General features: G+C 50.2%; 4 protein-coding genes across 7 annotated transcripts in view; 3 read left to right on the top strand and 1 right to left on the bottom strand.

Moving 5' to 3' along the window:
• The first annotated feature begins 53,735 nt into the window (after window positions 1-53,735).
• LOC122393117 (NADH dehydrogenase [ubiquinone] iron-sulfur protein 4, mitochondrial-like) lies at window positions 53,736-78,894 on the top strand. Of its 4 annotated transcripts, none has more exons than XM_043388780.1 (5): window positions 53,736-53,811; window positions 68,580-68,651; window positions 73,389-73,530; window positions 75,973-76,109; window positions 78,640-78,894. In XM_043388780.1, exons 2-5 carry the CDS (start codon window positions 68,599-68,601, stop codon window positions 78,815-78,817), a joined length of 510 nt encoding a protein of 169 aa, XP_043244715.1. In that variant the 5' UTR covers window positions 53,736-53,811; window positions 68,580-68,598; the 3' UTR covers window positions 78,818-78,894. The 4 variants fall into 4 exon arrangements, with proteins under 4 accessions (XP_043244715.1, XP_043244714.1, XP_043244716.1 ...); XM_043388779.1 differs by lacking the exon at window positions 53,736-53,811 and adding an exon at window positions 55,302-55,308; XM_043388781.1 differs by lacking the exon at window positions 53,736-53,811 and adding an exon at window positions 68,274-68,353.
• Window positions 78,895-88,535: 9,641 nt separating this feature from the next.
• On the bottom strand, window positions 88,536-105,670 carry LOC122393126 (serine/threonine-protein kinase 40-like). The gene is made up of 7 exons (XM_043388798.1): window positions 105,388-105,670; window positions 104,894-105,024; window positions 104,453-104,601; window positions 104,059-104,193; window positions 103,462-103,867; window positions 93,121-93,250; window positions 88,536-90,192 (listed from the first exon to the last, which is right to left on the bottom strand). Exons 2-7 carry the CDS (start codon window positions 105,015-105,017, stop codon window positions 89,766-89,768), a joined length of 1,371 nt encoding a protein of 456 aa, XP_043244733.1. The 5' UTR covers window positions 105,018-105,024; window positions 105,388-105,670; the 3' UTR covers window positions 88,536-89,765.
• A 636-nt stretch (window positions 105,671-106,306) lies between these two features.
• LOC122393125 (serine/threonine-protein kinase ATR-like) lies at window positions 106,307-118,011 on the top strand. The gene is made up of 2 exons (XM_043388797.1): window positions 106,307-106,431; window positions 110,880-118,011. Exon 2 carries the CDS (start codon window positions 110,893-110,895, stop codon window positions 117,751-117,753), a length of 6,861 nt encoding a protein of 2,286 aa, XP_043244732.1. The 5' UTR covers window positions 106,307-106,431; window positions 110,880-110,892; the 3' UTR covers window positions 117,754-118,011.
• A 3,025-nt stretch (window positions 118,012-121,036) lies between these two features.
• The window catches only part of LOC122393121 (long-chain fatty acid transport protein 4-like), a gene marked incomplete at its 3' end in the record, with an annotated part of 13,262 nt that continues 12,304 nt past the window's right edge, over window positions 121,037-121,994 (top strand). The window contains exon 1 of the mRNA XM_043388791.1: window positions 121,037-121,153. The remainder of the gene's footprint in view (window positions 121,154-121,994) is intronic.

Here is a 121,994-nt window from a genome sequence, read left to right as displayed (position 1 = left end):
TGAATAGCATGCAAAAAAGCACAAGACCTGAGAGCAAATAGCGAGCGCAAAGCAGGATAAGGCCAGGCTTTCACAAACGAGACAGTCTGCTAACTGATCGACTTTTTCTTCGCATTAGTATCGTTTCATGTTTCTTTTTCCGTTTCCGCCACTGCCTTTAACTCCGCCTCCGTCTTGTCTTCATGTATGTGTTTTCCATCTCTGTCTCCATCTCTATCCCTATCCTGTCTCCAACTCCACGTCTACATAGTTATGTCTCCTGGCTTGTCCTGTCGCCATATCCATCTCCTTCTCCGTACCCTGTTTCCGTGTCATTCTGGGTCGCTGGTGCATCTGGCAGTTCCATCGCGCTGCGCCCGGTGCGTCTGACAATCTGACATATCGACATGCCCCACTGCCCCTGTACGGCGTGGAAAAACAGCAACCGATTGGTGACCTACCGACCCCCAGCATTGCCGTGCTTGACCCCATTGATCGATACCTACAAACATAAGCCAAGCTTTTAGCCTACGTAGACGTCAGGCTTAGTGATGGCAATTTAAAATCAATAGGAAAACGAAATTAAGCCAAAAACTTCAACCAAAATTATGACAAAATATTAACCATCAAATCATTTGGGTAAGTGAATCTGGATACGGTGCATGATAAGTAAAACAAATAAAGCTCGCAGTCGATCGGACTTCCACATTTTAGGGATGGGAGGACGGAACTTCATAGGTGCGCGATCAAAGGACAGACTACATGCACTCCTATTCAACAGACAGGATGTGACGAGCCAATAGCTTTGATTTGTCAGTGCTGATCAGGGTCAGCCTACCCAGGGCACAGCGCTAAGACGACGATCGACAGACTCCTCGGAAAGATCATCTGAAACGTTGATTCCAAACTGGTGTGAGGCTCGGTGAAAACGTGAACGTGACGCATGCCAGTGTTTCACGACCTGTTGGGGATAGTAATAGGGCTAGTGAAAACAATGAATGTCAAATCTAATGCCTATGACATGCTTTTTACATTTTAGCACTGTAAATTGGGTTAGATCAGCAGGAATACATACACTTCAAAAACAATGGTACTGGCTTCTCTGGCCAAATTCAGACACAGTGCCCGTCGATATAGCACTGACAGGACTATCGCCCCGATAAAAGGCTTTCAGTTTTTGCAACATTACGAGTAATCTAGATTACAAGTCTGACAGAAAACGCTCCGACTCATCAAGCCTCCCTTGCAAATCGGCAGCAGAAATCACTGATTACTTGTCGGACCCTCCCTCTCCCAGCGATCAGTAAGATAAACCATCGTCGTCGCCATCAGCTGGTCACCCATCTCATCCCTGCGTCCCGCCCCGAACATCAGCGCCAGAAACCATCACATCAGTCCAGCCTCTCTCCCTAGTTTTGTGCCACTCGGGGAAAGAACCAGCGGTCCATCTCATTGTCTATTTGTTCAGTGACAAACGGTCTTCTTTATTACTCTGCATAGTCCCACCAAGGCTCTCAGACCGCAGCAACAAGACTGATCCGTAACAACAACAATAAGCATCGAAGGTACACGACTCTCATCACTGTCTCTCCACCCGAGAGAGGGAGGGGCAGGGCGGCACAGGGGAGGGGGCGGGGACAGCCCACGGCTTGCCAGCGCGAGCGGCCGCTCTCGCCAATGTCGATCTCACGAAGACCAGGTCGGCCAAATGGTGATGACGGCCCCTGTATGCAGACAGCGCCGAGAGACAATGGTGGCTGCCTGGCAGTGATAAGCTGACAAGGGAACCGGCTGTGATGTGGGCAGCAAGGACAAGGCTGGGTTACGACAGGTGATGGGATGACATGTGTGTTATGATGAGGATAAATAGGCTCGCGACGATGCACGATCTGGCTTCGGGGACACTCCTTTTTTGTCTTGTGCCTAAAGAGACCTTCAATAAATGACGAACTGATTGCGGACCACTCTCTATTGTTCTTTTACTTACTCGTAATGTAGATCCCAACTATGTGACCAACAACTTCAAGGAATTATTTCGTAGCAGCCCTCAGCTGTGACTTCCGTGATAAATTCACATATAAGCTAGGCGTATATATATAGTACATCCAGCACAGGTCATCCCTACGCACGCGCACACACACCTACACGCAGCCCCCCCCCCTCCCCCCCCCCCCACACACACACAGGCCAAGGAAGAAGAGCCCCGGCGCGGGACGGTTCGGCCGCCGCCGGATATTCGTTAGGAAGTGGCCGGGAGGAGGCAGAGAGGAAATTTGGGGGGGGGCGGACAACCGATAGTAACATGTTATGTCATACGCTACATGTGCCACGGGCACATTATCGATACTTTTGTGGAGCAGAGCAACGTTAATGAAGAGTAGTACAACCGCTAATGAAAAGTAGCATGGGCATTTACAGACGTTTGCTGTAACTATACCACTGGCGTTTTTGCTGTCGGCCAGTTCTTGTATGCCACTCTAGCCAAAAGCCGCATCATAAGTTATGGAACATGTCATTTGCTCCTGAAGTACTCCACTCCGTCAAACACTGAGCGATAGCACCGTCCTGCACTCCGGGGCGCAGCCTGCTCTCTACAACATCAGCAATGATTCGATGGCGCGGCGCGACATAGCTCAACAATTAATGTCCACATCAGTGTCAGAATAATCGCGAACAACTCTGGCGATTCTCGGCCGCGGCAGTGTTCTCAGTTGTTTGTCTGAATGGTTCAGTGGGTTTACGACCTCCTAAAAACGGGAGGCGACAGGATAGCGGCCTACGTACGTCGCTATCGCTGCAATCTTGGCAACACGCAGGACCCCACACGCTCATGTTTCACTGGTGTGAACTGAACAATGTTCTCACGGCATAGAGGCAACCTCGCGCGGAGGCGGATGCACTGATGCAGGCTTACGATTGATTGTACTACAGGATGAAACCTGGATTAGCATGTTAGCACCAAAAGTTGTACATAATAAAGCATATTGCGAGGATAAGTGGGATGATTAAATTTAACTGCTTTGAAGATCCTACACTTCGTTTTTTCAAACTTGTTTGTTTCTATACCGCAATAGCATCTATTTATATTTGGCACCTGACTACAGTCTTAGCAAAGCTCCTGTGTTCCTATAACCAGGCTGCCTGCCTCACATACGCAGGGTAATTACCGAAGATGGATTGTTCTGCCACGAAAAATTGCCTCTGGACGACTCGCTGCCAGTCCATGCATAGCCACCAACGCATATATCTCATATGGTGATTGGTGAGCGTGCGGTCTCGTCAAAAGCACGGTCCCCCTCAATATCACTAAACGAGCGGGGATTCCGGTTGAGTGCAGCGTTCCATCAACATTTGCCCGTGCCAGCGTGTAACCGGTACTGGCGTGCATAGGCGGCGGAACGGGGAGGGCACCGGGGCACCGTGCCCCCTTTGATTTTGGCATTTTAACATTAGCCCTATGGGCGTTGCATGAAAAGAATGGGACCAAAAGTCGGCAGTGCCCTCCCCCCCCCCTTAATTGAAGGTGTTTCGCCGCTACTGTTGGCGTGCGGGTCATTTTGGGCACCCTCTTATGCGTATCATGGGAATGGAGAGCCTCGGGGGAATGCTTTTCTTTGTCGCTTCTGTCGAAGATAGAGTAATATTATGAGCACAAAAATTTCACATTTAGTTCATATTTTTATCAATTCGGTTCACAGAGGCCTCCTAAGGCAGCACTGGGCTTGTTTTGCCGATGTTCACAAAGTCCTCATTGGCAAACAGTGAACCTCCTGGATAATAAACTCGGTATTATTGGCTTCCCATATGTCAGTACATAATTGGACTCACGAGGGGCCCTCATTGGTTTCAGTCTCCATCACGGGCGTCCTGGGCTGGCAGATCTAAGCCCTCGTTTTATCTAAACCACCACAAGTCCTCCAGAGTCGGCAATATAGGAAGTCCCATATGATTGAGTGACAAATGGGACTTATAGCATGTGTTTCCCTTGGGGTCTCAGCATCTCGATGCTGGAGCCTAAAGCAGGACCACAGTTATTTCAATTTCTACCAAGCCTCTCTAATGATGATGCGTTATCCCTCGGTTCCGGCGCTGATATCTCTGCGACGCCAGCAGCAGCGTCTCTCGGCGCTGATATTGGCGTATCTCTGATTATGACAGCGGTGCCTCTCCGGGCTGATACGGCCAGCTGTGGACTGCGATGATGCGCAGGCATCCGGAGCCAGAGCCTGGCTGGCAGACAATACCAGCAATAAGCCCGTGCCCGGGTGCGCGCGGACCCGCTCCGCCGCATAATGCGATAAGCCGAGCGGTAACGCAATAATATGAGTGGTAATCTGATGGAGCGCAGCCACTCGGCGGCGTCGTTTGCCTTCTTTGTTACGGCGCGTGACGTAATTGTGACGTCGGTGTCATATCAGAGAGGCTGTTAATTTTCTCCGCAGTACCCAAAGGAAGAATTAATTAACCCTAGAACGCCTAGGGGGGGGGGGTTGTATCAACCCCCCCCCCCCTGAGGTTTTTTCGAAGTGCACGCTAAACGGCTTGTCGTAGCGGGCTGAAATTTTCAATACCCTCTGGGGCAACCTTTGCGCATCTTTTGCCGAAAAAAATTGATCGGGTCATGTCAGGTCACGGAGTTATGACGTCATAAGAGGTACAGCCTCCGGCCGACAGTTACCAAACGTGTGCGCCGAATCCCTAGGTTTTCTGCCGGTGATACCCACATTGTTTGATGGATCATGATGAAACTTCCCATGCATGTTGGGGCAAGCATTGGCTATCGTGTGGTGCAAGAAAATTGACCGGGTCAGGTCAGGTCACGGAGTTATGACGTCATAAGAGGAACAGCGTCCGGTACTATTTTTGAAAAGCGCCCGAACCACTATTTTGCTAATTCTTGTCACCTCAATGGGAATATGCAGCAATATTAGCTTCTATAGGGAGCAAATGGACCTCCCAAATCCGAAAATACAATCAGATTTCAAAAATTTAAATTTTGATTTTTCGAATTTCTGCCGCCGACTGTGACCTTGCCGACTTCCGGCGCTCCCAACGCGCCATTTTTAGAGCTAGGGAAACGAAATACATACCAAACGATAGAGAATTGATCAAGGAACACGATAGTGAAGGTTTCAAGTCGATATCTCTCACCGTTTTGCCGCAATCGCCGCGGAAAGTTGAAAAAAAAGTCTATTTTTCCGAAAATTTGACCTTTGACCGGTCAAAAGTAGGTCAAATGTTTACCTAGGACCAAAAAATATACCACCAATCGCGAGATCTCGTTGAGAGCAATCCGTTGGTTTTTTCCGCTAAGCTCTACGACCTTCCGTTTCGAAACGCCAGGGGGGGGGGTCGTAACAACCCCCCCCCCCTGGTCGTTCGTGTTATGAGAAATGGCCTGGTCGTGCGAGGGTTAAGCTGCCGGCTAGCGTTAAGATGGTGAGCCATCCTTTATGAAGGCAGAAAGCTGCTTGTCTTCTCGCGTTATTTCTTCCGCTGACAGTTGAAGCTGAATGAATATTACATGCGCTGAAACCTGAACTTTGCGGTGGCGTTTGGACAGACCGAACTTGAGCAGAATATCAACGCTTAAACGTCTTTCATTTCTAACTTGATTTGTCATATTTAAATATGCCTCCTTCTCTATGCAGCCCGACAGCTGTATTTTAAGCAACAAAAGCGAGCGTAGAAGTATTCGAAGTTCATGCAGTGGTACCAAGTGTGTTGGATAAGGAACATTTTCCTATATATTCCTTCTTTAAACACGTTTCTTAACATGGAATGTCTAGTATTTTGGTTAATTATAGCTACAATGTCCTTACTGCTATCACAGTTCACATATTTTCACTAATAACGATTTGATAATTTGGCAGCATAATTCAGAAAAATCCTATACTCAAATTATGTTCCTACATGTCCGTCAAGACAGTTACCTTGCCAGAATGCGCTTTGTATCGTTGACACGATTCTGTGACCACCGATTAGGTACCTCATGGTGATCTGGCCTCGTCTGGGCCGATCGACCTCAGCCGGCCGTCACATCCGACACAGGAAATCGGCCCGCATCCCCACTAATGGATCAACAGACATCAGAAACGAGCAGACCGACAGGCTGGTTTTTCGCCGGATGGTTGTTAATTTATAGTCGACTCGTGCTGCGAGAGAACCATGCGGCCGACATCGCTGATTTACGCGTGCTGCTGATGCGTAGGAGTTTCAATCATAATAACGCTGAGTGTGATGTTTAACCCGCGCGGGGCTGGGGGGGGGGGTAAATTTTACCCCCCCCCCCCTCGCGAATTTTTGCAATATCTCAAAAACGGCGGCGTGCAGCGCCGCCAAACTTTCAGCACCTTTTCTTACATCAATTTGACACGTTCCCTGAAAATTTGAGCGAAATCCGTCGGAAATTTTTTGAGAAATTGACGTTTTAGTGACGTCATGTTCGCCATTTTCGCCTCAAAAACGGCAAAATTTCAAACGCCGCTAACATCTTCATTTTTAAAGGAATCAAGACGTAACAAAAAGGTTATACGTAATTCTACTTTGTCTATCAAATGGCTATCTCGGTTTTTTGAAAATTTTGGATTTTTGCCCAAATTTTTCCAAAAAACTGACTTTTTCGGGAAAATAACTATAAAATCCAAAATTTTTCAGTGTATCGAAAAAACCGGAACATATGTCAGAGAAGTGGTCTATGTGCACCTACATACCAATTTTTAGAAGAATCGGTTCAAAAATGTGGGAGTTATTAAACATTTTATGACGTCACGACACACAAAAAATTTGAAAAATGATTTTTTTTGGAAGTTCTAGACCTCTTACGGAGCAAAAATAGCACCATTCGATTCGCCGTGAACAACTGCATCAGATAGACACCTTTTTAGGCCTTAACAACCAACTTCAAAATTTGACCACACTTGACCTGTCCTTGACCTGACTTCGACCTGAAATTCGTCCAGAGGTCGTCCATATCACTTATTGAGTGTGCCTATTGAATTCTATGATTAAAATGACCCATAAAACATGTGTCGCACATGCCCTTTTCTATATTTTGTTTTTGGTGACCTGACCTGACCTGACCTGACCTTGACCTTGACCTTTGAATGATATTGTATGCAACGAATATTGTCTTGGTAGCCTAAGAACACGTTTTGGGCAATCAGTCTCAGTCCATGACTCCATTCTTCGGCAACTACGGTGCAAGGCCGATACTGTAGAAACTTACAATTTGTACCCTTGACCTGACCTTAACCTTGACCTCAAAATTTAAATTAAGTACATGTTTTAAGTTGTTCGTGATGAGATCTTTCGATTGGCGTTTGAATTTTCCAAATCGGACCATTAGTTCGGGAGATAACAGTGGGGGTAAAATTTACACCCCCCCCCCAGCCCCGCGCGTTCGGCTGGAGACCCCAGCCCCGCGCGGGTTAAAAACGAAATTACAGATATAATATTGATTTTCAAGAGAAAAATTGCTTTTTTGCCTATTTTATAATGGACGTGCCAGAGCTATCTGACGTTTCTCCATTAGGAAGAGCAATCACTCATAAGCTCAACCTCATAAAACCCTGACATTTAGGAGAGAAAGGTATTCCTACTAGTTTTCAGCTGAGAAGCGTCCGTCCACATCGCGATTCCGGAATGTCCGATCAAATCAGCGTTAAGGCCTGGCTACACTACGCGTTTTCTGCGTGCGTTTTTTGCGTGTTTGCGGGTTTTGCGTAATATCGTTCTAGAATCGTTCTAGAAAAATAAACGATATTACGTTTTTGTGATGTTTTTTATATTCAATTGTAGTTAATATAAGAGTTATATTAACTTCTGCATATAACTTATGTAAAAACCATATTATTTTTTACTTTTTCTTCTAGAGATATTAGGTAAAAAACGCAAATCCGCAAAAAACGCACGCAGAAAACGCATAGTGTAGCCAGGCCTTTAGAGGCCTACCTCTATCCCGTTTCCGTTCTGGCAGAAAGTCTGCCAGTCGGCCGGTTGCTGAGCGCTGTATCAGCTCAGCAGCGGTGCCGCAGCGTTTGTGCAGTGGCTCCCAGAGGCTGTCAAATCTACCGGCTGAATTCGGCGGCCAGTAACGACACGAGACTGCGAGAGCGGATCTGTCCCGGCGGGCCCATCGTGTGCCGACCGTCCGCGGCCGTCCGTCGCTCGCTCATCGTCAGCTGGCGGGACGCTGGTACGAGGCTCGTATCCGGCTAGTAGAGGCCTCGTCTGTCGACCAGCCGTCAGCCAGGTGCGGCGCGCCTGTATACGGCGGCTGTTAAAGTGATTTCATGGGCTCTCCGGCCGTCAGCGCGGATTTCATGGTCCCGCAAACAGGGCCGTGAGGCGGCCGACGGCCTCGTGAGAATGCACAGAGGCTGCTCGGCTGAAAGGAACATGGACGCGAACGCTGCTGGGCCATTCTCACAATGGAGATCCTCGTCTTACGCCACAGGCTGTCAGAGCGTGGAAAATAAATGATTCTGGACCCACCGCCCGATTGTTTAGAGGGTTGCAGGGATAAGGCCAGACATGAATGAAGTAACTTGTTTTTGCGTAAAGATATAACGCTGCTGAGTTGAAAATAAGTATCATGAATAATACAAGCGTAAATTGCATATCCTTTGTCGTTTTAATTGGATTTCACTATCTTTGTTGTTTGTTCCATTGCACGTTTTCGGTTCTAAGTCAATGCGATTGCAATGCAAGCAACAATCAGCTAACTAATCGCCGTAAGATGTGCAATTGTGTATTGAACATTCAATCAATTTTCATATGCATAATCATGTAGCAATAGGATGCAGGATTTATCCAACAATAAGATGATAAATATTCCCGGTTCAGGGTGACCCACAGGAGACCACTGAATGATTTTTTTTTGTGTGTGTTCGCATTCTATAACGCCAATTCATTAAATAAAAATGTGTTATTTTCTTTTGTAATAGTTCAAATCCACAACTCACTAACATCTAACTCGGTGGAGGGCTATGATCTGTCACCACCTTGGCAGTGCCGGTCACCCAGAGGATGGGGGTATGAGGGGGATGGGGGTTGCTGACGGCAACTGAGATGACGCCGCCGGCGACGACTGCTGCGACAGTGACCGGAATATCGGCCCTTCGCCGACGATAGCCAGCCCGCGCTGTGCAGACGACGGCTGTAGCGCCGGCATAGGCGAGGAAAAGAGCGGGATAAGGCTTAACTGTTCTGTGTCAGCTCATAGATGCAGGCATGGAAGCCACGTCTGGGACACTCCGCACACGCAGTAAGTACAAATTTACAGTTTGTAAATACTGCCTATCGTATAAAGTAAATAGCTCGTGTCGTAAACAAAACACAGGTATTACCGAAAATATAGGGTAGGGTGGGGTAATTTTAACATGTGGGGCAATTTGAACATAGTGTGAATAACAGAAAATTACGGAAAATCCATAAGTGGCATGACAATAAGACCAATGAGAGAAATTATCGTTACTAGAAGGGCTATCATATGAACGGGGTTTAAAGTTTCAGGGAATGAAGATGTTGACGCACAGTGTAAAAAATCAATTTCGCAAGGAAAAACGCCTAACAACACGTCATTGCAACTTCATTGCAGCGCAAAATCTTGCATTGCTAGCGCCTAATACGCAACGGCTTTTGTTGTATAATGACCTAATCAGTGCCTTCAATCCAAGAAATTTGCTTTTGAACCCTGTTTTTTAAAATGGCAAAATAAATTTTAGCGTGGGGTAATTTGAACATAGTGTGAGAATTTGAATGAAGACAGGGATAGCTCCGAAAAAACAACGCTCCCAGTTTTTTTTTTGCCAATATTTTCGACCCAAGGCAGTAGCAGATAAGTGATGCCAGTTTTAGAAAATTTACGTCTAATATCCGTCTTATGTCCGGCATTGTTGTTGATTTTCCGTCCAAAAATGTTAAAGTCAACTATTTGTCCAAATATGTCCGAAAATTATGCAGCTATCAACACTCAAAACCGTCATTTTTATTGCTTATCATGTAATTTTACCAGCCGAAAAGAGTTGATTATATTGAGAGCTTAACAAGCTTTCCATTCGCCAATCAATGCTATGCACGATTACTTTATAAAAAGCGCTGAAGTGTAGCAAGCCATCGTCCAATGTTGTCCAGTCTGCTACCTTTGTCCAACCTATTCCGAATTGGACATTGGACAAAATCAGAACTCCAAATGTCCAGGTTTCGATTGGCACCACTTTAACAGATGTAGTACGATTGGGAGAGTTTTTATCGAACAAAAATGATAGACGTTCTGTTAATTGAAGAGGGGCGAATTCTGTCAACTGACCGGTGTGCAGCGTGCAGATATTGATACTCTGCAACTGTTATTTTTGCTGTTGTGTTGATTTTTCAAGTGAAGGTATGTTTAGAATTGTTCTGCCTATTTGTTTATAGTTCAAACAACATCGGTGCTGGCGAGACTATCGTTTTTATGACCGGTTAAAGGCAGTATGTTCAAATTACCCCACGGTGGGGCAATTTGAACGCACCGTGACTTGGTGGAGAAGTGAGGCTATGCTATTCAAGGTATGCTCGGCTCGTCCAAAATGAGGCTTGCATGGTGAAAGCAAGTGACACTTGCGCTACTGAAGCAGTTTTTCTTCATCCAGGGTTGAACTGGAATTTGGTACAACGGAGAAGACGTAAAAATATGTTCAAATTACCCCACACTACCCTATGCATCTTATATCACTCTATATCACATATAATCCATAGATTAAATATTAGATAATGCCACTAGAGATATTGCATGTAAAATCGCTTCGAATTCACATTTGGCATTATATGCAAGGACGCTCTCTTGCATGACTATGCTGCAATACTGCATAGTATATTTATGTTACGTGTTTCATCTCATGTCTGCAATGGCCGCAATTCACAGGAGCATGCCAGCGACACAGCGCAGCAGAAGATTTATGGACCTTACGCAGATTATCATCTTTTTGGGAAGCTTAGTTATATAAGCCATTACGCATGATTAAATACTGAGCTGAGTATGACAGGAGTCGGGATTTATGTGGGCTCACTCTGCGCACTATGATGTCCATGTGTCCACCACAGGTAGCGTCAAGAGCAGCTAACTTTCATCGTTTGATTCATGATTGATTTATGGCTATCGTTTAAATTGGTTTTTAATATTATTAAAATTTCACTTGTGGGATTCCATATATACTCACTGCAATCGATCAATAACAAAGTAATATTGGAATAGGTACCGCAATAAGTCATCCATTAAACGACTAATCAGCCGCATATTTGATTAGTGGATTTCGCAGGACGAGCTATTGAAACTAATTATGGACAAATTATGAGGAATATTACGGTTTCCACCTACATTAATCCACAGGTCGAGGCAGTTTCGCAGTCAGCTTCTCAGTCCAGTAACTGCCGGGGACATTAATCATGTTGAGCCTCATTCTCTGTGGCGAAGGCCAAGTGAAGGCTGTATCTCGCGTGCCTGACCATGGTTAATTGTTGCATCCTTGACGAGCTTCCCTGTTTCGCCGTCAGCCGCGGACTGAAAATGAAAACACCATTAACTCTTTGGCAGTTTTGGATTAGTAACCACTGAATATTAACATCACACCTACTTGACGTTCATTGTTATCTTCATATCTTCATCTTCATATCTTCGTTATCTTCATAAACCATATCTAAGTTATGTTTCAAAGCAATTCATAGTTCCACTTCAGTAACATAGTCCATAGGCCACATAGCACCGTGCTCTTTTGTGTGCGTAATGTAGTCTGCGACCGGCAAAAGCCCACGATAAATCTCGCTGTTCCTCTCAAATCTAATTACTGTGGTCTAAATTGCATCAAGTGGTGCGAATGTCTTCAAATTGCCGGCAGGGACTGCCAGGCTTTGAATGTTGGATCCAGTCGCATTAGGCGAGCTAACCGAGAGCGGTATCGCGCCGCATCGCGCCGTGACTTCAAAATTAAACGCATTTGAACGAGACGTTCCTGCGGTGTATCCAGGACTGCAAGGTTGCACCTCACGGGTTTCTATCGAAAAAGTAGGTTTCATCCATGATCCACTAAAAGGTAATGAAAATAATATACAATGAAATATGAAGAATGGCCATTGGTCTTCTTTATTTTATTCACTGCACTCCACTGGATGCATGAGCTGCATCTCGATTTTCAAGCATGTTACCTTTGGAAATCCCAACAACGGCAGCCGACCTGAGATAACCATAAGTCTCCCGGGACCGTAGGCCATCATTGCAACGGGCATTTCACCCACCAAGTCCCCATCCGAATTGTAGACAATCGGCCAGCACAGAAAACCGCACCACGGCAGCCGACCTGAGATAACCATAACTCTCCCGGGACCGTGGGCCGTCATTGACCGGGAAACCGTTTACTGCCCGACACCGATTCATCACACGGCGGCCGGACCCGTGCTGCAGCTTCGTGAACCCCGTGACCACCGTGACCGAACCCGGTGACCTTCTCCGTGACGGCACGGCGCTAGTCGTCGTGACGGTGCTGACAAGTGATTGTCGTAGGTCACGGAGCTAGCGATATCAAAAGAGAATCCACTCCAAGAGAATCCACACCCACTCCCCCCTCTGTCTCTCCCGGCCTCTCCCTCGGAGGTCAGTCAGTTCCAGACGGCCGACACTGCCCCCGTCCTATCCAAACGGCTCGGTGGTAGGGTCGACACTGCAGACGCGGCGGTCGGACATGGGTTCCGACCCGCCCTCACCGGCTGACGAGACTCAGAGTACGAGAGGTTCAGGCTGCACGGCTCGGTGGCCGGTGGGGATGAGGGTAAGGTTGCAGAATCGTGGGAATATATAGAAGGAAAAACGAGAGATGGGAAACACATGATGGCCTATAAGACTAAAAAAGGCTCAGGGCTACAACTCTCAAGGGAATGATGAGACTAGTGATCTTTGCACGGAATAATCGGAAGTTAGCCACAATTAGCACAGCACAACAAGAAGCATAAACTCATGCATTGAATAGTGAACTCGCTCTTCTTGTCATGTTTTCTTTTCTTAGAAAGCCATCGTTTTGCAACTGACCATTGCCAGCCGCACCCTGCAACGTAGCTCGCGCAAATATGAGCCACCTGAACGTTCCATTACCTCCGTCCTCCACCCGATAGCTCAAAGTGTGGACATGAGCCAGTGAGCCACACCCTGCCGCGTCCCGCTCCTCCAGCACCAAACTCCTCGCTCATTTCTGGGCGGCGGCCCTGCTCGCGTAGGCGTGAGCCACTCCTACCTCCTCCCCCCTCCCCGCTACCCTTCGGCAGCTCTCAGGCCCGTCACTCTCGTCGTCGAGTGGGTATCGGTATGCAGGCGACCGACCTCTCCGTCGCCGGCCGTCGTATCGGATTCGGAACGCGTCTTGTCTGCCCTCTTCACTTACCCCGCGCAGTCTTATGAAATATCGCCTCGCAGGCGCGTGCCGCTGGGCAGGCCAGTGCCGGAGGAGGCTGGATTATACCTCATTGGCAGGATACCGCACGCCAGCAGGACCAGGGTTGTTCGATAGATGAGATGAGACTGGGCGGTGAAATGACTGAACTGGCCTACCTACCAAAGTGCGAAAATACCACGACTGCGAACTCACAGTAGGAGTTCGACTTCTAGTCGACATTTAAGTTATTCTCTAAACCCGTTTGCAACGCCAACGCTTAGTTGTTGTTGTTAGGTTCAGTGACTGACCATTTTTTTAACGAAGAAAGAGAGGGAGAGAGAGAGAGAGAGAGAGAGAGAAAGAGAGAGAAAGAGAGAGAGAGAAAGAGAGAGAGAGAGAGAGAGATAGAGAGAGAGAGAGAGAGAGAGAGAGAGAGAGAGAGAGAGAGAGAGAGAGAGAGAGAGAGAGAGAGAGAGAGAGAGAGAGAGAGAGAGAGAGAGAGAGAGAGAGAGAGAGAGAGAGGAAGTACAGGAGGGATATTTTCTAATTGTTGTCAGGAGGCCTTCGCTACATTACGTCAGCTGGTCCAAGCCGTTAGTGAAGGTGGCCAGCTGCCTGGTTCACTGGTCTCTTCTCTTTCAATTTGGAACCACTGCACAGCTGGGGCAGCGAGATGGCAACATCTTCTGCAGCAGCCATGTCGCTCTAAAATAATATTCAAACCGAACAAAAACAGGATCACTCCCAGACTCCTTTGCATTGTGGGGAGCTGCTCCGAGAACCACAGCATAGCCGGATACAGCGCGGCGCCTGGTGATTATGGCTGTCCCGCCGCTGCCCCTGGCGAATTAGGCTGCCCCACCGCTGCCCCTGGCAGGTTAGGCTGCCCCGCCGCTGCCCCTGGCGCATTAGACTGCCCCGCCGCTGCCCCTGGCGCATTAGACTGCCCCGCCGCTGCCCCTGGCGATTTAGGCTGTCCCGCCGCTGCCCCTGGTATCCTAGACTGCCCCGCCGCTGCCCCCGGCGGGTCAGGCTGTCCCGCCGGGCTCGGTGTAATCTGGCGCGCTGCGGTGACCTTTTCTCGCCGCGGGCTATAACCGCGCCGGTCCGTGAGACGATTGAGTTGGTCGTGGAGATAACCCGGTTACTGGCGACGCTCCACTTCGCATGTGAGCTGGTCTGGAAAAGACGAGACCGCGCGACGGCGGCGAGCTTGTAACCGAGCTGGTCTCAAGGCTGTACGGACGCAAAAAAAAAAGAAGAAAATACAGCAAAACACAATCATTCACCAGTCACGGGAAAATCATTTTCCAATGTATTTCTGCCTATATCTTCCCAATCTAGTTATTGCCCGATTGTTACCAAACTTTAGAACCTTGGAAGTAATATTAGCAGCAGCGCAGCATACAAATATAAAAAGTTCTTGCATATCCATTTTTAAACTAACTGAGCTTGCATTAACCCGGCAGGCGGTGGGCCTCCCGGCCACCTTCCGCGCGGTGGGGGGGGGGCATTTTTTTGCCCCCCCCCCGTATCTCCGAAACTACTGGACGGATCCGGAAAATTCAAACGGCGTTCGATAGCCCTGTCAAATTTGTTGAAGGAAACCAAATTTCATTGACCTCGGGGTCACCGATGACGTCACAGGTCAGGTCAAAGATAAAATGTTTCTCCGTTCACGGGGCTTCTAGGGAAAGCGCTATAACACCGAGTAAAACGCATTTTGTCGAAAATCAGCGATAGGGCGTCAGTTGTCTAGTACATATGTTGCTATTAGAGGTCACTGGTCATAACAGGTCAGGTCACAGGTCAGGTCACCAAAGGTCACCAAGGGTCACCACATGAACCCAACTTTACTAAGGTTGTGCGATGCATGTTGTATGACCAGTTTTTCATTTCCAACTCAATGGTGTTGGTTATAAGACCATCAGGTACGGTTTAGGTCACTTTCTGGTGGAGGTCAGGTTAAGGTCTGTTCAAAAAGGTCAAATTTCAAAGTTGATGTTTTTGCATAAAATGGGTATCGATTCGATGCAGCTCGTCACGGGGAGTCTAATGGTGGTCTTTGTTTTGCGCTACGAGGTCTAGAATTTCTAAAAATTAAGTTTGAACATTGACGTCATCAATTTTGAACAGTGTTTTCGCTATAACTTGGCCAAAAAAAGAGGTATTGATCTCAAATTTGGTATGTAGATAGAAGGCGGTAGGGACTATCACATATTTGCCGGTTTTTCGAAATTCAAAAAACCTTCTGGATTTTTAGGTTATTATATTCAGAAAATCTATTTTTTATTTTTGGGGGTCAAAATTCTAAAATATCAAAAATCTGAGATAACAGTTTTGTAGGCCTTTAAATTCTTCAACTTTTATGGCTGAAACATTTTTCTGTATCTCTAAAGCTGTAGACCTGACAGCTCTTCTCGCGAAACCTTTTTTGGTCGAAAATGGCAAAAATGACGTCACTCTGACGTCATTAGCGTCCAACCTATCATAGCCTTTGGAAAATTGTTTGGTCACAATGTGCAATAGCTATTCACGGGAGGGTACTGAAAGTTTGGTGACGATCGGCGCAGCGGTTCTCGAGATATATCGAAAAAACTAAAGGGGGCAAAAAATGCCCCCCCCCCCCACCGCCTGGAAGGTTAATCAAGTCCGAAAAACTTTCTGGTCACTATTCAATATTATCCATTGAACATTGAAGCAGCTCAGAGACTAATTCACCGGTGTCCGATTCACGAAGGTCACTGACATCCACCTCCACGCGCCGCACAGGCCATCAATTCCAGCTTGGCGGCTCAGATCTGGAATATGAATTTCAACTCGGGGCTGGCTGAGTGGCGGTACGTCTAATTCGTTTTACATGACGGCGGACGGCTCACCCCGCCGCCATCTGCGACCGCACTGCATTGATGCGTTTGGCTCACGGCTGAACACAGCCTGGCGAAGGAGGTGGTACCGGTTGTGAAGTTGACAACAGTTGTAATACCTATACTTTAGACATATAATTTGGTGGTGAGAAAGACCTGTAATTTGACCGGTTGCGAGGGGCAGCTGCCTAGTTTGATCGCGAGATCGGAATCATTAGTTTCATTTGGATGTGATCTAAGTGGACTTATTTAAATGTCGACTGGTGAGCATGCTCTGCAGGAATTTTACATTGTGCAGTGAAAGACGGTATAAATGTATATCCAAGACGGTGAAGGTATATCTATGTTTCTAAAAACCAATGGCAACATGCTGTTTGACGGTACAGCGCGCGTATATGCACTGCGCAATGCGCATGCCGCATGCCTATAGGATCTTTCACGTCCTTCCTCTTTTTCATATTTGTGTGATAGCTGCAGCTTCTTATCGCAAGGCCGTGGAATACGGTCGTAACAATGGATCGGTTGCCGATGCGCGTAAACCTGCCAGGATCTGGAAGAAGCCTGAGTATCTCACAGTGAGACGACCACACAGAACGAAAACAAGTCTGTTTTTCGGGGACCAGCTCTCGATTCCCGAATGCTACGATAAAAATGATCGTAGACACTAGACAGGTCACCAAACGCCGCAATGCGCATTGTGAAGTTGTTTGGTATGCATAATATTGGTATGCCGCGCGTGCCTATAAAACTTAACTAGACCTAATTTCACACGTCCTATATTTGTGTCAAAAGCATGAATATGTAGAGACATGGTGTAAAAAGGAACTAAAAATGGATAGGATATTGTTTGATAACCTCACAGGTAAAAAAAAAAACAAGGAGGGCGTTTGATGGTGCATTTATTGTTTTACTTTATTTTTAATTGGAGCAAAACCTAAGCCATGCTTGGTGTGTTATACCAAATAGACAAGGCCTTTCATTTTCGGTACAGTTTAGGACTGCACTGAGTATTTTGATCGAACTACATAGATAAAGTTATAAAATATTGTATTGTAGTTATTGAAGTCATAACTGGAGCGGAAGGAGAAGATAGGACTGCAGAGTATTTTGATCGAACTACATAGATAAAGTTATCAAATATTGTATTGTAGTTATGGAAGTCATAACTGGAGCGTGATCAATGGATGATAAACTTCAATAGGAATACCTGCAACAAAGCTTCTCGCAAAAACAGAAAGTGCAATTATCAAACACGATCAGATGGATCGCGCTCAGCAACCATAAAGCTGTGTGCAGCGAGCCACACAACAGCAAGAGAAGAATGCAACATAAAACGACGAAAACCCAATGCCGGACAGAGGTCCCCGCCTGTGCGCGGGCGCGGGGCGGGGCTCGGGAAGCTCAGGGGAGCACAGAAGCCCGTCGTCAGGCAGCTCACGTTCTCGATCCGCCGCTGACGCCGCCCGGTGCGGCCGGACGCAGCGACAAATCTGCACGCTTCACGATAATGGTGACGGCGCTGCGAGCCGGCGGAATGCTGCGTCCGAGCCAGGGCCGCCGGATATGGGCGTGGGCCCGCCGCGCGCTGCTGGGGGGCGTGCTCACACGCAGACCCTTCAATTGAGCGGAGGGTATGTAGAAAATTAAAGGGACCCTCCCACCTTAACATTAGTTTTGAGTTGAGATAGCCAAGTTTGCGGCCAGGCTCAGAAACCACCATTTATCCTGGTCGCAACCCCCGCAGCTTTATGGTGTTCAAGAAATTTCTTCCCTTTACTTGCAGGGTGGGACCAGCGTGGTCCCTATCTCTTAACCATTACGGGAATCTGATGACGTCATCAGGCTTTCGAACGTCCGTTAAATGTTTGACTAAAACGTTTTGTAGCACGCGGTGGTATATGCTGCGTTGCGCGCAACAAATGCCGCACTTTTAAATAAAGTCGCTAGGAACAGCGGAGATCCCAAAAAGTAAACAGAAGTAAAAGTCTAATATATTGAAAACCGGTGAATATTTTTCGGTGAAATTTGGTAGATATTCGTTTTCGCTCTTTCTGAACCGAGTGACATCACTTTCATGCCAATTCATAAACTTTTTTGAAGGTGGGAGGGTCCCTTTAATATCTGATGTGAGGAGTTCATTTGACCTTTACTTGCGGGATTGAGACGAAGAGGGATTTTTTATTTGAAAGGCGTGATGAAGCTGGTCTGCTCTCCGAAAATCTAAATAGGCATGCCGGGCGTGCGTGAAAAAAACTTGAGATAACAAAATAGTAAGTTTTATTATGCATTCTTTTGGACAAATTGTTTACCAATGATTTGAAATAAGCTTGCTCAATTGCATGGAAGCTTTTAATAGGTATATGTATACATTTGTATGCAATATGCATGCAAATCAAGAGAAATAGATGACAGCAGGTCAGGCGCTGTCAAATGCGCCGGACAGGGCCACTGAACAAGCGACCTGTGTAGCTCCGACATTCGCGCCTGTCCCTTGGGATTCGTCGCAACTTATGCAGCTGGGAACCTGACTTCGATTAAGGGTTCTGATAGCAGTTCTGGAAATCGGCCCCGCCTCGGTGGTCGGGTCGCACTTTGTGCGGCTAGCGGTCGGCAAAGTTACTCCGGCCTCGAACCGTCGGCAGGCTGACCTCACGGCCGGCCGGAAACGTCAGAGTAACTGACTGGGGATGGTGCGCCGTATCGGCAATAAACGGTGTGACTGGAATAAAGACAGTGATGTTTTATGAGTGCATCATGAACACTTCAACACAGATAAGCTTATTTTGACGCGGAAACTTACAGCATACGGTGTTACGGCTACATTTAGGCGCGGGTACAAAATATATCAATACCTTCTGGTTCCCCGTTGAGCAGGAAATAGCAGTCGAATTCGGCGCTGTTGTGGCGATCGAGACGTGTCAATTGTCACCTTGGGTCGCGCAAACAACTCTATAAAGGAGGCGGCTTATATCACGCCCGCACGGATAAACGTCATAAACGCGGCCAGCGATCCGACCGAACGAGATCAAACACGATGTTTGCGATGTCGTTTCGACAGAATGGGGCTCGCCGCAGCGTTCGGCTGTGTGCCGCTCCAAGGAAAATGGGATATTTCTTTGCTTTGGTTGAAGATTGGCTGGGGAAGATGCGAAAAAATACGTAATGTTGAGCGTCGATAAGCCATGAAATTAAGTGCTAAGTCTACACCACGAATATAAAAGTAAATAATTTTAAGTTTTAATATATATATATATATATATATATATATATATATATATATATATATATATATATAAAGATGACCTTTCAATATCAAACAATAGTTCATTCGACGCGTCTCGAGGAGAACACGATGACTGGCGAAATAAAGGTCATAACTTTTCTCGAGTGAAAAGTAATTGCAGAAAAAAAAGGTTTTTCATAAAACGGCTATTTTTGGAGTTTTTGCCCTCTGGAGAGTGGTTGCCAAACCGTTGACCTGAAGTCAAATCTGAGGAGGCTTTAGCGAAAGAACGTTGAAATAGCTATCACTAATGCGCTTTGCCGGGGTCCTGCAGCTCTATTAACTCCCAAGCTATGCGCCAGGGTTTCGAAAATCGTTCAAAGTCTAAATTTGACCTTTTATGACCTCTGGCGACCTGATTTTTGACCTGACCGTATAATAAAGACCAAGTACCTATTCTCTTCATGTTTAGGTAGTCACCTCATAAAAAGTTTCAATGTCTGCCATAGCTACACCGAGTGACCGATCGCTTTGAAACTTTCAGCGATTGCTTAGAGCAATAGTATGTACAAAATGTGTATCTCAGAATTTTGATATCGATGATCTAAGGTCAGGTCAATTTTGCGACCTCCCCATTATCCCGGCAGTTGCTGGGGTATTTCGCCACCCACCGTTTGCTGGGGGGGGGGGGCGTTAAACGCCCCCAGCCGATAACTCGAGAACCAATAGGCGCAGCGAAACGCACGAGGCGGCAAACGAAAGAACGCGACGAGACGCTTCAGATGAGTACTTTAAAGTTGAATTTTGAGGTCACAGGTCGGGTCAAGGTCAGGTCAAACACCTGAAATCGGGCTTTCAGTAGCATGGACTTTAGGACTTCGCAATGGGCGCCTCTCGTCATAAACTCTGTCAAAACGGTGCACAATCCATCATATAAGGTCTACAAGAGTGTCAGCCCCATGTATGGGTCAGTCAAGCATAGGTCAGGTCCAGTGGCGCAGCCAGGGGGGGGGTCAGAGGGTCAGCTGACCCCCCCCCCGAAATTTCTGTCAGGGGCCCGCTCGAGAGAGAGAGAGAGAGAGAGAGAGAGAGAGAGAGAGAGAGAGAGAGAGAGAGAGAGAGAAGAGAGAGAGAGAGAGAGAGGAGAGAGGTCTTAATCTAACCGGACGAGAGAACTGGCCCGGGCCCTTGGGAGAACGGGCCCGGGCCCCCTGGGTGGATGGGGCCCGGGCCCCCTGTGGATGGGTCCGGGCCCCGGGAGAACAGGCCCCGGGCCCCGGGTGGACGGGGCCCGGACCCCCGGTTGGATGGGGCCCGGGCCCGTGGATGGGTTCGGGGCCCCAGGAGAACGGGCCCCGGGTGGACGGGGCCCGGACCCCCGGTTGGATGGGGCCCGGGCCCCCGTGGATGGGTCCGGGTCCCCGGGAGAACGGTCCCGGGCCTCCCGGAGAACGGTCCCGGGCCTCCCGGAGAACGGGCCCAGGCCCCCGGGAGAACTGGCCCGGGCCCTCGGGAGAACGGGCCCGGCCCCCGGGAGAACGGGCCCCGGGCCCCCCGTGGATAGGTCCGGGGCCCCGGGACCCCCGGTTGGATGGGGCCCGGGCCCCCGGGAGAACTGGCTCGGGCCCCTGGGAGAACGGGCCCGGACCCCCTGGGTGGATGGGGCCCGGGCCCCCGTGGATGGGTCCGGGTCCCCGGGAGAACGGGCCCGGGTCTCCCGGAGAACGGGCCCGGGCCCCCGGGAGAGCGGGCCCGGGCCCCCGAGAGAACGGGCCCCGGGCCCCGGGTGGACGGGACCCAGACCCCCGGGAGAACGGGGCCCGGGCCCCCGGATTGATGGGACCCGGGCCCCCTGGTGGACGGGGCCCGGAGCCCCGAATGGACGGGGCCCGGAGCCCCAGGTGGACGTGGCCCGGGCCCCGTGTGGATAGGGCCCGCGCCCCCTTGTGGATAGGGCCCGGGCCCCCGGTTGAATGGGGCCTGCTAGGGTGACCCGCTTGCTCCGCAACGCGAATAAGGGGTATTTTCGATCGGTGGGCGTTTGGTTGGTCTTGTGGCCGTGGGTTATGTATCCATTTCGGTCGATTGCTTTTTGACGGCTAAGCATTTTGGTTTGGGAAAAAAATATCCATCGCATCGAGATGCTGGTGTCTGATAGGCATGCGTTCTACTATAGAACATGTCATGTGTAGTTTTTAACAAACGTTGACGTAGGTTATTGAAAAATGAAAGCCATCGATGAGTTACTATGTAGAGGTTTGAAACATTTATATTTTTAAGAATACTGCTGCTCGTCATGCAAGAGCGATGGTTGGATTTTGGACAAAATTGAATGCTCTTTCCCACTACCTATGCCATTTTCAACTGTCAAACGTACCAGGTTATTCAGTAAAACCCGTGTAATTAAGTAAGTCATTAACAAATACCATTTTCTCCAGCGAACCGAGGTCATCATAGGTCAATGACCTGACCTGACCTTCAGGTGACCTTGACACCCACCCTAATGCATGGGAGCAGCATCAACTCACATGTTTGAACGCTTGAAATCACGAAAAGACTGCAAACGCGCGGCTAATGCGAGCCGGCATACGCCGAATCGCGATTCTGGCCAAACATGGTCTCGGAAAGTAGGTCACAGGTCAAAGGTCATTTGAGTCAGGGTCATGAAATTTTCAGGGTAGGTGTAAAACTGATAAACGCGAGGGTACTCAATGTGTTGTCGCGATCGGCCGCTTTTTACGCGAGTTATTCGCGAAAAACTTCTTGTGAGCGAATTCACGTAATGAAGAAGGATAAAGGCACAATCTTCTACAGCAGCCAATAGATGACTTAGGACAGGCACATGGAACTACTTAAATCTTGTCCGATCGATAGAAGCAGGCAACAGAGCTCTCCGTTTGCATATATGCTATGCATTTTGCGGAAAGGGCACATTTCGGCCTCGAAAGTTACGAATTCATCGGTCATAGTAACATATTTCTGTCATGGTCAATTCGCGTAGAAATTGAACACCGGGTGATTACCGAGCTATTGTTCTATCAAAATTTCCCGATTCAAACTCGCTCAGGGTTATCGTGTAGGTACGTAAAGGGGGCCCGCTCAGCAGAATGCGTATGAAATATGGAAAGATTCTGAAAAATGGGTGGGGGCCCGCACACTAGGGGGCCCGCTTTGGAGGCGATGACCCCCCCGAAACGAAATCCTGGCTGCGCCACTGGTCAGGTCAACCGGGTAGGCACATATGCCCGAAAATCAAAACTGATATTCGCAGCCTGTGACACATGTTTATGGGTAATTTGGGGCGTAGAACACGATGGTGACATTCATTTTGTCATATGTGTACGTGTTTGGCTCAAAAAGTTCAATTTAAGAAATGTATGTATCATGGTCGTGAAGTAGTCACGAGAAATTGCCAAGGTTCAGTTCAAGATTCTGGAAAATGCTAAATGATAACCAATGATCGACGATAGCCATTTGATTGTTCAAGGTATTGGCAGTCTAATGGCGTTTACGGCATGTCTGTATGTCTATTTTAGCCGTTTTCACGACGGAACTTTCGCAGAGGAACTTATTTGATACCTAAAAAGTACCTACTCTTTGAGGCCTTAACATCCCTCAAACTGAAATATTTTATGTTCAAAATAATTTTAGAAGTTTAAATCCGGGCATTCTTTGCCCTCAAATCACTTATTTATTTACAAACACAGCAATTTTCGGTTCTAGTAGCCAGGGACGTAGCCAAGGGGGGGGGGCGGAGGGGGCGCCCGCCCCTCCCTTGGGGTTTTCAGGAGGCCCCCCGAAAGGATTCAGGCCAACGTGGGCCGAAGGCCCACGTTGGCCTGAATCCTTTCGGCCTGAATCCAACGTGGGCCTTCGGCCCACGTTGGCCAAAATCACGTCGGAGGCGAACGAAATTCACCCGGGAATCTAAAAAATGACGTCAGAACAATCAGGGCCCTCTGACCAGCCTGACAAGTGACAGCTAGGGCCCTTCTCATCTCCTGTGAATAACCACTAGTGTCTGTGTCTGACCGCTAAGGCCCCTCTGACTCCTCAGTAGAGAGGAGGCCCTCTGTGGGTAGGAGGCCCTGTGTAGAGAGGAGGCCCCCTTAGAGAGGAGACCCCCTGTAGAGAGGAGGCCCTCTGCAAAAAGGAGACCCTCTGTAAAAAAGAGGCCCTCTGTAAAATAGAGGCACTCTGTAAAAAGGAGGCCCTCTGTAGAGAGGAGATCGTCTGAAGAGAGGAGGCCCTCTGTAGAGGAGGACTCCCTCAGTAGAAAGGAGGTCCTCTGTAGGTAGGAGGCCCTCAGTAGAGTGAAGGCCCTCTGAAGAGAGGAGGCCCTTTGCAGAGATGAGGTCCTCGGTATAGAGGAGGTCCTGTGTAGAGACGAGACTCTGAAGAGAGGAGGCCCTACATAGATAGGAAGCCCTCTGTAGAGAGGAGGTCCCTGTAGAGACTAGAGAGGAGGCCCTCTGTAGAGAGGATGCCCTCTGTAGAGAGGATGCCCTCTGTAAAGGAGGCCCTCTGGAGAGAAAGACACCCTCAGCAGAGAGGGGGCCCTCTGTAGATAAGAGGCAATCTGTAGAGAGGAAGCCCTCTGTGGCTGTGTTGGTATTTTTACGATGGATGCTATTACCCAAACCATTTATCAGACCGTGGTGATATTCCCATAGCCATGCTTCGCACAACTCATAATAATTTATTTGACCGGGAAATTAATATATACCTATCCATCGATTGTTTGTTTCATCTACGGCGTAAATGAAGCAAACCACCTGGACCTAGGAAAATTTACTAACGAAACCATGTTTTACTTACAGCAAGTAAACCTGGCATCATTCACACATAACAAATTGATAACCGTATAGTTTCAATCTTGCAGACGTCAGTCAGGTCAGAATCGTGACAAGCCTATTGGAAAATATAATGAACTGTGTCCTGCTTCGAGAAAACGAGTCAAAACCACCCAATTCTTTCTGAATTACGTCAGATTATCTGATCTGTAAGCACCCAGGTGGCATTTACTGACATGGGCACCGGGAAGGATCATCTGAGGTGAGGTGAGGTCATCAACAGTTTTTAGCCAATAAATCACGACATGATGGGGCTAGATAGTTGTAAGTGTACCAAACCGTTCGCCTGGTCATGACGCGCCGATTGGTACCCAGCGTGACCTTCCTAGGTCAGATTTTGAAGTTGGCCTATCTATGTAGGTCGTTATAAACCATGTTATTTGTTATGACCTCTGGCGACCTCAATATTGACCTGACCCAAAAAAGTTGTTTACAAAAGTTGTAAGTCGTTCAACGAACTATCAAACGCCGTTGCCGTTTGTCGCTACGATTCGTGCTTTTCGAGTTCTGACGGGGGCCAAAAAGGCCCCCGCCCGATTCAGAGTCTTTCAGAGCCCGCCCGGAATACGGTTAAGCGCTTGAACGATATATGATAATACACCAAGTGTTACTCTGACCGTCATCCAGTATCCACCCATTCCTCGCAGATCCTCCCCCCCCCCCCCCTCCTGCTCCGGTCCGGCCGCCGCCGCCGCCGCCGCCGGCGCCCGAGTTTTTTTTTGCCAGTTACCATGCCACTCGGAGACTTGTGATATGCGTATGTTTCTTACCGCGACAGCGGTAAGAATAAAGAAACATACCAGTGCGCTGGCCATATGAAAGCTGAACAAAAGTCTGCATTATGTTGTATATGTAATTATGTAGGCATGAGACCCTCTGTAGAAAGTAGCTGAGTAAGCATTTCAAACATTCGAATTTGTTGTTTATTGAATGAGGCAACTCTCTGCAATAAACGAACAGACCATTATGTTGAGTGCACAGTAGGTACATACGGTCATGCTCAGGTATGCCCCCACGGAAACGAGTGGATGCGAAACGCAGGCACGAGATCTTGTTGCGGAAGCTGGAAATGAAAATGAACGTGGTAACTTCCCCAGTAAGCAGCATGATGGTCAAAAGAGACATGGCATAATCCGCATTACAGGAAGGTCTGGAACGCATGTGAAAGAAACACTGGATGACTCGTAAAACACACACAGTTACGACGAACACACGAGTGCGCACATGACTCGTAAAACACACGCAGGGACGACGAACACACGAGTGCGCACACCGGGCGCTTGTCGGGTACATGTTGTGCATCACTGGGCGCTAGTAGTCGGTAAGCAACACATAGGTGGCGCAGAGATACTACAGATCCAGAACATCACGTGCAAATCGTCGGCGACCCCGAGAGGACGGTGGCAGCTCCCGGTCTGAGCGAGGGGTGGTTAGGGAACGCGAGCACGGGTGACAGGGAGTCGGGAGACACACCGGTATATCAGTAGGCTGTCGGTCAGGGGAGTGCGTCCCTGATTCAAGGGCCACAGCTGGAGGGGTCGCCGGGGGCGATGAGGCGGCGTTTGCAGGATCTGGCTCTGGACTGGGGCCCTGCGAGGGGGGCGGGAGTGACTCAGCCCCGTCGGTCTGGGACGGTGGTGTGCCAGTCAGCGAAGACTGAGCAGAGCCAGGTCGCAGCTGTGGGTGGTGCAGACCGCGATCGGCGGGGTGGGGCCTGGGCGCGGGAAGAGGGACAGTAGGTGTCGTGTGCGCGAGGGGTACAAACGAGCGCAAGAACTTCCGATTGCGTAGGGTCATCCGTCGTGATCCGTCGAGCATGATCTGGTATTGCCGAAACGGCAATGCGGCCACCACCACTCCACGGCGGTCCCAGTTTCGAGGGTGGTTGCCCGACTGATTTTGAACCAGCACATGCTGGCCAGCTTTTAGTGGAGGCAGGTCCTTAGTGTGTGCTTGCAGACGCTCATGGTCACGAGAGGTGCGCTTGGCTAGTGCTTTCTCCCTCCAGCATGCGACATCTTGCCACGTCTGGCTGAGATCCTTGTGGTTACGTAGGGGGGGCTGCAGCGGTAGCCCTGGGAGGAAGTCCCGCAACTGTCTCCCGAGGACTAGCTCAGCTGGGGACAAGCCGGTGTCTCTGTCAGGGGTGTTGCGGTGCTGCAAGAGTGCGCGAGTGAGTTTCACAGAGTCGAGGGACCCATCAGCAGTGACGTTGTCCCGTATGAGGCGTTTGGCCGTTTTCACAGCGACCTCAGCACGGCAGTTCGCGTGAGGAAAAGCGACCGATGTGAGGCGGTGGTGGATCCCGTGCTGAACGAGGAAATCCTTTACCTCTTGGGCCATGAACTGAGGCCCACCATCACTTGTGAGTGTTTCGGGGACCCCCAGACCGCGGCAGAGTTCCATGAGGACGTCTTTTAGGCTGATGCCGCGCCAGATCTGAAACCAATTGCTGAATCGGTCAACAACGACCCCGTATGTGTTCCCCATGTACGTGAAGTAATCGGCAGCCACGTGTTGGAAGGGATATTCCGGCGTGGCTGGTGGGATAGGCGGCATGTCGGCCTGTGATGGCGCATGTCTGTTGCAAGCCGCGCAGCGTTGCCGGACCGCTTCAATGTCCTGGGACATGTGGGGCCAAAACACGGAGCGTTCCGCGCGTAGCCTCATGCCAGTCACTCCCTGGTGTGCGGCATGGAGGGTGTCTAGGACACGGGACCTGAGAGCCTCGGGGATGACAGGTCGGCCGTGGAAGAGAAGGACGGGCCCCGACGTGCTGAGGTCGTGCCGGATGCGCCAAAGAGCGCGGAGTGGATGAGGGAAACCATACGGACACGCAGGGAATGAGGTGTTTGCCATCTGAACCGCCTGGCGGATGATGCTGTCTTGTTCCGACGCCCGAGATAGGGTCGGCCAGTCGATCGGCTGCAGTGCTGGCGACACTGAGCACAGAATGTCGGAGTCGTCTTCATCACCTGGATCCTGCGGGCGTGCCATTAGAGAGAATAGGTGATGGAAAGAGTAGTCCTCATCGACCACAAACAGCTCGTCGATCTGTGACTCGACCAAGCTGTCATCGGACCCCTCGCGCTGTTCCCTCACACCATACCTCGAGAGAGCGTCGGGGCCTCCATGGAGGCGACCCGGGACGTGGACCAGAGAGAAGGACCAGCCGAAGCTTTTCTCCTTTAGGCGTCTCAGCCTAGGATTGTCTATGCCGTCCAGGGAACGGTCGCCGAAAATACCCAGGAGAGGTTTGTGGTCGGTTCCCACCACCAGTTGGTCACAGCCGAGTGTGAAGTATTTAGTTTTTTCGAGGGCATTGGTGACGCTCAATGCCTCGCCCTCTGTTGGGGAATAGCGACTCTCGGCGCTAGAGGTGAATCGAGACCCGACGCCACACACACGCCACCCAGCGGGGCAGCAGGTCGGCTTGAGTTCGGTGCAGGTACAGTGTTTTTGAAGGAGGACGTACCCGAGTCCTGTTTTACACCAGTCCGTGAGGATGCACGTGGGCTTGGCGCGGTCAAACGACTGGATTCCCTTCTCCACCTCCCGAGCGATGACCTCCCTGGTGTTTCGGAACAGCTGGTCCAGAGTCTCGTCCCAGTACCAAGGACAGTCCTTCTTAAGGAGGGTGCGGAAGGGGAGGAGTTTAGGCTGGGTGGCATAGAAAGCCGACACTTGATTGACCAGAGCCATGAATGATCGAAGGTCGGTCACCGAGGTCGGCGTCGGAAACGACCGAATAGCCTCCGTGTGGGACGGCAACGGTCGGACGCCGTCAGGGCCCAGACGAAAGCCGGCCCAGTCCACGGTCTTTTCACAGAACACGAACTTGTCGCGGTTCTGGAGGATGCCGTTTCGGCCACAGAGCGTCAGATACTCCGCCGCATGTTGGAACATGCATCGAATCGTGGGCTGGTACAGGATGGAGTCGTCGATGACCCTGTCACAAGACTTCACATTCAGTGTGACCCGATCGAATCGGTGAGTGTAGGCATCTCCGGAGACCTTGTACCCTTGAGGGACGGTTTTGTAGCGGTACCTGCCCCATGGTGTCAGAAAGGTCGTGAGGTGGCGGTCCGATTCGCGAATGGCGACGGAGTGGTAGCCGTTGAAGGCATCTGTAGTGGTTTTCCACTGATCCGCGGGCACGGCCATGGCTTTTTGGAAAGGGGGCATTGTGGGATGCGTCTGACGGATGCTGGCCTCGTTGAGGGCCTGGAAGTTGATGGTTCGGCGGGGCTCGCCGTTGTGCTTGCGGGTCACTACCATTCGTGAGCACCACGTGACTGGCTCGTTGACGTCTACTTTTTCCAGTACCCCCATGGCGACGTCCCTGTCAAGGTCCCGACGCACCCTGTCTTCCCAGTGTAGAGGAACGACAGCTGGTGTGTACACGGCGTGAGGGGTCGCGCCAGGCTTCACGGCGAACTCTAGGGGCGGGCCGTGCATGAGGGGGAGGGGCTGGTGGCAGCAAGTGTTAAACGTGGATGACGCGTAATGGTCGAGCAGCAGCTGCTTCAGGGCAGGGATGTCAGCATCGGTGGGGTTATCTGGCAGAGGTGGCGGCTCGGGTGTCGGAGCGCGGCGAGGGCATCCGCATGGTGCCAGGTCAGGTGCAGACGGAGCCGAAGCAGCCGGCTCGGTGTCGAGCGCGGAGACAGCTCCTGGTTTACCCGAAGGTGGGTAGGGGAACTCGGAGGAAATGGAGCCCAGCGCCTGGAGTGCACGGGCAGAGAGATACAGTCCAGTCAATTCCTCCGCCACATACACAGCCTCCAGCGTAGACGCCGACCGGCCCCCGTTACTCACTTGGATGGTGGCAGGGAGGGTTCCCCAGATCGTAAGTCGGGCCCGGTTGGCGGTCGAGAGCGTGATACGTGACGGCAGCAAGGACGACCGCCGCACACCTAGGGCGCTGAGGGTATCCGGGCCGCAGCAGGTCACTGTGGCACCCGTGTCAGCCACTGCCACGCACGTAACTGGTGGCGGGACCGCGACACTGTCACGGGCCCGGTCGGTGCATGGGAGGCTGGCCACGTCCACTTGGACCTGCACCGGCAGACGGTTTGATGCTGGGCCAGCGTCGGCGATGGAGCTGCTGCTCGGTTCCAGGATAAACCGGGAGCTCAGCTCTAGGAGAGTGGCGTCAATCTCATCTGCTGTTTCTCTACGGGCGGGCTGACGAGGCCGGTGTTGGCTACGGCAAACAGCTGGCAGATGGCCACGACGACCACAGGTGCAGAGATGGTTGGCTGCCTTACACTGGCGACGGCGGTCGTGGGCAGCCTCCCCACAGTTGCGACAGACTGTGTGGGATGCCTGGCCGCTTGGCTGTGGCGGTGCGTAGGTGCGGGGTCCAGAAAGTTTCAATTTTTGATACGAGGAGCGAATCCGACCCAATTCTTCACTCTGGATAGCTTGCTGGCTCCGTTTGGCGGTTTCCTTCGTCACTGCATACTGCTCGGCCGCCGCAAGTGTAAGCGGAGTTTGAGTCAGCAACTCTGATTGCACCTCGGTGTCGCACAGGCCCGACAAGAACTGGAATAGCACCATCTCCTCCTCGAAGCTTACTGCCCGGTCACAACGGCACTGTACGACCAAGTGACACTGTCGCGCCACCTCACGCAGCCTCGCCGCGAACTGCGCCACGGGCTGACCGGGATCTTGCTTCATCCGCTGGAGCTTGAGGATGTGGGATAGCCGGTTCTCAGGTCGCACCATGAGGTCTGCGATATGAGTCAGGAGTTGTGTGACAACGCCGTTTGGTCGTGGTTGTCGTTCGTCGGTTCTCGGACTTCTTCCCCCGCCCCTCCCCTCAGACCCAGAGTGTCTTTGAGAAGAGGTGCGCGCGCTCCAGAGCCCCGAGGTGAACTGCCCTCCTCTGGTCCAGAGCCGAGGGTGTGCGTAGCCAGGCCGAGCCACTCGTTACTGGTTCAAACCGGTAGTGAGTGTCCTTTGCCCTGATACGCCCACTCCAGTTCTTTTCCATCCGGCGTTAGCACCCGAGCGGCCGGCGGCCACCGCACCTTCTGATTTATTGTACATCAACAGTCAAGCGGCGGCGCCCGGCGCTGGTGACGCATGCCGATGCGTCTGGATAATGTTAACACTGTCACACCGCGCGGCCGAGCCTGCACGGGCTCAGCTCCGGTCCCGGTCAGGTCGGGTCACGTCGGAGGAGCAGATGGGTGAACACCGTACCGTATAGGTATGATCAGAAAATAAAAATTTAAACCGGCTAGACGCTAGACGTTACAATACCTTCCCCCCTTATAAAAGAAGCAATTTGGTACAAATTGAAGACGTTCCGGCGCCTGAAGGGCACAGGAACGCTCTACACTGCCCAGTACAACACTACATCCGATGGCAAACTACAAGTACACACTACAACACTACAGTATGATTACTACAACACGTCACGTTGCCAGCGAGTGGCAAGCAGTACGTCGGCGGAAAAGCAGCGGTACCTCACACCAGAGGGGACATAGGTGAGTCGGTCGTGGGCTCTGTAGCCCAGACACGACCTTGACCGAGGCAGTGGGAGTGGCGCTTAAGGGTGGCGCCGCGTCCGGCACGGTCGATGGCACGCAAACTGAAGATGATAAGTCGACGTCAACAGAGCCACCAACAGGTGATGGTGGAGGCGAAACCTTTGGCGGCAGCTCCTGCATTTCCACGGCGGGCTCAGGTGTACTGGGCATCGCTGTGCGTACAGCAGTGAAACGGGGAAAACTAAAACGAGTCGGGGAGGAACATGAGCGCCTAAGTACGATCATGAGCCAGCCGAGGAGTGCAATCATCGCGCCAATCCTCATGGTTGCGCCTGTAACGACAGAAACAACGATCATCAGCCGGGGCTGGGAAACAGGACTGTTGCACAATACAGCAAAACGTTTGAGACCATCGAGCGCCAATCAGGGAACAGAGCAGTCTGCGTCATGTTCTCCTCCACAAATGGTCGCTGAGTCAGGACTACATTTGGGTCTGCTGTCCCGTTAGACAAACAGTCCAAGTCAAATTGTACTCGAGGTCGTTTACTGTCGGCCCGCTCGGTCGATAAATCGCGTTGTCGCTTTGGCACGTACCGAGCCTGTTGATACGTAAAACCTTCTAGAGGAGTCGATGCGTCACTTGGTTCAGCGACCGAACCGCGTGACCTGAGGTCATATCTATGCCTCGGTGATGGTTCCCCTGGAATACTCCTCTGTGGCGACGGTGTCAGCTGACCGTGCTCACCATTCTCAGGAAAGGATGGCGAGGTAACAGCGGGGCTGGCGGTTGTCGCTGAAGGCGGTAGCGGACCTTGTGCAATACCTTCTTCCGTTTGTTGCGGACTTACCGCTAACGGATACGATGGTGGAGCCGGTTCATAGTCAACGAACCAACTTTGGTCGCTGTACGGTAGCCGAGCAGCACGCATGGGCTGCTGTCTAACTGGATGTTCTTCCGGCATATCACTTACCTGTATAGGTCTCCTGATCGTCTGATACGATCTGTCCCACACGTCATTTGAATCTCTGTGTCTCAAGTTTTCTGAATGTACTATCTTGGTTTTTCCTGTGATCATGTTTTTGATGCAGTAGTTTTCAATTCCTAATTTGGATACTACACGGAAGTGGTTTTTCCAATGGAGCGTCAGTTTAGAAGTGTCACCTGGTTGAACTGAAGGATCGAAATAGAATACCAGATCTCCTGGCTTAAAGTTTGATGGTTTAGCTGAGCTCGCAATGAGTGATTTGTTGTGTTCTCTAGCCTGTTGGATGTTGTTGGCTACCTGTGTGTACGCGTTGTGTAGATGTTCGAACATGGCTGGCACGTACTCTTCTCCTGTGTAGCGGTGACGGGGCTGCAGGAGGGTATCAACAGGAAGCACAGGATCTCGGCCATACATGATGAAATAGGGCGAGAACTTAGTTGACTCATTCTTACTCATTCGATAAGCTCCTAAACATGGCTGTAGTATCTCATCCCACTTTGTTTGATCTTCACTGATTTGCTTTTGGATCATCTCGTTCATACAACGGTGAAAACGCTCTGTTTTACCGTTAGACTGGGGATGATAACTTGAGGTGTGGATCCTAGCGACGCCGAGTTCTTTGTGGACTAGATCCAACAAAGCATTGCAGTATTCTGTCCCTTGATCACTGATCACTAGCCTGGGACAGCCATGACGCGGAATGAATTGTTCCAAGAGAATTCGCGCCATAGTATTTGCTGATTTGTCCGGGATAGCGTAGGCTTCTGGCCATCCACTAAAATGATCTACGATGGTGCACACGTATTTGTTACCTGTTTCAGAAATAGGAAATGGTCCGCAAGTATCAATGCCTACGATTTCCATTGGCGCGGAGGGCATTGGCATATCCTGCATAGGTCGTCTTTCTTTGACAAGTTTTTTCTTTGGCAGGTTTCGCAAGATTGGACGTATTGCACAACATCCTTCAAAACGTTTGGCCAGTAGTATGACCTCAAGACCTTGTCAGTGGTCTTTTCGATGCCTAAATGACCACCGAGATAACCATCATGAGCTCCTTCCAAGACAGTTTTTCTCAACGCTGTTGGGACAACGAGTTGCCTTTTAGCATTCGGTCTGGTTTTCGTGCCTTTTTCTAAGTGATAGAGAAGATCATTTTCCATAAAGAAGCCTGGGTTTAGCGCGTCGATCGCATCGTATTCTAATTTTGTGATAATGCTTTGTATCTCCTCATCTTCCGCTTGTGCTTTCTTTAACGATTTCTCATTGAAGTTGTGATAGTCTAGTGGTTTTGTTTGTTTTTCCTCAGATTCGTTCTCGGTTGGACCTTTAACTGCGTTGTCGATCACATTTACGTTAACCTGTTCGCCTTGCCAGTCTAGGTGGCAGTTATCGTTCAATTCTCCTGCTTCTGTCGTATTTTGAAGTCGAGACAGCATGTCAGCGGCTGCATTTTTGGAACCAGAAATGTACTCAATTTTACAGGCATATTCTCCTAGAATGATCGCCCAGCGCTGAATGCGTGGGTTTTTCATTTCACTCGTAAACAAATGTTTCAAGGGCTTGTGATCGGTGTAGACCGTCACATCAGTTCCAATCAGAATGGGTCGAAGCTTTTCCAAACTATAGACGATAGCGAACGCTTCACGCTCGATTGTGGGCCATTTTTGTTTTTGTTCTGAAAACTGATGGGAAATGTACTGGATAACTCGATTCACACAGTCTTGTTCCTGCATCAGAACTGCACCCATTGCGTATTGAGAAGCATCAGTACACTGAAAAAAAAAAATACTCAGGCCAGGCATTACTCAGTAATAACTCATGAAGAAACTCAGTGAATACGATAGTGGTGCTCACTTACTGGCTGATCTAGCTCACATCATCAGGGTGACTTCGTTATGCGTGAGTTCTGAGTGCTTAGTTTCGTGAATTCGAACTGAGTCGGAAATGAGTTTTGCTTGGGCAAATCTAGTTTCCTGCGCAATGCATGAGTTCTCGCGAATTCACGTGCAGTTGTGCGTGAGGTACCCCCGGCTTGAAGATGTGCGCATGCGCGACAGGGTGAGTTTCCTGCGTGATGCGTGAGTTCGCGTGATGAGTATTATAGCCGTTGCGTTCGAAAACCGCGGCGCGCGCTTCAGTCCGTTGTGGCGCGGTGACTCGCGTAGTTCACGTTGAATTGTTGAGGTTATTGTGAAATTGTGCAGGAGAGTGCAGGAGCGGAAAAGGCGTGCAGCGAAGGATGGGTAAGTTATCTGTGAAGAACTCGGTGATTGTCGATGAAGCTTTTATCAATCGCATGCGCCGCGGAGAACAGGGAGGTGAACTGATGGACCAGCAGACATTCCCCGCCGGCGTCAGGAGGTCGGTGCCAACCGTGAACGGCGGAGCAGATCGATCGAGAAACTGAGGGATACCTACCCGGCATAGTTCGAGAAAGAAGAGGTGAGTTATGTTATTGTTATCTTTAAATTAAAAAAACATGTTTGTGGAATAATGTTGTCCTTATCCTAAAATAACGTTCATTTGACCCTTTTTACTTCTTTAAACAAGAGCTCCGTCACGACCCGATGGTTTTTTTTTTGGGGGGGGGGCGAAGGTTGTTTGAAGTCGATTCTTTCCATGCAGCACCCATAGGCACAATGTTAAAAATGTAAAATATTGGGGGACACGTCCCCCGTACCCTCCCCCCCCCCCTCCCCGGTGGTGGAGCCCATGGTCTTAATTCCGCTCGCTGAACCGTTTAAGATTCTTTTGTCTCGTTTGTGCTTATTATTTTTCCGACTGTTATTATTTTTTCCGACTGTTTTTTAATGCCTACACACATATTTTCGTACACTATTCGATTTCAGCGAGCATTTTCAACCTTTCTTACAGTTCTGGCGCGAGTTCGACCGGGTGAAGGGTTGCTCAGCCGGCTCGAAGTCGGCACTGACCACTACGAGGCCTCGATGCAGCGGCTTAACCCTCGCCCGTAAACGGTGTTTTGCCACCTTCGCCCATGCAGGGGGGGGGGGCTGGTGCGACCCCCCCCTGGTGTTTGAAAACGAAGCGTCGTAGAGCTTAGCGGAAAAGACCAACGGATTGCTCTCAACGAGATCTCGCGATTGGTGGTATATTTTTTGGTCCTAGGTCAACATTTGACCTACTTATGACCGGTCAAAGGTCAAATTTTCGGAAAAATCTAACTTTTTCAGATTTCCGCGCCGATTGCGGCAAAACGGTAAGAGATATCGACTTGAAACCTTCACTATCGTGATCCTTGATCAATTCTCTATCGTTTGGTGTTTATTTCGATGTCATAACTCTAAAAATGATGCGTTGGGAGCATCGGAAGTCTGCAAGGTCATTTGTGCATTGGGTCACGTCAGGCGTGTGACGTCACTGACCTGAACCTGACCCAAAATGAACTACAAGAAACAACCGACGATGCCTGAAATGGATAGCAAATTCGAATTCAGGGCATTAAAATACCCCGAAAAGGCATACAAGTGCAAGAAGTCATTACAGGTCAACCGAGGTCACTGACCTTACCTTGACCTTTAGTGACCTTCAAAATGTCAACGGACATTGTGCCAATGTCAAATCAGCCAGTTGTGATTCTAAAACAATCCATCAGTGCGTCAGGTCAGTCGGCATTTATACCAATGTGAAGCAATCTCCAATTTAGCGTAAATCTGGCCGGAGGTTGTTCCCTTTATGACGTCATAACTCCGTGACCTGACATGACCTTGACAAAAAAAAATTACCAAAAGTTGCGCAAAGGATGCCCCAAAGGGTACTGAAAATTTGAGCAGGCTATCTGAAACGGTTCGGCGTGTAGCTAAGAAAAACCTCAGGGGGGGGGGGGTTGCACCAACCCCCCCCCCTACATGGGCGAGGGTTTTAAATCATGGCTAAGCCGAGTTCAGGCGGCATGCTTCAGCACAAAAGGTTTGTGTTTCATTATCTGTTCATTTTTACACAATAAAATAAGGAAAAGCAACGTAAATGGCAATTAAGTATGTGAACGTGCTTCAATATTATACATGCATCAATACAAACATTAATTGCGTGTATCATTTGTACATTAACTGATGAAGATTATTATTATTATACACTGTGATTATTATTAAGATTATACAATACATTATATATATAACATAATTCATAATATATTACATTATATATATATATATATATATATATATATATATATATATATATATATATATATATATATATATATATATATATATATATATATATATATATATATATATATATATTATTATATTAGATTATTAGATACCGCGGCGAGACGCGTTTGGACGTGACATAATTATTTCCATTACTGTTAAGCATAACACATTTTATGTGATTGTTTCAAGTTGATTTTAATATTGGACGTCCATGGAAGTGTTTTGCGAGACTAAAACCCGTCTGTTAAGGTGACCATCCCACCTTGACCCGCGCTGTGCTGGGTGGCGTTTTACGCCCCTCCCCCGCCCCCTCAGGTTTTTCGCGAATATCTAAGAACGGCGGCTCGCAGCGCCACCATTTTCGGCACACCTGCTCATACATTTTTTTTTCTGCATATGGAAGAAATTTTAGACCCAGGTCGTTCAAGGTCAGGTCACGTCAAATGACTTAACATCAGACAAATTTTCAATGATCGCTGACGATCGCACCGTTTGCAACGTGCCATGGAAACCGTTCGATATTTTTGTCATTTTTGCTCAGGGAATTCACCGCTTGATTTCACACCAGTTTGAGGTAAAATGTCAAAAAATATCGAACGAATTTCATTTTATAGCGTTTTTGATACTGTCCCATGTCTCAAGTATCAACCTTACGGCATGTATAAAATATATTTGCTAGTGCAATGAAACACCTCATATGTGTTCAGCTTGACGGTTTGGATCGACTGATATGCAACATGACCTGGTCAGGTCAACCTGACGTCAAGTTTTAAAAATGGCCTTTCAAGGTCTAATTATACCTAGTTCATTCGTCCCGACGAGAGGAACACTATGCTAACGGCAAAATAATTGTCGCGACTCTTGAGTGGAAAGTATTACAGAAAACATTTTCGTAAAAACGGCTTTTTTAGGGTTTTTGCTCTCTGGAGGCTTAATTGTTGACCTGAGGTCAAATCTGAGATCAAACGCCAGCAAAAAAAAAGCGGAAAGGGCTTTTGACTGTATTTTTCCGCGGGCAGCTCTTTTGGTTCCGAGTTAAGCACCAGTTTTTCGAAAATATTGAAATAAGCAAAATTTGGCCTTTCCTGACCTCTGGTGACCTGGCACTTGACTTGACCTTAAAAATTACCCAAGTATTTCCTTAAATATCTTTTATGCTTTTTCGAATGCCGCTTACTGCGTGTCGCTACGTGGCCCAACAGCCGAGTTAGAAGAGGGGACGTGAAGATGACCCCTTCCCCCCCCCCCCCCAGTACATTACGGTAAACTCAGAGCACCAACACGGCGCGGTTTAACATTAATTTTGAGCTGAAGTAACTTGATAACTTTTGATATTTCAATCAACTTGCATGCCCTATAACTTCCGTTTGTCTTACTGGCAAAAGAAAATCTGACTTTTTTATTGTGTTTTCAGGGAACGGCCCATTGAGCCTCCTCTGCATCTTGGCGGAGAAGGCGTCAGTGGTGGCGTACAGGGTGACGAAAATTTGGGTCACCCCCATCATAACAAGTCCGAAGGAAACGAGCGGTGCCGCCTCATCGTGGAGCGAACGGAAGTCTTGTTGGGATCCATGGTTTGGAAGGGAGTCTTTTGCTGTGGGCGACGGCGCACTTTCTTTGTGCTCAATCAACAAACGGCGCACAAAGTGCGAAACACGCTGTGGTTTTTGTGTATCCATGTGCTCCACACACCATTCAATGCTGAGCGCCAGCCACCTGTAGCCGCGAAGACTGAGGTCGAGAAGCTGGCAAAAGAGTGAAGCTGAGCTGACGTGGAGTCGATCCCTCCCCCGACGCAGTTTGGCGTGTGTCAGAATTGAAATACAGCGCAATGCGACCGTTTCTACAAACATATATTTCTTGTAAGGCTGGGGCGAATAGTGCAAGACTAGACGTTGGTCGGGCATGGTATAATACAGATATGTATGCTGGTTTTGGGCAATGATTCGTTATATATTGGCCAATCCCAATATATAGACTAGCTGCCTGGTAGTGGCTGTTGTATCAGCATCATGCATGCATATTGCATAATGCTGATGCGGCAGCTGTTATCATGGGCGGCGAGCCTATACATTGGCTTGAGCCAATATAAAACGAATCAGATCAGCCGTTTCAGGCGGCGCCTGAGTAACACCCGAGTATCGTATGAGTTATCGATGTGAGTACGTCCTGAGTACAGCCCTAGTTTTCACTGAATAACCGATGAGTTCCACCTGAGTTATGGCCGTACTACCACCTGAGTTATACATTAGTACCAGCTGAGTTACATGTGAGTTACTTCCTAGTTTTTCATGAGTAATGACTTACTATTACCTGAGTTTGGCCTGAGTTGTCTGAGTAGGACATGAGTTACGCATGAGTACTTAATGAGTTTTATCTGAGTTTTACCATCGGACAAAATGGCAACTCACTTTGTTACTCACATGCTACTCACTTGCAATGAGTTTTGCCCGAGTTTTACCTGCGTTCCGCCCTGAGTTTTACCTGAGTACGCGGTTTTAGAGTGAGTTTTACCATTGGACAAAATGGCAACTCAGTCATTACTCAGAAAAGTGAGTAAATTTTTTTTTCAGTGTATACAACTTGAACGGTTTGGTGATGTCCGGAAATGCTAGAATTGGCGCTTCAAGGAATGTCCATAAAGTTAGCGTCGTATTCGTATTCGGATTCAAATTCGAGTAATGATTTCGCTCAAAATTGGCATACAGATAGCCCATGGCACGCTGAGTTCGAAAATGGTGACCTTTTTTTCCTAGGTCAAACCGTTTGACCTTGAGAGGTCAAAATACTGCGTACCCTGTAGAATCTTTGTTTATGGTCCGATTTGAAAAATTCGACCACCAGTGTGTTGGTCTCATCCAGAAGCAGTAGCACATTAAAAAAAATCCGAGGTCAAGGTCATAGGTCAAGGTCAAGGTCACTTTAAAAATCGCCGTACCCTATAAAATCTTTATTTTTGGAGCTATCGGAAAATTTTGGCCACCACTGTGTTCGTCTCATCGAGAAGCAGTAGCACATTCGAAGAAATCCGAGGTCAAGGTCATAGGTCAAGGTCAAGGTCACTTTAAACGTTAATTTTAGTCCCCGTACCCTGTAGAATCTTTGTTTATGGTCCGATTTAAAAATTTCGGCCACCACTGTGTTCGTCTCATCGAGAAGCAGTAGCACATTCGAAAAAATCCGAGATCAAGGTCATAGGTCAAGGTCAAGGTCACTTTAAACGTTAATTTTAGTCCCCGTACCCTGTAGAATCTTTGTTTATGGTCCGATTTGAAAATTTCGGCCACCACTGTGTTCGTCTCATCCAGAAGCAGTAGCACATTTGAAAAAATCCGAGGTCAAGGTCATAGGTCAAGGTCAAGGTCACTTTAAACGTTAATTTTAGTCCCCGTACCCTGTAGAATCTTTGTTTATGGTCCGATTTAAAAATTTCGGCCACCACTGTGTTCGTCTCATCGGGAAGCAGTAGCACATTCGAAGAAATCCGAGGTCAAGGTCATAGGTCAAGGTCAAGGTCACTTTAAACGTTAATTTTAGTCCCCGTACCCTGTAGAATCTTTGTTTATCGTCCGATCTGAAAATTTCGGCCACCACTGTGTTCGTCTCATCGAGAAGCAGTAGCACATTTGAAAAAATCCGAGGTCAAGGTCATAGGTCAAGGTCAAGGTCACTTTAAACGTTAATTTTAGACCCCGTACCCTGTAGAATCTTTGTTTATGGTCCGATTTGAAAATTTCGGCCACCACTGTGTTTGTCTCATCGAGAAGCAGTAGCACATTTGAAAAAAAATCCGAGGTCAAGGTCATAGGTCAAGGTCAAGGTCACTTTAAACGTTAATTTTAGTCCCCGTACCCTGTAGAATCTTTGTTTATGGTCCGATTTGAAAATTTCGGCCACCACTGTGTTCGTCTCATCGAGAAGCAGTAGCACATTGGAAGAAATCCGAGGTCAAGGTCATAGGTCAAGGTCAAGGACACTTTAAACGTTAATTTTAGTCCCCGTACCCTGTAGAATCTTTGTTTATCGTCCGATCTGAAAATTTCGGCCACCACTGTGTTCGTCTCATCGAGAAGCAGTAGCACATTTGAAAAAATCCGAGGTCAAGGTCATAGGTCAAGGTCAAGGTCACTTTAAACGTTAATTTTAGTCCCCGTACCCTGTAGAATCTTTGTTTATGGTCCGATTTGAAAATTTCGGCCACCACTGTGTTCGTCTCATGGAGAAGCAGTAGCACATTCGAAAAAATCCGAGGTCAAGGTCATAGGTCAAGGTCAAGGTCACTTTAAACGTTAATTTTAGTCCCCGTACCCTGTAGAATCTTTGTTTATGGTCCGATTTAAAAATTTCGGCCACCACTGTGTTCGTCTCATCAAGAAGCAGTAGCACATTCGAAAAAAATCCGAGGTCAAGGTCATAGGTCAAGGTCAAGGTCACTTTAAACGTTAATTTTAGTCCCCGTACCCTGTAGAATCTTTGTTTATGGTCCGATTTGAAAATTTCGGCCACCACTGTGTTCGTCTCATCGAGAAGCAGTAGCACATTTGAAGAAGTCCAAGGTCAAGGTCATAGGTCAAGGTCAAGGTCACTTTAAACGTTAATTTTAGTCCCCGTACCCTGTAGAATCTTTGTTTATCGTCCGATCTGAAAATTTCGGCCACCACTGTGTTCGTCTCATCAAGAAGCAGTAGCACATTTGAAAAAATCCGAGGTCAAGGTCATAGGTCAAGGTCAAGGTCACTTTAAACGTTAATTTTAGTCCCCGTACCCTGTAGAATCTTTGTTTATGGTCCGATTTGAAAATTTCGGCCACCACTGTGTTCGTCTCATCGAGAAGCAGTAGCACATTCGAAAAAATCCGAGGTCAAGGTCATAGGTCAAGGTCAAGGTCACTTTAAACGTTAATTTTAGTCCCCGTACCCTGTAGAATCTTTGTTTATGGTCCGATTTAAAAATTTCGGCCACCACTGTGTTTGTCTCATCAAGAAGCAGTAGCACATTGGAAAAAAATCCGAGGTCAAGGTCATAGGTCAAGGTCAAGGTCACTTTAAACGTTAATTTTAGTCCCCGTACCCTGTAGAATCTTTGTTTATGGTCCGATTTGAAAATTTCGGCCACCACTGTGTTCGTCTCATCGAGAAGCAGTAGCACATTTGAGGAAATCCAAGGTCAAGGTCATAGGTCAAGGTCAAGGTCACTTTAAACGTTAATTTTAGTCCCCGTACCCTGTAGAATCTTTGTTTATGGTCCGATTTGAAAATTTCGGCCACCACTGTGTTCGTCTCATCGAGAAGCAGTAGCACATTCGAAAAAATCCGAGGTCAAGGTCATAGGTCAAGGTCAAGGTCACTTTAAAAGTTAATTTTAGTCCCCGTACCCTGTAGAATCTTTGTTTATGGTCCGATTTGAAAATTTCGGCCACCACTGTGTTCGTCTTATCGAGAAGCAGTAGCACATTTGAAAAAATCCGAGGTCAAGGTCATAGGTCAAGGTCAAGGTCACTTTAAACGTTAATTTTAGTCCCCGTACCCTGTAGAATCTTTGTTTATGGTCCGATTTAAAAAATTTCGGCCACCACTGTGTTCGTCTCATCGAGAAGCAGTAGCACATTTGAAGAAATCCAAGGTCAAGGTCATAGGTCAAGGTCAAGGTCACTTTAAACGTTAATTTTAGTCCCCGTACCCTGTAGAATCTTTGTTTATGGTCTGATTTGAAAATTTCGGCCACCACTGTGTTCGTCTCATCGAGAAGCAGTAGCACATTCGAAAAAATCCGAGGTCAAGGTCATAGGCCAAGGTCAAGGTTACTTTAAACGTTAATTTTAGTCCCCGTACCCTGTAGAATCTTTGTTTATGGTCCGATTTGAAAATTTCGGCCACCACTGTGTTCGTCTCATCGAGAAGCAGTAGCACATTTGAAAAAAATCCGAGGTCAAGGTCATAGGTCAAGGTCAAGGTCACTTTAAACGTTAATTTTAGTCCCCGTACCCTGTAGAATCTTTGTTTATGGTCCGATTTAAAAAATTCGGCCACCACTGTGTTCGTCTCATCGAGAAGCAGTAGCACATTCAAAAAAATCCGAGGTCAAGGTCATAGGTCAAGGTCAAGGTCACTTTAAACGTTAATTTTAGTCCCCGTACCCTGTAGAATCTTTGTTTATGGTCCGATTTGAAAATTTCGGCCACCACTGTGTTCGTCTCATCGAGAAGCAGTAGCACATTTGAAAAAAATCCGAGGTCAAGGTCATAGGTCAAGGTCAAGGTCACTTTAAACGTTAATTTTAGTCCCCGTACCCTGTAGAATCTTTGTTTATGGTCCGATTTGAAAATTTCGGCCACCACTGTGTTCGTCTCATCGAGAAGCAGTAGCACATTTGAAAAAATCCGAGGTCAAGGTCATAGGTCAAGGTCAAGGTCACTTTAAACGTTAATTTTAGTCCCCGTACCCTGTAGAATCTTTGTTTATGGTCCGATTTGAAAATTTCGGCCACCACTGTGTTCGTCTCATCGAGAAGCAGTAGCACATTCGAAAAAATCCGAGGTCAAAGTCATAGGTCAAGGTCAAGGTCACTTTAAACGTTAATTTTAGTCCCCGTACCCTGTAGAATCTTTGTTTATGGTCCGATTTAAAATTTCGGCCACCACTGTGTTCGTCTCATCGAGAAGCAGTAGCACATTCGAAAAAATCCGAGGTCAAGGTCATAGGTCAAGGTCAAGGTCACTTTAAATGTTAATTTTACTCCCCGTACCCTATAAAATCTTCATTTTTGGAGCTATCGGAAAATTTCGGCCATCACTGTGTTCGTCTCATCGAGAAGCAGTAGCACATTCGAAAAAATCCGAGGTCAAGGTCATAGGTCAAGGTCAAGGTCACTTTAAACGTTAATTTTAGTCCCCGTACCCTGTAGAATCTTTGTTTATGGTCCGATTTGAAAATTTCGGCCACCACCGTGTTCGTCTCATCGAGAAGCAGTAGCACATTCGAAAAAATCCGAGGTCAAGGTCATAGGTCAAGGTCAAGGTCACTTTAAACGTTAATTTTAGTCCCCGTACCCTGTAGAATCTTTGTTTATGGTGCGATTTAAAAATTTCGGCCACCACTGTGTTTGTCTCATCGAGAAGCAGTAGCACATTCGAAAAAATCAGAGGTCAAGGTCATAGGTCAAGGTCAAGGTCACTTTAAACGTTAATTTTAGTCCCCGTACCCTGTAGAATCTTTGTTTATGGTCCGATTTGAAAATTTCGGCCACCACTGTGTTCGTCTCATCGAGAAGCAGTAGCACATTCGAAAAAATCCGAGGTCAAGGTCATAGGTCAAGGTCAAGGTCACTTTAAACGTTAATTTTAGTCCCCGTACCCTGTAGAATCTTTGTTTATGGTCCGATTTGAAAATTTCGGCCACCACTGTGTTCGTCTCATCGAGAAGCAGTAGCACAATTGAAAAAATCCGAGGTCAAGGTCATAGGTCAAGGTCAAGGTCACTTTAAACGTTAATTTTAGTCCCCGTACCCTGTAGAATCTTTGTTTATGGTCCGATTTGAAAATTTCGGCCACCACTGTCTTCGTCTCATCGAGAAGCAGTAGCACATTCAAAAAATCCGAGGTCAAGGTCATAGGTCAAGGTCAAGGTCACTTTAAACGTTAATTTTAGTCCCCGTACCCTGTAGAATCTTTGTTTATGGTCAGATTTGAAAATTTCGGCCACCACTGTGTTCGTCTCATCGAGAAGCAGTAGCACATTCGAAAAAATCCGAGTTCAATGTCATAGGTCAAGGTCAAGGTCACTTTAAACGTTAATTTTGGTCCCCGTACCCTGTAGAATCTTTGTTTATGGTCCGATTTGAAAATTTCGGCCACCACTGTGTTCGTCTCATCGAGAAGCAGTAGCACATTTGAAAAAATCCGAGGTCAAGGTCATAGGTCAAGGTCAAGGTATTTTTAAACGTTAATTTTTGTCCCCGTACCCTGTAGAATCTTTGTTTATGGTCCGATTTGAAAATTTCGGCCACCACTGTGTTCGTCTCATCGAGAAGCAGTAGCACATTCGAAAAAGTCCGAGGTCAAGGTCATAGGTCAAGGTCAAGGTCACTTTAAACGTTAATTTTAGTCCCCGTACCCTGTAGAATCTTTGTTTATGGTCCGATTTGAAAATTTCGGCCACCACTGTGTTCGTCTCATCGAGAAGCAGTAGCACATTTGAAAAAATCCGAGGTCAAGGTCATAGGTCAAGGTCAAGGTCACTTTAAACGTTAATTTTAGTCCCCGTACCCTGTAGAATCTTTGTTTATGGTCCGATTTGAAAATTTCGGCCACCACTGTGTTCGTCTCATCGAGAAGCAGTAGCACATTTGAAAAAATCCGAGGTCAAGGTCATAGGTCAAGGTCAAGGTCACTTTAAACGTTAATTTTAGTCCCCGTACCCTGTAGAATCTTTGTTTATGGTCCGATTTGAAAATTTCGGCCACCACTGTGTTCGTCTCATCGAGAAGCAGTAGCACATTTGAAAAAATCCGAGGTCAAGGTCATAGGTCAAGGTCAAGGTCACTTTAAACGTTAATTTTAGTCCCCGTACCCTGTAGAATCTTTGTTTATGGTCCGATTTAAAAATTTCGGCCACCACTGTGTTCGTCTCATCGAGAAGCAGTAGCACATTCGAAAAAATCCGAGGTCAAGGTCATAGGTCAAGGTCAAGGTCACTTTAAACGTTAATTTTAGTCCCCGTACCCTATAAAATCTTCATTTTTGGAGCTATCGGAAAATTTCGGCCATCACTGTGTTCGTCTCATCGAGAAGCAGTAGCACATTTGAAAAAATCCGAGGTCAAGGTCATAGGTCAAGGTCAAGGTCACTTTAAACGTTAATTTTAGTCCCCGTACCCTGTAGAATCTTTGTTTATGGTCCGATTTGAAAATTTCGGCCACCACCGTGTTCGTCTCATCGAGAAGCAGTAGCACATTCGAAAAAATCCGAGGTCAAGGTCATAGGTCAAGGTCAAGGTCACTTTAAACGTTAATTTTAGTCCCCGTACCCTGTAGAATCTTTGTTTATGGTCCGATTTAAAAATTTCGGCCACCACTGTGTTTGTCTCATCGAGAAGCAGTAGCACATTCGAAAAAATCAGAGGTCAAGGTCATAGGTCAAGGTCAAGGTCACTTTAAACGTTAATTTTAGTCCCCGTACCCTGTAGAATCTTTGTTTATGGTCCGATTTGAAAATTTCGGCCACCACTGTGTTCGTCTCATCGAGAAGCAGTAGCACATTTGAAAAAATCCGAGGTCAAGGTCATAGGTCAAGGTCAAGGTCACTTTAAACGTTAATTTTAGACCCCGTACCCTGTAGAATCTTTGTTTATGGTCCCATTTAAAAATTTCGGCCACCACTGTGTTTGTCTCATCGAGAAGCAGTAGCACATTCGAAAAAATCCGAGGTCAAGGTCAAGGTCATAGGTACGGGGACTAAAATTAACGTTTAAAGTGACCTTGACCTTGACCTATGACCTTGACCTCGGATTTTTTCAAATGTGCTACTGCTTCTCGATGAGACGAACACAGTGGTTGCCGAAATTTTTAATCGGACCATAAACAAAGATTCTACAGGGTACGTGGACTAAAATTAACGTTTAAAGTGACCTTGACCTTGACCTATGACCTTGACCTCGGATTTTTTCGAATGTGCTACTGCGTCTCGATGAGACGAACACAGTGGTGGCCGAAATTTTTAAATCGGACCATAAACAAAGATTCTACAGGGTACGGGGACTAAAATTAAAGTTTAAAGTGACCTTGACCTTGACCTATGACCTTGACCTCGGATTTTTTCGAATGTGCTACTGCTTCTCGATGAGACGAACACAGTGGTGGCCGAAATTTTCAAATCGGACCATAAACAAAGATTCTACAGGGTACGGGGACTAAAATTAACGTTTAAAGTGACCTTGACCTTGATCTATGACCTTGACCTCGGATTTTTTCGAATGTGCTACTGCTTCTCGATGAGACGAACACAGTGATGGCCGAAATTTTCCGATAGCTCCAAAAATGAAGATTTTATAGGGTACGGGGACTAAAATTAACGTTTAAAGTGACCTTGACCTTGACCTATGACCTTGTATTCGGATTTTTTCAAATGTGCTACTGCTTCTCGATGAGACGAACACAGTGGTGGCCGAAATTTTCCGATAGCTCCAAAAATAAAGATTTTATAGGGTACGGCGATTTTTAAAGTGACCTTGACCTTGACCTATGACCTTGACCTCGGATTTTTTTTAAATGTGCTACTGCTTCTCGATGAGACGAACACACTGGTGGTCGAATTTTTCAAATCGAACCATAAACAAAGATTCTACAGGGTACGCAGTATTTTGACCTCTCAAGGTCAAACGGTTTGACCTAGGAAAAAAAGGTGACCATTTTCGAACTCAGCGTGCCATGGGCTATCTGTATGCCAATTTTGAGCGAAATCATTACTCGAATTTGAATCCGAATTTTAACGTTTAAAGTGACCTTGACCTTGACCTATGACCTTGACCTCGGATTTTATCGAATGTGCTACTGCTTCTCGATGAGACGAACACAGTGATGGCCGAAATTTTCAAATCGGACCATAAAAAAAGATTCTACAGGGTACGGGGACTAAAATTAACGTTTAAAGTGACCTTGACCTTGACCTATGACCTTGACCTCGGATTTTTTCGAATGTGCTACTGCTTCTCGATGAGACGAACACAGTGGTGGCCGAAATTTTTAAATCGGACCATAAACAAAGATTCTACAGGGTACGGGGACTAAAATTAACGTTTAAAGTGACCTTGACCTTGACCTATGACCTTGACCTCGGATTTTTTCAAATGTGCTACTGCTTCTCGATGAGACGAACACAGTGGTGGCCGAAATTTTCAGATCGGACGATAAACAAAGATTCTACAGGGTACGGGGACTAAAATTAACGTTTAAAGTGACCTTGACCTTGACCTATGACCTTGACCTCGGATTTTTTTCGATTGTGCTACTGCTTCTCGATGAGACGAACACAGTGGTGGCCGAAATTTTCAAATCGGACCATAAACAAAGATTCTACAGGGTACGGGGACTAAAATTAACGTTTAAAGTGACCTTGACCTTGACCTATGACCTTGACCTCGGATTTTTTCAAATGTGCTACTGCTTCTCGATGAGACGAACACAGTGGTGGCCGAAATTTTCAGATCGGACGATAAACAAAGATTCTACAGGGTACGGGTACTAAAATTAACGTTTAAAGTGACCTTGACTTTGACCTATGACCTTGACCTCGGATTTTTTCAAATGTGCTACTGCTTCTCGATGAGACGAACACAGTGGTGGCCGAAATTTTTAAATCGGACCATAAACGAAGATTCTACAGGGTACGGGGACTAAAATTAACGTTTAAAGTGACCTTGACCTTGACCTATGACCTTGACCTCGGATTTTTTCGAATGTGCTACTGCTTCTCGATGAGACGAACACAGTGGTGGCCGAAATTTTTAGATCGGACGATAAACAAAGATTCTACAGGGTACGGGGTCTAAAATTAACGTTTAAAGTGACCTTGACCTTGACCTATGACCTTGACCTCAGATTTTTTTCAAATGTGCTACTGCTTCTCGATGAGACGAACACAGTGGTGGCCGAAATGTTTAAATCGGACCATAAACAAAGATTCTACAGGGTACGGGGACTAAAATTAACGTTTAAAGTGACCTTGACCTTGACCTATGACCTTGACCTCGGATTTTTTCAAATGTGCTACTGCTTCTCGATGAGACGAACACAGTGGTGGCCGAAATTTTCAAATCGGACCATAAACAAAGATTCTACAGGGTACGGGGACTAAAATTAACGTTTAAAGTGACCTTGACCTTGACCTATGACCTTGACCTCGGATTTTTTCAAATGTGCTATTGCTTCTCGATGAGACGAACACAGTGGTGGCCGAAATTTTCAGATCGGACGATAAACAAAGATTCTACAGGGTACGGGGACTAAAATTAACGTTTAAAGTGACCTTGACCTTGACCTATGACCTTGACCTCGGATTTTTTCGAATGTGCTACTGCTTCTCGATGAGTCGAACACAGTGGTGGCCGAAATTTTTAAATCGGACCATAAACAAAGATTCTACAGGGTACGGGGACTAAAATTAACGTTTAAAGTGACCTTGACCTTGACCTATGACCTTGACATCTAATTTTTTCGAATGTGCTACTGCTTCTCGATGAGACGAACACAGTGGTGGCCGAAATTTTCAAATCGGACCATAAACAAAGATTCTACAGGGTACGGGGACTAAAATTAACGTTTAAAGTGACCTTGACCTTGACCTATGACCTTGACCTCGGATTTTTTCGAATGTGCTACTGCGTCTCGATGAGACGAACACAGTGGTGGCCGAAATTTTGAAATTGGACCATAAACAAAGATTCTACAGGGTACGGGGACTAAAATTAACGTTTAAAGTGACCTTGACCTTGACCTATGACCTTGACCTCGGATTTTTTTCGATTGTGCTACTGCTTCTCGATGAGACGAACACAGTGGTGGCCGAAATTTTCAAATCGGACCATAAACAAAGATTCTACAGGGTACGGGGACTAAAATTAACGTTTAAAGTGACCTTGACCTTGACCTATGACCTTGACCTCGGATTTTTTCAAATGTGCTACTGCTTCTCGATGAGACGAACACAGTGGTGGCCGAAATTTTCAGATCGGACGATAAACAAAGATTCTACAGGGTACGGGTACTAAAATTAACGTTTAAAGTGACCTTGACTTTGACCTATGACCTTGACCTCGGATTTTTTCAAATGTGCTACTGCTTCTCGATGAGACGAACACAGTGGTGGCCGAAATTTTTAAATCGGACCATAAACGAAGATTCTACAGGGTACGGGGACTAAAATTAACGTTTAAAGTGACCTTGACCTTGACCTATGACCTTGACCTCGGATTTTTTCGAATGTGCTACTGCTTCTCGATGAGACGAACACAGTGGTGGCCGAAATTTTCAGATCGGACGATAAACAAAGATTCTACAGGGTACGGGGTCTAAAATTAACGTTTAAAGTGACCTTGACCTTGACCTATGACCTTGACCTCAGATTTTTTTCAAATGTGCTACTGCTTCTCGATGAGACGAACACAGTGGTGGCCGAAATGTTTAAATCGGACCATAAACAAAGATTCTACAGGGTACGGGGACTAAAATTAACGTTTAAAGTGACCTTGACCTTGACCTATGACCTTGACCTCGGATTTTTTCAAATGTGCTACTGCTTCTCGATGAGACGAACACAGTGGTGGCCGAAATTTTCAAATCGGACCATAAACAAAGATTCTACAGGGTACGGGGACTAAAATTAACGTTTAAAGTGACCTTGACCTTGACCTATGACCTTGACCTCGGATTTTTTCAAATGTGCTATTGCTTCTCGATGAGACGAACACAGTGGTGGCCGAAATTTTCAGATCGGACGATAAACAAAGATTCTACAGGGTACGGGGACTAAAATTAACGTTTAAAGTGACCTTGACCTTGACCTATGACCTTGACCTCGGATTTTTTCGAATGTGCTACTGCTTCTCGATGAGTCGAACACAGTGGTGGCCGAAATTTTTAAATCGGACCATAAACAAAGATTCTACAGGGTACGGGGACTAAAATTAACGTTTAAAGTGACCTTGACCTTGACCTATGACCTTGACATCTAATTTTTTCGAATGTGCTACTGCTTCTCGATGAGACGAACACAGTGGTGGCCGAAATTTTCAAATCGGACCATAAACAAAGATTCTACAGGGTACGGGGACTAAAATTAACGTTTAAAGTGACCTTGACCTTGACCTATGACATTGACCTCGGATTTTTTCGAATGTGCTACTGCTTCTCGATGAGACGAACACAGTGGTGGCCGAAATTTTGAAATTGGACCATAAACAAAGATTCTACAGGGTACGGGGACTAAAATTAACGTTTAAAGTGACCTTGACCTTGACCTATGACCTTGACCTCGGATTTTTTTGAATGTGTTACTGCTTCTCGATGAGACGAACACAGTGGTGGCCGAAATTTTCCGATAGCTCCAAAAATGAAGATTTTATAGGGTACGGCGATTTTTAAAGTGACCTTGACCTTGACCTATGACCTTGACCTCGGATTTTTTTGAATGTGCTACTGCTTCTGGATGAGACCAACACACTGGTGGTCGAATTTTTCAAATCGGACCATAAACAAAGATTCTACAGGGTACGCAGTATTTTGACCTCTCAAGGTCAAACGGTTTGACCTAGGAAAAAAAGGTCACCATTTTCGAACTCAGCGTGCCATGGGCTATCTGTATGCCAATTTTGAGCGAAATCATTACTCGAATTTGAATCCGAATACGAATACGACGCTAACTTTATGGACATCTTCAAGGAGCGCTTGCTTGAGCGAGTCAAAAGCAGTTTGGGCTCTGGTATTAACTGGATAATTCGCCAGCTGACGCCGTATGGTGGCGCTAGTGGAGCAGCACCATATGACGTCAGCAGAAAACACCGTGAGCAGCTATGAAATGGGAGCGAGCACCACGGAAATATCGAAAGGTGATGGACATGTACTGACTTTGGTCATTCAAGTACCACCAACACCATACAAAAACCATATAATATCATCAAGACTGATTCTGGAATTGATTCGTTCGGGTATTTAAAACACATAAAAAATGTTTGTTACCAAATTCTGAAACAGTATAAGGATATTTTTGTTCCTTACTTTTACCTTGTGGAGTACTTTTACAATACCTTTTACTTGCTTTCTAGTGCGCCCATCACTATCTTAAAATCTGGATTGCAACGCTGTAGGAAAACTTTTTTTCATTTGTCATTTCTTCCACTTTTGAGCAGTGATAATTTATTTGGTTTTATACATTAAATAATGAAGACGGCTCCTAACTTTTTAGGGATCTGCAGTGGCCCAGAGAGCAAAATCAGATATTTTCTAGAAACTTGAGGCCACTATTTTCTTATATGCTAGATAATATACAAATGTTGACATGTAAAGAATGACACACGTGTATAATTCTGCAGATTTATAACTGTTCAAAGTATTTAAAATTTTTCAAGAACCTTTTTAAAATCTTCCATAATGACTTCTTTCAATACAAGGTGGAAGCAATTTCAGTTAACAATAAAGCAGCACAAGGCAGTACCTTGAGCTGTGATGATCCATAACCAATCGGCACCTGCAATTTGATTGATCTTCGAGATGTAGCCTGCCTCTGTTCCCTGACTTTCCCTTTTCGTTGTACCGGGTGAAGTGAATATTCTGTGAATATTCTTCTGACAGTCAGTTTTGAGTTTTTAGTCCTACATTATGTTGTCAATCAGATTTAATTGGTTCAAAAACCGTCGTAGTCCGTCTCATTCGCAGTCTACATCTCCACATGCGCACCCATACCTACATGCTCAAAATTTTCACTACGTATGTACTATGTACCCTGCAGCGTACCCTGATGAAAAATGTTTTGTTGAAATCAGAGACACTTCCCAAGGTAGGCCATAGTCCATGGCCATATATTTAAGTCAAAACAGATGAAACAGATAAACACAATTCCAATCATCAAGTCAACCAGCATCGACAATCTGTACATAAGTTCTAAACCTATTGCAAGACTACTTTGTATTCAAACTTTGTAATGCAGAAGGGTGGAAGCTGCATGGAATTATGCGACAATTTCAGCGTGCATCCACGCTCGAAAGAGCGGGGTTAATTGTAACAATGTCAATACCATAACAATAACTTAATCGTAGGTGTTGTGATTCGGTTGTCTCTTGTCTGTGCTGGCCATTGCGCGGGCGGTCCAGCGGCGCAACTCGGCTTCGCCGCCGTGGCGCGCTGGCAGTTGCTTCTTCTTCTTCTTCTGCATCCCACCGCCAACCCGCTCAGGGGGGCGGCGGCGCAGGCGGGTCGAGCGGCGGCTCGGTCCGCCCAACATCCTCGATGAAGGTGACGACCTTCGTCGCCGGGCCGCCGAGGACGTCGACCAGGCGAGGGTCGACACCCCAGCGGCGGCGGCGGGCCGCCTCATAGGCCGGACAATCGGTCAGTAGGTGCGCCGCGCTGTCGGGCTCCCCGCACGCGGGGCATTCGTCGTCGGCTGCCGGGCCAATCTTGTGGAGCGTGTCACGGGTCAGCGGTGATGTGCCGGTCCTCAGCTGGGACAGCGTCACCGAACCCCAGCGCGCCAGGGAGTCGTGGCCAGGCGTGGGGTCCGGGTGCGGGTGGGCAGCGGTTGCCCTCTGTCGCGACAGCTCCCGGACATGGCGCGCGACGGCGGCCCGCGCACTCGACAGATCGATCGGTGCGCTGTCTTGGTCGCCCGCCGTGGCCTCGCCAGCCAGGCGGTCGGCGGTTTCGTTGCCGTCCAGCCCGGCATGGCCTGGCACCCACAGGAGCACCGTCTCGGTGCCGTTCTCGGCGAGGATGCTCAGCACTCAGCAGCCTCCACACCTCGGCGGCCAGGGCCATGGTCTGGTTAGCTGGGCCGCGGCCGAGTAGTTGGAGCCTAGACCTTGAGTCGGTGAGGAGGCGGACCGACTTGGTCGATGCCAACTCCCCGTCCTCCAGGCCGGCCACAGCCGCGAACGCCTCGCGCATGGCGGTCAGTTCTGCTCTTAGGCTGGAGCAGACCGCCCCTGCAGGAGCGCGCACGGTCTCTTCTTTGCTGAGGTGGTGGAACTGGATCAGCGCGCCTGCGCCGCCCTGTTCCGTCCCGCCGCGAGCCGAGCCGTCCGACCAGATAGTGACGTCCGGGTGCGGGAGCTCTGCAATGGCTCGCAGGGCAGCTTCCCTGCGGACTGCAGGCGGGTCCGACCGGCGGGTGGCCACGGGCAGGTCCACCCTGAAGGTGATGCCGCCGCGGTGGCCCAGCCATGGCGGGTCGCAGCTGTAGAACGCCGAACCTGTAACACAATAGAATTGCAATTGTAACAAAGACCTGCATGGTCAGCAAACATCTGCAGTGACTGTCATCCCAAGTTGGTATGAACTGGAACAAAGTTGGGTCATGGTAGCAGACGTAGCACAAGCTAGTGATATGCCATACCGTAGGACTAGGTCGTAGGTTGTAAATTTTAGGTTTAAGGCTGTAGGTTGTAGGTCAGGTTAGGTAAGGTTTGGTTAGAAAGACCCATTCTCGTGCATCGGGCAGCTTGTGCTACATCTACCTTACCAATACCCAATTTGAATTCCCAAAATTGATGGCAAACAGGCTTTTTGTATAACAAGTGTGGTTAATTGTTCTAATCCCCGCTGCAATGTGAGGGTATCTGCTTTTCTACAATCACAATATTTGAATTCATATAGGTAGGCGTTTGCATGTTCAGAAAATGATACAAAATATGACACAATTATAGCTGCAACTGGATAGTGGATACCGACCTCAACTAAAAGTTTCTGCAGCCTTATAACCTAACAAATGACTAAATTGCCAAAATAAATCCCTTAGTACAATAGCTTGACTCTAAAATAACAGAACTTTTGCATGCAGACCCTGAAATGGAGGGTTTATGAAAAGTAACAAAAATAAGCATTCACTAATATCAATATGTTGTTATAAATTTCATATGTAGCATAAGCGCCAATACTGCCTTCATTTACAATTTTGCTACTGTTTTCCACTCACAAACGCTGCCCTCCGTGGACAGCAGCAGCAGCAGTGAAACGTCACCCGTGGTGTGACATCATCACCCATGACGTAATGGAAATCCAGTTGTTACCAAGGCCCAGCAGTTTGTGCTTCGCTTGACCATTTGAAACGAGCGTTTTTCTTGGTGAGGGCCGTCAGGGGTTTCGCGATTTTACTGAAATTCGGTACATACTTGCGGTAATATGATGTCATGCCTAGAAAACTGCGTACTTCTCGAATATTTTCTGGGGGCTTCATATTCTTCACTGCAGACACTTTCTCTGCGTCTACTGAAATACCCTCATCTGAAATGATGTGCCCTAGATAATTGAGATGTTTTTTGACAAATTCACATTTCGAAATTTTTAATTTGAGGTTTGCTTTTCGTAGGCGGTCTAGGACTTCTTGCAAATGTCTAATATGATCCTCAAACGTTTCACTGAACACAATGATGTCATCTACGAATGCTAGGGCAAATTCACGCACATCTCCTAAAACAGCATTCACACAATTTTGGAAAATCCCAGGGGCACCCGCCGTCCCAAATGGCATGGAATTGTATTCATACACGCCCGAGGAAGTTCCAAAAGCTGTCTTTTCTTTGTCCTCCTCTTTGATAGGAATTTGCCAAAATCCTTGTTTCATGTCGAGGCACGTACGGAACTGTGATTTTCCCAGTGCGTAAAAGATATCTTCAGCTGACGGCATGCTAGCTGCCGGTCGAACAGTAATAGCATTGACCTTCCTAAAGTCTACACAAAGTCTCATTGACCCATCTTTCTTTGGGACCATGATAACTGGCGACAGCCATGGTGAGTTGCTGCGCCTTATCACCTTTGCTTTAAGCATTTCTTGGATTTGTTCCTCTAGAATATTCTGATGCGCTAAAGGCTGACGTCTGGGCTTTTGATAACAAGGATGATGATCCTGAGTGTTGATTGTCATCTCTGTTACGTTTGTTGTTGTTAGTTCAGCATCCTTTTGTACAAAGACGTCCAAGTTCTTTTTCAGCAGTTCAATGATAGCTTCACGCTGTTCGGAGGGAACATGATCTAAATTAAACGTTGAAATGATATCCATCTCGTCCCTCTCTGTCTCCGATGCTTCAGCATCTACAGTTGAAACGTTTGGCTTTAATTCATCCTTGTTGACCATGGTCGCTGTTCCCAAAACCTGTCCTTTCTTGAAATGTACATGTCTACCCGTTTCGTTTGCAATCACCCATGGGATATGCTTGTTCTTCGATATTTTGACCAGTGCATTCGGCAACAAAACACCTGGTTCGTTCTCGAAACAGGGTGATGACGGCAGTTGTGAGACTACAAAATTTTCATCTGTATGTTTCTTTCTAGCGATAGAACATTTCACTTGTACCCCTGAACGTGGGAAGACGTCTACGTCCTCCGCTAGTCTCACGAGATTGACTTCCTTTTTGTTTTGTGGCGTTTTTCGTTTCAACGGAAACACAGAACTTCCCATCACAAGTATTTGTGAATCAAAGTCGATGATTGCTTTTCTCATGTTCAAGAAGTCGACACCCAGAATCATATCATGTTTGAAATCCTCAACGACAAGAAACTCATGGTACATTCTGACCTTGCCTAGTGTGATACGAATTTGCACTGCTTCTGAAATTTCTAAGGTATGGCCGGTAGCTGATCGCAGGGAAATGTTGGGCGACTTTGAGCATGGTTTCACTAATTTAGGATCACATAGTTCAAGGAATTCTTTGCTAACTAGAGAGAGTTGAGCACCAGTGTCCAAAAGTGTTCTAAACGGGTGGGAACCTATATGAATGTCTACATAAGGGCAATGTTCACTTACCTGAAGCACCTGTATGTGCTTCACCTGTTCCTCTGGGTGAGGTCCTTCTAGTTTTCCGGCTGCTGCTGCTGATGGGACTTTGCGTTTTCTGCATCTGCCCTACGTTTGCGACACGCTCGCTGGACGTGTCCAGCTATGCCGCAATAGAAGCATATGGGCCTGTTGTCTTTCGTCCACTGATACTGCTGTCGTGAAGGTCGGTTGTTAGGGGGACCACGGTTACCTTGACTTTGACCTTTGGATGACTGGAAGTGGGGTTGTCCGCTGTGATACCGCTGTGAAAACTGTGGATGGACCTGAAAACGCTGATCTTGAAACTGAGGCTGTTGCTGTGGGACTGGTGGCTGGTTCTGGGCGACTAGGACCTGACAAATATTGTTTAGAGTTTCAGTCACCTGGTTCAGTTGTTGTTGAATTTGGTCGTCCTTTGCTTTTTCTTTAATCAGTGCGTCGCAGTCCATTGGTTCAGAGCCCTGAGTGTTGTCCTTGAACAGCGAAACGTGCTCCCTTACCTGTTGTTCGTGATGAGCGTGTTTGTAGGCCTCTGCCAGAGTGCTAGGCATTTTTCTGGCAACATTTTCTTGGAGTCGGCGGTCGCGCAGTCCATTTATGAAAGCGTTGGTAAGGGTCTCGGTTACCTCTTTCTCGTTTATGCGATCAGCATAGGCCTGTTTTCCTAGGGTTCTGATCCTCTCGGCAAAGTCAGCTACAGATTCGTTTGTTTGTTGCAGGGCCGTCCTAATCTTTTGCTTTGATCTTATCACCGGGTTGAGGTGTACATACCTGTCTAGGATGACTTCTCTGAGCTGGGGCCATGTGGTAATCTGCGAGCTGTTTTCCATATAAAAGTCAAGGGCCATACCTTTCAGGGTCTGTGAGGCAACTAGGAGCGTTTGGGCGTCGTCATGGTCCAAGCGGGCACAAACATAGTCCATCATCTGTAACCATTTTGTTAGGGCATCGGCACTCGATCCGTCGAACGTTTTCTTTAAATCTATCATTTGTGCAATCTTTTGTCCTCTTTCCAAGTCACGTACTGATCTCGCAATTTCTGCTAGAATGTTGGGGTCCATGTTGACGTTAGAGTTAGAGTTACACGAATTTCCTAGTTTAATATTTAAAAGAGAACTTAACGGGTTTTCTTTGGTTTCTGGTGTGAGGTACTCACTTGATTTCGGCCGGCGTATTGACGTTTTATTCAACAGTCGCCCTCCTCCGGGTGGTCGAGTATCGGCTGCGGCAGTGCTAGCGGCAGGAGGCCTGTCGCTGGGATGATCTGTCGGCGGACCGATAGGTCGGCCCGCTGACGCCAGTGTCGTCGGTCTATGCGCCCGGCTCCTCTTGAGCCTCTTGTGCTAGGCGCGCTGATGCCTGATGGGGTTGTCGACACACGCGCTCGGCTCCTCTTGAGCCTCTTGTGCTAGGCGCGCTGATGGGGTTGACTCATGCGCACGGCTCCTCTTGAGCCTCTTGTGGCGCTGGTGTAGTCGTCGTCACTCGTTGGAAGGTGGCTGTGAGCCACCGGCGCCACCGGAAGGTGGTCGTGGGCAACTGGTGTTTCCAGAAGATGGTTAAAGTTGAACTCGGACGTGTTTTTAACCGGACCGATGCTGTAGTCGGACGCCTTTTGATGTGGTGTGGCTGGCTGAATGCACGCTTTTCAGCAGGTGTCTTGGCTGATCGGTTGATGCCGCTGCACACGATCGAGCTGCTGTTGAGTTGCGTCCAGGCTGGGTCCGAATAGAGTCCAGTTGGAGTCCAGACTGAGTCCAAGTAGAGTCCAGTTGGAGTTCGAGTTGAGTTCAATGTGGCCTCTGATGGAGTTGAGGCGTAGTCGTGTCTGACCTCTGATGGAAATGAGTACGAGGCAGAATCCAGATAGAGTTGAAACTGACCTCTGATGGAAATGAGGTAGAGTTCACTTCCAGTTGATTTCAGTCGAGTTGGTAGTTGAGACTGACCTTTTGTAGGGCTTTGAGCGGCAGAGATGTTCAGGAGAAGTTGAAGTCCGATCCGGGGCTGAGGCACCAATGTGACAACGCCGTTTGGTCGTGGTTGTCGTTCGTCGGTTCTCGGACTTCTTCCCCCGCCCCTCCCCTCAGACCCAGAGTGTCTTTGAGAAGAGGTGCGCGCGCTCCAGAGCCCCGAGGTGAACTGCCCTCCTCTGGTCCAGAGCCGAGGGTGTGCGTAGCCAGGCCGAGCCACTCGTTACTGGTTCAAACCGGTAGTGAGTGTCCTTTGCCCTGATACGCCCACTCCAGTTCTTTTCCATCCGGCGTTAGCACCCGAGCGGCCGGCGGCCACCGCACCTTCTGATTTATTGTACATCAACAGTCAAGCGGCGGCGCCCGGCGCTGGTGACGCATGCCGATGCGTCTGGATAATGTTAACACTGTCACACCGCGCGGCCGAGCCTGCACGGGCTCAGCTCCGGTCCCGGTCAGGTCGGGTCACGTCGGAGGAGCAGATGGGTGAACACCGTACCGTATAGGTATGATCAGAAAATAAAAATTTAAACCGGCTAGACGCTAGACGTTACAGTTGGTGCTCACTCAAGGATGTGAGTCCAGCACCAAATCGGGCGTACAACAGGCTGTACGCAGGCGAAGGCAGCGCCTGCAAGACAGTGTCTGGGTCATCGCCAGATATGCCGGCCCTTCGCTTGTAGGTCGTGAGCTGCTGCCTGAAGACCCCCAGCGCTGTGTCTGTTACAACACCATCTGGCGAGACCTCCAGTGTTGGTAACTTGGCCTTCTCAGGGGCGGCAGCAGCGGTTGGTGGGTGCGACGCTGTCTGATGCATTTGAAGGAGCTGGATGCCCACTGACCCGTCAAGCGCCGGAGTCTGGAACCCACAGTTGGGCCAGGGGCACTGCATCTGAACAGGAGTGGCCATAGCTGTAGTTGCAGGCTTGTCGGCTCGATCAGATAGCAAAACTTCAGTGGAGTTGCCTCATAGCTGAGTAAGCATTTCAAACATTCGAATTTGTTGTTTATTGAATGAGGCAACTCTCTGCAATAAACGAACAGACCATTATGTTGAGTGCACAGTAGGTACATACGGTCATGCTCAGGTAGAAAGGAGGCCCCTTTAAGGAGGAGGCCCTCTGTAGAAAGGAGGCCCCCGGGATTCCTCCGCCCCTCCCTTGGCCAAATCCTAGCTACGTGCCTGCTAGTAGCCCACCTTTCGACTATGAGGTATCAAATCAGCGTGGCAACTTGCTCCCTCTTTGCTCCCTCGGGTATCTAATTCCGGAATTCTTAAAAACAAGGAAAGTATATATCGAGTTCTCTTTCATACCTATTCAGTTATGTTTTAATGGTGATTAAAATATAGCAAATTTTTTAATTACATTTCATATAAGAAAACACGCAAAACAATGAAACAAAAATAACTACGGCAGATAATTACCTTCAGGTATCTAATTCCGACCAATCAGCACCTCAGTAGGATATGACGTCATACAAGAATGGTGGTGAAGGCCGTTTGCAGTCCCGGCCGGTAGGTCACGTGACCGCCGGGCGCCTCGGGTCACGCGGCGGTCGGGAGTCGGACGCGGGGCGTGGTCGCGGGCGGACGCGCGGGGCATCATGCTTTGCTTTGCTTGCTTTGTCAACTTCATATAACTTACTATCGCATTCGTGTGAAAGCCAAACACTGCTCAGTGCCCTTAGAAATTGAGTTTTGGAAAGCTCAAGTCCCTATAGCTCCTCAGGTCGGCAACAGTTGAAGCCTCATCTGAACCCATGTGAAAAAAAAACGAGGGTAAGGAACCTTGTGTTGCTTTTTCTTTTACCATCATAATTATCTCAAACCATCACAATTTTGAGTTGCCACATTGTCTGCTTCACTACATTCGTGTAAAACTTGGGTGAAGGCTGGTGGCTCAAATAAAGGTGAAGATATTTCTTTAAGTGCCTAATCCGTGAAATATCCCGGCTTTACAAATCTACACTTTTCATTTTCTCCACGATACATTTTTTAAAATTGTTTAAATTTAATCTACATTTGTTAAAATCGGGGCTTTGGTTTTGTGTAAACTAGATCATAAAGTTTACTATAGTTTTGTGTAACCTGATGGCTGAAGAAAATAGTAATTTTGCTAAAATGATGTGCGGAAATTTGTTGCTTTCCAAATCAAATTACTCATACCTATATTTCATTCAAAATTAGGAGGCATTATTACTGTTTTTTCTTGTAACATGAACTGAGTTTGGGTACGGTGCTCCGGAAACGTTGTGGAACTTTAAGCTAGCTAGAGCAGTTTCCATAAAAATTGTTTAGATAGTTGACATGGCTTGTTGACAACTCTTTTGCTGTTTCTAAAAAAGTGAAAAAAATATTTTCCTGCATTAAGCACACAAGGCATGTTATTCTCATAAGCTATTGAATGTGTGTGTTTTTTAAGCTGTTTTTTTAAGCTTTTAAGCTGTAACTTCAGTTACTTCACTTTAGAACATATTGCCCAGAATGCGTCACTGATCATGAGCTGGTATATCATATCATATGTAGCAAATACATAAATGAGAATAGTGTGTCATGAATTTTTGTGCATGCTTCTGGATCATCTGTAATTACATCAAAGGCTCGGCTCAAGAGTGTCCTGCCGACCAGCTTATGCCCAACCCTTTCTGTCCGCAGAACGTCGCCTGCGACTCCCGCACGCCGTTTGCCCCGGCCGTCCGTACTGGTCTTCGCGCTGCGAGCCGCGCTGGAGTTCGCGGCGGCGTCGTGGAGCTCCCATCGGGACGGCGTGTGATGCCCGCGTCGAGCTTATAAGCCGTGAGCTTCGATTGGCGGCTCACGCGGTCACCAGCTGTATGTACAGCCTCGGCCCCGACGACCCCGCTAATGGCCGAGACCGGCATACCCCCGGCATGGGTCCGCTGTCCGGCGCAGCGCTGGCCGCCCGCATGCTACTTTTGGCTGTATCGCTGCCCAGCGGGAGCGCGCTCCACGCTGCGGAAGAGGTACACGTTGCGACCCGACTGAGGACCGCAACCGGATGGTGACACGTCGGCCTCTGCGCCCTGGCCGGGGCAGGCGTGACCGACGTCCCAGTGGAGGAACGCCCAAACAAGACCAGCCCACCGTCGGAGCAGCATGGAAATATCATGTTCTGCCTGGACGTCGGACCCGGCGGCCGCAGTGCACCTGCACACGTGCGGAGAGGGGCGCTGGAGGCTACTCTGGGGCTTCTGCCATTCCGCGGCGCGACTGCTGGCAAAACGGCGGCGATTGAGGCGGTTGGGAACAGCTGCAGCAATGGTGATGGCGGTGATGGCGACATGGCGGTTTGGGACTTCATCTCAGCGCGGCCGCCGCCCAGGCGCCGCTGCGCCCGGCTGCTCAGCCACCTACCGGATGGCGGGTGGCCCTTACGGCCCTCACGCCCGTTCGGTCTGCGGCCACGTTCTGGGGTGGCGGTCGCGGGGTTAGCGGCGTTGGACTTCGTCCTTTATCCAGACTGCACCGTACCATCTGAACGGATAGATCTGCCAAGAAAGATGACATCCAAGGCGGCTATGAGGCGATCACAAAGCTTCAACAAGAGCTTCTCCTTTATGGGGCCGGCCGGCCGTTAAATAGCAACACCGGCTGCCGAGTGCCAACAGCTGCGTGCGCTGGCGCCGACGCGTTGTGGGCCGCGCTGCTGACGCCCAAGCTGCGATATCAACCATCTATGAATAAGTGGCAGCGGTGGCGGCTTGTCAGTTGGTAACGTGCCTTAACAGACGTTGCGAATAGCCCGCGTTGGAATCGCATGGTTGGCAACACAACGCAAGTAAAAATGGGCTTCCTTGATGAACCTACTTTTTAAGCATTGTAGCCTTTGTAATTTTGGATGTTTTGCTGTAGATATTATTTTCTACATATATACTATATAGGCACTCACGTGCTTTAAATCGCGCAATGCAATTGAACCATGGTAAAGACAATGATAATTGAACTGAGAGCTGACATGCCCCATGCTTTGTGTGTGTATGTGTGTGTGTTTTTTGTTGTTTTTTTTGGCGAGTCGATAAAAGTGGTTTTGGACACTGGATGAGTTTTTAGGGGTGTGGTGAGGGGGGATGTAATTCCACAGACCTTCTGTCAGATTCACTAATGCAGTAGGTCTGTGCGGTGTTTAGTTATCGGAGCATTCTTTGAAAGTCGTGAATAGGGCCACCGAGTACCTAAAGCCGTGATATTCCCCCACAAAAACTTCTTTTAAATAACCGGGGATAGGTACATGAGCAGAGTAAATGCTATTACGAACGCCTATCACAATGCTGAGCGAATAGGAAAATCCATAGATGGAGAATTGTGCCGCGTTACGGGTGCTCAGGCGCAGCCAATCCACCGTTACCCCAGCGGTGACCTTGACCCGCATCGTCTGTCTCGGCTCCAAAGCCAAACCGGCGTGGAATTGGGAGCGTTCGAGCACTCATGGTCCAGCGCAATTCTCCACCTAAATCCATTCCTGATACACATTTGCTTGCTGCTCATAGTCATGTAACCCCGGTAAATTCACCCAACTTTCATATTGGTCGCTCCATAGCAGGGCCTCGGCTAACATGTTAACTGGTGGGCCAAATGGCCCACCAGTGACTCGAAATGGCCCACCAGCCTCAAAGATTTGGCCCACCAGTAATTTTCCGAAAAATCTAAGTTTCCACATTTTTCACATTTCAAATTGAATTAGCAGATCTTATCGTACATTTTCAGGCTGTAAAGTACCCATCGGTGAAACATATTCTTGTGAAAAAAATTCAACCTATTATTTGCAATATCCTCTTGGGGTAAAAAGTGAACTATAGTGGACTAAGTGGACTAAGCCTCGGTCACACTTCACCGGATTGGACCAATGGACGAGAAACGGACGGCGTCCGGTGATGTCCGGGGGATGTCCGTTCGTTTCCGTTGGACGTCCGTTTCTCTTCCGTTCATATCCGTTCCATGTCCGGTGGTGTCCGGTGTGCTCAACCGGACACCACCGGACATGGAACGGATATTAACGGATGACAAACGGACGTCCAACGGAAACAAACGGACATCACCGGACGCTGACAGTTCTCGTCCGTTTCTCGTCCGTTGGTCCAATCCGGTGAAGTGTGACCGAGGCTTTAAATTTTATGCAATAATCGCGAAAGACGCCTGCCTCTGTCAATTACAGATAGTGTCGGCGGCTTCCAGCCGATCGAGGTCTGCGAGAGTTCTTGCAAGCTTTCCGATCGATCGAGTGGTTGCAGTCACATAAGCATCTGCCGCAGACCAGTCGGTTACAAGAAAAACTACGAATAAAGAACAGACCAGTTCAGACGGTCGGGGATAAGCCTGCGAGCGATCTCAGACGGCTCGCCGATAGACACGATATAAGCCAGAGTCAAACTAGAGGTAGTGTCGGCGACTTCCAGCCGATTGAAGTCTGCAAGCGATATTATGCGTCTTCAAGACCGGTATGATGCTTGCAGTCACACATCTGACCAGTTGGACGAATTTCGAACCGTTCACAGTCAGCGTTCCAAAAAATTTCTCATTTGGGCTGAAGATGACACTCAAGAATAAGAATGGATAATTTTCCACTCTCACATTTTGGGTGGCTCGAATTTTCCACTCAGACACCCAAGAGAAATCTGAAGTTTGGGACACTGTTCACCAGAAGTGAACGTGTACATAACTTAGTTTTTTTTTTAAAGAAAATATCAGGGTTGCGCAGTGCGCTTGGGCTTTTTTTTTAGTCAATTATTTTCCATGCGACACCAATAGGCTTAATGATCATTTTCAGAGATGTTGGGGTTGCTGCTACAACCCCCTTTTGGGGTTCCTGCTACAACCCACTTTATATATAAAGTTGCACTCGTGCTGTTCACAATTCCTCCCGATCCACCCAACAACGCCCGATCCCGTCCGACCGCTTCCGAATCTCCGACTAGTCGGCGAGCGATCCACTCACGGCCGTAAAGGCCGTACATACACTGCCGAATTTTGGCCACGACCCTGTCGCCGAATCACGTCGTGTAGGAAATCGGCGAACAGTTCGCCGACAGAGGCGAACAGTTCGCAGACCACTGGCGGATCCAGGGGGGGGGCATTAGGGGCATATGCCCCCCCCCGACAGGAGCCTGGGGAGGGCATTCAGTACAAGTATGCCCCCCCCCCCGTTCAGACTCACTTCTTACGCCTATAACGAGGAACTAAATAAAAATGGATTCGAAAGCCTTCCTACTACTTTTTGTAACTACTTTTGTGATCAGAGTCGTTTTAGTAACCTCAATTTAGTTGTCATTGCTTTATTTTGTCTAAAAAATATGTTGCTTCTTAGTTCTTACCACAGGGGAGCCATGCCGCTTCAACCATTTTGACCGTATTGTCTAACGATGGCACTCATATTGCGCAAACCAGGAATCGGCCGCCGCCTATGCTTGGGAATAGGGACGGTTAGAATATGATTTACCTGTATGGCCGCAGCCAGTGCAGCGTAACCGGGGGGGGGGGGGGGCACAAGGGGCGCGTGCCGCCTCATTAGATGCATGGTGCCCTATGGGCCCCAGAGGCCCTGCAGTGCCAATTGGCCGCTCAGGGTCCAAGCGTGTCTTATTTCGACTGAGATAAGACCCGCAGGACTCGTGAGAGCACCTCACGGAGTCACGGGTTCCTGAGTCGCCACACATCACACATCTCCATAAGGACCTCATTCCGGCTTCTGAGGGCCCTGTGCTGGCCTCTGAGTGACCTTGCTGACCTATTAAGCGTCAGCTCTAATTCGGGTCCTGGCCCATACCCGCATGGAACGGCTCCACACCAGTGTCTCTGAGGCCCCATAACGGCGCCTGTGAGGGTCTCACACCGGCGCCTTTGAGGGCCCAACACCGCCAATCTGAGGGATTAACACCAATATTTCTTAAGGCCCTACATCGGCGGCGGCTCTGAGGGACCCACACTGGCGCCTCTGAAGGTCTTACACAGGCGCATCTGACGGCTACCTATACCTGCAACTCTGTGGACCCCACACTGGTGACTCTGAGGGCTCCCAGTAACGCCTGAGAGTACCACGCCGGTCTCCAGGATCCCACAGGGCTCCTGAAGGCCTCTGTTGGCCCTTGCTGGTCTCTTGAAGACTCCTTGCCCCCATGCATGTGCCTCTGAGGAGTAAGGACTCCCACAACGATGCCTTTGAAAGTCTTCACCGGCGACTATGAGGGCACCACACAGACACATCTGAGGGCCCTACAGCGCCACCTCTGAGACACCAGTATCTCCTGAGGCCCCACATCGGCGACTCTGAGGGTCCCACACCGGCGCCTCTGGGGCCCCACACCAGTGCCTCTGGCAGCCAGCCACCGGTAACTCAGTAGGTCCTACACCGGTGACACTGAGGGACCCACCGGCGTCTGAGAGTACCATGCCGATCTCTAAGGACTCCACAGGGCTCCTGAAGATACTGCCGGCCCTCACTTGCCGGCCTGTGAAGGCCCATTGTTGGCATCATACGGCCCGTTACCGGCCTCTGAGGGCCCTTTGTCGGTCTCTGAGAGGTCCCACTGGGTTATTAAACATTCGCATTTCGCACCAACAACTCCAAGGGCCCCACACACATCCATCTGTGAATGGTGTAGGCTTAGCGCCACACCAGTGTCTGAGGCACCACAACGGCGTCCATGTGAGGGCCTCACACCAGCACCTTAGAGTGCCCACACCGGCTTCTTTGTGGTTCCTGCACCAGTGCCTCTGAGGGCCCCACACCACTGCCTCTGGGGAACCCACACCGATACCTTTGATGGTCCCACGCCAGTACCTCTTAAGGTTCCACACCGGCGGCCCTGGGTCGGCTCTATACACCAGTCATTCTGAGGGCCCCAACGGCCCCACCAATTTTCGTCGATTTCTGGCGCTACCCGGGTATTTGTCCCAAAAGCCTCCTCCTCCTGGATCTGCCAATGGGGGTCAGTTGTCCTACCATTTCTGTTTTTTTTTTTTTTAGAAAAAAACTCGTGTCAGGGCTATGACGAAAAATAAGTGGCCTAAATCCGATGAGAAAACAGGATTTGGGGGTACCCTAGGTTTGGCTCCGTGACCTGGTATGCCCCCCCCGCGCTGAAACCCTGGATCCGCCAGTGTCGCAGACAGAGCCCTATTTGCAAAAAACGGGTGGGGGGCCCCCTAATTGTGCGCGGATCGAAGCTGATCCATGATTCGGCGAACATCGCAAATGAATGGCGAATCTGTAGCGAATAGTCGGCGATATTTTGGCAACAAGTCGGCGCACGCAGCGACATGTCGGCGGCGACTCGGCGACTGTTTGGCGATCATGTTCGTTTATTACAAGTTCGGCGAACGTCCACGAAATTTTCATTTTTCATGAAATATTCGTGGCGGTCGTGACGAACCGTAAAAGACGCGCGAAGGACACCGACTGGTCTGCGAAATGCAAAGACCGTGGAAGAAAAATCCCGAATCGGTCCGCGACATAGGATGACTTGCATATTCGTGCACATTCGTGTACCAAAATTCGGCAGTGTAACAAGGGCTTAAGTTATCGTCCAAAGTTTTATAATCTGCGTCAATATTGTGTGCATACTTGTGCCACGGAATATATAGTCTACGACATGTCGATATGTCGATATGTACTACGATATGTCGTAGACTATATATTCCGTGCTTGTGCGATTTTATGTGCACCGCGGGAGTATCACCACTGAGAGGGTTGTGTGTCCCTACTCTCCTCCTCTCTCTCTCTGAAGAGTCGGGGGGGGGGGGGTCGAGCCCCGTTTTTTTATACATTTTTTGAATGCCATCCTGACGTTTTTTTTTTTGCAGAATAAAGTGGCCGAAATCTGGGGAGAAATCGAAAATTGGGGGGGGGGGGGCTATGGCTACGAAGGTCAGTCCATGTCGCTGCCCAAGTGGCCCACCAGTCAAAATTCCTTAGCCGAGGCCCTGCTCCATAGACAGATGGCCACAGAGATCAACTTAAAAGGCCATTGTTGCATTCATTTAGTGGAGATCATTAAAGAGCCGTGACAGGCCACAAGTCGCGTGACATCATACGTGTAACGACCAATGACGTCGGCCTGCAAAACCCAATGGAAGCGGCTAGCAGCGTGCAATAAAACAGGGCGCTGCTTTCTAAATGTCTGTCGTGCGCCATAAATGAATATATTCTTTGTAGCCTGGCAACTCAGTATCTTTTTTTAACTATTGTACTAGTATTTAATAATTTCATAATTTTATAATTGTGCTTACGCTTTATGTTGATATTAGTGATAAATCCTTAGATAAAGTAAATCGATGTGATATTTAATAGAAAAATAGCAAACTAACGCACCATTCATTCGAAAGCTGGGGAACCTACTAAAAAGAACTACTAAAATTCCTGAGGAACCAAAGGATCAAATGGGGATAAAATAGATGCCTGCTATTCCGTCGTGAAAACGGCCTTTGTGATTTTATATGATTTTTTGAACATATGCCGTTTTTGGTCAAAAACTCAGAAATCATGACGTCACTTAAACCTCGATATCTCAAAAATTTCCGACCGATTTTTTTTTTTAACTTTGCCACAATAAACTTCAATCAATTTCCTACAGGTACCCAAAATTTGGCGCGCCTGCGGCGCGCCGTTTTTCTGCTATGGCCCGGCGAAAAAAGTGGGGGCGTTTAACCCCCCCCCCCCCCCCCAGCAACTCGCGGGTTATAAGTCAATGGGAGAAAATTGAAAGGTGCTTTTTACGAAAGCCATTATAAACACTCCCAAGTCCCAAAGTTGAATAACAAGTAACTAAGACACACTGAACATGAAAATGGTATCCGTGACCCCTGTTTATGCCCCTGAGGTCATCTCAGGTCACGGATGGTATCTAACATTTTTTTTCGCGAATAACTTTTGATAGAGGCGTGCTAGAGCGATGAAAACGCCTTGGATGTGTTCAGCTCGACGATACGGATCGACTGATATGCAACATGACCCTTTCCCGTCAGGTCATGACCTTGACCTGAGGTCAAATTTTCAAGTTGACCTTTCAAGGTCAGGTTACAGTTCATTCGATGCGTCTTGACGGAAGGAACACGATGCCGGTAAAAGTAAGCTCGTGCAAGGCTTGGGTCAAAAGTTATTGCAAAAATAACTGTTTTCGAAAAAATAGGCTATTTTGGCAGTTTTTGCCCCCTGGAGGCAAAACCGTTGACGATAAGTCAAATCTGAGAGAATTACTCATGAAGGGCGTTAATAGGGCTGTCGAATGCGCTTTTCTGCGGAGCTGTAGCTCTATTGGTTCCCGAGTTATGCGTTGGCTTCTTGGAAATTGTCGACATTCGACCTGAAAATCGGTTAAATTTTGCCTTCAATTACCTCCGGTGACCTGACATTTGACCTGACCAAAGAAGTGACCGAAGTGATTTCGTCATTATTTTTGGCGTTCTTTCGAACGCCGCCTTCCACGTATCGCTACGTGGCCCAGGAGCCGAGTTAGAAGGGGGGAATGTGTTCAAACACCCCCCCCCCCCCCCCCAGCAGGGCGTGGAAATCCAGGACCCCCAGCCGGGCGCGGGTTAAACTGCTCCATCTCCGCCTTTACTGGGTGGGCAAAAGCACTCCACTGGGTGGGCGAAAATTGCCACTGATTCGACAATTGCCCATACAGTTACCATATTATCCGAGGCCGTGTATTCTACACAAAAACACAGCAAATATCCGCAACAAAATGTCAATTTTTCGCATACGCAGCAGATGTAATCACTTTAGTGGTTGCATCTTGTCAGCTTTTCTGCTAAGGCCGCGCACTGCGCCGCAAACGAGTCAGGCTGAGAGGTTTGATGTAGCTTTGAAACCTGAGGGCGCTATGGCCGATTCTAGTCACGTGATATACCAGGGCCACACCGTAAGTAGCAATCTTAAGATCATGTGACCTACTGCCCATGACGAAGGGTGGCGCCACATGTCAACACTATTTAGATGTAGTATTCTATGACCGTGATTTAGATGTAACCCCGATTTTGTTTTGAGGGGAGGGAGCATAGCGGGTTCAGGGTTAGGGACTGGTTAGGGAAGCATTTGGGTATAATCTCGATAAAATATTTGAGTGCTAATATCGCTCTTCTTTGCAGGCTTCACCAACCCTCTGAAATGGCAAGCTTGATGTTCCGCACGATCCGGTCGATATCCCAGAAGGCGCCCCAGTAAGTCAAAGTAGCTTGATGTGGATGTCAGCTGTAGATGAATTTGATTGGCCTTTTTTTTGGTCCTGTTTATTTTTAATTGAAATTGAAATAAGCAATATGTTGGATCATTATTGTGGATGTCAATTCACTGGCAATCCATACCTTATAAGTCCGGTATTATAGCAGGCGTGTCACGTGCTGCAACCTGTTTGGGAAAAGTCGCTAGCTTTGTCGGTTCCTGAGATATTTCTACCAATTTTGCTTAAGAGGGTAATCACATTGCGGTGATTTAAAAATGGAGTCAGTTTTTCTGAGGGGTGCAAGGGGGTTATGATGTCGACAGATAACTTAGCTCTGTTCACCCCCCGTTTATTTATCAGCATGCTGCGAGCATGCTGCTACTTCTTGGCTCCTCATTGGTCGAATTCAAGTGGTCTATTCGTTAGACCAATGAGAGGCCAAGCTGCGCCAGCAATAACTTCCTCATATGGGAAAACCGACAGCACGCTGATATAAAACCAGCGACCGAACAGGGCCCTTGTTTTGTTTCCTGGGAATGTGTGATCGGAGCGAGGCTTGCAAGGCGGCGTTGTAAAGCGTTCAGACAAGCCTAAGTAATGCAAACTATCATCTGGATACTGGGGGGGGGGTGCGTGGGGGGGATGGCGCCCTGACCGTAAAATGCAATAAAAATAACAAGCAGATTCTGGGGAATTCACAGTCTTGCTTCTTTCATTGAAAACGTTCGTTCAAAACAGCAACATGACCTTTTTTCGACAAAACCTAAATTCGAGCGCAGCATCGGCAATCTAACAGGTGCAGTGCATGCCGTTGAGCCATGCAGCGTTAACTCCGACTCCGGAGTCGGAGTCGGTAAGATTTTGGCGACTCCGACTCCGACTCCAGGCAGGACTGTTGACTCCGACCGACTCCAGCTCCGACTCCGACTCCGACTCCGCAGCCCTGGTTTGCATTACTAATTAGGCTTGTCTACTCGAACGCTTTCCAACGCCGCTTTGCGAGCCTGGCTTCGATCAACCGTTCCCGAGCTATCGGTCAACTCAGGGTGCAATCCCCCGCACCCCCCCCCCCCTCCCGTAGTATCTCGATGAGAATTTGCATTGATAATTAGGCTTGTCTACTCGAACCGCTTTACAACGCCGCCTTGCAAGTTTGGCTCCGATCACCCGTTTCCGGGAAACAAAACAAGTTATCGGTTGACGTCGTAACCCCCTTGCGCTCCCTCAGAAAAAAACTGAGTCCATTTTTGAAGTCATTGCTATGTGATTAGGTACCATATAGAGCGACATTGGTAGAAATATCTCAAGAACTGGCGAATCTAGCGACTTTTCCAACAGGTGGCAGCATGTGAGACGCCCGCTATAAGAATAACTTCGAAAGGATAGTGTTGTTTCGAAAGGATAGGTAATGCCTCATTTTATGAGATATTATTATCAACACATTATTGAGATATTGAAATTATTGCTGAAACTGGTATCTTTGCTTGGGTTTAAAGGAAACAGTCCACTTTCCTGAAATCAGTATTTTGCTATTGATTTATGATTTTTTATGCTCAAAATAATCATGAAATAAAATAAAACCTTTTTGTAAAAACAATTATTTTCTTTATTTTAATATAGGGCGAACTATATTCTATGTAAAATAATGTTTGACGCGGAAGCTTATTACGCATTGACCAATCATATTGCGTAGCTCAAACCTACGAATACTGCATTGGCTGTAAGCAGCACGCTGATTGGCTGACGATGACGTGGCTGCATTCCTGTGCAAGGCACGCATTCCTCTACAAGGCACTCTTTTCGGAACGAGAAATGGAATTTCTTCGTCTAGGGTGATCGTTGAGCCGTAAAAGCTCCTGATTTGTGCTAGTCTCAGCTCAAGCTACGAAACTGCTATTCCAGCTCAAAACCCCATGTTAAAAGTGAACTATTTCCTTTAAGGGGCATTGTTACGAGTGAGCGAGCGCAGCGAGCGAAGCGAAGTCTTTTCAATATAACGGAAAAATCTCAGTATGAGCGTCCCGGCCCGGCCCGGCCCGGCCTGTAACGCTTTTGAGAGGCTTATATCTCAGCAACCGCTGGACCGATTGGCCTGCGGTCTTTTTTGCTGGGTAGCCCCATCCCTTCTACCCCGTAATTGACTACTTTTGATACATCTCAGTGACCGCCGTGGCACGTGCTACGTGAAAAGTCAAGGGTGTTCAAGCAGTTTTGCAAAAGTAATGATTTTGATAGACCCATATCTCAGCAGCGGCTTGAGCGATTGTCTTGCGGTATTTTTTATAGGGTAGCTGCATCCCTTCTACTAAAGGTCGGATACTCTTGATCTATGTGAGTGACCCCCACTGCACGTGCAAAATACAAAAAGAAGAGGTGCCAAATTTGTTCCCATTTCAGTAACTCGGTAATTACTGGGGCGATTTCGCTGAAACTTGGCATACAGGTAGGCACCCACCAGGCGATGCATTCCCATGTGTTGCGGTTAGGGTGCTACTGCACGTGCGCATGTGCAGGGGGCGTTTCCAGATCTCGAGAACGGCTGGGCCGATTGCGCTCAAATTTGGTACACGGTTGGGGACCGGTTAGTAGGGTGCCGTGCAAAAGTCATTTTGGACCCCGTTTGCACGTGCGCACGTGCAGAATGCCGCTTCCAGATTTCAGGAACGGCTGGGCCGATTGCGTTCAAATTTGGCACACCGCTAGCGACCGGTTAGAAGGGTGCTTTGCACAAGCCTGTTGGAAGTACCCTCTCGCCCTTCCGCACTTGCAGGGCTCACTATCTCGCTCGCTCGTTCTTCGCCCAAAAGGCGTTTTAAATGTTTTATTTGAAAGCTGTTACTGAATGTAGTACAGTGACAGACAGACAGACAGACAGACAAAACTTTATTCCAGACCATACTGGTCCATAAAAGCCCTTCACATCATAGAAACACACACACACAAACACACATGCTAAAAAAGACACACACTGCAGCCTACACACAGGGGAGTCAGGTGATATTATCCATGTCTGTGCTTGTATACAGCCTTCCCAGCGATGACCTCCTGATCCTACACACCAATTGTAATTGGTGCAGGTATTAGCATTATTTTGTTTTCAAACAGTGATCCTGCTTGTTGTAGATAGTTAGGCTCTCATGCATTAATTTTTTATTTGTGTTAATTTGGTTTATGTTAACCCGCGAGTTGCTGGGGGGGGGGCGTTAAACGCCCCCACTTTTTCGCCGGGCCATAGCATAAAAACGGCGCGCCCAAATTTTGGGTACCTGTAGCGAATTGATTGAAGTTTATTGTGACAAAGTTTAAAAAAAAAAAAATCGGTCGGAAAATTTTTGAGATATCGAGGTTTTAGTGACGTCATGATTTCTGAGTTTTCGACCAAAAAACGGCATATGTTCAAAAAATCATATAAAATCACAGAATAGACATAGAGACATGCCGTAAACGCCATTAGACAGCCAATACCATGAGCAATCAAATAGGTATCTTCGATTATTGATTATCGTTCCGCATTTTCCAAAATCTTGAACTGAATCTTGGCAATTTCTCGTGACTACTTCACGACCATGATACATGCATTTCTTAAATTAAAGTTTTTGAGCCAAACACGTACACATATGATAAAATGAATGTCACCATCGTGTTCTACGCCCCAAATTACCCATAAAACATGTGTCACAGGCAGCGAATATCAGTTTTGATTTTCAGGGATGTGTGCCTACCCGGTTGACCTGACCTTGACCCTGACCTATGCTTGATTGACCCCTACATGGAGCTGACACTATTGTAGGCCTTATATGATGGATTGTGCACCGTTTTGACAGAGTTTATGACGAGAGGCGCCCATTGCGAAGTCCTGAAATCCATGCTACTGAAAGCCCGATTTCAGGCGTTTGACCTGACCTTGACCCGACCTGTGACCTCAAAATTCAACTTTAAAGTACTCATCTGAAGCGTCTCGTTGCGTTCTTTCGTTTGCCGCCTCGTGCGTTTCGCTGCGCCTATTGGTTCTCGAGTTATCGGCTGGGGGCGTTTAACGCCCCCCCCCCCCCCCCCCCCAGCAAACGGTGGGTGGCGAAATACCCCAGCAACTGCCGGGTTAATCATTGTGCTTTTGTTGTTAGGTCCTTTAATCACAACTTTCTGAAAGGGTGAAAGGGTGATACGTTGTTAATAGAATAGAATTTGTTTTTGTGCTTATTTGAATACAATGTATGACTAGCTTTCCATGCTGCACTTTGTTGCCTGCTGTCAGCTGGGGGATGTGTGGACTTGCTGATGAAACTTATATGCATTTATGTGCTTCTTGTAGATATGCACAGAAAACTGTGTAATGTGCTGGCAACCAAAATGCTTATCATATTGTAGATGATTAATTCTGTTGTTTATTTCACCATTGTGTATCTGCCTGAGGTAGTTAGTAGCAAGCAGGTGTCTGCTCTGTAGGATATACAATATTTTGGCTGAAATCCACATGCACCCTGGACATATTAACAGTTAGATCATATGATGCACTTACCTAAATTGGTTCAAATTGAAGGTGGGGCCAACCCTTTCAGAGTATCTGTACTGGAAGACAATAACAAGTGATTTCCTTTTGTGTCATAATGCGAAACATGTGCTTAATGACAAACAATCAGTTGTGTTCTACAGAAATGCCTTCACATCTCCACGCCAAACACTGAAATACAAACTACAAACGCACCTCAGCCTGCCGTTCACTCTGTGTTTCCAGTCGCCAGCTGTCTGTGGCGTCTGCCCGGCTGGCGTCCGACCTTCCGGCCAAGAGCGCTCCGTCGGCGGCGCAGGTGCCGGGCACCATCACCGTCGAGGGATGGGAGGACCTGAGCGCCATCAACGGACACCCTGCCGAGGAGGTGAGACCACGGGCTGGTGGAGAGGGGCGGGGTGAGTAATTCGTGAGAGATGCCGCGACACGGCTTCTGATTGCTGTCGCCTGTCACTAGGAGGAGGGGAAGTTTGCTAGAGAAATGTGTACTCATTTAAGTTTTGCCCTCTTTGATTGCTGTGTTGACGTGCAAAGTAAGGTTATATTCAGCTGTCAACACGGGCTCACGAGGCCAAAATCTCAGAAATGGTTGGGTGAAAGCTGGAGACTCAGGGGTGTCTATAGTCTCTTCTCTTGCCGTCTGATGGCAGCACAGTCGCCTTTGAAGAAATGTAGAGGTCAGGCGTTGCTCATTGCAACTCGGCTTCTTGCTGTGTTCTAGCATGCGACTTATATCGGATTGCATTCATGACTCTGGCATTAAGATTTATAAACTGATTTGTGTAATTTGCTATTCATGCTTAGTTTGTGCGCGTGGAGGGTTGGAGTGATCACGTTCACGTAGGTACTTCTTTCGTAGGCCCGTGATCCTGTGATCCGATCATCATCCCGTCAACAGAAGAATATTCCAGGATGATACTACTGCAAAATTGGGTTCATGATTTTGTCTTCAGTGTTGATTTAATAATGTTCGTTCTTGGATCTGGAATATGTTGGATAACTCGATCAAGTATCAAGTATCAAGGATTCCCGGCCTGAAAGGATAGCCTAGCATACAGTTCGGAGCGATTTCGCGTATCAGGCTCAATAAAACGTATCCATGAACCTACCAGTCACGAAAAGTTCGTTGCGGGGGCTTTTCTTATCCTGGAACATTCATTTGTTAATCATATGGTGCTTTTGTTGTCATGCGATTACACCCGGCTGTTACTGGCCTTGAACACCTCTCATTTCCCCCGAAAAAGATTCGAACAGTGCCACGGAACTCTTTACAATCATTCAATATGTTTGAATATTCTACGGACAAAATTAAAGTCAGTTCGACACCTTTATGATTGTGACCGACGACATGGTGATAGCATTGTATGTTTGACGCTTCAATATGTATCATTCCAGGCGTACCTAACTAATTAAACGCTGATATATTGGCCAAATTCTAACCTATCAGAGATACACATAGGTATGCCACAAAGTATTGGTTTATTGTGTAACTTGGCTGAGGCCACACTAGTCTTTTGGATTTTTTTATGGTTTACCAATTTGTCCTCATTGATTACGGAATTTCATACACAAGCGATACCGAAATTACACGAAAGTCATTCTGAAAATGTGCTCCTTCCACTCGTTTGCGAAATGTCACTGTACCCGTGCCACAAGGTGGTGTCAAATTCCTTGTCTGAAAAGGAAAGCTGCTCTTGATGTTACCAGATTTGTCGTCAAACGTTTAACGTCTAGTCTTAGGCCATTAATCTTGATATTCAACTTTTGATTTAAATAATAGCAACACAGAACCATTTGAAAGATTCCTGTTACACTTGATAAAAACGGATGCATATTAACTAAGCATACACATCCCTGCACGCCACATATCAGCACGGTCGTCTAGGGAGCGTGCTTGCCAGTCGCCGGCCCGGCAAGAACCGATTTTAACCGCCAGCGACCGCCGCATCTCTGGATCGTATCCGTGGAGAGTGCAGACGCAGACACTAGTTCTGTCCATCACAACATGTGCCGTGTTACCTTTCCTGGAATAATGTCCGAATAGTCGACTCTGAACAGTGTCATGAACGGGTCAAATTGCTGATGAACATGCAGTTGTAATATATTTTTATTGCGCATCCTCTTGTCAGTGTTATTTTATTTTTAGAACGAGACAATGATTAAGTTCTAAATCTACCAATTTGGCGAAAAACTACCAAAATATTTTTTTATATCTGTAGCTCTGTTCATAATCGTATTATTATCGTAGGTAAAAGGCCTCCATCCACCAATACTAGGTGTCATAATGTTGTGCAGTGTGCGTTCGGTTGATAAATTGCTATTTTCTATGTTTTCTCTTATCTATTCGAACCAGTTCTACGCATAGTTCGATGTGTTCTTCTGAGGACTGTTCAGAATTGTGTAATGTGTGAGCGGAAACATTTAGCTCCTAAACGTGGCCCGTGGCACTTATATCGTCACCGAGTCACGTGATTCTATCAATGACGACACCATCCGTCACGTGACACGCTTCCTGTACCGACACGTCACCATACTGGGTATCTGCTTGTCCTCCATATGGTGCTGACTGCCAAATGCGTGCTGCGCTATCCAGCTTATCTGCGCAGCGTGCTGCCGCCTTATCACGTGACCTCACCACGGCGTCACGTGACCTTCCCATCGTTTCACTACCACGTCACGTGACCTTGCCACTCTGCCGCGCCATGTCGCGTAATTCTCCCACCCCTTCCTCCACTTCACACACTCAGCTGTGTAGTTTCCATACATGACCCACTAAGTCACGTGACCCGTTGACCCCTCCCTTCGGCAGCTGGTGACCCGGCGGGTGCGTGTGTACCAGCCGGCTAAGAACGCCATGCAGTCGGGTACCCACAAGTACCACAACTGGGTACTCGAGTTCGACACCCAGGAGCGCTGGGAGAACCCGCTCATGGGATGGGCGTCCACGTGAGTTGGGGAGCGGGGGGGGGGGGGGGGTCCGGGTGTTACTATTGGGCGTGTATTTGGGTAATGTGATGTAAAGGTGGATCGCGATTCAGGATGCATGCGAGGGTGAGGTATGGTGGGCACTGGGCATGTAAGCAGGTAATGGAATGATGGGCACGACATACATGTGGTATTGGGTGTATCTGACCTTGCTCTCGCTCGATTCATCGGTTGTAATATTAATCGAACGTTTAATTTAAAATTTGTTACTTGGAGCAACTAAATGCTTACAATCTCAGTCATCCTGCAATGTCATCTTGCCGAAGAGGGAGAGGATTATTTTGATTCTATCGTTAATAGCGGCGATGTTGAAAGCGAATGTGACATTAACCGGTCTATGGATTATTTGTTGTTGGTTGGCGAACTCCGTAGATCATATGAACTTCTTGCACACCTTAGTCAATAATGCACCTCCCCTCAAACCCGATGGATTAGTTGATGGTCACAGATCTCAATAATGCGCATTTCAGCCATCCAATATTTATAATCGTTCACCAATATTTTCTGCTTATGTCCAGCGGCAAATGTTGATAATGGTCTCCTCAGCTCAAACGCGAAACAAGAGACATAAAACTCAACCAAAATTATTTTGTGTGCTTTGAAGCAACGCTTCACAACTGGATCTTCTGGCCTTGGGGTTGTAAATAGCCTGTTGAGCGGTGCATGACTCCGATAGACGATGCGTGTCAGATAAGATGTGCTCTACGGGAGAGGGGCCGGTCCGCCGAGCACGATTATTCCAGCGGAGAGTGAGGATAAGGAACGTTTCAGAAGGATCTCGATGTGCCGTCGGCTTGGTGCAGGATAGCCGTTTGATGGTATCGTCATTCAGGAGTGTCATGGTCACCGACATATGATCGGCATGGCGTGCAATGATGTAACGGTGGTGGATATTTATTGATTGGTGTATGCCTTTTATGTCGATGTTTGGTTACGGAGCGAGCGAAGCGAGCGTAGTCTTTCCTTAGATTAACGGAAATTTCTGAGTATGAGCGGCCGGCCGGCCGGCCGGCCGGCCGGCCGTGCGGACGCTTTTGCGAGGCTTATATCTCAGCAACCACTTGACCGATTTACATGCGGTAATTTTTGTAGGGTAGCTTCATTCCTTCTACCAAGTATTGGACTATTCCCGATGCATGTGGGTGACCCCTTATGCGCGTGCCACGTGCAAAACGAAGAGGTGTCAGTTTTGTAATTGTTGCAATATCTCGGTAACTACTTGGCCGATTGCGCTGAAAGTTGGCATGTAGGTAGGCACCCACTAGGCACTGCATATCCATGTGCCAGAGTTGGGGTGCTGCTGCACGTGCGCACGTGCAGGGGTCGTTTCCAGATCTCGAGAACGGCTCGACCGATTGCGCTCAAATTTGGTACCTACACAGTTAGGGACCTGTTAGTAGTGTGCCGTGCACAAGTCAGTTGAGACCCATTTTGCACGTGCGCACGTGCAGGGTGCCGCTTCCAGATCTCGAGAACGGCTGGACCGATTGTGCCCAAATTTGGCACATCGCTAGAGACCGGTTAGTAGGGTGCCGTGCACAAGTCAGTTGGAGGTACCCCCTCGAAATTTCGCACGTGCAAGGCCCACCCTCTCGCTCGCTCCGTTAGTCGCCCCAAAAGGCGTTATACTGGTCATTACGGAGCGAGCGAAGCGAGCGGAGTCTTTCCTTAGATTAACGGAAATTTCTGAGTATGAGCGGCCGGCCGGCCGGCCGTGCGGACGCTTTTGCGAGCCTTATATCTCAGCAACCACTTGACCGATTTACATGCGGTAATTTTTGTAGGGTAGCTTCATTCCTTCTACCAAGTATTGGACTATTCCCGATGCATGTGGGTGACCCCTTATGCACGTGCCACGTGCAAAACGAAGAGGTGTCAGTTTTGTAATTGTTGCAATATCTCGGTAACTACTTGGCCGATTGCGCTGAAAGTTGGCAAGTAGGTAGGCACCCACTAGGCACTGCATATCCATGTGCCAGAGTTGGGGTGCTGCTGCACGTGCGCACGTGCAGGGGTCGATTCCAGATCTCGAGAACGGCTGGACCGATTGTGCTCAAATTTGGCACATCGCTAGAGACCGGTTAGTAGGGTGCAGTGCACAAGTCAGTTGGAGGTACCCCCTCGAAATTTCGCACGTGCAAGGCCCACCCTCTCGCTCGCTCCGTTAGTCGCCCCAAAAGGCGTTATACTGGTATCATAAGGATGATAGTTTGCTGGCTGTGTGTGGTTGAAGCTCAGTCCAATTATATGTTTTGATACCCTTTCATGTAAAGTGTTGTTGCTGTTGTGAGAGCCCGACCTTGCTATTGATATCAACGCATCTTCTTTACGGTTCAGTGTTATCAAACTAAGTGTGCTGTGCTACTGTCTAGCGTAAATTACAGCCAGACATTTCTAACGTCCTCGCACCGTGTTGTATGTAATCCATCAACACATTAAACCGTACGCCCTGCTACAATCCCAGCATCTCTGACACCCCCGTCTCCCGCAGCGGAGACCCCCTGTCCAACGTGCAGGTGGAGTTCGGCACCAAGGAGGAGGCCATCGAGTTCTGCGAGAAGAACGGATGGGACTGGTCGGTCGACATCAAGACGCCCGTCAAGCCCCGGGTGAAGTCGTACGGCGCCAACTTCTCCTGGAACAAGAACACCAGGACCTCCACCAAGTAGAGGGATAACTCACAGGTCGGGACGCTAGATCGTGTGTACATAGTCATGTGATATGAAATATACAGGTTGGGACAGTATGATCACGAGTTTGATAGGCACTCATTTGAGTCTCCCGACTGATTGCTGTTTTGATTTGAGAAAATCTCTGACAGGGATTTGAGTTGATGGGATGTCTTGCACAAAGTAGTTGGATTAAGTTATTGAAATGGCGTAAAAGTGTGAGGGAATTTTGTCTCTAGACTTGCTTTTAAGTTGCTGGTTTTTCCTTAAGCAGCTGCCAGATATTTCACAATAGCTATTGCTTGTATTTCTCAACACCAGATCCCAGCAATCAGTTGCCGGTTATGGCTATTCAATTTGGGAGTTATTTCAACAGTCACGTTCACATGGCCCACAGCTACACTCAATTTTCTGACACATGGGTACATAACACCAGGGTATGAATTAGGCATAACACTTCCTGGCACTGGAATATACATAGACCAAGACCAAGATCATAATCTACCGTTTGTTGTGTGCTTGTCCTAACATATTGAAGTCCCGGCAGGCGATTTACAGTTGCGTAGCGATACCAAGGACAACCAATAAATCAAAAACTCATGCATAATAATTGCTTAGGCCTACTAAGTGAATCCGGAAGGAATCGATGCATATCCGACACCGAACAGGTCTGAGTCGCAAAGCCACATTGAAGTTATGGATGTCGACTGCAATGAGGGGTTACACAGGACGGGAACACTGAACGCGATGACCGAATGATAACGATTCATTCTGCAAATTACCTAGAGCTTACTGATGAAATGTTCACACAGTTACTACTGGAGACCTCGGCAGGCAGCAGTTCGGGGCGGGGGCCGGTTTACTGTCAGGCATTGCGTCATCGGTATTGACTGCCAGTAGCGGTGGAACACCTTCAATTAAGGGGGGGGGGGCATTGCCGACTTTTGGTCCCATCCTTTCCATGCAACGCCCATAGGGCTAATGTTAAAACGTCAAAATCAAAGGGGGGCACGGTGCCCCGGTGCCCTCCCCGTTCCGCCGCCTATGTTGACTGCTTCGTAAATGCCAAGCATTGAAGGTGGTAGCTCCGATCCATTGAATGTTCCAACTCACAAAACCGTTGGTTGACACGAAGTGGATGCCATGCTCAGGTGTAAGTTATTGAGAAAAAACGACTTATTTAGCATTCGTGTTCGCGGTTGTGCATTGTTTATGTCTCTTTACGTCGTTCAGTGCTATGTTGTTGTTGTTGTTGTTGTTGTTTTGGTTATTCCTTCTCCCACGTTCTTTGACAAACAACATTTCAGTGCTTCAGCTTCTGTCATATATCTCACTGACGCTAACGCTGTCAGTAACTGTTCATCTTGCCACCGATGCTGCCCACACACCGCTCCCGATTTCCACAGACCACCTCCGCCTCAGACAACCGTGCCGTCATGACGCCGCCACCGCCGCGTCGTTTTGTCTCGTGACGCACGAACCGTGCACTTAGAGCGATCGCCTGTCAGTGCCAGTCGCCTGACTGCACCCCTGCAGCCCTGCGCCGCCAGTAAACACCGAGAAGTGGCGGCTAACGTGTGACACTTGTTGTGTTGGACGCTGTTGGATCGATGACAGCTCCCTCGCATGAGCCGTATCGCAGTCGGTAGCGATTGGTCGCTGATGTACGACTGAGCCGGTCGACGGGCGGCTCGTTCTAGATTTTTCCTGCCGCATCCATTTGCTGCTGGCATTCTGTATTCAGTTTTCTGATGTGCCGTGTTGGCAGCACTCTTGCATTGCCATTTAGGGGACAAGAGACGCATATTGTACTGTCCTCAAAAGTTCCGCCACGTTGCGTCAGGCTGTTCGTTTTGCGCGTGCCGCCCGGGAGGGACGCCCGTCCGCCTTGGAGCTGGTGGTCGATAGTTCCATCGAATCCCTCCGTTCGTGACGTCACCGGTCGGTTCTCGGCCGAATGACGACACGCGCACCGCCCCCCCCCCTCTCCCCCTCCCCCACTGCGCACACCGGTGCGACGCACACGACAGTTGGAGCGGGAAGTGCGTTGTTGGATGTGGGGCCAAGCCCATGGCAATCTTGCCCATGGCTAGCCTAGGAGGCTGGCGACGGAGCGGACCTGCCCCGGGCCTTACCTAAGAATCAGACAGATCAGTCGAGAACACGAGACTAATACGTGGAATTGAATTGTAAGCGCAAAAGCGCGACGCAGCCGGCAAAACCTTGGACAAAGTGAGCCGGAGAATGACGCATTGGGGTGGGTAGGGAAACGATCGGCTACTGATCCCAGCAGGAAATTATAGTGCGGAAGGATTCTGTATCTGACTTACGAGCGTATCGGCAAATTTGTTGCGATGTATGTTAAGTATCGTCCATTCGTTGTGATGTTTTGAAATGTTATGTAAGCGCTTTGTATCTGGCCTTGACCTATTGCTGTCCCTGCATGGTTAATCCCTCTGACCCAGCGGGACTGGTCGCTAGCTGCTGGCATCAACTGTCATTTTTGGGATGGATGTTGAATCCTTCCCTTTGTAAGGTTTTTGTGTTCAGAATCGCTTTATGCTTTTAAAATGTTGCAACAAAAAAGAAAAATCGGTCTCTCGCGTCTTTGTTTCTATGTCAATCGCGTTCTGTGTGTGTAACATTCCATTTTGCATGTATGTGTAATGTATGTAAATGTATTGCAACATTCCATTTTGCAATACATACTACACATGTATTGCACATCGCCTGGAGGTAGTTCCTCTCCCCTTCCATATGAATGACGATCCCTTTTAACCCTCGCCCGCACATGGGGGGGGGGGAGGGGTGGTTGCCACCCATCCCCCCCGGTAGTTTTTCTGCTCTGCACTCAACATTTTTAAAGCTAGAAGCCTGATTTTTGGTATAGCTGCTCCTCTATCCTTTCTCGATGTCCACTGAACATTTCAAGTTTTTTTGTGGTTTTTGGTTGGGAGATATGACCTTGTTTTTCAGGTCATGTCATGACCCAAATGACCAATTCTCAACATCTTGCGTTGTGAGCTTCTGACACCTTGATTTCGGCCTTTTTTGCCAGTCTCACCTCCCATCTATCATGGAACATGTTGTTCGACGATGTACAGATGTCAAGGTCAAGGTCAACCTAGGTCATCTAAAATAATTGCGTTTTAGGCAAGCTGAATTTACTTTTCGTGAAGTTTTTTGACTGCATTTTTGGTAAAAGCTTCTCAGATCATGATTTCATGTAATATGGACACATAAACAATCGGTGCACACATCAGTATACACACAGACACACCCTAGTAGCACATCAACATTGTGTCGATGTTGTATCAATATTGACAACAATGTTGTATCGATGTAATTCTGTTAGCCACTTTCGACATTGATACGATGTTGAACTTCGACATCGTATCAATATTGACAGCACAACATTGCACATCATTGTTACGACGTTGATACAACATTGTCTCGATGTTGATTTTTGGTTGATTCAACATTGTCTCGATGTTGATCCTTGGTTGATTCAGCATTGTCTCGATGTTGATTCAACATTGTCTAGATGTTTATACAACATTGTCTCGATGTTGTTGTCGACAGACCTATACGTGTACGAAATCTTTTATCCCGTAATTACCTAAAATATTCCAGCGTCACCGTCACCGTCAATATTCGGGGAAAATGTATTTCTATGATATATGCACAGCTCTTCACTTTTTTCGAGTCAGCTACACTTCACACATCACGTCACACAACCTCGGTCGCCGCTCAGTCTCCGCCATCTTCACATCTTGAGCGGTTGAGTCAGGGCCGTGGGGGTTGACTGTTGAGTCGCCCGTCGAGCCTCGCACTCCTGTAACAAAGCGGAGATTCCTATGTAACAGCGGTAGGTAATACATTGGGCCTTTGAGAAAATTCAGTTCTGTCATTTTCAGCTCAGATAATAGATACTTACGTAAGTGCATTGAACATCACGCATGTAGGTATCTATACGTCCTACGACCCTGCATCTATTCTTTTATACTTACCGGGCCCCGTTTCAAGGCATGGCACTACATGACGCCACCGACAGCACTTTTCCGTTTGCCGCAGGCAAGTGAGCGACGACGGTGATCGCCACCATTTTGAAGAGAACGTTTCAGCGCCAGTTTTTTTTTTAACTTAGCACTGCAACAACTGGGATAAATGCACTGATTGTCACACAGCAGAAACTGGCGGAAACCTACGTCCTACATAGTCGGAAGAGGAGACGCCAGACGACACTGGACACAACGCACTCAACACACCCGTCCGCACTCTGCGAGCCGGCACAACGGGACGGGGACGCGCGGTCCCCTGTCGCGGTCTCCCCCTCTCTAGCCGGAGGCGAGGATGGGACCGCCCGCTGCCGGCCGCGTACAGTCTTCAAAACGGTCAGCGGTCGCTAAATTCCACTCGGTACGGTCTCTGAAAGAGCACAGCGCACGACTGGTGGGACCAAGGCACTAAATACCGTGATACTTGAATGGCACCGGTGGCACCCGAGTAAAATAATGCCTACCTATACAATAATGCTTAAAGTCTGATTGACGCCTTATAGGACCTGAACCTGTCGAGCCCATCCTTACACCCGAGGGGGCATTTGCCCTGTCAAGTGTGAACACAACTGCGGGGCAATATAGTAATTAAATCACAATGTTGGAACTCTACTTTTATCAATATTGTGAAATCAACATCGTGACAATATTGTATCAATGTTGAATCACAATGTTGAAATTCTACCTCTGTCGATATTGTGGACTCAACATTGGGACAATGTTGTATCGATGTTGAACTACAATGTTGATCCTCAACTAAGATTCGACAAAGCACAACCTAATATCAACGTGATATCAACGTTGAATCAATGTTGAATTCGTGTTGAAGCACCAATATTGACAATCAACCTGATTTCAACATATCTCGATGTTGTATCAATGTTGTGTGCTACTAGGGCACACAGACATACAAACACATATAATTGACCTTGACCTAACTTGACCTGAAATGACCTCAGCAGCAAAAACCTGGTCGGGTAGTGTGTCAAAGAGCTTCTAGCTGGCTTGGCACCAGAAAACGGCATCGTCATCGGTGTATGCTAAGCAGCGCACTTGATATCCAACGGTGACCCAAAACAGCAACATTTTTTAGTTTGACCTGACCTGGAAGGTCAATGACTGACCTGAGAAGGTAAAACTGGGTATCATTGGATTCGTCTCTTCCCAAATAATCTTTTTGGTCCTTACCGCGAAGCTTTATCTCCAACAGGAACGAAATGGCGCGGGGGTGGCAACCCCCCCCCCCCCCACCCCCCATGTGCGTTATAGGATGGGAAAATGGCATGTGCGGGCGAGGGTTAATAATATTTTCCCACGGGCGTTATGTTAATCGGAAAACGGTTTCTGCATGTCGGTTTTCGGTTATGTGTCGTAGTTTACCGCCTAGCGGTAATCATCATTGCCTTGAACCTGTTTCCCCTATCTTCCTATTACTATCCCGCTCTACCGTGGAGACATGCGACACGAAATCTTCGATTTCACCATTTTCCGATTTACATGCGTTCGACCTTCCATATAATACGCAGCCGGGACGCTGACACGGATGGATCCTAAGTGTCCTGGTCGCCGGCGAAGTCCGGATAGCGTCAGTTCGTGCTTGCCACCGGCTCACCGACTGTGCACCGGCTTACGACTGTCAGACAGCCTTGCCGACCTTCAGACAGCACTAACGACTTCCAGACAGCTGGCTCAGCGGTCGGAGACGGTGGGCGGCAGATGTCCCGTGACCCCAGCACGTGGTTAGCTCTGTCCCGTGGTGATCCGCTGTTGCTTCACGGCTGTATAGCGATTACACACTGATCAATGATCGGAATACATCTGCTTGACACGGATGTGGTAACCAATGATGTTTCAAACTACGACCATTACTGTCCACCGAATTTTCCAGCACGTGTGGTCTTTCAGGAGACGTTTCACACTCAGGCTCTGACTAGATTTTTCAGAACTGAACCACTCGGGACAGAAGTGCGTCAGAGTGGGCAACGACCCAACCGTGAATCAGACTAAGTTGGATCGTCGCACGAACCTACTTATTGCACTATGTTTTGGCCATCACTGGCACTGACACCGATCACTAACGTCAGTGCAGCAGCTCTACCTTTTGATCAGCGGTGTGTCAGCTGCCCTCCGGAATGAAACCAGAGCGGAGTGGTAGAGGAACCAGACAGAACCGGCGCGTGTGGGTCGGCCGCCGGACGCAGCTGCCCCCCCCCCCCCCCCCGCCGCTGGTGGTTCCGCAGACGCTCGATAATGGCACACAGGAGACAGAACGCTGACGGCGGCGCTGGCAGTGGTTACAGCTGATGAGTGACCATGAGTCAACCACCTTCTGGTGAACGGAACCCAGTACCGACCGAAATTCGGGCAGCGGGTACTGACAGAATGCCATGTTCTTGGTAATGAGAACTTGTTTGTTCCAGTTTTGAGTTTGACGTTCAATATGACGCCACGGTGGCTACCGGAGTCCTTGGGGATCACAATGAATGAAGCTAGGGCCTAGGAATGTTTAATTTTGTCCCGTACACCAGCGTTAGATGTCAGCGCAGTTACGTAAAGGGCCGTTACGTGGCAGCCACGTCAGTCATGACGGCATAGTCGTGTGGGTGTATAGTATGTCTAAAAAGAATGTCCCCTCGCCACCACGCGGCGCTGGTGTCGCGAGCCGGTAGTTGGCTGAATCCGGACCAAACCACGCATTCCCATGCGCTGGGCGACAGCTACGCAGTGGCTGATAGTAGCGTAATCCCGAACCTTCGTGACACGACCTCGGGAAGGAGGGAGGGGTGTGGGCGGGGAGCGCATGGTGCGCTCCCCCGCCCGCTAAGGAGGGGTGCGCCTCGCGGCGCGCGGTATAGGCTGGTGGCTGTCTCGGCCAAAGGGCAGGGGCCACACACCAAGCCAACGAGTGCTGATGAGGGTTCGTAAGGACTGTGAAGTTTTGCCACGTTTGACACGTTTGCTACGGGTGCCACGTTTAGCGACGTGTCATGAGCCAAAAGGGAGCGTTGAAGAAAAACATCTGGTTAACCACATCGTGGTAATAGTGTGCCAATGCAGGCGTTCATGGCCATAAACAGCTTTTCTAAGTTCGCAGAGGCTACCATTGAGCAACAATATCCGGATCGAAGTTAACGATGCCGAGCTACTATCGCTGCAAAAACACTCCTGGAAATTTGTGACAGAAAAATACACTCGTCATTTTTGACCATGCACACAGGTTCACCAATGACGTCATAGGTCATTGACAAGGACCTGAAAATGCGTTTAGTGTCACAAAATCTAGCTTGAATCAAAGGACAGATATGCCAGTCTCTCTCTCTCTCTCTCTCTCTCTCTCTCTCTCTCTCTCTCTCTCTCTCTCTCTCTCTCTCTCTCTCTCTCTCTCTCTCTCTCTCTCTCTCTCTCTCTCTCTCTCTCTCTCTCTCTCTCTCTCTCTCTCTCTCTCTCTCTCTCTCTCTCTCTCTCTCTCTCTCTCTCTCTCTCTCTCTCTCTCTCTCTCTCTCTCTCTCTCTCTCTCTCTCTCTCTCTCTCTCTCTCTCTCTCTCTCTCTCTCTCTCTCTCTCTCTCTCTCTCTCTCTCTCTCTCTCTCTCTCTCTCTCTCTCTCTCTCTCTCTCTCTCTCTCTCTCTCTCTCTCTCTCTCTCTCTCTCTCTCTCTCTCTCTCTCTCTCTCTCTCTCTCTCTCTCTCTCTCTCTCTCTCTCTCTCTCTCTCTCTCTCTCTCTCTCTCTCTCTCTCTCTCTCTCTCTCTCTCTCTCTCTCTCTCTCTCTCTCCTCTCTCTCTCTCTCTCTCTCTCTCTCTCTCTCTCTCTCTCTCTCTCTCTCTCTCTCTCTCTCTCTCTCTCTCTCTCTCTCTCTCTCTCTCTCTCTCTCTCTCTCTCTCTCTCTCTCTCTCTCTCTCTCTCTCTCTCTCTCTCTCTCTCTCTCTCTCTCTCTCTCTCTCTCTCTCTCTCTCTCTCTCTCTCTCTCTCTCTCTCTCTCTCTCTCTCTCTCTCTCTCTCTCTCTCTCTCTCTCTCTCTCTCTCTCTCTCTCTCTCTCTCTCTCTCTCTCTCTCTCTCTCTCTCTCTCTCTCTCTCTCTCTCTCTCTCTCTCTCTCTCTCTCTCTCTCTCTCTCTCTCTCTCTCTCTCTCTCTCTCTCTCTCTCTCTCTCTCTCTCTCTCTCTCTCTCTCTCTCTCTCGAGGATAATGCGCTCGATAAACATACTTCCTCGTGGGTTGCTGGGACCAATCTTATAAACACCGGGGAATGGATGTGATGTCACTTACGGGTATTATTACGGCTAAGTGCAAAATTGTTTTCACGCATTGAAGTCCATCATATATTGACGGAATCCCAGCGCCCGATTTCATAAAGTTCGGTAGTGTCTTCGTTTGCAGCAGCGCGAATTTTACGCCCTAAGAAATCACACCCTCCATAGAAGTCGGTAACTATTCGAATAGGAGAGCATATTATGAAGCAATTGTGTGCTTGATGCTTCCGTTTGTTTTGGACTGTATGTTTACACATCCACTGCTGAGTGCTGGTTATCACTGTAAAGATTACCTAATGCCGTGAAAAGAATAGCACTCCCTTTATAAGATTGGGCCAGTGTAGTCGCGCCCCGCGAGCTCGGCTTCACTGCTCGGCCGCTACGGGCCGAGGAAATCGGTCCTCGCCTGAGGGCAGGACGGAGGTCAGGGAGGGAGCGCCGGGTCAGCCAGGCATCGCCTGGTGCCGAGCGGTTGCCCCTCCTTCCCCTCCCTCCCCCTCTCTGACCCTCCCTACCTCGGTGGCGGATTCCGCCAAGTTACCGATTCGCCTACGGTGGGAGAGCCCAACCAGGGGACATACTTTTTAGACACACCGTACGGTGTCCGAGAATAAACCGAAATGTCAGGTTCGGTCGCACCGAGAGCCGGCTGTGACGTACGACTGTCACGTGCCATATGGCTTCCAAAGAGAGATGTGAACACTGCTTTAATTTTGCTTTGACACGCCCGAGGCAACTAGGAATTACATTTCATCCAGTTATCCAGTTTCATCCAGTTATCTCGTACACTCGGGGGCAGATTGATGTTCCACCACTCCCTACCCATCGGGCTCCCATGGCTCAGCACTGGCTACTGCCAGTGGCAGCACTGGCAGCTGACTGGCACTGGCAGGCAGTGCTGACCAATGCTGAGGGCAGGCAGCACTGGCAGCAGCCAGTGCTGAGCCATGGGAGCCCGATGGGTAGGGAGTGGTGGAACATCAATCTGCCCCCGAGTGTACCTTAATCAACTTAGCCTTAACATGAAGAAGATGAGCGAGGACTCTGACCTCGCGTAGGTCGCCACCCTTGCGAGCTGGAGCCCGAGTCCAGGGGGAAACGTACTGGCTCATGGGTTGTCGCCAAGCCGGTGCGCTACGCCGTTTGTGGCATCAACACGTCGTGACCTCGGCATTGGCCGTGTCAGAATCTGAGAATTAATCGATGTCTTGGTCTGGGAAATATGAAGACAGATTGTTGAGTGCGACATGATCCAAGAGCAGTGCATACCATGATTACCTCAGTGCATACAGCAAACGCCTCTTTGAATCGCCGCATTTCACACTCTGTTACCTGTAATCCAACAAGAGCATTTCATCAACGCCACACCCTGCATTCTGCATTGCTATTGCCCCAGTCTCTCACACGCCACAGCTTTCATAGATGATGTATTTTCGATATTGCCAACATATATCATAACTTATCGGTCCGATCTCTCAACGGGATCGGTCACGTGACAACTGGGCCGGCCCGGCCGAGCGGTCACGTGACAGCTGGGCCGGCTCGGCCGAGCTGGAACTAATGCCGGATAGCTTCATGGTCGTCGCATCGCGCGGTGGGGCGGTGCGGCGACGGCGGAGGTGTGGTGACGCGCGCCGCCGCCGCCGCCCCCGATGCGAAGTCTATCACAGTGACGGTGGACACGGTATGGTGCGGGTGGCAGCTGCCGAGATGAACGATGAGACCATTTCACACCGGCACGACATACACAGGCACTCGGTGGGCGGCCGGCCGGGCGGGCCCGAGTCCTCTGAGGGTGCCGACGCCGGGTGAGAGGCCCCGGCACGGACCCGGCCCTCCCCGCCGGCCCCCACCTCTGCACTGAACGGACGTTCGGGACTGGCGCTGGGCTAAATGAGGAATCGGTACGCGCCAAGATAATCCAACTTCTATACCACGTTTTGACCGGCAATACGGGGCATACGAAGTTCACTCGCAACTAAACGCGGACTGAGAACGCGACGAAGAAAACGCTTTGATCACACAAAATCACCGAATACAGTAGGTACTTAAAGATACGGACGCGGCACCAGCGCAGGTTGGGCTTACAGGCTATTTGCTAGCTTGCACGGCCTTCTAGGCGGACGATGTACGAAGTGAATCGGTCGTGCCAGGCGGAGAAGCGCTCAGCCCAAAGCGGACAACTGCAATGTCCGCGACAGGCCTCGCACCATTCCTTAACGGCGGATCTACTATAACCGGAGTCACACGCATTCGAACTGCCATTCGCAGCGGTTCGGCGCACATAGAAACGCAGAAACACGACCCTAACACGCAGACACACATACATACACACACGTTACGGTTCTACCGAGTCTAGGCGCATCCACAAACCGGGAGAAGTATTCAGGAACACTGAGAATGTACGCGCCGTGCCGTTTCGTACTCGCAGAGCCACCCATTCAGCTCAGCGCCGTCCTCACTCGCACATTTACTCTCCGACTCGCACAGTAACTCTCACTCTCATTTCTTTCTATCTTTCACACATCAGTCGCTCTGGCCCGGCGCGGCTGCGTGCCACGCCGGGCCGGGTCAGGACGGGGAACGGTAATGCCCGCGGGGGGTGGAGGTCACTGGTGGCGCCCGGAGCGCCGCGGCCGCCCTCAGGGCGCACGCCGCTGCAGCACCCGGTCGATGTGCTCGATGACGTCGTGGCGGGAGAGGGCCATCAGCGGGTTGGCCGGCGCCGGCTCGGTGGGCGTGGGCGGACGCTCGGCGCCCACCGTGAACAGCTTGCTCTCCATCAGCTGCAGCTGGTTGACGTTGGTCTCCAGGCTGGAGGCGGCGGCGGCGACGGGCGTGGGCGGTCGGCGCTGCTCGGCGGCCGGCGGGCTGGCCAGCTGCGGCACCACCTGGTCGTCCGAGGCCAGCTCGCGCGGCGCAGGGTACATGCTGTGCATCATGCGCAGCAGGTTGGTGTGCCGGCCGAAGTAGTGCTCCGTCACCTGGTCCGCAGTGATGCGCTGGCGCGGGTCGAGCAGCAGCAGCCGCCGGATCAGCATGGTGGTTGGCTCAGAGACCCGGCCGTCGCTGCAACACGCCAGAGTGGGACGAGGTCAGCCATCGGTGAGCGGGCACAGCGGGACGGCAGACACTCGGCGCCATTGAAGCGCCCTAACGCAAATATGGACACTGCAAAGGTGTTCCACCACAGCCTATTCAATAGTGACAACCAGCAACTGTACTCAACATGTGGTGGATAAACGGTGACAATGAATGTCGGGTTTGACAGCGAACATAGGCTTCTAACGTGAAATGTTGGCCTTGAACAGTGCAAACGTTTACCATCCATTTACCATTTACACTTTATATTCATTCCTAGCAGTAGCAGGGGAACATGTAACACCCAGCCTGAGGCCTAGTAAGTCATCGGTTTCATCAGTTTCATCAGTAGCACATCCCATGCAACACATGTCCGATCCCACGCCCGGGGCTAGCGCTGGCCTGCGCGGCCCGAGCTCACATTACGCAATCTCGGCCGGGACCGTAATGTCCATCGTGTCATCTGACAGGTGTCCCTGTGTCAGGTGTGTCACCAACCCTTTTAGTGTCTCTCCGCAGGGCACGCCGCCCCGGGCGTTCGGCCGACTGACGACACAAACACGTCAGTGTGCGTGTCGGCGATTCCGTGCTCCTGGTGTTTGTGTGTGTGAGTGTGACGGGCCCGGCGGCTGCCAAGGTCACGGCCCGTTCCCTCCCCCGTGCTCCGGCGGTCGACCCAGCCGAGCCGCTCACAGACGTGACCGCACCGACAAGCCCATATGTGGAGGGTGCCGCATGACCTTGTGCCCGGTGCGGGTCGAACCCATTCAGGCGAATAGGGCGCGGGTCGCCCGGCCGCGCCCCGCCCGGCCGCTGTCGACGGGTCGCCCACGGCGGCGGGGTCTGGTGGACCGGGGGGGGGGGGGCAGGGTGTGGCGCGCCAGACACCGCCCGGTCAGCTGTTTGACCCAACAAGGAGAGGCAGTTCAGGGGCTCCGTATGGGAGCCGCTCGGGGTACCCTTGAAGATAAAGTCCGGTGTTGCTGCAAGGTCCACACAACAGCGCACCTCTCAGGGGACTACTGCGCCATTTGAACTACCACAGACCCGTCCGGTCACCGCAAAGCGAGGGTACCCCCGGGAGGGTACCGCTCGGCGCAGATAGGGGCGCCGAACCACTCTAACCACCGGCTGATGTCACCCACAACTCTCTGCAGCCGTCAACACAGCTCCACCATCGATCTCTCACAAATAAACGCCGCCGCAGCGCCATTGCTCGTCTCTGGCGCGCCGCGTTTGTCGCGGACCCGCGACCCGCGCGGAGCGGGGTGCAGCGACCGACAGCGCCGGAAGACGACCATGGCCGCCGTCTCCCGGCCCTCTCTCTGGCCTCCCACTCTCTCCCACTCAGCTGTCAGGCTGGCGAGAGCCGGCGCGGCGGCGGGATTCGGCTGCTCAAAGCCCGCCATACGGCCGCTACCTATGGGAAGGCAGACGAGGAATTGACCTCGCGGCATTGGCAGATGTCCCACATTGCTGACAGTAGATACTAGACGAAATCCCACCCGTCAGATCCAGTAATATCCGGTCTGCTCTGAAACGTCAGCTGGTATCCAAAGATACCACCAGCTATCGAACGGTGTGAACTTTTGTGCGAAGGACACCGTCCTTTCCACGAAAGGTTATTTTAGCCCGGAGGATGCAATATCCGCTCCTAACACTCCAGCTCATATGTGAACAGTGAATATGCAATGTGTAAATGTATTCACATAAAACCACATTGAACAGACCGCCAGCGACCCTTTTCAAAAACCAAACAAAGCCAGATGCTTGCCTTGTTCCCAGCCATGCAATGTTTTGCCAACCATATGGCTGAGGGCCGATCTCGCCCACCGCCTCAGGCCTTTTCGACAATACTGCCGCCTGAAGCGGTTCTCCAGTCGTCGCCTTGGGGCCGCCCACATCTTCCATCGATCGCGGCGGGGTGTCTGCGAGAGAACGACCCTCATTTCCGGGCAGCTCGGCCACCCCGCGGCGGGCGAGACGGGCCACAGGGAGCTGGGAGCTGGCAGCGGCCATCGCAGCCGGCCCGCGGCTCGATAAAGCCCACACGCCAGCGGAGCGGCTCACCGCGGCGGCCGGGCGGTGCCAGCTCACCGGCTGGCCAGGCCGGGTGTAGCCAGGGGACTCATAGCGCCGGGCGGGCGGCTGCAGCAGCCGCCGGGCCCAATTCAGCCGCCTCTCCGGGCCGCCCTCTCCGCCCGAATACGGTGCGTCAGACGAGCTCGCCGGGCCAGCCGGACCCGAAATTCTCAGCACAGCTGTTTCATCCGACGCGTCAGCGCTACAGTCGGACACGTCACTCGTCTGACCTGAATCACACCGGCTAAAAACCCGTCCCGGACAGGGGCGGCGCGCCGGTCACCCATGATTCAACTGCCGAAAAAGTACCCTGCGCGCAGCCACCGGACGCGAGAGAAATGGCACGGTGACCCCTCAAACGGGGCACCGATGGGGTACGAATCAGGCTGATGTAACCCCGGCTGTGGCAGTCGCCGGCGTCAGCAGATTCCTGATAACGTCGCCACAAATCGATGTCAAACTAATATCCGTGGCACGAGAGTGTTCGATCAATAACACCCGACCGACGCGGCCGGCTGAGCTATCGGCTGCGCTCTCGACCATATGGGCACGTGACGGGCTGTGGGATGCACTGCTGTGAAATGAAAGCCGTGGAATGTGGCCGGCGCAATGTGCGGAGAAACTGGCGAAAGGAGTGCGACGGCCGCGCGTCTGTGGCGTGGCGCCTCTCCCTTCCGTATCGTCTGGGGACCACGTCCGGCCAACTACGCCACACGTCCTGTGTGCCCCAAATGTACCCCCTGACCCCCTGTCTCGCAGTTCCCGACCAATCATCCCCAATGGCTACGGCGCACCCGGGCGTTATCACGGCGCCACAATATCCACCGCACTCACTCAGGAATGACGTAGTCGGCCGCCTTGATTTTGCGGAACAGCTCCTGTGGCGCAGCGTTGTAGAACGGGAACTGGCCGTACAGCATCGTGTAGAGCACGACGCCCAGCGCCCACATGTCCGACGGCTTGCCTGTGAAGTAAACATGACGACGAGGTTAGAGGACGGCGGCGCAGAAGGTCCTATTTGTGGTACCGACCCCTAGCGGGCCCCCCGGATGGTGTAATGCTCGGTAAATATTGCTCATGGCAAAGGTCATTGGGTACATGGGTGTGACAATTGTCGCGAAAAATCTAGCGCCACATGATCCTACTCTTCATGCAACTGGTGAACTGATGTGATATAAAACGCAATGTCAACAAGGGACAGGTAAACTGATGTAAATAGGAGCAAATCACTCATGTGAAGATGCATGCAGGTTTCAATGCGTGCTTCCTTCATCATACTTCACGCAGACATCAACACCACACACATGAATACATTCGGTACAACTCAACCACCGCCCCTGCATTCCACCCGCTCCCATCCTGCCTCCGCCGCCTCCCGTTTCCGCGGCGCTGTGACCGCCGCTGCCGCATGAGGCGAGCTGACGTCAGCGGCCATGGCGGCCGGTCGGCACACGGTGTGGCCGTGACTGGCCGTCATCCGGGCCCGGCCCGGGTGCCGGCGCCGCGTCCGCGCCCGTGCCGTGCCGGCCACACCCGCAGCCCGTACCGCCGGCCGGCCGGAGCACACCGGCTTGACCCGGCTCGAACCGTGTCGGCGGTATGGGTCTATCTACCTCGGCGGTTTGGCTCGGTCCGTCCCCACGGGAGAGCCGCGACCAGCGACGAGCTGCCTTTGTCCGTCTCTCCCGGATCCTCGGCTGTGCGAGCTACGGCTCCGCGGCCGCGCGGTTGTCGGCCGCGGGGGTGATGCAACTCTCCAAGGAAGTGACACGAGCCGTCCGTCAGACAGCGGGCCGGCCGGCCACCGACCGACGACGCGCCGGTGCGCTCAGGTGTGGCGAACTCCGCCCCGTCCCCTACACCCCCGCACAGACCCGCAGACCTCCGCTGGGGCCGAGCACACACGTGGTCCGCCCACGACTCCAGCGGCCAGCTGCGGACGACCCCGGGGAAGCACACGGAAAGACCCGCTGACTTTGTGAGCAGTTGCCGTCTGACCGCGCCCTGAACTGCCGCGGGAGGTGGATGAGAGGCCGACGAAGGTGTCAAGTCAGCGGGCGACTGGGTGCGGCCCGGCCGACCCCACCCCGTCCCAGGTATCCGGGAAGTCTGCAGTCATGGCGGCTCAGAGGGCGGTCAGAGGAAGTGGGCTCCGCTGCCGGCAGGTTGCTGTGGGCCAGCGAGTTCGTCTGACAGCGGCCGTTCCACGGACCAGCCCGGCCACGAGGAGCTGGTCACGACAGGATGTGCAGCCGGCCCGCAGAAGTGGGCGCCAGAAGACAAACTATCAGGGAAGGAGACGACCCCGTGCGAGATGAGGCCGCAGACTCATTTGCTCACACTCACAGACTTATATACGCAACGTCTTTACGCGGCAGAATACAACACCACTGAAAAGCGGTTACCTTTTGACTGGACGAAAGTATTGCGCAAAAGACGCGCCCAAAACCAAACAATTTGTGTGACGACATCGATATTTTCCCCGCAACCACCATGCAAACTTGTAGATAGCACGACATTTTGCTCAACCTTCTTGTTTGTTTCGAGGCAAAATACTTCGTCACGGTCTACATTTCTTCAAGACATTGAGTAACCAGCATGCATAAATCAAATTAATACCGACTCCAACGGCTGCACAAGTCAGCCTTTTATCACACGACGTATATTCGTCCACGTACGCAACCCGACCTGGAACAGGCTACGAGCGAACGATTATCCCCACTCCGCGGCAACAAGATTCTCCTAAATATTCTTGCGGCATGCCGGTCAGGCTACGACGTCATTGTTGCAAATTATCAGAGCTATCTGAACTCCAGCTAGCGACGTACACAACGATGACAAAGCCCTGCGAACCCCTTTTCGCAATATTGTCCGGAGGACGGAGCATTTGCAGCGCGACTTGTGTAATACCTGCACCTGGTGGTGACCAGTTAGCGACCTAAAAGGGTCGGGCGCCGACACGCAACTCCACTGCAGCACAGGGAAATCGAACGACTTTTGCACCGCGGTCGGGTGTGACCCTGGCCAATCGCTTACATTACAAAACATTGGCTGTTTTAGCGTGACTGCCGCATACTGCGACTGAAAGGTGGCTGGAAAGTTGCAAAACTTTGGACTGATTAATCTTTCGGATCGTCCACAGCAGGAGTAACAGGTCACTAACCAGTTCGTCACGGGTAGGTTTGTTAAGATACGAATGAAAGAACAAATTAGGAAGGTAAACCCGAAATGGGACCAACTCCATATAGACCACTATCAATGTAGGTCATCAGTTTATCGCAGACTCATAGTGTGACATATGAACTGGCTCTTGTGACAATATTTCACCAGTGTTGAATAATACTTGGGTATGGCTCAGTATTTTCTAACCATCCAGAATCCACTCTCCGAAACAAGTCTGACGCAACAGCGTACGCAATCATTCGAACAAGCCCTATGGCTTTTCCTGTCTGTGTAACAATCTCATGAAATAGCCAGCGCAGCAATCGTTTGAAGGAGATGCAAACTTCACCGGTCTTCCACGAATTCAACTTTCGTTCGTCACAACCGCGTGGGTCATGACTCGGTCTTCCACCGGTGAAAACACACCCGACTCATCCGCAGCCACACCCCAAAGCCGCTTCTGGCATTCCGGATTCACCACTAATCCTCGCCCGTCCCGCCAGGCTTCCTGACTGGCCTGACCCGGCCGGTTTGGCACGCCCGGGTCAGCGTCTCGCCGGTGTCGGCGGGTCGGGTCAACACGGCGACATGGCACCGGTCCGGGCGGTGGGAGCTCCTCGAGCCAGCGCCACTGCCGGTGATGTCACGACGGATGACCCGGTGCATTCCAGAGGAAAACAACCGAGACAACACGGACCGGGTGACCGTGAGATCTGAGAGGACAAACAAACAACCAGACACACATAGGAACCACCACACAGACAAACATGCAGTGATCTAGGCCGCTGAGGTGGTCGTCTGTCAGCTGTGGGGCCACGCGGCGCGCCGACGGCACATCCCGGAAGATTTCATCAGAGCGCACCGTCGATTTCCACCGGATGGACGGTCGGACAGACGGTCATACAGCCGCCGAGGGCAGTCACCGGCGGCCCCTCACACCGGCGCGCGCAGCGTTTCCAAACCGCGCCACCGCCGACTTTCGACAGGGCCGACGAACTGACGGCAGACTTCCCGGCGGGAGACGTTCGTCCGGGCGCGAGGAGAAATCGCGGGTCGGTGGCCGTCCGAGCAGCGAACCCTGGCCGCTCGTCACCGGACGCGGCGGCGCAGCGCCGGACGCCAGCAGCCGGCACCCATGGCGGCGGCGGCGACCCGCGCGGCAGGCGCCGGCCCCTGCCTCCGTTGCGTCAGCGCGTCTCCTCGCGGCGCGGCCGGCATTGCGCGTGGCGCTGTTTACCAGCCGATTGCACCACCCGCGCACCGCCGCATCCAGGGCAGGCACGCGCAAAAACCCGGCCCTGTGCGCGTCCGGAGCGCCGGCGGCCCGGCGCGCGGGGCGGGGCACACTCGCCTCTCTGCATTGGCCATCGCGTTGCACAACGACCGATGCCGTTGCGCGGGGCGCAGGGCGGCAGACGGAGCGCCGCACGACGCGTCCCCCGACAGCACCCGATCCTTCACCGGTCACCGGTAGGGCGACAGGGGTCAGCCCTGCCGGCCGGCCGGCCGCCCCGGCGACGAAATTGCCACACCGTAACGAAACCCAGAGAAGTTTCACAATGTGCCATGCAAACGATTGGTGAAATATCATTTCATCACAGGTGTTCAAGCGGGGTGAAATTCGTTTCGCAGCAGCCGAGCACGTGCCGGTCCGTGTGTAAGCAGACACTTCGTCTTCGCTCATCGAAGCGCACGTGCGCGGCATAGGCGGCGGCCGCTCGCCTACCCCGCGTCCCGGGAGCGGGGCGGGCCGCGCACACACGGCCCCGAGCGGGGTACGGGCGGGGGTCGCGCTCGTAATCCGGGGCGCGTGTCAGAGCCACTGCTGTGCCAAGGCCAGGCTGACCCCATTTAACCGGTCTCAGAGTCGACGCCGCAGCGGCTGATGGAGCCAGGGGGCGATGACGGTTGATGACGGTTGATGACGGCTGATGATGGCTCAGCTGAGACCGGTGGCCGATGACTGATCATCCTCACATGGCCGCCGACAGATCCTGCATTACGGAATCCGGTTTGTTCGGGTCAAGCACCGGTCGGTGTTTAACCTCCGCCAGATGTCTCGATTTAGTCCCATGCCTCACGGTTCCCAACCTGTTTCTCCGGTGCTGTAGACTTAAATTTTACTTCGGTGGTCTGCCAGCCCGGTCATGCACCTGTTCAACGGTGCGTGAACGACGCATGACGTGCACAAACGCCGCATGACGTCATTCTCACGAGTCGACTTACGGGTGCTGCCATATTCCAAACTCTGTTGCCATACCCTCTGCCTACGCCATTTGGGTCACTGCTGTTCAGTGTTTAGTAAAACCATCCAAACGTTCCGAGAAATGCCAGCAAACCTTGACCTACGCCGTTTTTTTAAACACCGAACACCAGTATCGAATCAGCGGCATATCGTATCCAATCCCGTCTACATCATAACCGGACTATTACGCGTGCGGTGGGCTGGGCAGCCCATGGAGCCGTCGCGCGGCTGGGCGCTGCCTCCCAGTCGGCGACTCGGCTCGCTCCATTCGACACAATTACCGCCAAGGTCGAGCCACAGCCGCGGCGCGGCGGCGTGCGCCGGCCCGGCGGCAGCGGAGGTCAGGCGCCGCGTAACCAGCCGGGCGACCCGGCCGGCACAGCCAATGTCAATGTCGCCCGGCGCTGCAATCGCGCCGCCGCCGCAGAGAAAAACGGGATTTCGTCACGGGTTTCGATACTACAATGGCGCCGGTGAGGCAACGCCAGCCGTTAGCTGTTCGTGTGTAATATGGAGGCAGCGGCCGGCCGCTGGACGCCGGGGCGCACGGAGAGCCAATGGATGAGAGAAGGCCAGAGGGGTAGATGTCGGCGGCGGGGATCAGGGGTGCCCGCCGGACCGGACCGGTCCTCAAGTTGCACATGTTGACACACCTGACCTGTTTACCTAGTTCGCACGAGGTCACGGACGGGGAATGGACAAAAAGGACTGTCCAGCCTTGACAGAAAAATAACAACGTAAAAGTAGGCCTCAGATAGGCTTACTTCGCCAATAACGCAATCAAATTCCACCAGACATGCGGGATCAAAGAGGCTAATCGTGCCAATCCTGCCACCTCCCGCATCTGAGCAGCCCTCAGCAGCGTCCAGCGGGCCTTGGAGCGCCCGGTGATCGGTGCACGGCGCAGACGGGCTGCGGGCTGACGAGCGATGGTGTTGGAGGACACTGACCAGTAGGTACGGGCTGAACCGGGTGCTGCTGGCGCCGCCATGCCTGCACGCCGGCAGGTCCCACCCATAACACCGGCAGGGGACCGGACGGGCGGGCCGATGGGATAGGGGCGCGGCTCGCTGCGGCGCCCGGGCGCGGTCTAGGGTCAGGACCGCGCGTTCAGAGCAGCGACTCGCCCGCGCGGCGCGCCCTCGCCGTGCCCCGGCCGCTCCGCCCCGTCACGACGACGGACCGATCGCTTTGTCTCCGAGCACGCCTTCGTCGGGCACAGCGGCGTCAAGGGCATCACCAGGCCGGCAGGGAGCGGGTGAGGGTCAGCCCGAGCCCCGGGGCACGGACTCCATTGTCAGCGCCGCCATTCCAGCCACCTTCCGTCCTCTGTCCTCACCGTCACCCCACCCGTCGACCCAATGAGCCCTAACGGCCCGGCGAGTCACCGCACCGCCGCAGGGCGGCCGAAGGGGTCGGCCGGCCGCCGCGGCGCTGGTGCAACTGGTTCTGCGATTGCGTCATGAAGCGCTACGGCAGCGGCGGACCCTGGCCGCCTCACACGTGATGAGCCCCGGTCGGCTGACCTTGGGTCAGCCTTGAGCGGACGGCGGCGGAGCGGGGAGCAGCGGTGGAGCGGAGAGACGCTGACGGCCGGCCGAGCCCCAGGTGTACGACCCGCGCGAACGCTGGCCACGCTGGGGAGCCGCACCCCGTTCGTTGGCACCCTGCTGCTGCCAAACCCACGTGGCCAAGCCCACCGGCTCGGCCGCCGCTACTGCCACCGCCGGCACCACATCCGTCTCGCGTCTGTCTTTTCTTTTGCTCTTTGTCTGAGCAGCCACATCCGTCTTCGTCACGGCCTCGGTCTGCGATCGGTGCGCTGTCAATCGCGGCACATCCCCGCTCAGTCCAGCGCGGCCGCGGCCCGGTTGCAGGCACACGCGTGAGGTCGTCACCGGCGCCCGCCGCCCGGGCCGACACCGTTTTGTAACCCGACTGCGCAACCGAGTACGGGGCGGCGCGCGCGCGCGCGGGGCCAGGTCGGGTCCTTGATGGAGCTGCAGCGGCCTGGCCGCCCAGTGGGAGTGTCCCCTATTGCGGCCCTGCGCAACACCCACCGTTGGTTACGGCACACGGCCGGCCGGCCCGACGCACGGTGGAAACGGACACAACGGTGGACGGTAGAAACCGACACACACGGGCTGTACTGGATGGACAAACGGACGACTGAATGAGCGGGCCAACGGAGCGGACCGCCGGCGGATGCGAGCACGGACCAAGGGACCAAAGTGGTCCACAGCCACCTGGCTGGGGTCGATGATTGACGTGTTGCCGATCCAACATCACCTGCACGGTCTAAATTGAAAGTGATTGGTGTGAAACTGAAAGGAAATTGAGTAGTGGCTTTAGCAATTGGATTACCAGTTGAAAAGAAGCGAGCTTTGAAACAAGTCAGCCGTGCTCATTGATGTCTATCAAAGCCATCAGAAACAGGGATTATAAGTTACGATACGCTATCACTATAATAGAAGTAATTTCAGCACAACGGGTTATGGATAGCGCTAAAATTACGAAATCGGGCCTAGGTCAGTTCAAAAGGTGAGGACAGCAGCCGGCGGCCGCATTAGGATTTCGTCTTGACACAGTTACGTCATCAGTTGGTAATCCAGTTCGCACGGCTCAAAATGGGTAGCCACCTCAAGTTAGTCATGCTATTATGTTTACGCTGGCGCATTAGATGTCATTACCAAGGCATATTGTACATTCTTCCTATATGTAACACTATTGTGCATACTCATACAGTATAAAAATGTTCAGCACAACCCAGCTGGCTTCAAATAGTAAAAAAATAATCGTAAATCAGCCGCTTTTAAATTTTAAAGCGTTTTAAAGCGCCCGATTCCGACTACGAGCCACCGGCAACCAGGGATCGTTATTTTCGCTCTGCATTTACCGGGTGTCATAAAAACGCCATGGCCTGGAGAGATCACGGCCAATGGCCCACTGACGGCATGGACCAATGAAGAAATCAACCAAAAGAAAGACACCAGGCGCAGAGACGAACTGCTTTCACATGCTCTGACGAAAGAGCGACAAGGCGAGAGAGCGGGCGCGACAGCGGCAGCAATATCCTCTTGTTACGCAGTCCAGCGGACGAAACCGACCGATCACTATCACTGGCGACGGTTGCGCGCCGCGCCCCCAGGCGGGTCACGAGCGCGGTCACGTGGGGTCAGCCGACGCGCCCCGACCCACGGACGGTGGGTTCCTACCGAGCCGCCCGGTCGGTCGGCGGTACACGGACCGCACGCAGAACGCACGGGTCGCCGGCACGGCACGGCGAGCGGCACATAATCGAGCGTTGACCACGCAAGTTGCCTCACGCCTCCTGCGTCCCCGGCTTCAACAGTCGGTGCCATCGCTGGTCGGCCCACCGCGCCGGCCAGAATGCACCGGGACAAAAACAGGCCGCCCGAGTCCGCCGCTTGCACTCGACACCACCCGGTAAAAGGCGTCTTGCTCAACAAGGTCAGCACGACGGCAGAATCCATACAGCTGGGACGTCGTGGACGCCACGGCGGGGCGAACTATCAGCGGGGGGACCCGAGAGGACCGGTGCGGGGGTGATGCTCGAGAAAAGCCGCACCGGTTTGATCTGGGATCATGTCCTAATGGTGACATGTGCTCTGCACGGTGTCTGCTCGGTCAGGTTTGGCTGCAATCGCTGGACCCTCAGGTCGTCTGACCCTGACGGGTGCCGTACGGTCGCCGTAGAGAGTTTCACAAGCGGCGGTTGCAGGGCGCCGGCACCTCTCCCCAATCGCCAGTCACCGGCCACGACATGTCCGCATTTTACGAAACACATAAAAACGCCGCCGCCGGCTTAGCGACCCAGGTGGGCCCGATAATCGGTCTGAACAATGGGGCGGCAGAAGCGGCGCGCCGGGCCGGTTGCGCGCGCGAGTAGACCCCATGTTACAACAGGGCCCGATGACACAAGCACCCGCACATTAGGACCAATATCCCGTGACTTTGCACAACGACAGCACGCAAAAACGGGACGCCGGACGAGCCCTTCTTGGTTGCCGGTGCTGTCATTGCCAGCCGCTTTCCCGGACACCCTAACACGACCGTTACGGTCTCTGCTGTCGGCAGGCACGGCATATAGGCATTACAGAGTCGCTACAGCTGCACTCCGTGCAAGGGCAGTTTTCATGAAACGGGATCAGAGAATCCACGTCGTCCCGCCGAACGGTTTTCGAGGCGAGACATTACAAGTCCGTTAGTCAGTGCCAGGCGACACCAAGGCTGGTCCGAGTTTATTGTATATGTTACTTGTAAGCCAATGTACCGACGAATAAATCCTAACACAGGTAATCAACAACCCCCCTGCTGAAGCTAAATGGCGCAGAAAACACAGCACAACGTAGCATTGTTTCGATGCAAATCATGCTCAATATTGTTCCAACTAACAGGAGCCAGAGTTGACTCAGACTTTAACTAGGCGGCGAGTCGAGCGGATGTGTGCTGGAAGCTTGCATCACCACTCAATGTCCGCTCTATGTCGGACGTCAGCAATGTGGAGCGCTGGTAAGCCCACGCTGCTGGTAAAGCCATGACCCACGGCAGCATATTCCCATAATCGCTCGCTCACCAGCGCGAGTCACCGGCCACTCAGCCCATGACAACAAAGCACCATTACGTCATCTCCTCAGGTGCCGTATCGCGTTCACTCAGACGTGCCACATGCACCGATAGTCCCCCTCTCCATCCATTCGGGAGGGGTCATGGGGTCCATTCTCCTTCACATTGCCCATGCTTGCGCTCATCGAGCTACATCCTCTGTGCGCGCCGGGCGGGCGCGAGTCAATGTGGTGCAACCGCGGACCAATCACGCCGCGAGCGCGCGCCGCGCGGACGGGTGTGTGCGCAGTGCGCGCGGTGGCGCAACTCGGGACGCGCCGCACGGAGGGGCCGGGAAATCGGCTACCGGGAGCACCGATAGCAATAGGTGGTTCCGGCTGATCGGCCTTTGTCGAATATGACGGCGGCAAAAAGGGCGCCGGCTGATTCACCGGGCAATGTCTGCCGCCGCATAGCTGCGGCCACATTACACCCGCCGTGTGAACCAGCCGGACTGGGCGACCTCTCACACCCGGCAACAGTCTCGAGTTCGCAGCTGCTGTCAGGGTCTGGGCGGCCACAAAGGCGCCCGTTCTGGCCATTCTCCTTCCCAATGTTCAGCACAAGGTCCGAGCCCGGCTCCGGCCCGCCAGACCCGGCCCCGTCCTGCCAGCCTCAGCACAGCTCCGACTCGGCTCGGCTCGGCACCGACCTTGGACGCCCGTCCGGTACCGTCCGGCTCACCGCCGCCGCGCCGCTCCATCCATCCCGTTACACGAAGCACCATCCGGGAAAATGACAGCACGGCACCGCACCGCTGTCATGCGACAGTCGCCTTGGACTGCGGCAGCTATATCGACCGAATCGAGCGCCACCCGTTCTGATTTCGGCCGCCGAGAAGGCCGGTTACGCAATAGAATGAAACTGACGGATATTTCACTCGCATGCAGTCACTCCGAGCGCGAGTGGCAATGCAGATTGCGAAACAATCCAGGAATCAGCTGCCCGAGATGACACTTAGGTACTCTATTTAGACCACATTCGCGCAACGACCCGCTCTTAGTAACTACCGAAATAGTTGAATCATCGATTCCCCGTGTCCGGCGCTGCATGCAATCCACCCATCCCTCACCCACCCTCCCCTTTCCCCCACCCGACCGTTCGACTCTGGCACCTCCATACAGGAGGGAGTCGGGACCCACCTAGATAGGGCTTTCCACTGAGCACGTCCGGGCTGATGTAGGCCGGCGAGCCACGCTGGTCCTTCACCAAGTCGTCCTCATTCAGCAGGTGCTTGCCCAGACAAAAATTGGTAAGCACCACCTTCTTCGTGCGCCGGTTGAGCACGATGTTACCCAGCTTGAGGTCGCGGTGCACGACGTTGTTCTTGTGCAGCATGGCCACGACGCGCACCACGTGGCTGAAGATGAGCAGCGCCTCCTGCTCGGCCAGCCGCTTCTGGCGGATCACGTAGTGCTGCAGGTTGATGTGCTCGCTGGGCGAGAAGTCGTGCGGCGTGAGACAGTCGAGCACGAGAGCCACGCGCTGCACGGCCCGGCCCGAGTAGACGGTGCCGCGCGACGTGTCCACCTCCTCTAGGGCAATGTCCTGTGGACACAGGGGATGGGCATGGTGTCACTGCCGCAGCCCTCAGAGCGATGCTCACCTTGAAAACACTTGATAAACATCTGGCAAACGTCCTCGCTGATGACTGTAAGTGAATGATAAACAATCTTCTAACATCCTATTACAGGTTGACTAAAATGCATGTCCTGTTTAAAAGGATTATCCTTCCTTACCTTGTACAGTCCATGGTGTTGAATTACCCCCTGCTGGCCTCGCAACAGTGTGAGAAGCGAGTACTCAGTATGCAGCAGCATTTTGCCAAGTCGGTCATCTTGTTTTTCCTCGCTAGGGGGCTTCAGGCTCAAAATCTGAAGTGGAAATCCACAATTAATGAATGCTTCATATGCAGAACTGACATCAGATCAGCAAATCAGGCATATTTTTTTACAGGAAAGTGCAAAATATCCAACTTAAACCTAAACTGATGCTATTAAAGCATGTAAAAAATGGCCCAAACATGCTAGCTAACATCAAACAATGCAAAACAAGTGCACACCAACAAGAACATTTAGGTGCCAGCTGACTGGCCACTACACATGAAGAATAGAACCATTAAAGTAAGCATACCTTCACAGTGAAGAACTTGTCAGTCTTTTCTTGACGAGCAAGATAGTGTACAATACTCTTCACAGGCGAGTTTCCAAGCACAGGTCCCAAAATGAAGGGCCCAACTTTTTTAACTCTAACCATATCCACAAGAGTTCCAGGCTTGGGATCTGCAACAAGAAGGCATTTTACAATATAAGATGGGTATTGATTTCACAATTTCACATCAGCAGATATACCTAATGCCCATCAAAAAATAAATAAATAAATAAATAAAATAAAATGCAAGGACAACTAGGTATATGTTATGAACATCACAAAAGTCCCTTGGTCTGCTTGTCATTACATATCCAGTAGGTGTCAATGCAACCAATGGAACTTAGTTAAATTTGTAGGTATTTGGTAGGTATATCTAAGCAATTAGTATCAACAAAATGTTTTGTCACAAGACACAATACTTACATGACTCATCTTTTTCTTTCAATGCTTCTAAGGCTTCAGAAATTCTTATCTTCTTTGGACTAACAACAGGAACAACTTGAGAACAGCAGAAACTAGAGGATCTTTTTCTTGACTGGAGACTCATCTCAGCACTGAAAAGGAAAGAAAATGAATAAGCACAACTCATTTGCATTATCAGTGACATTCAATTTTTAGCACGATCTTGTTGCTGCAATACTGAACCCACAAAAAAAGTCATAGCATCAAAACCATTCCTCGTAAGTCGTAACACAATCAGGTGGCAGTAAATGACCATCCGAATTATCGTTAACACGGAAAAATCCTGCATTTAACTTTACGCAGAGATCAACCACAATTCAAATTCAGTCAAGCAGCTCTTTAGAGTTGCTCTCAAAAACTCAAATTTAAATCTCAGAAATGGGTTTTGGGTTGGTCAGGTCAGGTGAGGTTGGCGTCACCATCCACACCAGAATCAGAATGGCACCATTACTAACCTGCGCAAGGCCAGGCAGGGGGATAATTCGATGCACTTTCAAGTATTCACTCACACTTATCACTCACACGAACAAAACAGTCGAGAAAATAACTACCCTATGGCAGAAGCCAAGGTAGACTAGCAGTCCCGCTCCATCCTGCCAACTGTGAAGAAAAGACAGAGCGGTCGCAACGCAATGCTGTGGCAGCGACGCCGAGCCGAGCTACAGCAAGCCGCAGGGTGAGGAGGTGACGCAAACGTGACGCAAAACTATCACAGAGCAATGCGTTCTAGAACAGAACAAAGACCATTTGAAAGGATTATCTGACGTCATATACTATTGAGGTACGAAAGAAATTATGTTATCTGCTATATAGGCCCAAAATGTTGCATTCCTCAAAACAAAATGTTGTTACTAATCAAAATAATGCAGATTGTCACCAATAAAACTAAAAATAACTTTCAAAAATATTTTGACGTCGTTTAAAGATCATTTAAAAATAAGTTATGTTTTGATTATTACTTGTGGCCTTGTTGATGACGTCAAGATTTTCTCGAAAATATTTCATGATTATGGCGAAAAATGACGTCATATTAAATTAATGCATAAAAAACAAATAACACAAAAAGGAAAACAAGTTGTCTAGCTATATTGCTAGAGTATACAATTACTGGCTGGTTGTATGCACTATAACCACCCAATTGCACTTAATTTCTGAAGAAAAGACAAATAAATATTTTTCAACAAACCAAGTGTTAGCAATGAAATGGCATACAAAAACAATTCCACCAAATCCTTTTACCTATTCTTTTTTCACCGCAAACCATATTTGTCAATATCTTGAGCTTTTCGCTAAAATAGAAAGAACTCTACCAATAAACGTCATTTATTTAATTAATCCTTTTAACATAATATTCACGACCTTGATCGCAATGCAGCCCGCAAATTTACCAATTTCTAGTTTTGGAGGTCACCGTGGATTTTGGAAGACGGCAAGAGTCAAAATGAATAAGTGATTCAGGTATCATATGTATTCGTTGTCGAACGCATTGAAATATATTGGTAAGTATATATAAATGTCGTAGGATTTATGGATGATCTCGCAAGACGATAGGAAGATTTTGTCACTGCTGCGCCATTTCGCCAACTTGAACTCTTGAGGTTTGAAAAAAAAATCAATTTTCAGCTTTGAGATTTGAAAATTCCATGTTTAGCTTAGAGGTCTGGAATACAATAGCAGTTTTGTAGATGCAGCTGAAAATTATGCAATAAAGAAGCTCTAACATTTGGATAACGGGTAGTTACCTACCTATTCTTTCTGGATGCCGGTGAAAACTGGCCCTGTTTCACCGGTGATAGCAGCACGCTGCTATTCCATTTCGCGAGTCACACTTCTGGTAGTGTTGGAGGAATAGGTTTTTTGACGTCTCCATGGAAACTCAATTTGACACGTGTAATAGCAGCTTGCTGCTATCACCTGTGAAACAGGGCCAGGGTGCCTGAGGGCATATTTATTTGGTCTGTGGGGCGTGACGTGGTTGTCACATGGTTTGTGCTAGTGCATTTTAAGAGCCTTGATAAAATCGCCCTAGGCGGCAGGCGCCATGTTTTCACCTTCGTCCTTCTTTCTTTCTAACTAAATCAAATCAAAACAAACCTAACCTAACCTAACCAGTATTAGTAGAGCAGATGTCACATGGAGCTTTTCTTACTGAGGAGAGACGCTATACCCAGAGGTGTTTTTTTTCTAACAAAACCTAAAACAAACCTAACCTGACCTAACCTAACCTACAAACCTAGAACCTAAATTATAAAACCTACAAACCTTCAACCTACAACCTGCCCTTCAACCTACCTACAAACTAAAGCACCTTTCCTCAGTTGGACAACTTTCATGTGATGTCTGCTCTACTAATGCCACCTTACCTACAACCTACAAACTTACAACCTACAACCTAGAAACCTAAAACCTAGAAACCTAAAACCTAGAAACCTTCAGCCTAGAAAGTAGAAACCTATAGTGCCTCAGTATCAGTAGTGCTGGCTTACACCTTCTCCATTGGCACCAAGGGCAAGGTTCAAAGTTATGTTTATTCTGATGCTTGCAGATGGCATCACTTTATAAAATTACATGCATGTGATTAAGCCAAGTCAAATACAAATAATGAACATCAATGAAAAATGCATTCATATATAACCAAACCTGACCTACCCTAATTGTACAACTTACCATTTACCACCTACAGCAGTCCAAGTGCTTCTCCTTGGTTGGAAAACCTTCATGTGATGTCTACACTAGTAATGCCCAACCTACCAAGCTGCAGCACCTCTTCCTGGTCGGAAAACCTTCATGTGGCATCTTGTGTGGATATTTGGCCCTTGGGCCAAACCAGATTATCCCGGAAGGTAAAATAAGCTTGAAAGATTGGAGAAAAGGCAATTGATAACTCGCTATAAGATCTTTCAAAATTATCAGGTCATTTTTCAATCAGGTCATTTCTGAGGTCACTAGAGGTCACTAAAAGTAAAATTGTCACGAATTTCGGTTCCCAATTTCGACAACTTTTCATACAGCGGTGCATAACTCGGGAACCAACAGAGCTGCAGTGCCGCGGGAAAGTGTGTTCGGTAGCTACTTACTTGAAAGTTCTTTCTTAGGATTGTTCTCAGATTTGATCAAAGGTCATTGCTTTAGCCTCCGGAGAGCAAAAACTCAAAATTTGACATTTTTCGGTAAACGTATGTAATAACTCTGACACCAAGCGCGTATTACGTTCGTTTTACCGGCATCACGTTTCTCTAGTTGAGACACGTCAAATGAACTTTAAGTTGACAACTTAGGTCAGGGTCACAGAAAAGGTCATGTTGCATATCATGCATATCAGCCCTGGCTTACACCTACTCAAAAATTGGACCTCAGGACTCAGGTCAAGGTACCTAATGGCCTGACAGGAAAAGGTCATGCCACATATCAGTCGATCCGTATCGTCGAGCCGAACAGATCTAAAGCGTTTTCCCCGCTGTAGCGTAACGAGGGGGTCACGGGTGCCATTTTCCGGTTCATTGTGTCATGTTTACTTGTAATTCGATGTTTGAAAGTGTTTAGAATGACGTTGGTCCAAAAGAGGCGCTTTTCAATTTTTCCCATTGACTTAAATGGAGAGGTCGGATAATTGATCTGACCTTAGGTCACCGATATCAAATTTCCGAGAAAAACATTTTGTAGGTACTGTTATCCTTATCAATTGCTGAAAGTTTTAAAGTGATCGGCCACTCGGTGTAGCTATGGCTGGCATTTATTTTTTTATGAGGTGAGGCCACCTGGCGTGACCTTGTGACCTGACGTTGAATGACCTTGGCCTGAAATTTACACAGCATATGCAGAAAAGATGCATGATGAGCCTGATAAGGTGTGCTGAAAACGGTGCCGCCGGAGGGGGTGTTCAAACACCCCCCAGCAGGGCGCGGGTTAATAAAGTGTCGTTTTCAATGCTTCGTACCACGACTCCGAAACCCTGCTCTGTAGCCCTACGCGAGATAGCACCCTTAGCGTTCACGCGAGCGTCTAGAGACTTGAATAGGATTGGTAAAGTTTTATTTTACCCTCACTGTAAACATCTTTTAGAACACAGCACGAGAATTGCTGGCTGAATTACTCAGCCCCCGTTCACGAGCTCCAGAATCCCTTTACCGTGACGTCACCACGGCGGTAGAATCTCCCTTCACCCATAGGCATACATGCACATTTCATCATCTTTCGAGCGAGCTGGAGAAAAAACAAGGATTATGTGCCATCAAAAGTTGTACCAATGTAACAATGAGTTCGCCTCATTACGATAAATGGGGCTGACACTAAAAAAAGGACTATATCGAGCCAACATCAGCAATTCAAATGACGCCTTCATTTCAACGTGAAGGATTTCCTCTACCATGACGTCACCCTTATTTCGCCTTTATTTCCCTAGTGAACCACCCTGAGTAGGTAGTAAAGGAATCTTGGCATTACTGAGAAAACTGCTTAGTGCACATTGTGCCGCTGATATGAATAATATTTTTTTTTTCTTCAAAATAAGTTTGAACACCGATCATTTACCGTTAAGTTAAACGCTGTACGAGTTGCTAATTACTTCAGTTATTATTCCCGACAAATCGTCTATCCCTGTGGGGTTGTAACTATGGGCAACTACGAATTGCGAGTCCGGGAACTAGCAGCCAGGTAGAAATGATTTTGATAAAGTTGATCGTCTGTGAACTCAATGTGCGCCAACCAGTTTTCGTATTTCAGCTACCAGTTCTCGTGCTGTGTTCAAGGAGACGTTTACAGTGAGTGTCAAACTTAAAGTAAACGAGCCAAGGTTCATCTTGTTCGACAGGTTGAATGACGATGAGAAGACGGGCACAACTCAGGATGCGTTGTTGACTGCTGCCGCTGCATGCCTCTGAAAGTTGAGCTCCACGTTACGATCACTCCCAGGTCATTTTCTTCTGTCTCCGCCTGCATTGCCAGTCCTCTCACAATTTGCATCTTATTCCTTGATCATGGCCTTGCACATCCTCACTCTGAATATACAGGACACACTACACACACTAACTAATACTGAAGTGTTTTTTTTTATACATAATTGTCTCTGGAACGATCCTAAGCATGGCTTGGCAACCTGTCGTGTCGGGTGTCCCTCTTGACCTGCCACTGGTGGCCTCATCACTCCATGTCTCCCCCGGAGCTGGTCGAGTCCGTCGCCGGCCAACGGGTCGGCCGACTGCCGCCCTGCCCCGCTCGCCGCTGCCGCTCCTTGGCCCCGGCCGGTCTCCCCTATATAGTCAACTGATATACCCACTGTCATCGTATTGCAGTTGCCCTGCAGTGGTTTTCTTAGAATACAATGTCGAATCGAGCACCGAACTAATTCCTGTGATGATGTTATGATTCTGAATGCATTTAACATTGCCTTTAACCGATTTACTGTTAAGTTTTATGCATTGGTTGTCATTCGCTTTCTGTTGCCCTTACTACTCGCTTTGCAATTTTTTGTCGGGTTTGGCCCTTTCGGTCCATTAAGACCATTGCAGAATCGAGAGGATGATAGGAATTAGGGGGAGACATTGGTCTGGACAAGCACCCTAGAGAGTCACCGGGACTGAGCCCATCCGAATGGACAGGCCGACCAGCCTCCCCCCCCCCCCAAGCACTCCCTGCACCCGGCTACGGGGTGCGCTCCCTCGGGAGCAGCGGTGCCGCTCCAAGGGAGCAGCCCGCATGAGATAAAGGTGCCTGTCCAGCCCGGTTTGGGGGTTGTGGCGTGAAGGATTTCAGTATCCTGAGCATGGAAACGACGTAATGGAGGATGAGGGCCTTTATTGTAAAACTATAACCTATTAGTAAAGTAATCTTGGTACATCCTATTGACTGTGACCATGGATAAAAAGCAAGTGTTCTGAATCAACTGATCTCTTGAAACCTCAGTGTAGGATGATTATTACCATAGCTAATGTTTTCATTCTTTCGACAGATGCACGGGAACAATGGCCGAGACGAGCCCTTCCAGCGTACGAGAGAAGTTTGTGGCTGTATTCCAGTCGGTGCTGCCATCTGTGGGCAGCGGCGAGAGCCTGAGCCTGCTGCTGACCTCGTTGGAGTCGTGCCTGTCGAACAACGCGACCGTGTTCCTGGCGGCTCACGGCGAGCCGGCCGGGGAGCGGCAGCGCAGCCATGAGTTCACCGTCTGGGTGCTGGCGCAGCTGGTCCTGGTGCAGGGCGACCTGCCCGACGGAGCGACGAGGCAGCGCGCCGCCGCCTGCGCCGTCCGTCTGCTTCGCACGCTGCACGCGCGCGAGCCGGTGCTGCTGGCGGGCGCCGTGCTGCCGCTGTGGCTGTCGCTGCTGCAGCAGCTGACGGCGCCGGCCGCCGGTGGCGCCACGCTGCGGCTGCTGGAGGACTCACCGCTGCCGCCGGTGGAGCGGCGGCTGCCGGTCGGCACTGCGCTGCCTGCCTTCCGAGACACGGTGCTCGGCTGGCTGCTGTGTGAGGAAGTGCTCCAGCTGCTGGTGATGTCCAACTGTCAGCTGAGCGCAGCCGTCACCTGCCTCGGCCGTCTGGGGCGCACCGGTAGCCGCTCTGCAGCGCTGCGGGCCGTCACCAGTCTGGTGGGCGAGCGGCCGGCATCCCTGAGGCACCGCCTGCTGCGTGCCCGCCTGTTGCCGCCGACCCCAGCGCCCGCCGAGTTCACCCGCCTGCCTCCGGCCGCCTGGCGCGGCGCTGCAGTGTCGCGAGCTGCGTCGGTAACACCGCCTGAACAGATGGCGCTGCATATGCTGAGTGCGATCGAGGAATCCCCGGTGACCGGGTTTTCTGCTGTCTATCGCCACGCAGTGGACGCGACGGAGTGCATGCTGCAGTGGCCGGTGGATGTGGAGGTGCAGAAGCTGCTGGTGACCATGCTCTCCCTGCCGTGGCTGGGGGCAGAGGTGGGCTGGCTGGACCTGCAGCCGATGGCCGGTCGACCCGAGGTCAGAGCGCGACTGGAAGCCGTTATCTCCAAGCTGGGTCCTGCTGCGGGCTCTGACGTGGCCGAGGACTGCCTGCGTGCGGTGGTCATGTTCCCGCATTGCGTGTGTCCGCTGTGGCGAACGAAACTGATCGGTAAACTCTGTGGTCAGTGTGAGGTGAGCGAGGAACTCTTGCCGGCAGCGGCCCTCAGTGTCGGCCGATCGGCCACCGGACAGCTGATGGCGGCGGTGACGTCATATAGCCAGCTGGCTCCCCTCGGCCGGCTGCTGTGTCTGAGTGCCGGGTCCGCCTCTGTGTGTCTGGTAGAGGAGGGAGCGGCAGACCCTCCAGCAGACTGTATAGGACTGGGAAAACTGCAGGTGCACTGCGCTCAGTGTGACTGGCAGTTGCCGCCAGAGGGGGCGCGGCGCATGTCAGTTGCTACGGTGCCGCCCGCTGAAGTGGTTGCCGTCATTATCGGAGCTGTGACGTCATGGGAGCGGCCGGTGACGTCATCGGAGCACCGGGCGCTTGTGAGTTGCATAAACCACGCCGAGGACCGAACGGCCGTGGTGCGCGCTGTGCTGGCACTGGCGAACGCTGCCGAGTGGTCGCCTGCACTGTCTCAGGTACTGTGCGGAGGGGGAGACGATGACGACCGCGACTGGCGGCCGGCACAGACGCTGCTGTTTGAGTGGCTGGCGTCGCTTGACGATGAACAGTGCGCTCACGTGTTGGACAGTCTGCTGTATCGGGTCCAGTGGATGTCTCCGTGGGTTATGGCGCAGGTTCTAGCAGTGCTGCAGCGACCTCTGCTGTGTGGTCAGTCCGCGATCTCGGCCACGGCGCACCTCTGTCTGCAGGAGCTGGCGCGGAGGTCCGAGCTGCCGCCCTCTCAGCTTTGGCTCGGCCACCGCGCCGTGGTGTGCGCCGCCCTGGCGAAGCACCTGCTCCAGTCGGGCGCGCCGCTGGCAAGGCTAGGCGCCGCTGCCGCCGCCTGGGAGTGGCGTTCGCTGGCCACTCTGCTCCAGGTAGGCCGAAGACATCTTCTGCCGCCGCTCGTGGTCGCCATGGCAACTGCTGGACGCGCCGACCTCCTGGACGACGCCGTGGCGACGCTCGAGACGAGTCCAATGGACCTGCTCATCGACAACTACCAGTACGTCATGTCGCATCTGGTGCTGTCTGGGAGGCGTGCCGACCTCGGAAAGCTACATGCGTTCATCGAGAAGGCTACTGGGAAGGATATTGCTGGGATCCGGCGCTGCTCCCTGCAGGGCCAGGTCAGCGAGCTCGTACTGGGTATGCACGCCCATCGAGAAGACGTGATCCGCGAGCTGGGCTGTCTGGCGCAGCTGGACGACGACGGCCCTCCAAGCGGACGGCCGGTGCCTCTGGAGACGCTCGTGAAGTACTTGTCGGGCCGGCTACTGGGTGTGCTGGGCTCGGCAGACGCACGCCTTAGCTCCTCGGTCACCTCCGATGAGGAAAAGCGTCTCGTGCTGCTGTCCGTGGGCGAGCTGTGCAAGCTGCTTGGCCGTGCGCCTGTCTCAGCAATCAGCAGAAAGATGGTGGCGACACTGAAAGCGGGCCTGTCAGTACGAGGTGTGGATCATGCGTCCGTGTGGGTCAGCATGATACGCGCGCTCGATGGTCCTGCTCTTCGCGCACTGGCGTCTGAGCTGCTGGTGACACTGGCGCCTCTGCCACCTGCTGAGCGCGCTCCTGCGCTGAAGTGCCTGCTGACAGAGCGAGCTGAAGACTTAGCTGATGTGCTGGACGAGCTGCCGGACGTGGACTCGCTGCCTCAGCTGGGCGCCGTCAGCCTGTGCAACTCCCAGGCACCGCTTGCCGACCGGCTGGCTCGTTCTGTCCGCATGCTGACCCACCACAGTGTGCTGGTGCGGCGGCACGTTCTGCTGGACGTGCGCCGGCTGCTGGCACAGCACAGTAAGGAGCTGAACGCCATGGTGCGGTCGGCGGCCGGCGGCCAGCCGACGCTCGGTGAACTGATGGACGCCCTGCTGGCCGCCTGCCGGGACGCCGACAATGACGCCCGCCGCCTTGTGGCGGAATGTCTCGGCTCGCTGGGCGCCATCGACCCGGCGCGGCTCACCACCGCAGACAAAGTGGTGAATTCTGCACAGCCTGTGCCGCTGGCGCCCATCGCATCGGACGACTTCGCCACAGAGCTGCTTACTCAGCTGGGAAGAGCCTACAGCGCGGCACCAGATGGAACATCTCAGGCCTTTGCGTCCTTCGCCATGCAGGAGGTGCTAAAAATTTACGGTGTGAGTGGTGGCGGCGGGGCGGCACTGTGGGATTCGCTGCCGGCAGAGCTGCGGCAACTCCTGGCTCCGATGCGGACGTCCAAGTACAACGTGACAACCTCGCAGAGCCGGAACCCTTGTTTGATTGTTTACGGTAGTGCTGATGCCGCCGGAGGATACTCTGACTGGGTCGGTCTGTGGCTGACTCAGCTATCCAGTTTCGTCACGCAGTCACAAGCAGCGCAGGTGTTCAACGCCACGCGCTCCGTCGCGTGTCGTGACGTGACGCTGGCGGCCTTCCTGCTGCCGTATGTCCTGGTGACGGCCGTCATCGACGGAGGCGACGCCGCGCAGCGAGCGGCCCTGGCTGAGATCGAGGCTGTGCTGCGCGACCAGTCGCCAAAGTCCACCGAGACCCACCGACTGTGCTGCCGCTCTGTGTTTGCCGTGCTCGACGCAGCGGCCGGCTGGCGGCTCGATCGGCAAGCACAGTGCGGCAACAGCTCACGACTGCTGGACGCGTTGCGCCGGGATGACACCGCTTTCTGCGCAGTTTCCGCCTTCCTTGAACGCGTACCGTTTGACGTGGTGGCCGAAGCTAGCCGACGCTGCGGCGGGCAAAAGAGGGCACTGCAGTCATTAGAACTCCACCTACGGAGGCACCCGACGGAACTGGCGGCGCGACTGCCGCTGCTGCAGGCGCTGTACGTCTCGCTGGCCGAGCCGGACGGCGTGGCCGGCGTGTCTGCCACCCGGCAGGAGGCCCCGTCAGTGGCGGACCAGCTAGTGCTGCACCAGTCGCGTGGTCAGCTCCAGGACGCGCTCTCCTGCTACGAACACGTGTGCAGTACGCCGGGCAGTGAGCTGGAGGGGTACCGTGGCCTAGTGAGCTGCTACCTGAGCCTGGACCAGCCGCACTCGGCGCTGGGGCTGGCGCGCGCGCTCGCCGCCCGCTCCGACGCCTGGCAAGAAGAGTTTGGAGAGTTGCTGGTGGAGGCCACTTGGCGTCTGGGCCAGTGGGACGCGCTGGAGCCGGCGCTCGAAGACACTCCGCTCACGTCGTGGGGAGCCGCCGTCGGTGCAACGCTCCTCCACGCCGACCAAAAGAAGAAAACAGAGTTCGAAAAGATGCTGAGCTTTTGTCGCGAGCAAGAGATGGCACCTCTCTGCCTAGCCACGATCGAGAAAGGAAGTTACGCGCGGGAGTACGAGCATCTAGTGCGCTTACACATTCTGAGCGATATGGAGCGTGCGCTGCCCAGCCTTCTCTGGGAAGAGGGAGAGCCAAACACCGCCGCAGAGCTGGCGACCTGGCAGCGCCGACTGGACACCGTGCGGCCAGCGGTGAGCTCTCTGGAGCCGGTGCTCACTGCTCGCCGTGCGGTTCTCACCCTGGCTCGAGATAGACTGAGAGACCGTGCCTCCAGTGCTGCCGACACGCTTGACCTAGAGATCGGTCGGTGCTGGCTGCGCAGCGCGCGCGTCTCGCGGGAGGCGGGCCAGCTGCAGAGAGCAGCCAACTGTCTGCTCCAGATGGAGCCTCAGGAGCGCCGGCTGCCCGAGGCGTTCGTGGAGCGTGCGCGACTTCTGTGGCTGCGTGGAGATGGAGACAATGCCATCCGTGTGCTGCGACAGGGTGTGGAGAGCCACTTCCCGGACTGGTCTGCGAACCTGAAGGCTGGCCGGCTGACCACGGAGAACCGCAACATCCTGGCCGAAGCGAAGCTCCTGCTGGCGCGCTACTGTGAGGAGTCGGCGCACATGGACAGCAGCGTCATCAATCAACACTTCCTCGAGGTGACTGAGATTCGTCTAGACTGGGAAGAGGTACACTTCTACACCGCCAAGTACTTAGAGCGACTTTGGGCGGCGCTGCCGGCGGTTGGACGTGACTCGAGCCAGCTGGCGGCACGCGTAGTGCACGCGCTTGGGAAGTCTCTCCAGTACGGCTGCCGGCATGTCTACGAGTCGATGCCGCGGCTGCTCAGTGTGTGGCTGGACTATGGCGCTGATGTGTCAAACAACAAGACCAACAAACGAGCTGTGGACGCGGCACTGGTGGCGAAGAACATGGACATGATGTGCCGGAGGGTTGGCCAGCTGCTGCAAGGGCTTCCCCTGTACTGCTTCCTCACCTCGCTGCCTCAGATCATCTCGCGTATCTGCCACGGCCGACCTGAGGTGTACGCCCAGATCCGCGACATCCTGGCCGCCCTGCTGGCCACCTATCCCAGGCAGTGCATGTGGTCGATGCTGGCCGTCTCTCGCTCGTCGTATCCCATGCGGGTCGAGCGCTGTCAGGACGTCTTTGCGCGCGCCAAAACGAAGAAGCCGTCTCTGGCGACGTTCATCAGCGACGTCTCACGTCTGGCCGACAAGCTGGTGGATCTCTCCAACAAGCCTGTGGACAAGAAAGTGAGCCGCCTGAGCATGACGGCTTTCTTCCCGAGCCTGCGCCGACTAGTGACGGCCAACTTCTCGCAGATCTTGGTGCCGCTTCAGCAGCAGATGACGGTGGTGCTGCCCGAGACGGCCGCGCAGCACGGTACCAACTTTCAGCCGTTCCCCGATGACCAGGTGTGCATCGCCGGCTTCGAAGACGAGCTAGAAGTGATGCCGTCGTTAGTCAAGCCGAAGAAGATCACCATACGGGGTACGGACGGTCGCAAGTACACAATGATGGCCAAGCCAAAGGACGACCTTCGCAAAGACTCGAGGCTGATGGAGTTCAACCGGCTGGTGAACCGGCACTTGGCCAGCGACGCCGAAGCGCGGTCACGCAGTCTCCGTATCCGGACATACACGGTCATCCCTCTGAACGACGAGTGCGGCCTGCTGCAGTGGGTGCCGAACCTGAGCGGCATGCGCCAGGTGCTGCTCACCCAGTACCGGCGGCGTGGCAACGTCATGACCAACGCTGAGCTGAAGCAGGTTTGTCCGCGTCTCGAAGACTCCCTGGAGACCAAACGTAAGGTGCTGGTGGAGCAGCTGCTGCCACGCCACCCGCCGCTGCTCAGCCAGTGGCTGGTGGACACCTTTGCCGAGCCGCAGGCGTGGTACACGGCGCGCCTCAACTACGCCAGGACCACGGCCGTCATGTCCATGATCGGCTACATCCTCGGCCTCGGTGACCGACACGGCGAGAACATCTTGCTGGACGCCTCCTGTGGTGACTGCGTGCACGTCGACTTCAACTGCCTCTTCAACAAGGGCGAGCTATTCGACTGGCCGGAGCGCGTGCCGTTCCGGCTGACGCACAACATGGTGAACGCGCTCGGTCCTACGGGCGTGGAGGGCGTGTACCGGACCGCCTGCGAGGTGACCATGTCGGTGATGCGCCAGCAGCAGGACGCGCTCATGTGCGTGCTGCGGCCGTTCGTGCACGATCCACTCGTTGAATGGAGCAAGCAGGAGCGCAAGACGCGCGACGTCGGCGAAATTGTTAACGAGAAAGCGCAGGCGCACGTGGGCGACATTGAGCAGCGCCTCCGCGGCCAGGTGCGCTCCAAACTGAAGCCGGTGCCGATTCCGCTGTCGGTGGCCGGCCAGGTCAACTACCTGATCGAGGAGGCTACCAGTGTCGACAACCTGTGCCAGATGTATATCGGCTGGGCGGCGCACTTCTGAGTGGGCCAGCGGCAGTCGTACTACTCAGCTACTGTGATGTTTGTTTTGTGAACCGGTCAGGTTCGCAGCTGTGCCATTTGCGCTTCGTCATTGTGCTGACCTGTGAAGCATCTTGTGATTTTTTGATGATGTGTTCGTTGTTTGTCAGCACCTACCAGCTGGTGCAGTTTTGTATTTTTCAACTAAAGTATTTGTTGATTCGAGAGTGGTGTTAAGAACCTAAAATATTGCAAATAAATGAGATTTGTATTGATATAACCGGAGCTGTATGTAGACAATGGAAATGGAGATGGCGTGAAGGTAATGAAGCGAACCGTTTGGGATACAGAAATGTCAACATGTTTACATGATGCAGTGACCTGCGAGCAAATCACGGTTTACGATATCAGCGTTGAGTGATACTGATGCCTGTCCGTGGCCGGTTTTTATTTCGTATGTGTTGGCCTTTGCGGTCAAATCAAATTTGCCCAGAGCCCGTTACGGTCCAAACTCCATAGACAAGCGGACATACGGTTTTACAAGAGTTAGGCGACGAAATACTCAGCTTAATTATTAAGTAATGGGCACCATTAGGTAGGCCATACAATTTTCTGTAGTACCGCATAGTCGCTGCAGTCAAAGGTGTTCTGGTTTTTATGCTATATGCCAAAGAATTTTTGCGTGTAATCACCGGTGACACGACATATTTCTGCTTTATTGGGTTGGGCGGTGAAGTCGATGACGTGATCACAATGAAAATGGCTTAGTTTTGTAGAACATTGAATTCTGATTCCGGCACGACTCTCGCTGGTCCATTTTTTATTATAAATAAACCATTAATTGCGGTACAAAGTCAAAACTAGCCCGAAACGGCGCCCGCAGCGGCCGTTAGCACAGCGGCCTTATGGTAAACAGGTTAGTTCACATTCCCGCCGCTATGCGAGTGGCGGCGGCGCCACCTGTCCTCATGTCCGCCTTGGACCGTAACGCGGAGGGATGATATAAATCAGGGGACGACAATGGTCTGGGTCTGGGCAGTGTGGGTGGGCGGTCACACTGGTGCCCCGCCGGGGCTGGGCCCGTCCAGTGGACAGGCCACCCATGACCCAACTCCGTCAATGCAATGGTCACCCCACTGTACGATGGATCTGCCGGATCTACTCCCTGTGGAGGAGCTATACGCTACCCGCGCCGGGTAAATGAGACTGTTCACTGTTCTGTCCAGCACAGGAGGTTCGAGGCGTGGAGAAGATGACGAGGATTCTGGATATGAAAAATGACTGAACGGGTTTCCCGTCCTCTCAGATTTAGGTATATTAGACTGCCGCTGATTTCCCGCGCCTTTGGATTCGTTCGTCGAACGAAATGAATATCTGCCATACCTTTTAGGAAATCATTCGATCGATAAATGTCACTTTTTCCCATGAACAAGGCAAATTTGAAATTGTCTGCATTCAGTAATTCGTATTAGCTTCTTGCCGTGCGCGTTGGCTAGTTTTTGTTTTCTAAGTTTCAAATAATTTGTCAAAAAATTGTAAAATGTTTCTATATTGTAAAAGGTTTCGCTAGGTTTTGGAACTTGTCCCTAGGGAAAAATAAAAACGAACGCGACCTCTGATGACAAACACTGCGTGCTAGAGACATACCGTTTTCGTGTTCAGTGTTCTCTTTCAGATAACGGTCAGTTTGAGTTATTGAAAGAGTCAAGAACCAATAGAAATTCGAAAAAGGAGAGTCAAATAGCATACGTGCTGCTGATTGGTGTACACGGTAGATCATTTCTGAAACGCGTGTTGGGTGCTTGAGACAGAACAGCGGTTGGTAGTAAACAGGGCACTAAAGAGTCGGGTACTCCAAAGTTTTTCCTAGTATATACTAGAATTATACTATATCATCTAGAAAAACAACTAGAACTGGGAGCTTTTTACTATATACCAAAAATTATCCTAGGATATGGCTGCGCTGAAGCGCGGCGCAGCTGGCGCTCGTGTTTCAATACATTGCGCTTCATATTTATACACAAGGCGGCTTGTGGTGTGGTTTTTCACGCAGTTCCATGATTTTCTCCCTTCATTTAAAGACTTACAAATTGTGCTGGCTAAGTATTTAATAACTATCGTGTGCATTAAAAAATTGGCTCTTCATTATGCATGGAATTGTGTGAACAAAGGCCTTTCTGAGTAACTGTGTGCAAATTTGCAAACTGCTGTACTTGACTGTGGGCCAGCCTCATGCTTTCTCATTCTTTCACTGTTGCGTAATGTGTTAAAAAAGAAGTTTCAAGGAATTTTATAAATTGTGATGCATGGCGACACCTTTCGACTTAGCTGTGAGCACTGAGCATATTTGGTATAATCGTATTGCAAAGATTGCGTACACCGGCTTTATCTATTTGCGATGGCAGCTTTCGTGCGACATTTGTGTATTGTCTTTTCTATGTTGGTCACTACTCGTTTGTATGTATTTTTAGAGCCCTGACAGGCTGATGAAGGAATACTGAAGTCTTCTGAAAGCTATCATTACTAAGAAGTGAAGCTGGTGTTATGACTTATGAACAGTGAACAGTGTCCCAAAATTTTATTTCAGAGTGAAAAATTGTTCTTGAAAATTGGAGATGGAAGTGGAAAATTGATTTCAGTTGGACGTCATTTCCCACCCAAAACTAGCAAATTTTGGGACATTGGTTTTGAACAAACTTAACAATACAATATCACTGTCCCAGGCTCTAGCTGAATAACATCAACATAAATATAACATAATACTTTGTGTAAGCATCTCGTACAACTGTGTTGCTGTGATAATGAAATCAAAACACATGCATCCTGCATCCATGAAAGTGGATAGTAAGTAGAAAGAAGCATTTGTTGCCACATGTTAGTGATAATTGTGCAATTTCTTGGTAATTTTAGTTTGTATGAAAACGCGTAAGATTTTGGTGATTGAAACTAAACATGGAAGATAATTTTTGGGTCAATTTTTATTTTTTATTTTTTAATGCTGTTCTTGATATTCCACTTCACTCAAAACACACCAGTTCATGAGTTATTTCAGGGCTTTCACAATAGCCATGTCTTTGTGGTCAATCATCCTCAGAGCAGCCTGAGTCAATTCCATTTATAACTTCCTGAGCCATATATCTCTGATCCTTTTTCAGGACACATGCACTACTACATGTATGCTGTGCCTGGCTCAAGATTCCTATATGTAGCCAGGCTGCCCTACCGACACTGGCAAAATGAATGCTTCCTTGAACAAAGCTAACCAAAGGTGCCATCAACTGTCTTAATCTGAACAGGAACGAAGCCTAATTTTCAACATAGACAACAGCTTGTGTGAAGCTGTCACTTTCAGGGTGTGCACCACCCAGTGTTCATTTGTTAACATCAATAATGTGTGACCACGAAAGGAAACCCTTCTGAAGGTAACATCTCTCGACCATTCTAAGATCCTGTTAACAATCCACTACCTTAATAGGTATTAACAGGTCTTTTAAATAACCATGCATTAACTATTCCTCTGATAATGCTTGTTATGTTTTCAAATAGGTTCATGTTCTTTCATCCTGATTTTTCAAAGATAAGTATCACTTGAGTTTGTTTTTATTGCAAGTGTGATGCATGTAATTTCATCTTCATGTTTTCTCAGATCGAAGATCCTGCTCGCAGCTATGCCTCATTGCCTACCATGGCCAAAACCTCTTTGAGGTTTACCGTAGTGTTCTCCGTCTGATTGTTATGTGTTGAGGATGAGCTGAATGTTACTGATATTGATAGGTACCTGATATCTAATTGTGGTCAATGTTAAGTGTAATACCGTGACATCTTCCAATGCCAAAGTTTATTTCCAACGAGCCAAAGCTTATTTGCATTGCAATTACGAGCGATAGTGTGATGTGTGGAACGTGTAGTAAGTACGATTGGGAACCACTTACTCTGTAACCCAAAGTGGCATGTTTGCATATATGAGAATGTTCAGTGTTCATCGTCTTTAGATAATAAAAGCATTGGCATACCAGGAAGTGGATTGTTCGGTAGTCGCCTAAAATGGTATCAGAGCTGCAATTTTGACACCATCGTGTTCGTGATGCTCAGCCACGTCGAATGATATGCTTTTTGTATGGGTGAGGTCAATTTAGGATGTTGACCTCCGTCCAAGGTCAGGTCAGGTCATTACCTCATGATGAGGTCAAGTTGCACGTTATTCAATTCGGCAGGTCTTTCTGAGTCTATTTGTGTCTTTTCCGTCTAAGATCACTGTCAGCG

The sequence above is a fragment of the Amphibalanus amphitrite genome, unplaced genomic scaffold (genome assembly GCF_019059575.1).
Source record: "Amphibalanus amphitrite isolate SeventyFive unplaced genomic scaffold, NRLGWU_Aamphi_draft 000516F_arrow, whole genome shotgun sequence".
NCBI classification, from domain to species: domain Eukaryota; kingdom Metazoa; phylum Arthropoda; class Thecostraca; order Balanomorpha; family Balanidae; genus Amphibalanus; species Amphibalanus amphitrite.
The sequence above is the reverse complement of the archived record's forward strand: the minus strand, read 5'-3'. Positions and strand labels throughout refer to the sequence as shown.

Coding starts and splice junctions, on each gene's coding strand:
- LOC122393117 (XM_043388780.1), top strand. CDS start 68,599: ATGGCAAGCTTGATGTTCCGCACGATCCGGTCGATATCCCAGAAGGCG. Junction 68,652..73,388: donor ATATCCCAGAAGGCGCCCCA/GTAAGTCAAAGT, acceptor CTGTGTTTCCAG/TCGCCAGCTGTCTGTGGCGT. Junction 76,110..78,639: donor CTCATGGGATGGGCGTCCAC/GTGAGTTGGGGA, acceptor CGTCTCCCGCAG/CGGAGACCCCCTGTCCAACG.
- LOC122393126 (XM_043388798.1), bottom strand. CDS start 105,017: ATGAGTCTCCAGTCAAGAAAAAGATCCTCTAGTTTCTGCTGTTCTCAA. Junction 103,868..104,058: donor AACACCATGGACTGTACAAG/GTAAGGAAGGAT, acceptor CTGTGTCCACAG/GACATTGCCCTAGAGGAGGT. Junction 93,251..103,461: donor CAGTGGAAAGCCCTATCTAG/GTGGGTCCCGAC, acceptor TTTACTTCACAG/GCAAGCCGTCGGACATGTGG.
- LOC122393125 (XM_043388797.1), top strand. CDS start 110,893: ATGGCCGAGACGAGCCCTTCCAGCGTACGAGAGAAGTTTGTGGCTGTA.